The 143506-nt window shown below is 43.8% G+C and overlaps 3 protein-coding genes and 1 long non-coding RNA gene across 4 annotated transcripts; 3 read left to right on the top strand and 1 right to left on the bottom strand.

Annotated features, from left to right (window-relative positions):
* Nucleotides 1–8282: 8282 nt before the first annotated feature.
* LOC147895617 (GDSL esterase/lipase At5g03610-like) lies at nucleotides 8283–10229 on the top strand. The gene is made up of 5 exons (XM_087384192.1): nucleotides 8283–8355; nucleotides 8597–8782; nucleotides 8883–9157; nucleotides 9351–9642; nucleotides 9883–10229. Exons 1-5 carry the CDS (start codon nucleotides 8289–8291, stop codon nucleotides 10095–10097), a joined length of 1035 nt encoding a protein of 344 aa, XP_087240318.1. The 5' UTR covers nucleotides 8283–8288; the 3' UTR covers nucleotides 10098–10229.
* Nucleotides 10230–21903: 11674 nt separating this feature from the next.
* On the top strand, nucleotides 21904–79884 carry LOC147895616 (uncharacterized). The gene is made up of 3 exons (XM_087384052.1): nucleotides 21904–22212; nucleotides 53215–53312; nucleotides 79276–79884. Exons 1-3 carry the CDS (start codon nucleotides 22098–22100, stop codon nucleotides 79624–79626), a joined length of 564 nt encoding a protein of 187 aa, XP_087240178.1. The 5' UTR covers nucleotides 21904–22097; the 3' UTR covers nucleotides 79627–79884.
* Nucleotides 79885–127942: 48058 nt separating this feature from the next.
* Nucleotides 127943–130063, bottom strand: LOC147895615 (GDSL esterase/lipase At5g03610-like). The gene is made up of 5 exons (XM_087384149.1): nucleotides 129841–130063; nucleotides 129414–129599; nucleotides 129039–129313; nucleotides 128554–128845; nucleotides 127943–128309 (listed from the first exon to the last, which is right to left on the bottom strand). Exons 1-5 carry the CDS (start codon nucleotides 129914–129916, stop codon nucleotides 128095–128097), a joined length of 1044 nt encoding a protein of 347 aa, XP_087240275.1. The 5' UTR covers nucleotides 129917–130063; the 3' UTR covers nucleotides 127943–128094.
* A 4797-nt stretch (nucleotides 130064–134860) lies between these two features.
* Nucleotides 134861–135216, top strand: LOC147895614 (uncharacterized). The gene is made up of 2 exons (XR_015541952.1): nucleotides 134861–134901; nucleotides 134985–135216. It is a non-coding gene; the product is annotated as an uncharacterized LOC147895614 (long non-coding RNA).
* Nucleotides 135217–143506: the final 8290 nt, after the last annotated feature.

The raw sequence follows: 143506 nt of genomic DNA, 5'->3' as shown, positions 1-143506 counted from the left end.
CTTTCTCTTGAGTGAAAGCTTGGAACTGTGTATGGGAGGCTCTCTCTTAAGCTTCGAATCTATGGAACTACTAATAAAGAAGGAAGGAAGCCGCTCGCGAAGTTTAAGTAATGAAAAGAAAAGCAAAGCGAGCAGCGCACCGAAAAGCAGGTTTAAAAGCCGCATTTATAGTCGCGTCTATTAGCGTGTCTATAGGCGCGTCTGAATACACAGAGTAGACGTGCATTTAGACGCGCCGTTAGACGCGATGTTAGACGTGATTATAGACGCGGCGATAGACGCAACACAGAGTTTAAATTAAACATTTGAAGAAGAGCAAATTTGGTGGGTTGTTTGTTTGTAGGATGTCTCCATCTTCAACAAGTAGCTCCAGTGAGGATGAATCCCTCCGTATCCACCATCGCGAAATGTGGTTGGAGCAAAAACTCAAATGTCTATGTGATCGAAGTCGAGGAAACATGTATCGTGCACGCAGGATTACGCTTAATCATATCTCAAAGTATGGAGAATGGGATGTGACTGTAAACAGGGTAAGGGTTTGTAAGTTAAGGTTGATTGAGATACCTATGGGTGTTCATATGTTTGAGTTATGATCCCATTTTAATTTGATACAGGATGCAGTGCCACACCCGCACATGTTACCCTATGCCCATCGTGAGGAGGCGAAGCGTCGGCGATATGAGGTGGGATCTTCAAGAGGGACCGTCACGGATGCATGGAGTGATGGTAATAGTGGCCCTCCGCCATTACCTCATGAAGCCGTGGAGGAGGAGGTGTTTGATGATATGGTGCGGGATTTATATGTCCATCAAGGGAGGGATAATAGCATGGAGCAGGATGATCTTTTTACCACAGCATCGACTCCACTGTTTGAGGGGTGCACATTCTCTATTCTACGTGCCTCCCTTGAGTTACTAAACTTGCAAACCATCTATGGATGGAGCAATGCAAGTTTGAATGCATTACTCAAGTAAGCTTTAAAGTCGATTTTGCAAACATGGTGAATTATGTGCGTGGGTCAATTACTCGAATGCTTTTCCTCATTTATGGTCTTCACGTGCAGGCTATTGTGTAAAATGCTTCCAAGGGAGAATAAATTACCGACCTCAAGATATATGGCAAGGCAACATGTGATCTCTCTTGGAGGATTAGATTACAAGTGCATCCATGCATGTGTCAACGATTGCCTTTTGTTTCGTGGACTACATAAGGATGCAAGAGAGTGTCCTACTTGTGGAGAGGCAAGATATAGAGCAGATCTCAAAACCTTGGACGTGCCTCGTAAGGTATTACGACATTTTCCCATAATCCCTCGCATCCAACATATGTTCAAGTGCAAATCTATTGCAGAGCTCATGTCATGGCATTCCTCCCATCGATCAACTGATGGCAAGTGGAGAACTCCCATGGACTCTCCTGTGTGGAAGCATATTGAAGACACATGGCCAAGCTTCAAGGAAGAACCTAGGAGCTTGAGACTTGGATTGGGTATGGACGGTGTGAACCCATTTGGTCTCAAAAGCACGTCTTACAGTGTATGGCCAGTGGTATTGGTGAATTACAATCTTCCACCCTCTATGGCTATTAAGAAAGGACATGTCATGCTGTCCCTTCTAATTCCAGGGAAACATAAAGTCAAAAACCCTGATGTTTATTTGGAGCCTTTGATTGATGAGCTAGAGATACTTTGGAGAGGTATCGAGGTGCATGATGTGAGCAGGCCTCCCTCGTCACGAGACTTCAACTGCAAAGCAATCTTGATGTGGACGATGCATGACTTCCCAGGCTATGGCGAGTGTTCAGGTAAGCATTGCATTTTTTAATTATGAATAGGCAAAGGATGTGGCACCCTAAACCCACCTTCCACTCTTAATTGCATCTATTGTTCAGGTCTCACTACATCGGGTTACCATGCATGTCTTGTTTGTGGTCCTTCGCTAGTTGCCTCACGAGCAGACACATTGAATAAGGTCATCTATGAGAATCACCATCGATTTCTCCCACCTGATCATCCTAGATATGTTGCCCCTTGGAATGAAGTCCTCCCACAATCACTCACCACGGGAGATTGGATGAGAATTTGGGACGGTTCCACGACTCCTCCACCACTTGGCATGAGCCGGTAAGGGTTTGTAACTATTGGCTGGAAGTAAAGATTGGCTATATTGGTTGAAAGTAAAGATTGCACGCTAACACTTTATTTTGTTTAGATACTCCATCTTTTATCGTTTACCATATTGGTCCCACCTCAAGATCAATCACCTGCTCGATCCCATGCATATCTTCAAGAATGTGGCATCTACCATTTGGGAGCATTTGAATGGGACACGAGATTCGGCAGGCATAAGGGAGGATCTACGTACCACAGGGAGGATGCGTGAAGCTTGGCCTCAAGAGAGACCAAATGGGCGTGTTTTTTTACCTCGTGCAGCACCATGGATGTTATCAAAGCTAGAGATGGCGACGGTGAAGCGCGCTATTACTACAATTCGTACTCCCACTGGATGTTGTTTGAAGGGAGCCTTTACAAAGAGCAAGAAAAGAGGTGTAGAGCAATTATATGGCTTGAAATCTCATGATTGGCACAAGATGCTCCAAGTAAGTATTTTATATGCATAATATCTTTTTCCTTTCAAATTTGTGAGTGAATAGCTATAAGCAACTAATCAACCACCTCCTCGCGGGTTCAGTTCATACTACCTACTAGCATTTCACGTAGTGCATCAAAGGACGTGAAAGATTGTATTTACAAGATGGGCGAGCTTGTGAGGTATGTGAGCTCAAAGGAAATAGATCCCACCACGCTTGAGAATGCTCAAGTTATGTCAGTGGAGGCGGTTTGTTTAGTGGAGGAGACATTTCCACGTTCTATTCTCACAAGCCAACTACATCTCATAGTACATTTGGTGGATGAGATTGCTATATGCGGTACTATACATGCACGATGGTTGTTCTTCCTCGAGCGCTTCATGAAGACCTTGAAGGGCTTCGTGAGACAAAATGCAAGACCCGAAGGTAGCATGGCCGAGGGTTGGTTGGTACAAGAGTCACTTGTATATATTTCTGAGTTTCTTGTTGATGTGGATAGCTCTCTCCCACGACTATGGAGAGATGATGAAGACCTAAGGATGACCTCTATTGTGCCTCAAGGAAAAGGACGCAACAAAGTAATAGACACGGAGTTGCATAATAGTATCAACCTCTTTTGCGTGCTTAATAGTGATGTGATGAACAGATGGGTGACAAGATACGAGGATGCAAAGGCAAGAAGACAAGAAGAAAGGGCCCTCTTTCGTACACACCACGGATCTCGTGTGCCATACCCTCAGCATCTAAGAGCACTTCCAAAGGATATTCATGTGGATTGGCTACTTGATGAAATGGAGAAAGCAGAGAAAGACGAGGGGATGCATATCACAATGGAAGAATGGGAGTATGCTAGGGGATGCATCAGCAAGGTCGGTATATAGAATGTTATGCATAAGTTAGGAGCTTTTTATAATTTAGATTGCTTATTTAATTGATTTTTTCTTGGTGTAGTGCACTATGTTCAATGCTATATGGTGTGAGGGCAAGCATTTTCGAACACAACGGTAAGAGAAACACACAAGATTGTGGCATCATTGCTAGCTTTGAGGGAGCCAATGGAGCCATGGATGATTATTGTGGCATAATCCAAGATATCATTATGCTTGACTTTCGACGCTTCTTTGTGTATGTTTTGGATGTAAAGTGGTTTAAGGACGTGGTGGAAAGAGGCCCTAATGCAACAATCAAACGCCATGCAAGTGGCTTTGTAACTATTGACTCCACAAAGTTTTGGCAAAGTAGGAAGGACACACTAGTACTACCGCAACAATGTGAACAGGTACTATGCACACACATAAAAATACTCGCTTTTAAATATTTGATGCAAGAAAAGTAACATGATTGTATTTGTGTTTGAATTAGGTTGTCTATCAACCAATGGTGGATAATAATAGATGGTGGCATGTCATACCTATTATGCCACATTCCAAAGTGATGTATAGTACATTTACTAATATGGAGCGTATGGAGGATGATCATGGCCATGGACGTGATGATGACCGTGATACAACAGAGGAGGATGATCATGAGATAGGAGATATAGATATTGAGGCCGGCATTACCCGTGAGGACGAGCCTACCATTGGAGATGCTGATTTCGATGAGCACATGAGTGGCACAAGTAGTAGTGGGTTGAATGTATTTGTAGATCTAAACACTTGTTTGGATTTTGAAGTAGATAGTTTGGCAAGGGTTGATCTCATTGAGGATGAGATTGAACCGTAGCCCCACAATTGATATTGGCAAAACTATTTTACATATTGTCTCATTCTCCTCATTTCACTTAATTCTTGTATATGTGGGCTTGCAAAAAATTATGTGCTTTGGTAATCATGGGCAATGTTTGGAAAGCAATGATGTACACCAAAATCTCACTTTCTGTATTCTCTGGAGCGCGTTTATTTACGCGTCTAAATACGCGTCTGAGTCTCAGTGTAAATGCGCAAATAAACGCGCAAATACACGCGCAAATAGACGCGCTAATAAACGGGATGTTAGACGGGCCCGTATTTTCTCAGGTCAAACACGCAAATAGACGCGGTGATTTACACGCAAATAGACTAGCGTTTAGCTGCGCATTTAGATGCGCCCGTAATTTCTCTACTAAAGCAACGCCTATAGACACGCCTGCTATTTTGTGCATCTACCAAGCATGTCTATAGTTGCTTTGTGTTGTTGTGGTAGCCGATCAAGATAGTAGGAACTGACTTAGTTGCAGGATTGGTGCGGGCCTTGGAAACTTGCATGAGCTAGCTCTCATGGAGAGGTAAGAAGGGGCTAAGAGGCAATGCGTGCCTTCTTGAATCAGTGTGGTGGAGCATGGCGCTTAATCAAACAGGAGACCCGTTCGCGCTTCACGACCAACGAAGGACAAGGACCTTGTACAAGAAAGGCCGTAGAACTTGCACATATATCTGGGATCCGCAATACTTGCTTCAGAGTATTCAAACAAATGTAACTCAAGTATTCCATGACAGATGGGGAGAAGGACCTTGTGCAATCGGTGTTGGATAGAATTCCTGAATCGTGGCCCAAGGAAAATGACCGCCAAGCATATCTATGAATGTCTATTGGAGAGTTCGCCTAGATCGATGGAGCTAAACACTGGATGGGGACTCAATATGATGGAGCATAAGGTTCCAAGAGATGTGGCGGGGGTGCACAATTGGCAAAGCGAGATTCATCCTATGGAAGGCAATCAATAACTGGTTGCCGGTAAGAGCTAAAATTGCCAGATGGTTCATGCAAGCGAAGCCAATGTCCCTCTATGTTTGGTAAGAGATTGAATTTGTCTGACATTTGTTCTGGAGCTGCCCGATTGCAAGGGAGCTATGGGCAAAAGTAGAAAAAGCGGTGTATGACACTTTTTCTTTACTATGTAGTAGTTGTATGCTGTGTAGGTCAAGGGCGGCTAGCCCACTCATAGACCAAGTTTTGTACTCTTTTGCTTTCTCTCCCTCCTTCGGGACCTTTCTTAATATACTCGGCATTTTGTTCTTTCTTTAAAAAAAGAAGTAACTTGCAATGTGACAAAGTTGTATGTCGTATTTTAAGCACTATATTTATGATTGTCTAATGAATAAAGTAGTATTCTAGGGGACAACACAAGCCTCCTAGAGGGGACCGAGGATAACATTGTAAAGTTCATGTAGATCTTTAATGAATTTGCAGATGTGTCAAGGGTCAAAAATTAACAACACCAAAACAGAAGCCCTTTGACTTTCATGGACAGATCAGCCACAGTGGGCGGATAGATTCGACTTCAATTGGGTCCCAAAAGGCTATATAATTAGATACCTTGGCTGCCTGATCTGGGTAGGAGTGACCCTAAAAGACCAATTTGAGTGGGCATTCCAAAAAATCTCAACAAAGCTTGACAAGTGGTCGAGTAGAACACTTTCACTCACAGGGAGGCTAACAGTTGTCAAGCATGTTTTGGAATCACTGTTAGTCTACGTTCTATCTCTAATGCCCTTCTCAAACAACTGTTTGAAGAAAGTTGACAGAGGCATAAAGAATTTCGTTTGGGAGGGAAGATGGCATGCCTTTAGTGTAGACCTGCTCTTCATAGCAAAAGAGGAAGGAGGAGTGGGGCTAAGGCGAATGAAAGACAAGAATAATGCCCTATGCATAAAGACACTAATGCAGTTGGGAAGTGATCAACCATGGGCAAAAATGGCACTACACCTCATTGGCAGGAATGCCCCACGAGGGATCAGAACACCTTGGCAAGGTCTGATACTGGCGGACAGAAAGCTCAGAATCCCCTCATCGGCAATACTGTCAGAATTACTCCATCTGTGGAAGACTAAAGCAGAGGGAAGCTACTGGGGTGGATGCAAAAAATTGGAGGGTGATGCCTCACTAGGAAGATCCCTATGGCTGATAGACTATTCTTTAAAAGATCCAACTGTGTATGCAGCAGCCAATTCAAGAATGGCAACTAGGCTGTATGGTAAAGGACTGATTACCTTCAAGCAAATTTGGGATCCAGGAGGAGCACAATGGATGGATGTGGAGCAGCTAACCAGAAGATACCAACTATCCAGAGCAGAAGGGAGGTTCATGCAACGATTAATCAACAACTTGAAACCGGATTGGCCAATGAGCCTCGCTTTCACAGAGGCACAAGACTTCAAGGGATTTTTATGGCGGACAGGGAAAGAATATCCTAAATTAACTCTGCAAGATTTCAAAGAAAAACGAGGTAGCGGTGTTGCGCTGACAGCAAAAACCCACTAGAAATTCCATGCACCGATGGACAGAGAAAACACATGGTTAATGAGGCTGAGGAGAAACTGGAAAGCGACTCGTTCCTCCAAACTAAGCTTTTTGGTCTGGAGAGTTCTAATGGGAAAGCTCCCAACTAGAGCTAGACTTGCCAAGTGGAACCCGAGAATTTCACCACTGTGCCCGCTCTGTAACAACTTCAGGGAGACCCACATGTACCTTCTGTGGGAATGCCCAATTGCTCGGGAACTGTGGAAGGAAATAGAGGCAAGATTAGCAAGAATGAATGTGCAGGTCAAGATCAAATGGAAAACTGCCTTATTGGGAGACAAGAAAAAGCACAACGACCTAACTCATCAAATGCTCCAAGTGATTAGAGTCCTAGTATTAGATACCATCTGGAAGCATAGGAACGATATCGTCTTCCACAGAGCACCTAGATCTAGGATCCCAATGGAAAAAAGCTTCAGGAATTGCGGGCACTCACATTGAGAGCCAAATAGCCAATGGAAAAGGTGTGTCCTTCAATTTCAGTCCCATTGTAAAGCTTGCAAAGATGGAAGAGGTTGACAGGGTGGTGCTTGTGATCTCTGGACAGTGGGGCATGCGTTATTCAGAGTGGTGCTTCTGATCCACGGAAAGGCGCGGAGGTTCAGAGCGATTGGAATCCACGTCTGATCCAGCAAAAAAGCACAGGGATACATGAGAGACGTTAGGAGGTGCGGAGAGTAAGCAAGCAGTACGATCGACTGGGTGGTGGCGATGTATGATCAGTGGAAGATGCAGACGAAATAGCAAAGAGTATAGAAAATAGGTGCAACAACAACATCACAGATTGCATGCGCGTTGTGTACTGTGCGTAGCAGTCATGACTCGGATGACTTTGTACGATATCACGTGTATCACGTTCGTCTTCAGGCATGTTTACAGCACTGAGCAGGTTTGCAATTGATCAGTGAGTTTTATCTGCAAGTTTGCATTGTAAGATCATTGATTACTTTAAATTGCAATTTTGCATTGTTAAGATGATTGATCAGTAAGTTCAAATTCCAAGTTTCATTGTAAGATCGTTGATCAATGAGTTACTATGATCATTGCCCTGTGAATTTACGCTCGCGTATCTAATGAAAAGATTGACGGGTCACAGATTGTTGCAGAGCTCACGTACCCTATGAAACATATTGAAGGATCGTGATTCGTGATCCGTTCTACAGCAAGGGACTTTCACCTTCAACACTCTGTCCCGACTACCAAGCAGAGCCCACGATGGTTAAAGTACGATGTTCCAAATTCCCTCCAATATGCTCCTGCACGTTACAAGGCGAGATCCATGCCACTATCATTATATTCGCACCATTCTCATCCACTCCTGACGCCTCCATGTTATACATCTATTTAACCTTCTCCGTCTCGCCACAATTTTCTACTACCTTATCTTCCTCCTTTTCCAGCTCCCACACGTGTTCAAGATGATTCAAATAGCACGTCCTGCCTCCTCCGCTCTGGTTCTCTTGCTCGCAGCTCTCTCTCTCATGGGTCGGTCCCTCTTACTTCTGTCTGCAATATATATATATATATATATACAATATAGCTACATTGTCGTGAATCGTAGCTACTTTGTGTTTCGTCCTTTTAGAATTAGCAAGGATTCGTTTTCTGTCGTATCGTTGATACAGACCCGTGTAGATTTCTATGGGATATCTCCACATGTATGCGTTTATATCAGAAAACTGCGCTCCAATAAATTAATAATTTGGATTGTGATCACCTCGAGCAGGCAGCGTGAATGGAGCCACGACGCCTACTGCCCTGTTTGCATTTGGCGACTCTTATGCAGACACGGGGAACCATGACAAAAACGATGCAAGCGTAAATCAACCTTGGAAACCTCCCTACGGACAGACTTGGCCCGGAGAGCCTGCGGGCCGATTTACAGATGGAGAGCTTTTGACAGATCATATTGGTGATTCATCTGTTCAACTGCTGACTAATCCTAACTGCAAACACTGGCAAATGTAATCCTTTTTATTCAACTGATTCCCATAACAGTTCTCTTACTGCAGCTTCCGTCCTCAACATTACCCTTCCTTTGACCTATAGAGAGCTGGACCTCCAATCATGTGACTATCCTTCTGGAATCAATTTCGCATTTGGAGGAAGCGGCGTTTTTGACACAAAAGGAGATAAATATCCCACCGTTGGGCAACAGATCCACCAGCTCGAATCGATCTTGGACAATTGTTCACAAAACAAACTGCCTATCGGCACTTCTTTGGTCCTTCTTGTAGTCGCCGGAAACGACTACACAGCGTACATGGAAAAAAACAACGGTACTGAGGTACAAAAGACATAATGACCCTTCAGCTCCATGCCTATATTTTTCTCCTTATCTTTTCTTATTTCCAGCAACATCCGCGCGTGGATAAGTGTGTCTTGAAATGTTTTCCGCTTCATTTTCGATTTCGTAGTAGAACGTACGGTCTTTCCATTCTAAGTTCTAACAATCCAATACTGGTCTTTGCGATTCTCAGGGGTTAGTAAGTTTCATCCCCGAAGTAGTAGATCAGATTGAACAGTCCGTCCTAGCAATTTATGATCTTGGTTTTCGGACATTTGCCCTTCCGAATTTAGAGCCCGCGGGTTGTCTTCCAATTCTCACATCTACAAACAATTACACGAATTGCTACGAAGATCTTAATGCGTTGACTAGTTTACACAACACCCTTCTATCCGGAAAAATTGCAAATCTTAGCAATCTATCTGAAATAGAGATTATCTCCATGGACCAGTACAACACGTTCTTGGATACTTTTGGAAACTTCGGTACTCTCTCTCTCTCTCTCTCTCTCTTTCTCTCTCGCATTCGCCGCTGCCCTCCCGCCTATTTCTTGTCATAAAAAGCTTGAGATTCTTATTTCTGTTATACTTCTACTCGTCCATTTCGTCAAATTTTGTGCACCTGATTAGGTTCTCGAAGTTGTTGCCTGTTTTTGCACTGTGCAGCGCTAGTGTATATTTGATCTTGTTTTGTGTTGCATTCCGACGTTGCTCGGCCCATTATAGGAAATTATTTGGAGCCATGCTGCCAAGCAGTCAACAGCAGTTACAACTGCGGAGACGTGGACACAGAAGGGAACGCCCTTTACACGGTATGTTCAAGTCCGGAAGATGCCTTCTTTTGGGACGGGGTGCATCCGACGCATGCAGGGTGGAAGGCTGTCTCAGAAAGCTACAGAAGTTTGCTGATGTTCGAATCTTTGCTGAGGTTTGACGAATGAAAGAGCCCAACAAGATTGCCGATGATCTACGAACGATAGACTACGAACCCGGGCAGACTATTTATTTATGAAAGAACTTCACTCGAACTGAAGTGGTAGTACACTTATCTTAGAAGCAATAAAAAAAGGAAGTAATTCTATTTTCTCTAAAATATCTTCAAATTCAAGATCTATAATCTCACCAAGTTAATATTGGTTTAATCCTTGAATATAACGCTTCCTTTTTCCACCTTTAAGTTTGGTTGCCTTATGTAGTTTCTCAACAACCAAAAGGAAAAGAGATATGGGATCCCTTACTCCCTCATTAGGCTTTGTGGAAGGAAATTTTATAGGTCTTATAATTTCTATTGAATCATAGGTCTTATAATTTCTTTATGTTGAAATGCGTAAATTCTATATGTCCAATAGTTGATTTAGATACTCTTATATAGAATTTCTTACCCTACTCCTCCACAAAGTGAATTATTTTTGCTAAATTACACTTAAAAATATCTATCAGTACAAACATTAAAAAGCTATGTTTGATCCAATTAGACCATTGTGGTGATAAATGTGCATGCCACTTTACATACCATTTTGCAATTCTTATCCAATAAACAAATTCATATAAAAATCTTCTATGTAGAGGCCATCGTCTCCTCTCAATCACCATCCTCTCATCAAATTATTTGCCAAATAAAATTCCATTGTGTACTTCGGTGGTAACTCACTTGTTGTGGGGAACTTGCAAGAATGCAGATGGAGTCTCCTGTCCCAAATAATTCCTTGTGAGAGCTTTGCAAAGCACGAACCTATCAATTGTGTCATGCAAGTGCCTACTGGATTGTGACAATGTGATTCCACAAGAGTGAAGATGGAGGAGGGGGAGAGAAGGGAGGGGAGGGAGTAATGGAGGAGAGGAAGGGAGAAAGTGGCAATTACAAGGCAACACATAATGGAAAGGCAAGAAGTCTCAACTCAACAAGAAGATGGAAAGAACGAGAGAGCTTGTATTCCCAAAAGTTGCAATACATAATGAAGACCAAAGTCAAACGTTTGGCCTTTTATACACCCCACCTTTTGAAGGGAGGGCCAAACCTGTTCGTTCTTTCTCACGTCTCTCTGTCTCTCTCTGTCTCTCTCTTTTTATAAGGACTTGGGCCCATACGACTCCAAGGTTGATCTCATATTGTCTACCTCTCATCTTGTCTTACTTCTCCACTCTATCTTGTAAAACATCTGGTGCTTGCATGAATTGTTAATCGCGGCAGTTAACATGTCCCCTTTTTGCTTTCGATATATTCCATCCGTGGATCGGGTTTGGTGCATTATGTCAGACTTGAGGACAATGTTCATGCTACGATGCCGATTGAAGAGTTTGTGGGAGATTTGGTAAATGGATGTATAGGATTCCAAAATGATGTCTCAAACATATCTTCAAAGGTCTGTATATGGTGAGCGTAAAGATTTCAGACATGTAGAAATAGCCACATGACTTGTAGAAACTGGGGGCCGGTGTTGAGGTCGAACACTAGCTCGGACTGTAGCCTCTGAAAGTTCTCTTTTGCAGTAGCCTCTTGGGTGGGTATTTCCCATAACAAAATGATTAGCAATAACCATCCCAGGAACACAGACAACAAGGGAATAAATCTAGAGAAGTCACAGACATCTTATCGCATATTTGCGATCACAGCACTGGCATGCCGCCTCAGAGAAATAGCAGCCAATAGAGGGATACAAAGAGCTAGCTAAAGTAGTAGAAAAGAAGCCATAACATGAGAGGAAAGGCTATGAACTCAAAGATAGAAGCCCAGCCATCTTGCACACCATTGAAGACTATAAGTGAGCATAGCAACAGCAGCATCTATTCTAAGGCAAGGGAAAAAAGGCCAAACGACCATACGACCAGATCCCGTAAGCTTCAAGAGACCCAGTATGATCTAAACCTTAGAAACGCACTTTCCATCAGCAAACAACAAAGAACTATAGACATGGAGAGGATATACGCCAGACACACACACACACTAATAGTATCTACTATCCACCATAGTATCCTGAAGCATCATAGACAAGGAAAAGAGAAACATCACCATGAGGTTATAAGAGGGAGAGTAGGAGTTAAGGGGAGGGCATGCGAAAGGAGAAGCTCTTGTGAGTGCCGTCCTATGCTGAGAACCAAGCCAAAGCCAAATATCTAAGAGCGTACGTCACTACGAAGGGAAGAACGACCAAGTATATGGAAAGCATGAAAGAGAGGCAGCATGGATCTTGCAGATACCTGAGAAGAGGCCATGGTTGAAGGGGAAGGCATGGGTCATGGAGGAGTGGTAGCATGAGCAAGGAAGAGAGAACACAATGAAAGATCTTGAATAGATGGACTGTATTAGAGGTAGGCAGCACCACCTTAGCATTAATGTCCTACACATGCCCTATAAAACAGGCTACTGAGGATGTCCTCATCCACTTCTAGTATATCCACACCATTGTCTTAAATTAGGTATACCCTATGAGCTCATAGATTCCATTCCACCTCATAGGTTCCTCACGTAAATCCAATGTGTAGCATACTCTATTGTAGAGCACCGAAAAAAATTAGTCACGAGCCAAAGAGGAGATCCCTACCAATTTGTGGCCTATCCAAACATATGTTTTTAATAAAGATCAAGCTAATGCGTAATTAGACACCATAGTACCATGTAATTTTCCTTTTCATAACTCCGTGGGATAGCATGAGGTGTTATATACTCGTAATCAGAGGGAAAAAAAAGGGGGGGGGGACAGTATCTATTATTTAAATTTGTGAGGAATAGGTTAGGAATTATCAGAAGACATCGTACCTAGTTGGACTGGCACATGTGTGTAATACCACAGACTATTAGAAATGGGCAATCAAAGTGTCATGACATACATTATTTGTTTGCACAGCTTTTCCCAGGACTAACCAATGAAGATTTCCAAGGTATAAAAGGAATTATGTGTGTGTCTATGTGTGTTTATGTGTATGTGAGTGAGTACAACAAGTGTGTGTGTGTGTGTGAGCTCGGGGGGGTCACTCATCATATGTAACCCTATCACGTGAGTTCAACAGAAGGATATTTTTTATTTCTAAAATTTACAGAAATAAATATACATAAGGGACTATTTAAAATAGTTTTCAAAAAAATTTACAGATTTGTATAGAAAAGGGGTACATTTTATTAATGAAAATTTTACAGATAAGGGATTTTAGAGATATGCCTTGAACGCACGTGGTATAGAGGGTTTATACATAGTGACCCCCCCGAGTGTGTGAGCGTGCGCGTGCCTTTTTTATTAAGCATGGTGAGAAGAAAGTTGGTCCCTCGTATGAGGATACCACTGTTCTTTGACCAATATTTAGGGATAGGAGAGGTGAAGTAGAACCCCCGCATATATCAAACAATCAGAGTTGCAATAAAAGCATTTGTAAGATATCTAGCACTAGAGTGATTTGTCTAAAGATCCTTTTGTTGGGTGATGATAGGAGATAAGCAAGTGCTAGATTAACAACTTTAAAGGGTTTTGAAAGGAATATTTGGACTATGCTTTAAAAATGTAATTAAAATTTTCATAATTAGGAGAGTTAAATATAATTATTAGTAAGCACTAGTTGGACAATGTTTGAGAGACTTAAATAGGCTTAAAAAGAAATATTTATCACAGTTAGTAAAGTTAGATACTTTTTAAAGATTAAGGTAATAGAAAAGTCTAATGTCATCAAGTTTACAGTTTTGAATTAAAAAAAGAAAGAAAGAGAATTCAATGGAGTAAACGATGGCACTGTCTCCAGGCTCGCTTGATCATATGGAGAAGACAATCGGCCTCAATTGCATCTCAAGGAGAAGACCACATATGGTGCTCAACCTCATTCTAAAAATTTGCAGTTGAGTCAAGGAACAACATATGCATGTAGCTTCTTTAAAGAACTAATGATGCCATTGAACCTATTTGATAGGGCCGTGCAATCTTCTAGGGAGAAACTTTGCTTGTATTACCAGGATGGTATGTCTAGACTACAAACACACCATATGATCTAAGGAAAGGCATAGATAGGATGTAAATAAAATTAATCATTAACCTACTGTAGTTGGTCAACTATGAAAAAACAAAATCTGTGGGATAAATTCGAAGGTAGCATCATCTACTTTGAAGGGGGATACCTCTAGAGGCCATCATAAACTACATGAGGCCATGGGCAAGCTATATATGCAGCTTTAGAGTGTTATATTCCAAGCTTGCAACATAGCTTGATCCCATGAGAGAGCTCCTTGCTAGACATAAGTAGAGAACTGAGAGAAATCTTCCTAGATAGCAGGGGTGATTGACAACTATGATCAAAGATTCTGAGCCACAGGGGGTGAGATGGCTACAGTGATAGTATAGATAGCAATGAAACGTCTAGAATCCTAGAAGAGAAGGAACTTCTCATGCAACCCAACTGGTGAATCTATCATTGTAGATCACATAATAAAATTGACTACAACCAACCAAGGTATAATCCAGCATTATGTTTCCATAGGGATAAAATTCACAAATCATATGAGAATTTTGATGGAATATAGCCAAAAGAAATCATCATGTAATTTGTCCCCCCACTGACCAAAACCAGAGATAAATGAAATTACTTTAATGCAAACAATATGCCTGGGATCATTCTACTAGAGAATCAATTGAGAAACACCTCAAAGCTACAAACTAAGACATAACTAAACTATATGGTTAGATTGAAAGACAATAGGTGGTTAATTGACTTCAAGAGGTCAAGAGATCAAATAAAAAAGGCTAGTCCAAATTACTCTCACAGACTACCAAAATTTTATGATCAATTTGTGACTACAATCATTACTAGAGATGCACCACCTTCATTTGAAATGATGTCAAATACGCTTATGCAAGAGCCCATGAGAAGAGGTGCAAACATTGATTAAAAATTCATGATCATGGTATTCCAACAAAAGGAGGATTCCATTGAGGAAAAGCTACACACTCTACAATCAAGCCAAAGAAAACACTTCTCTCAACAATGGCCGATATTAGTCTCCATCCTCATTAGGGCATCAGCATCAACACCATGGTCCTTTTGCTAGAGGGGGTCATGGAATCCGAGGGAGGAAAACCTAAAAGAGAAGAAATAATCAATGTAGTACTCCTATGTAAGGTAATGAGCAGAGATAGTCTACATATTATGCTTAAGATGAGAGTAGCTCTTAGGATTATTATTTAGAATAAGGTCCCCATCTCTTAGTAAGCTCTTTTAAAGGAGCCAACTACTCAAAGCAATAATGATTAAGACATGGATGATGGTTTGATATGAGCAACCACATGATACTAGAGAGGGAGTAGCTCTCAAAACTTTGTCCTAATAGAAATCCTAGAGGGAACAATGTAATGGGTGAGGTGACGGCACACCTCTTAAGATTGAAGGGAGTGGAAACTTACCTTTCCACCATGATGTAGACACCACAACAATACATGAGATTCATTCTGTCCCCACACTGGAATAGAATTTTCTTCTTATTGAACATACGATAGAAAGTGGCATGGAGGTTTCTTTAACAAATATGGATGCAGAGTTAAGGAACTTGAGAATCCCAACTCCATCATTGGCATATGTTCTAGCTATCATCACCTATCCTAATTCAGAGGGCCCTTGTAGCTCATCACCATATTAATATGCATATCTAAGTATACTATGGCATAAGATGTATGGACACCTCAAACTAGAAATACTGGTATCCTAGGAAAGGATGAACACAATATAGGGACTACTTTAACACAAGATTTATGTGCATGGGGAAGCAGCATAGATAGCCATTACCGACATCTTGGTATCAAGTACATATGTTCTTTGGATCATAAATTCTTATCTATGGGGTTATCGTTCCATACAAACCATCAAAAGAGCATTAAACTTCATCACATTCGCTGATGACTACTCTATGACTTGGATATCATTCTAAAAATAGAAACCTAACACACTCAACATCTTCAAAGACTTCAAAGAGCACTACAACCAACCACTTGCATCATTAGTGATGGTTATTTTGATGAAAAAAACATATAATTTTAGTAAACCAGAAAAGATTTCCACATAGCTATATTGGTTGTGAAAATTTGCCAAAAAAATTTAGGATAGAATGGGGCTAAAATCTACCCTTGAAAACTCCCAATCTACCCTAAAGTTGTGTGTGTGCATGCATGCGTGCGTGCGTGCGTGCGTGTGTGTGTGTGTGTGTAAAAATCAAAACCTTTTAATAACACGGCACATGAAGCTCAAATCAGGGTCGATAAGAAAAATTTCATTATATGGGTGTACATTAAATATGCATAAAATTGGTACAAAAGTGTTGAATCCATAAGGTAGTCTAGCTCTGAGGTTAGGGTCCACTTACCTGTCACCATCCAAACAAAACAATGTGTTAGAACATCATAGTTTTGTGAGGGAAGACAAGTAATGTCCTGTAAACCCCCCCTTGTTATTGCTTATACCATGGAGCAAGACACCTATCAAGATTCTGAAATGATTAACATGGGTGTCCAAAATTAAACAAAAAAGAAGTTGGGGCCTTGCACCCATAGTTAAATTCTTTTTTAATATAAAAACAAACAAGGAGGGTATTCCACACCCTTGTAAATGAAAGAAAAGTATTGTAGATTACTAGAAGTTGTACATGGGGGGTATTCCACACCCACAATGAGAAAAATACTTAAATGATAAAGGGGGTAGTCCATATATGGCACGTGCACGCGCACGCACACACACACATGTGAAAATAAAATATGAATGAATTTAGCCAGGGGGTAATCCACACTCATACCACAAGTGAATGAATTGAATTATATTGCATAAGGGCTATACAATTTAAATGAACTAAATAAGAACTAAATATGCGGTGGAAAGCTTTACAATTATGCCAAAAAAAGCAGCTAATAAATTACTTACCTTAGTTTCTAAATAATCTCCAAGGAAAATTTTAAAATCCTTTTATATTAAGAATTTGAAGAAATTGAGAATTATAAGAAAAAATAAGGCTAAGTGGAAGCAAGCTCTAAGTCAAGAATACAACTATATATGAGAATCCAAGCATGGTCAAGTATTGAAAAAAGGTTGGGAAAAGAGCTGCAATCGAGAAGTGAGTCTAGCACATAATCGTTGAGATGATTGCTACCTGATCAGGAATACTGAGATAGTCATGAAACTAAAGAGGGAGTAACGGCAGAGGTGCTTAGAGGCTAGAAAATGACGAGTGGTATAGAGTCAAGAAGGGATAGCCTTGCCGAGGCCTTGCCATGCAGCTAGGAAAGAATGTGCCAGGCAACTAAGTGGTAGCAAGGTTAAGACGGGAGGCAAGAGGACCTTTAAGAAACAATGAGATAGGCTAAGGAAGTCGAGCAACACATACTGAGCTGCAAAGGGAACTCAAGGCAAGCGACCGTATCTTGGAGAAGGCTACAAGTGAGGGAGCTCACTAAGGGAGCAATGCTTTTCATTAGAATGAGTCAAGCTAGTAAGCAAGAGTGAAAATGGTAAGACGAAAATGCAAAGGATAACAAGACGTAAAGGATGTGTCAGACAAGGAAGGCAGACCATATGAGGTGCAATAAGGGAGAACTTGAAAAGGGCTCAGAGAGCTTGACCTAACCAAGAGAAGCCAAAAGGCCAAGAAGGAGAAAAGCGGGGATGCCATGAAGTTGTGGCAAGTTTGTGAATGGGAATGAGGCATAGCAACAAAGAGAGATGGCAGAGAGGAGTGAAATGCTCATCAAGCAACGTAAAGAGAACCACCAGGAACCCAACGAAGGTGGGGGGTAGTGAATTCCAAGAAGAGGGAGTATGATGCATGCTAGAGTACCTAAGCATTCCAAGAGTCCACAACAACAAATAGACCCAAGAAGCAATCAGAGGTTGGTGGCTAAGAGGATCAGGGAGCCTATGAAAGCAAAGCTACGCAAGAAGTTGACAAGACAAGGAGGATTGGAAGGGAAAAGAGACCAAGCCATTACATAGAGCCTTTCATGGAAAGGTTTGAGCATGTCAAGCCATTAAAGAGAAGGGATAGCATAATGTGCAAACAATTGCAATGGAAACGGCCAGATGGAGTGTTTTAGAGTATTTTTACCTAGGTGTGCATTAATCCATTGCAATAGTCCATCAACATAAGGAATTACTTCACATACATTCATATACACACAAGAGATTCATGACTATAATGTTGTCTTGTGCCATAAAAATGAGAGACAAACCAAGGATCTTTATTACATGATTCTAAGTGTCCAAATACCCCTCATGGGGATTTACAAGTTCCATTAAGTGCAAAGTTACCAAAAAGGGAAAAAAGGAAACTAGAAGGGGGGGGAAAGGGCGGGGGGATTAGTTGTGGCTCATGATAAGTCTAAGAAATGTTGTGTGTGTGTGTGGTGAGGGGGGAGAACGGGGGGCTAGGGGTAATCACTAACAATGCTATAACGTAAGTATATAATTTAAGAATTATCATAAAATAAAGGGGGAGTCATGATTAAAAAACAAGTAAATTGGCTAAATCCCTCCAAAGGACTTACACAGATACGTTCATTTGAGCCTAAAGGGTCCATCATGAGACTAAGGGGAAGGGAAGGAGGAATTATTGTGTGTGTGTGTGTGCACGCACGCACATGTGCACACATGCGTGCACACGTATGCAAGCATGTGTGCATGTGTGTGTATGCATGCATGTGTGCATGTATGTGCACACGTGCACGTGTGTGCATGCGTGTGTGTGCATGCATGTGTGGCAAGGGGATTTAATATGTCTCTCAAGGAGATTTACAAGATCTAGCATATGTCACAAGTACAGCCAATCATGAGGGGAATATATATTTTTAAATCCCAAATAAATGAGCTAACTCCCTCGAGGAGGGGGGGTTGGGGTATAAGTGGTTGGGTTGAGGTGGGGGGAGGGTAGGAGAGTAGTTAATCCTCACAAGTGGTTGGGTTGAGGTGGGGGGATGGTAGGAGTGTAGTTACTCCTCATAGAAATGTAAGGTTAGTGTTTGGGATTATGTAGTTGTTCCTAATATATAAAGTACTAGCAGGGGGGTTGCTCAAGGTATCTTGAGAGTATGAGTTAAGTAGAAAATAAATTTAAAATTTTAGTGAACTCTTGGGGTATTATTAGCCTTCAAAGCCCTCCTTGTTTATGAAAAGTAGCCCATTCTTGACACTCTTTCAATGATGGTTGATTATTTGCTTGGTTGGCTTTTTAGCCCTTTGATTTAGTGGTTCAATGGTGTTGCTATGGCTTTTGTATGTGTTCCTTCATGCTTGTGATTGGCCCATGTTTTCTTGAGGGCTATCATCACATGTGTAATGTTTAAAAGCATTGTGGGGATTGTTATTTTGTGGGGTCTTCACTAGGCTTTGACCAGTCAATTTTCATGTTGAAAACTCATTTCCACTACTTGTTAGTTTTTGAGTGGTTTTCTCTCTTTGGCTATTTGGATCATCTCTACATGCTCGTTATCCTTTTCTTTGCTACATTAGTGGCTACTATAAGTGACAAAGTAGTTAGTTGGAGGTAGTTTCTCCTCCTTAATTTTAATCATTCCTCAGTGTGGATGGTCAAGTTGTTTCTTCTGCAAACCTTTGTTGTGCCTAGCGAGTTGGTAAATCTATCTTTAGACAAAGTCTTCTTTGTTTAGTGCTTCACGTTACTCTAGTAGTCTTCCCTTTCATGAGTAGAAGTAGGAGCCAAGGATTCGTGGTCGTATTGAAACATTCTAAGTTTTGTCAGCCCTTCATTTTACCTTGCTTCTCCATGTTCATTTATGTTGGGTCATATATAGGTAGCGGGTTAGAAGATTAAGGGATACATCCTTTACTTCAAACTGGGATTTGATCGGAGGTTTTCTGTTGAAGGTGGCATCTCACTTTCAAGTAATGGCTTGTCATTGGCTTGCCGTCTATTAATGTTACTACTTTTGTATTGTATTTTGAAATTTGCCATGTCATCGGTCTTGATCTTTGGCTAGGTAAAAATATTCTCGGTTTTTTGGCTGACTTCAAGCTTTTTGGAGCATGGGACTTTCACTCACAATTTTATTGGGTATACATTCCTAGAAGGTTTCATATGTTCAGGTCTCGTTTAGTGGCTCTATTCAATTATTGTTGTAAAGTGAGTTTGATCGAAGGTGTCTTGTTATGTCTTCTAGTTATTTTGAGTGGGTGCCAACCATGGTGTACATTGTCAAAGTAGGGGTAATAAGTAGCTTGGGATCGATGCAACTTTCGACGCCTTAGTGAGGCGTTCTTTTGTCCTTGGTCATCATTTCTTTGTGATGCATCTAAGTGAGTGTCTTGTTGAAAGTGAGCCTTAATCTTTTTGTGTTTCTTGGTTGCTTCAAGCAGTTTTGGTACCTTGATCCTAGGACTGGTCGTTCAAACCTAGTGTAGGTCTTTAGTGATACATTTTTCAGTAGCTATCTTCCCAGTTTCGAGGCTTGATCTCTCAATGTGTCTTTTGTGCCATTGGACTAGGTTCTGAGTAAGGAGACTTAATTTTTTTAAAAATGCATTAGCTTTCTGGTTAAGTGCTCATTTATCTCTTATGGCTAGTGTTGTGACTAGCATGATTTTTCTCTTCGTGAGTCCACTACAAAAGTTTTCATCATTGTGTGTATAGGGTATCTAATTAGTAAGCTCTTTTTTTTCCATGGGTTGGTTCTTTAGGTATGCTATGGACTCTTTGCAATACTTAGTTGTGCATTAATTTTGGGTTTCTCAATGGGTATGTATTTGTGTTATTTTATTTGTAATTGTTTATATAAAGATATATATTTGTATATATACTTTGTGTACGTGTGTGTGTACGAGTGCATTATAGAAACAAAGAAACATGTAGAAGTAAAGTGATACCATACAAGAGACTAACTAATTGTATTAATATAGCCAGAAGAAAAAATGCACATGCACTCGTACACACACACGCACATACATACATACATACATACATACATACATGCATGCATACATACATACATACATACATACATACATACATACATACATACATACATACATACATACATACATACATACATACATATATATATATATATATATATATATATATATAATGTATTTATTTTAGCTTGTAGATCTATTTTTATGGTGAGATACTTGACTTTATTTGTCTTATTTATAGCTATCCATGGTTATTTTTAGATCTAGTTTTCTTTCTTTAGTTATAGTTTTCTTTTATATCTTGATTTTCCTTAGTTTTTAGCCTTTGTTTTAGTTATAGTTCTTAGTTTCCTTTTTCATAGCTTTTGTTTTCTAAAGTTTTTTGTCATAGCTTTACTCTTTGTAGAAAGGACTTTCAATTTTAGTGCCTTGACTTTGAGTGTAGTACTCCATTTTTTGAGGAGGTTGTAAAGTTTGACGGAATAATCCCGACCAGATGCTTGGAAGAAAAGTCCTTCTTTGTCTTCTTCTTTGAAACTTCTCTCCCTCGTGGATGAAATTTATGTCTGTCCTATTTTTTTGAGTGACATGGCCGAAGGAGGGCCCCTTCCCAATCAAATGGGTAGAAGATGCTTGGTCATGTGTCAAATACATCAATGGGACATAGTGAAAGAAGATAGATGACTCAAAAGAGGATGTGCCAAATACATCAACGGGACATAGTGAAAGAAGATAGGTGACTCAAAAGAGGAGTCATTGGATAGAGGTACATGCAGGTAGCTTAGAGGACTTCCCAGTGTATGCTAGTGGGGCATTGCCGCTGCAGGCCAGCATGCACGATTCTAGCCCAGCATTGCAATGCCCAAGCATTCTCGTTGGCCCCATAGCCATGGGATTGGTTGTGAGAGCTCCCTTGATCCTCATTAAGTGAGACTTTGCAAAACCTCCCTTATCCTCATTAAGTGAGACTTTGGTCTTCATGGGTTAGTAATAAAAGGCTCCCAGAAAAAAGACAACCATCGTTTTGATCTTTCGGCACCTCTGTCTTCAGTTTCCTTGTCCTGATGAAGAATTCAGACCAGCCTCGCAAACGGAAGAAGCGACTAGGTGGTAAAGGTCTCAGCCTGGAGGCTTTTGTCAAAGCCAGAAACAAGCCTCGCGTTAATTCTTCTGACGTCCGTAAGTATACTTCTTGTCCATAATCGTTTACCCTTTATGTCTGTCGTGGTTCTTGCATCCAGTAATGCTTTGTGAACAAGTTTGGAAACCTAATTAACAAAAACATAAATAAAGCTGAATTGGAGTATTAAGAAGAACAAAGCCATACACATCAGATTCAGCCTTTCAATTCCGCTGGTGAAAGCAGTTAGTCAATGTGACAATTAGATCAAGGACTCTTCTGAAAGACAGGTCCCATCAACCTTAGTCCAGGTCATGGGCTGAAGTTTGTGTAACGCGCTGATAGTCTCCAAATATCGAGGGCTGGACGTCTCACATAAATCTGAACGTAAGGTCTTTCGTTGGGAGTTTCTTGCGCGTGTGGGCTGCGATCATTCATGATAACATTCCTCTCTCTCTGGTCTGCTAATGCTCAAGGTTTATCGAGTAACCCATAGTTCAAATTTGGGCCCTTTGCTCATCTCCTAGACTATTCCATTCGTACTACTATCTCTAGTGAACTCAGCCACAACCCACACACGCTTTACACCATGCCAAACGGTGATCATGCTAAAGTTTCTTTTAATTGACCCACGCACCCATTTAGGACTCGTTTGTGGATGAAGCATTTTGGCGCTAGTGACGTTGGTAATTTTGCCTCCTTTGCCTTGCAATTTCTGCATGGAGCTTTCTTGTGGCGGAATTATTTGAATGCTTCAGTTTAAGTATGGGAAATTTCCTTCATATTGATCGTGATTTCAGTCTCTACGTCTCCACATTTGATTACTCACACCCTTGTCATCAAACATTGTCCTTCTGTGATCAGCCACATGTGAACAATGCAACCAAAAGCTCTTTGATCAACCTTCAATTTCCTACACGTGCATAGGCAATGGAACCTTAAAAAAGGGGAAAAAAAATCACCCTTGGATATCTCAGACTTGAGAAGCTTTGGTGGGATTATCATTACCTGCCACATTTCCACTGCCTCTATAAGAAAGGCCATTCTTGCATTAAGAGAGTTCGGGGTTGCCTTTCAGGTCACAATGCTGCTCACGTGTGTAAGGCACAATATACTGGTATCTGATCCTTGTCACAATGCACAAGGAAAGATGGTTTTGGATTGGCATGTGTGGCAGGATGCTACTTCGCAGGGTGCTGTAGGTCTGCTCCAAGTCTGCTAGAAGTCAGCCCGTGTGTATAGAGAAACGATAGGGTTTGCAGTGGAGCGATCAAAAATAGACAATACTCAGACACAACTGAAGAATGGAACTCAGAAAACATAGTGCCTGTCGGTAATATGAAAAACTGAATACAAGAACCTCAAGCCGGTGTGTCTCAAGGACTGTGGCTGAGGTGAATCAGAAAGATGATTCCATGTAGAGAAACAGTAGAAAAGATAGCAGCAGAGGGAGCGTAATGCAGTCCTCCGTGTAGCTCGATGATGATGAAGATGATGAAGGGCTGGAGCTGCCCTAGGAAATGGCTGAAAACCAGCATGCTCTGAGGAAGGAACCTTCAGGCTATCTGGAATAGCAACATGATGAAGAAAAGGAGCAGATCTGGGGCAGAAGGGGCAGATCTGGAGCAGAGGAGCAGAAGGGGACAGATCTAGAGCAGAGGAGCAAAAGGGGCAGATCTGGAGCAGGAGGGGACAGATCTGGAGCAGAGGAGCAGAAGGGACAGATCTGGAGCAGGAGGGGACAGGAGGGGCTGCAGCAAAGGATGTAGGAGGTGAGGAGCAGCTGCAGGTCCTGTCCTGTCGTTGAGAGTGTGGGGGGCTAGTGCCTTTATAGGCCTGACCTAGCCGGTCGGCCAGCTGGTCGGTGGGCCTGCCAACTGGTCGGCCAGACCAGCTGGTTGGCCTGATTTTGGTCGGCCATTTCTGGCCTTTTTGGCCACTTGTTTGGCCCTGCTGGCTGACCTTTTGGCTGGCGTGCAGGTTGGTATGTTTGCCCCAGAAATTGGGGATTGCTAGTTGCTTAACACCCCCTCTTAATTGCCAATTTGGAGGGGCTGACATTGTGTGCTTGGAGCTTCGTGTAGGGATGTCGACGGTGGTGGTGGCTATCCCTGTGAAATGCCCAAGAGATGCAATGCAAAAAATGCAGAGAAGGTCACAAGAGGAGTGCCCTTGCAAGGGGAATGTTCACTTCCTCAAGTGCCTTAGTTACAAAACAAAGGTAAAGAACAAATATCTCGTAGTAGCACTGATAATCCAGAGATGGTGGGATTCCGCCAAAGGAAGAGGTCGTAGCTGAACAGTGAGCCAGTGTGTGCCTGATCTTGGACCTCGGGAGAGAGGAGTCTACCCCACCTCCATGCTGGACAAGATTCGAAACAACAGTCATCAAGACATATCTGAACAGAAAGGGTCCCGCCTAGAGATCCTGGAAGTCGATGCCGATGGAGATCTGGTAGAGATGAAGGATCATGACCTCCTTGTTCGAAGGAATGGGGAGTGTCAAGCCTGAAACCGAAAAGGGAGGGAGAGATGGGTGTAGAAGATGGAGGTAAGAAAGGGAGGGAGGGATGGCAGTAGAAGATGGAGTTCTGAAAGGGAGGGAGGGATGGGAGTAGAAGATGGAGTTCTCTCCCTTAGTGCGCAGCGGAATGAAGAGGAAACTGATATGTTCATAGGAGTGATGCTCCCCGTACCTATGGCCTCCTTGAAGAAGCAGGATCTTTAGATCACCAGAGATCTAGGGTCTTTAGATCACCATGGCTCTGATACCATATAGAGAAACGATAGGGTTTGCAGTGGAGCGATCAAAAATAGACAATACTCAGACACAACTGAAGAACGGAACTCAGAAAACATAGTGCTTGTCGGTAATATGAAAAACTGAATACAAGAACCTCAAGCCGGTGTGTCTCAAGGACCGTGGCTGAGGTGAATCGGAAAGATGATTCCATGTAGAGAAACAGTAGAAAAGATAGCAGCAGAGGGAGCGTAACACAGTCCTCCGTGTAGCTCGATGATGATGAAGATGATGAAGGGCTGAAGACGATGAAGGGCTGGAGCTGCCCTAGGAAATGGCTGAAAACCAGCATGCTCTGAGGAAGGAACCTTCAGGCTATCTGGAATAGCAACATGATGAAGAAAAGGAGCAGCAGATTTGGGGCAGAAGGGGCAGATCTGGAGCAGAGGCGCAGAAGGGGACAGATCTGGAGCAGAGGAGCAGAAGGGGCAGATCTGGAGCAGGAGGGAACAGATATGGAGCAGAGGAGCAGAAGGGACAGATCTGGAGCAGGAGGGGACAGATCTGGAGCAGGAGGGGCTGCAGCAAAGGATGGAGGAGGTGAGGAGCAGCTGCAGGTCCTGTCCTGTCACTGAGAGTGTGGGGGGCTAGTGCCTTTATAGGCCTGACCTAGCTGGTCGGCCAGCTGGTCGGCCAGTTCTGGTCGGCCAGACCAGCTGGTTGGCCTGATTTTGGTCGGCCATTTCTGGCCTTTCTGGCCACTTGTTTGGACCTGCTGGCTGACCTTTTGGCTGGCCTGCAGGCTGGTATGTTTGCCCCAGAAATTGGGGATTGCTAGTTGCTTAACAGAGTGACCTTACTTGGTTGGCTCATGTTGGGCCTTCTCCCTCCTACTATAAGATGGGGTTTCACCCAATTCTGAACTTTAATGACCTTAGGATGGAGAGTGTGGCCTGGCAGAGCACATCTACATTTTATGCTCTTTTACATCAGCCTACTTTTACACACACACACGACACACAGACAGCATCTTGCAAAGGAAGAGATGTACTCTTGCTATTGTTTTTTTTTTTGGGTGACCCCTCTTGAAAAGTTAGCCTAAGTGAGCTATCCACCATCCCAACTCTTGAGAAATCTAAATTTGATTGAGAAAATTCGCTATAACTTCATGAAATGCTTATTCTCATAAGTATATAGTTATTAAATGGTGCAACAAACATGTAAATCATGCCTTGCCATTTAATTTTGATGTACAACATGACCCCATTTGGATTTGCCAATTGGCTATTTATACAAAATTTCCTTATTTTTTGAATGCCGTGGTTGCCCAATTTTTGGCCCCAAACCCAAAGGAGCACCAAATTTTCTAAAATTTTCCCAAAAACTTGTTCATCCATTATTGGTTTTAAAGTTTTGTGAAGGAGTCTTGTAAACACCTGCTTCCACTTCAATGCGATGTGCATGGTGATTCTTTCACATGGTATCCTGTGCCAAGCTTGTTCACTCATGAAGACTACATGAAGATAAGTGTAACGATTTGTGGGAGTCAAGGTGGACTCTTACGAAGAGCTCCTTAAGACCACACGATTTGAAGAAGGCACTTCTGTGTAAGCTTTCAATGCTTGGTGTCCAAGATGTTGGGATAGAATGGTTAGCTCCCTACCTTTGATCCCCCATATGAGGACATGGGGGAGGATGACGTACAGCATAGGATGGGATGAAGGGGACTGGAGGAGAGCTGCCATGTGGGCATCAATTTGGCTGCTGCAGGGGCAGCAGGTATACATTTGATTTAGGGCAGCCATATGGGCAGCTTTTAGGGCTGACTGTCTGCCCTGTTTTAGGGCTGACAGACACACTGGACCGAGCCCACTCATGAGCTGATCCAATGGGGCAATGGGCTGGGAAGACAGCATAAGATGCCTGCTTTAAATACAGGAGAATAGATTGTGTGAGACCAACAGCTCGGGCTGATAAGCTATGAGCTGTTTGAGTCATGATCAGCAGTATGAATATTGCAATAAGCAAAAGTAGCTGCCTGCAATAACAGAAGGATTGCGACCAACTTCTGCAGCAGAGGATTGCAACCAGCAACATAAGCGGTCTTAAAATTGTGTAGACCTTTTGGTTACCAACTGGGACAGGCTTGCGAAGGACAGTGAAATCGAAACCATCTCTCTTCAATAAAATCGCAACCTAGAACTAATTGCAGCAGGCCTGGCACACTTTGATAAGCTGGAAATCCAGTAAGATGGCTTCCAGTTGGCCGGATAACAGTTTGCAACAGGGTCTAGGGCCTCCTAAATCAATTCCCAGTAGTCCTGGAGCCCTTGGGAAGGCTGGAAAATCCTAATCGTAGCAGTTAGACAGCTCTTTGATGGTTGGAACAGACTTCGCCGCAAACCCTCTCCTTGTGGCAGCTCGTACGTGTGAAAGGATGTAAGTTACGAGGCTGGAATCATTCGAGAAGGCGTGGGAGAGCAAAAGGAGGAATCCACTGCAAAAGAAGAGTGCTGGGAGGGAGAGACGACAATACACCACACTAGGGGCCAGAAATAAGGGCTGCCCGCCCCCCAAAGGTCTTTATGCAATAGAAAATAACTTTGTATGACTGGCTCCGAGAAGAGCATGAACTGAGTAGAACCTTGAATGAATCTAGGAGCACGGAGGCTCTTCTTTTATAGACTTGGCCTAGCAAAAAGCTAGACCTGCTTCCTAAAGCTACTTTTTACAAAAGCTGAGCTTTCGTGCTTTTAGCCCACCTCCATAATGGCGCCATCTTCTTGGTGCTTTTTTGCCTTGTGAGACTTGCTTTTCTAAAGCTACTTTTTACAAAAGCTGAGCTTTCATGCTTTTGGCCCACCTCCTTAATGGCGACATCTCCTTAGTGCTTTTTTGCTTTGTGGGACCCACTTTTTGGCACTTGCTCCATCATTTGTGGGCCTTTTACTCTTCCAAGTCCTACACAAACACCAATACTTTAACCCATTAAAGGTTAGCTCGGGGGACTTGAAATCCTTTTTAGGGGACTGGAAATCCTTGAAGAAGACAGGGGACTTGAAATCCTTCTCGAAAATCCTTGAAGAGGAAATGCATGCGTTCCTAGTTCTTGGACTAATCCTAGTCCCTTGTGGGCATCCCCATAGTTCTCTTTTATCAATGCAAAGCAAAAGTAAAACAATAAAACTTATCCTTGTGTTACCAAAGTCAATTCTAAAGAGTATACTTTATTTCTTGAAAGAAGTACCAAATGGTGACATCCTCTCGACTTCTAATCAGTTGCCCTCAACTGAAAAGCTTCTTGATACAACTGCAAAACTTGAGGATATTCTGAAAAGAAGTCCTCATCTACCCAATTAGCATCAAGTGTCGAATAGTTCTTAAACTTAACAAGGTATTTGCGGATGACCTTGCCTCTGGGCCGTTTCTTTTTTGTGTGAGATACAATCTATTCTGGGTGAGGATCTCCTCCATCTATTCGGCCTCTAGTGGCTCTTCTTGAATTGGTCTGTGGGCTCTGGTCGTTGGTACTTCAGACTTCTTGAGAAAACTCACATGAAAAACATTGTGAATCTTCCAAGTTTCGTGTAACTCTAGTCGATACACAACTTCATTTACGGGCTCACCAATGTGGAAGGGCCCATAATATCTAGGAGATAGCTTTGGGTATAGTTTTTCTTTCCCTTTCATCTTTTTGAGACGTGCTTTTTTAAACCTAAGTAACACCTAGTCTCCTCCATGGAGATTGATCTCTCTCTTATGCTTATCTGCAGCCTTCTTTTGCTTTTGTTGAGATCTTTCAATTGCTTTCCAAACCTGGGAAAATGAAACCAGCCTTCAATAAATCAAAGGGCGGTAAAAATAACAAATAACCAGCCAACACTGTTACATCAACAATTCAACAAATATACTCCTAACAGAATGGGCGCTAGAGTGCTCCTGCACCAAGACAAAGACACAGATTGGTCCCAAACCTTGGTGCCGCTTGCGGTATTTCTTTAATATTCAGAAGACCCTGAAAAACAGGTTACATAAGGGTGGCAAATGCTCTTGCATTCAATGCGTTCCACTTCCCCATTATGCATCATTGCCCCATGCATAACCTTTGCTGTTCATTGGTCTTGCCAAGCATATTCCCATGCTGAACTCTGCTTTCTCTCATGTCTGGCACCTCTGTCCCACAGTAAGCACACAGCCCAAAACTGTTACTAGCAGCCACACAAGGCCACACAGCCCTCTACAGCCCCTCCCAGTGCCCCTAAGGCCACTTACCAGCTCCAAGCAGAGAAATAAAGTGCATACATATATATACAACCAGCATCAAAGGCAACTCCTCACAAAGGCTTGGGTCGCTTCCGTGAGTACCCCCGGAAGATAACAGCTCCATAGTGCTCAACCAGCTCCCCAAATCAGCTTGCAGTTAATGAGTAGCCAACACTGTCCTGGATGGCTTGTACTAAGCCTTGAGCTGTTTCTAGCAATCCACACTGTGACACTCTCAATCCCCCTTTGGTACGACTAGTTCCCTCTCGAGCATAAGTACACGACCAATGATCAATCGTAGAGAAGCCAATCTCAGCTTGACAGCATCCGTGCAAGAATCTCACATAGCTTGCAAGCAGCCTGTAGCTTGACCGTACACAAACAATAGCAGCCGTCTGCAACCGCACAATGGCCGTACCAGCACTAATTAATGCCCGTGAAGAGACCGTACAAAGGCTGTACCAGCCTGCCATCCTTGCGTCCGTACACTTGTACTCATAGTATGTAACCAGTCTGTACCATCGTGTGGGTATCAGCCGTACGTAGCTAGTACTTGCTCAAGGTACACACAGCCATTAGAAACTTGTTTCATAACTGTGTGATCCCTCTATCGCATGCACCCCTGCACTTGGGTGCAATGTGGCACACTGGCTACATCGACAAGTGCGTAATAGTTCCCTAGTAGGAGATTTTTCATATGCTGTGACCCCTTTGTGAGTCCTTGTCCAGGGACAGTCAAGCACAAGTTACAAATGTCAGTCTCTCAGCCTTAGGTCAAGTTAGACAGATCAGTCCTTGTTCACTGGTATCCACTGGAGAACAATAGGGTAGTGTTTCTGTCTTAGGTTTAGAGATAGGTTTAGGTCCAGCCTAGGACCCTTTTGGGCCCCCTCAAGGCTAGAACAAGTGAAGGAGAATGGTAGGGAAGGGCTGCCTTTATAGGCTACCCTGCACCCCTCCCTAGGCCACCTTTTATGGGGCCTAGGGCTACCTTTTATGGGGCAATGAGTCCAACCAGCAGCCCAGAACAGCGCTCATTTCCAGCCCTATGTAAAGGGGGTCCCCTAGCCTTCATTCCTCACTCAGCTCCCCAAGCCTTCAGCACTCCTACAGCTCTCCTCCAGCCCCTCCTAACACTTCCAGAAGTTGGCCTCAGCTCTTGGCCTCAGTTCAGCCCTCTTGGAAGGTGTCTACGCAGCACATCAGTCGGGGATTCGGACCAGCAAACGGAGTAAGGTTAGGGTACTGTTTCAGCAGCGTTTTACAGCTTTCTTTACATGTTGACACAACTCACTTCTCAGCTTTATATTTCAGTCATGTCTCAGCTCTCTTTAGAATCTATTACTCCTAGCTTTCACTCTATGACTCGTGCAGTAACCCTGCATCCCGGTGGACAGCACAAGCCTCTTCCTTGCCTTGCAGAAGTGCACGTTTGCACAATGTACTCTTTAGAAGTGCATTTCCATGCTCTCTCGAAGAGTGTTATTTGTATTTCTCAATTCTCCAAGTATAAAGCAAATTCTCCCCTGATTGGGGGAGGGTACCTCAGTGGGTACAGGGACCCAATCGGTTGTTGACTCTATTCTTTCTCTACCCTTATCTCCTTTCTCTCTCTATGGTGCATAACGCTAATTCCTTGCTAAAGGTTTAAAGAAGGTCTTGTTGTGATTACACGATTAGATTACCGTTGCATGTTACATTGGTATTAGAGGTTCGGTCTGTATCTAGTTTGACTACCGCGAGTGTATGGTTGTGTGAGCTCCGGAAAGGACACACAATCAAGCGCCATGGAAAGTTCGGGTAAAGACATTAGATTTGAAGACTATGAAGAGGAGAAAGACAACCAGAATGATATGCTTCCGCCTAGTGCTCAAGAATTGATGGCGAATCTTCTGGAGCAGAATCGGGTCCTCCTATAGCAACTTGAAGAACATTCATCCCAGCTAGAAGAAAGCAGAAGATAGTTGGACCAAACAAAACAATGTTTGGAGGAAAAAGAAGCAGAAAAGTTGCTGGAAGAAAGAGGAACCACATATTTTGAAAAATTGCTCTTAGTGATGCGTGAGAAATGCAAGAATGAGGAGCATTGCGACGCACAGAGCTCGCCCAGTTAGAGAGGCAACAAAAGCTAGACCGAAAGGCGATGCTTCTGCAACACAAACAGATGTTGGCCACTATGCAGGCAAGTTTGAGCTCGGCAGCAATCATCGCCATGGCTTCATCATCGACAAAGGTAACACCACTCACCCGGCCCACTCCAAATTTTGTTAAGTATGATGGTAAGTGTGACCATTCAGCTATTCTTCAATTCATTCATCAGTTTAGCTTATTTTCCATTAGCGCGGATTCAAGATGAGCAAGACAGAGTCCACCTAGGAGCCCCTTGTCTTACCGGTGAGGCGGTTAGCTGGTGGCAACATTAGGCTAGTAAGCATATGAACCCAACAACATTTAAGACGAATTTCGTTTGGGCAACATTTGTTACCGATCTCAAAGCTGGTTTTCTACCGCCTCAGTATATGCTTAACCTGGAGAATGAGTTCTCGCGTCTCTCCCAAAATGGTTTGCTTGTGTTGACTTACAGTAACAAGGTCATCACTCTGGTGCAACAGTTGGGTATGTCTGAGAGCGATAAGATGAAGCAATTCATTTGAGGATTGGACACTAACATCCGTTTTACTATCCGGAACTTCGACCCGTCCGATTACAAGCGGGCGCTGACTCTTGCCCAGAATCAAGAAAATGATGCTGAACGGGGAAAAGCCCAAGCAAGTCCAGAAGGATTCCAAAGTTCGGTAGGTAGTGAAACAACAGAGCTGGTAAGGATTAGAAGAAGGACAACCAGTACCAAAAGAAAGACGGCCAGGCTTCTGGTCAAAAGGAGGAGTCCAAGCCAAAGATGACTCCGGATGAGAAGGCTAAAGCGGGCATTACGAGAGGCTATCTACGGCCCGACAAACAGAAGCGGTACCACCAAGAACATCATTGCTCTCATTGCCACCATATCGCTGGGCATGACAAGAAGGATTGTCCTAAGTGGCTTGCCGAAAAGGCTACGAAAGCGCCTACTTCTTTCATCGCCAATGTACTAGCTCTTTCAAGGTAAGAAGGAGGGCGACCTCTCAGACCAAAAGAAGGTGCTCATTCGAGCGTATGACATAGCTAATGGGCATCAGTTCATTGTCCTATTCAATATGGGGAGTTAAGCTTGCGAAGACAGTGGGGTGCACTTCGGTGCCTTGCGAGCTTGCAGTGGACGGGTTCACTCCCGGCTTATGCACACACATCACGGATAAGGCCATCCACTTTACATTTTCAGTTCTTCAGAAGGCCATTTTTACGCGGGATTTCATTCTGACACCTTTGATCGGGTGCGACATGATCCTTGGGCTTCAATGGTTTCGTAAGCATGTACCGGCGCCGGATTGGCAGCAGGACACCTTCACTATTGTGGAAGGTTTACTTGAGCCCACTGTGATACACGATAATCGGAGCATAACAGGGATTTCGTTAATATCTCATATCCAAGCAAGTCACGTTGCCCGCAAGGGTGCCATGTGTGCAATTGTTTACGTCTAGTGCGAAATCACTGTAGTTCACGTTGCTCCTCGGATGGGGCAAGCCATGGTGGACCTACTCCAGGAGTTCCAAGACATCATGCTCTGGGATGATCTGCCACCCCAGCTACCTCCAAACGGACCGGAAGACCATCGCATTGATTTGATTTCAGACTACTCACCTCCAAGTAAGTTTTCGTATCGATTTTCCAAGTCTATGGAGAGGGAGTTAGAGCAGCAGCAGTCTCAATTATTGTGCTCAGGGTTTATTATACCATCATCTTCGGCATTCGCTGCACCGATTCTATTTGTGGCAAAAAATGATAAGTCCGCACGATTATGTGTAGACTACAGAGCACTCAATAAGCTTGTTGGCTGCCACATGACAGCCCAAGGAAGCACCGGGTGCGGGGGTTCCAATCTGTGCCCCATAGCCACGCATGCCTCTCTCACATCCACCAAAAGAGCCGGCTAGGATATGAGAGAGGGGATAACTTCTTCATTATAGACCAAGTACCACAGTTGAATCCCATGCTTATGGGATGATCTTGTACACGTGTCCATAGCACATCAAGGGCCTCCTTGCCCCCCTTTTAATTTTTCATACTACCAAGGTACCATGAGAGGGTTAGGACCACACCAAGGCCCTTTATAGGCCAATATTGTTAACACCCTCCCATGGGCCTAACCCACGAATCAAATCAAATCAAGAACTGCCGGTCATCAACAAACGCTGTCCATCCACACATGGCCCAAACAGCCAATCATGATGTTGCCCACGAAGAGCCCTCCAATCAAGTAACTGCAGCTCCCACTGACGTAGGCCATCAATTCCATGCGCCAGCCGCCACTTTGAGAAATGTGTCGCACGCCACCATCAGACATTGCAATCAGCTTGCACGTGGTTCGCCACTTCCACGTGCATGCGTAAGTACGAGCAGCTGCCAACGCCATCAATACGCCACGCGTAGTCCATGTATATCCATGCCACAGTCTGCAAGCTGATTGCCTGCTCTGATACCATATGTTGGCCGGTGCGGGGGTCCCAATCCCCACCTCATAGCCACGCATGCCTCTCTCACATCCACCAAAAGAGCCGGCTAGGATATGAGAGAGGAGATAACTTCTTCATTATAGACCAAGTACCACAGTTGAATCCCATGCTTATGGGATGGTCTTGTACACGTATCCATAGCGCATCAAGGGCCTCCTTGTCCGCCTTTTAATTTTCCATACTACCAAGGTACCATGAGAGGGTTAGGACCCCACCAAGGCCCTTTATAGGCCAATATTGCTAACAAAGCTTATAGTAAGTAACAAGTTTCCTATGCCCCGCATCGAGTATATCTTGGAAAGACTCAATGGTGCAAATTTTTTCTCAAAAATTGATCTCAAGAGTGGCTATCGACGCTCAACAAGATGATGTCTTGGGTTTTTGCAGATTTTATTGGGAAGTGCGTGTTCATCTTTGTCGATGATATCCTTATCTTTTCTGCTACAGCAGAGCATCACATTAAGGATGTGTGATGTGCCCTACAATTATTGCGTGAGAACCAGCTATACCTCAACGCAAAGAAAAGTGAGTTTGGGTTGCTAGAAATTCAGTATCTGGGATACATTATTAGTTCTCAAGGGATTCGATTAGATCTAGAGACGATTCAAGCTATCACCAGTTGGGTTGTCTCCACGACGGCTCATGAGATCCGATCCTCTTTGTGAGTTTGTGTTAAGCCTATAGCTTGCATATGGATGGATTTTCGACATATGCAGCCCCTCTTACAGATTTATTAAAGGGGGTAAAGACATGTAGACAGAAAATTCAAGTTACAGGCAAAGCTTTGCAGGCCTTCCATGACTTGCAACGGTTGGCCACAAGAGCACCCATTATGAAGATCGCCTCTTGGGATGATCCATTTCTAGTAATCACAGACGCTACCAGTGTCGCCATCTAGGCAGTTTTATAGCAAGAGGATAGGCTCGTGGCATATTACAGCAGAAAGCTCAACAATGTTGAAAAGAACCATTCAATTTATGACAGAGAGGTCCTCAGTGTCATCCATGCATTAAAACATTGGAAGCCTCTACGGACAAACTTTTACGGTCAAGACAGATCACCAAGCCTTGAAGTGGCTTTAGACAATGCCTAGTTCCCAATGGAGTGATAGGTAGCAATGGTGGAGCCAGATATTCCAACAGTTTGGGGGAATGATTGAGTACGTCCCCGGCCGACGCTCTCAGTCGGAAAGGCTCCATCCAAACCATTATATATACACAACCAGCATCAAAGGTAACTCCTCACAAAGGCTTGGTGAGACCCCTTGAAGATAACAGCTCCATAGTGGTCAACTAGCTCCCCAAATCAGCTTGCAGTTAATGAGTATCCAACACTGTCCCGGATGGCTTGTACTAAGCCTTGAACTATTTCTAGCAATGCACACTAGGACACTCAATCCCCTTTGGTACCACTATCCCGGATGGCTTGTACTAAGCCTTGAACTATTTCTAGCAATGCACACTAGGACACTCAATCCCCTTTGGTACCACTGGGGCCGTCTTGAGCATAAGTACACGACCAATGATCAATCGTAGAGAAGCCAATCTTAGCTTGACAACGTTCGTGCAAGAATCTCACATAGCTTGGAAGTAGCATGTAGCTTGACCGTACACAAACAATGAGCATAAATTTACGTCATCCGTACACAGCAGTCGACTGCAATCGTACATAGGCTGTACAATGGCTGTACGGGACTATGCCAACACTAATTAATGCCCATGACCAGACCGTACAAAGGCTGTCCAAGCCTGCAATCCTTGTGTCCATACTTTTGTACAATAGTACATAACTAGTCTGTACCATCGTAGGGATATCAGCCGTACTTAGCTTATACTTGCTCAAGGTACACATAGCCAGTAGCAACTTGTTTTACAACCATGTGATCCCTCGTGGCTAGCCTTCAGCTCCCATGCGTAATTGCTCTCCCCAAGAGCTCTCCAAGCTCAGCCCATCCCTTGTACGCCCGTCAGCCAACCCTCTCCCTTCCAAGCTCTCCTTGCCATTTTGGTTTGCATGGGCATGCTACGTGGCAGCCCTGTTAGAATTATTATTATAATTCAGCAGTGACCAATGTAATGTAATAAGTAGGTTAGGGGCACTTTTCCCTCTTCTAGAGGTTTTTCCCCCTAACCACAGTTAGTTCACTAACTACGGTTAGTGAAGGATAAGGTTTTGTCACTTAGACAAAACCCATCCCACTACTTGTATTAGTCACTTCTTCTATTGCAAGTACTACGTTCAACTCTCTTGCTCTCACACTCTCTCGTTTCTAACATTTGGTATCAGAGCAGCAAGACCCTGCTCCTAGCTTGCTTGCCCACAAGCTTCCTGCCCAGCTACCCTGCTCCCTGCTCTTCCTGCTCGTCGTCCGTATAGCTTGTAGTCAGCAGCTCGACTTCCGTACTGCAGGCGTCACTTCGTCCATACTGCTCCCGTACCAGCCTACGCTGACATTCTGTACAAGTACATGCTGCCATTCCATCTGTACACTTTCCGTACAATATCCATACGAGGTACGGACTGACAGTCCGTACTTCACCGTACAACTGCGCCGCACGTGTGGCAACTGCAAGTCGTCCGTACCATCCGTACTTCTATCAGCGCCGTACCGTCCGTATTGTCTGCGATGTACAGATCTATACCATACAGCTTGTGCGTCCATACAGTCTTGCATTCCGTACGCTGCCACCATTCCGTACATCTGCTTCAGCTTGTCCGTACTCCGTACAGTTGGTCATCCGTACAAGGTGGCCGTACTCAGTCCATATCTTGTACGGAATCCGTACTGACAGTTCCGTACAAGTTGAAAGCGTCCGTAAACTCCTATTGTAAGGCCTTCTGTGCAAGTTTTATTCTTGCAGGTACTCTAGCAGTTGGTTTTTTGGTAGGCATTGTCTGCAGATAGCCATTGTTTGGCTTAGATCTTGCAGAGAATTTGGGGCATTCCGTATTTGTGGACAGATATTGCATTTGGGTTGTAGGTTGTCCAAGAAATTGGGGCTTTTGCAATTACACTGCAATTTTGCAGTGAAATTTGGGGCTTTTGCAGGCAGACTGCAATTTGTGCAACATTTGGGGCTTTCAGACCATTTGCCCTCTTTTGTATGCAATTTCCCACAAGAAATTGGGGCTTTTGCATTTGGGTTGCAATTTTGCAGATAAAAGGGCATTTTGGAAGTCTGCAATTAGTTTTGGACTTAGTACGAGTCAAATTGCAGACTTTTGCCACCTTTTGCAGATTCTATTTGCAGATTTTTGGGCATTGAGCAGAGCATTGTGGTGCATTTTGAGCCTTTGACAGGATGTGACATTATTTGTCATTGTGGGCATATTTTTCTTTGCAGATTTTACTTGTGCATCTTACATCCCAAGAAGGGATTTTACTTGTTCAGTTTGCTGTATTTCTGAGTTTATCTGGCAAAAATGGCACAAAACAACTCAAATGAGGTGTTCGGGGTTCTCACACAGGAGGATAAGTTGCACCAACTACTCCTTGTGGAGTTTCATGGTTCAGAATATCTTAGTTGGCAGAAATCTTTGGGATTATGTCAATGGAGATGAAGAAAGACCAGATACAACGCCTATACCTATCACTCCTACAGTTGGAGGCAGGGGTAGAGGTACAAATACAGCACAGGTGATTGGAGCAGCCGCTCCAGGAGCTCCCATAGCAGAGCAGAAAAGATGGGACTCTAGAGATGCACAAGCTCTTTCAGTAATTTCTCTTTCTGTCAAGAGGTTCATTATACCTCATATTCGGTCATGCAAGACATCTATGGCAGCTTGGGTAATACTGGAGAGTATGTTTGCAGCAAGAAACAATGCCAGAGTTTCCTTTCTGAAGCGAGAACTTTCCCATACACATATGGAGGAGGGAGATTCCATGAATTCTCACCTCACAAAGCTTCAGGATCTCAGGGAACAACTGCTGAACATTGATGAAGTCATTCCGGATTCAGAGATGATCACCACTTTGAACTCTCTTCCTGAGTCCTATCTTGGTTTCCACACCTCGCTGAATTTGTCATTGAGGGGGGGCAGCAATCCTCTCTCGTTTCACGAGTTGGTAGGACTTCTGTTCCAGGAGGAACAAACACGCAAAAATATGGCAACCCGGGCTGGCGAGCATGCCCTACTCTCTAAGTTCAAGCCCAAGGGTAAAGGGCAGCATAAGCCACATGCCCATCAGCCCACACATCAGCATAAAGCTGATTCCGGACAACCTTCTTATAAGGCACAGGGTGATACAAACAAGCAGAAAAAGAAGGGCATCTGTCATTATTGCAAGAAGCCAGGTCATTATATTGGAGAGTGCAAGAAGCGCATAGCCAAAGAAAAGAAAAGGGATTCCGGTATGGCTGTATCAGATGCATCAGGTCCACATTGCCATGATGGAGGAGATGTTGCAGCCAACTTGGTTGAAGAGCACTACGCCTTTTTGACTTGCACTTCAGATTTTTTAGTGGGTAGTTTAGATACTACAGCCACTAATGATGATGACCCATATGCTTTTTTGACTTGCAGTTACGATCCTTCAAAGGATGAATGCTCTTTCAATGTTGATGAGACACTACATACTTGGTATTTTGATAGTGGTGCTTCAAAGCACATCACTTCCAAGAAAAATCTGTTTGTAACTCTGCATTCTTCACCCACCAAGAAGAAGGTCACTTGTGCAAATAATTCTTTTTTTTCAGTGTGTGGAGTGGGAGATATTATTCTTACATCCACTGATGGCACAGATTTCAGAATTTCAGATGTACTCTATGTGCCAGGTATAAAGAAGAATTTGCTTTCAGTGTCCTCACTCAATAGAGGAGGATTTCAGGTTGTTTTTGATGATGACAAGTGTGCAGTCAGAGACAAAGAAAATGAATATGCTTTGAGATTGTATGGCACTTTGTATCGGGGTCTTTTTTAGCTTGATTTATATGAAAAAAGATCCCATCTTGCATTATCAGTTAGCACTCCCACTGCTGCGATGCACAATGCGGAGTTATGGCATGCCAAGTATGGGCACATGAGCTATGGTAGCTTAATGACACTTTAGAGGCATGATATGGTTGATGCATTAGCTCCTTTGGAGTCGCCTCCTCCTCATGCATGTGAAGGTTGCATTCTTGGCAAAATGCATAGGCTTCCCTTCAAGAAGGATGGTGTAGTGAAAGCTACAAGAAAATTGCAGCTTATTCACAGTGATGTCTGTAGTCCCATGAGGACACCTGCTTTTGGGGGTTATCTCTATTTTGTTACATTCATAGATGACTTTACCAACTATACTTGGGTCTATGGTCTCAAGGCAAAATGAGAAGTGTTTATGCATTTCAACTACTTTGTGGCTATGGTTGAAAATGAGACAGGACTCAAGGTGCAGACACTTCGCACAGATCGAGGGGGGGAATACATGTCTCATGATTTGAGACTTTTTTGAAAGAAAAAGGCATTATGCATCAGCTTACAGTGAGGCTTACACCTCAACAGAATGGCAAAGCTGAACGGAAGAATCGCACCGCCATGGAAATGGATAGATGCATGCTCACAAGTAAGAAGTTGCCTCACAGGTTTTGGCTGGAAGGCCTCATGTGTGCAAACTATATTTTAAATCGGGCTCCTACAAAGGCTTTGAAGACAATCACTTCCTATGAGGCATGACATGGGAGAAAGCCTTCAATGGACCACTTCAGAGTTTTTGGTTGTGTTGCATATGCCCACGTGCTTGTGGAGTTCAGACACAAGTTGTCAGATAAGGCACTAAAATGCATTTTTGTGCGATATAGTTCACAAAGCAAAGGGTATCGTCTCTACAATCTTGCTACACGCACGATTTTGTCAGTAGAGATGTCATATTCTCTGAAAATTCTGCACATACAAATGCTGAATTTCAGATTCCGGCCTCTTCAGATGATGTGTTTGAGGGGATGCTTCCTATAGCATTTGGTTCCCCCGCTGAAAATCAGAATTTACAGCAACCTCCGCCAGCTCCACAAGTACAGATTCAGCCCCCAGCTGAATTGGTACAACCTCAAGGTGTGGATGAAGTTGTCAGGCAAGAAATTCAAGAGATACACGCAGCTAAAACAGTCCTGCATTGGTTGCTTCAGACTCTCAAGGAGAGTAGGCTTGAAGCTCCATTGCCTGGTAGAACTCGTAGTGCAGTAAGGCACATGGAGGGAGCTCATTCAGTTGAATCAGCTTATGCAGGTACTCTTTTTGATGAGGAGGAGCCTGAGACATTTGAATCAGCAAAAGATAATGTGCATTGGATGAATGCCATGCACGATGAGTTGCCGTCCATTCATAAAAATCAGACTTGTGATGTTGTGGATTTGCCACCAAGAATGCCATAGGTACACGGTGGGTTTTCAAAGTCAAAAGAAAACCAGATGGGTCCATTGATCGATACAAGGCAAGGCTAGCCGCTAGTTGCAAAAGAATATGCTAAAAAAAAGGGCATAGATTATGAGGAGACTTTTGCTCCTACATCCAGGATGACAACCATCAGGTTAGTTATAGCCATGGCTGCAAATTTTGAATGGAATGTTCATCAGTTGGACATTAAAACAGCTTTCCTTAATGGAGACTTGTTGGAAGAGGTTTATGTCAAACAACCTCCGGGCTTTGAAATTTCAGGAAATGCACTTCAGGTATGCAAGCCGAATAAAGCTTTGTATGGGTTGAAACAAGCCCCACGTGCATGGTATGCCAAAATTGATTCCTTTTTGACCAGCAAGGGGCTGCACCATAGTCCAACTAAGAGCACCCTCTACATCAAGAAGGATGGGGGGGATATTCGGGTGATCATTCTTTATGTAGATGACATGCTGCTCACCGAATCAAATGAGGAAGTAATTGCAGATTCCAAGGCCCAATTGAAAGCTACATTTGATATGTCAGACTTGGGCTTGTTACATTTCTTTTTGGGGATCTAGTTTATTCAAGAGAAACGTGGCATTGTTATGTCTCAGTCCAAGTATGTTTAAAAGCTCTTGGACAGATTCAACATGCATGATTGCAAGCCTATGCGCACTCCCATGGAGCCGGGGCTGAAGCTTACAATGCATGATGCGGGTGAATCAATTGATGTCACGCTCTATAGTCAGGCTGTTGGATGCCTCATTTATCTCTGCAATACACGACCTGATATTCAGTTTTCAGTTTCTCAAGTGAGCAGGTATATGCACAGCCCAAAGATTATGCATTGGCAAGCTGTAAAACGCATCTTCCGTTACTTGCAAGGTACAAAGTCTTTTGGCTTGATGTTTCCTAGGGGAGGTGACTTGAAGTGTTAGAAAATAACCCAACAGAGGGTACACGCAGCGGAAGACTTATAGTAATGCCCAGGAGCTCACACAGTGTGCGGTGTGGGTGTGGAATCACAGACTTCTTTACTTATGTGCATACAAGAGGCGTGCAGACTCATCAATAGACAATGAACCAACCAGATAGAGAAACCACCAAAATATATATTTCCATCCACAAATATCGACACAATACAAAAGAGACAGATCCAGAGTCCCACCAATGGTGTGGTCCTCTGATCTTACCACAAGGTACTTCTCCTATCTGCCGGCTATCTCTAGACTCGAGCCCGCGTGCTCCACCTGGAGCTTCTGTAGACTTTTTGTCCAGATCACAACACCTTGTTGCCCTGAGAGACAGCCAAGGTTCAGCCCTTGAGAGCTCAGTCTGCAGCACACCTTCTACTTTCCTTCACCTCCAAGATGAGGCCCAAGAAAATGTCTTCTGGCTGCTCCTGTCTGCTGCTGCTGGTTCTGCTGAACTGTTGGATATGAAATGAGGCCCAGGGCCTCTCCTTTTATAGGCCCCAAGGAGGCTGACAAAAAACCGACCAGCCTGCAGCAGACTGGCCGACCAGTCTGTGGCTGGTCCAGCCCTAAAAGGGCACACACCCCAGGGCTTTTGGCCCAAACTTCCAGGGCCCTTTGGCCCTCCATTCAAGGCAGGGATCCAGCCTATATAAGGCCTGCCTTCTGCCCACTGACAGCCATATTTGCTGCTCCATATCTGGGCCTGCACATCCTGCCATATCTGCGCCTCTGCCAGGTCCTCTTCCCAGCCACGTGTCCTGCGCCGTACTCCTGTACATCCTGCTGTCCTGACCCGCCTATACCGCGCCATCATCAGGGTCTGTTGCAGGCCCTTCACCTGCCCACTACCCTCGCCATGCTGACGCCATCTGCAGGTCCCAATCCTGTGAGGTGCTGCCCATGTGGCAGCCCCCTCTCTATCTTCTCTCTTGGGCACATCCTGCCCTAGGTCTCCCTCCCCCACACACTCCTCATTTGGGGGCTTACAGATGGGGAGGTGACCTTTCCAACAGCCCCTCTCACCGACACATCTCGGCCCAATGCCAACTCGTCGATGACGATGCTCCAGTAACTCCCTGGTCGTAGTCCTCTGGAACTCTTTGATGTCGAATTCTTTTCCTGGCTTTTCATCCAGTGGCTCCTGCTCCACCAGGTCCGGTTCCGCTTCCGCACACCATCCTGGTACACAGGTCCATCTTTGGTAGCACCTTCGGGTACCACCTCCTTTAGTCACGTTCCCGCCTCTGAACTCGAGCAATCCAGCTGTCACGATCTTCCAGTCGTCCCCCTCATAATGAGTGAACAACCTGAAGTCTTCCAGGCACCATGCTCTGAGGGTGTTTCAACCCGTCCTTCCTTTGGCAAGGTCTGCAACCAATGAATATTTCCAGATAACCTGGACCATGAACTTTCGCTGAGTTCTCAAGCAGGTACTCTTCTGGCTTCAGTACTCTTTGTCCATCACCTTCTAGCAATCTGTGTCCAAGATTTGAAGAAGCACCAATACTTCCCCTTCTACCTTCGAAGAAGGCCAATTCCTTCCAATCTCTTATCACCTGAGACAGATGAAGAGCAGAGTCTCTCCATAGCATGCTATAAAGGCTCAAATGCAGAATATCAAATACATACCAGACTCTTGTATTGCCTGAATGTTCGCTCTGAAAGCAAACTCTCATTGAGGCACCCACCAAGCGCTTGTGTAATCCTGTACTGTCCCTTTCTGAACTCTAGCATCCATCTGACCATGAGACCCGAGGGCCTTCCATGGAATCCACCCTCGTATCAGTGTCAACAGCCACACACCTGGAAGGCACCAAGCACTCCATGCTGTCCTTCACCTTCGCAAAGGCATCTGACTCCTCGTCGACCCACATCTCTATGTCAGACATCCTCACTGTGATTTCTGGATCAACATATCTGACCTCGGTAACACTCGGTGATGTCACCAGGAACAACTCTTCGATTACCACATTTGCTTTGGCCAATCTGAGTCAGACTTCTTTTTGTTTTTCAGATCCGCCTTTTTCTTTCTGCAGTCCTTTGCAAAATGTCCGGGCGTATCACAATAGAAACACTTCTTCTTGTGCTTTCTCTTCGAAGTCCCCTCGTCGTCAGAGTCGTCTTTCTCAGACTTGCCACCGTTAGGCTTGCCCTTTCCTTTGCCAGCGGAATCCTTCACTAGCATCGCCTTGTCATCTTTGTCCTCGTTGTAGAGCTTCTCCCGAGCTTCCTCCTGTAGCAGTAATGGACACAACTCCTCAAACGTCAGAGGTTTGGTCCTCTGCCCTTCTGTCACAACCGTAACAAAGCTCTTGAAACTCCGAGGCAGTCTCCTCAGTACCATCAAGGCCAGATGGCATGAGTCTGTCTTCTGACCAATTGCTGCCAGCTGATCCCTCACCACCTTGACCTTCGTCAAATGGCTATGTACCGTATCTCCTTATTCCATATCAAGATTGTAGAGTTGATGCTGAAGAAGCACAATCTGGGAGGTGTTGTCTGTCTCGTACAGATCTTTCAGGGTGGCCTACGCCTCTATGGACGTCTCGGCCAGTTGGATATGCGGAAGAACGGAGTCCACCGTAGTCCCTATGATTATTGCCAAGGCATGGGCATCTCTGTCTTCCCAAGCTTCAAGCTCCTCTCTGTCTACTGCCATGAGTACCTCCCCTTTCCTGTCCACCATGTCCTCCGGCTTCGACTCCTCTCCCGTGGTCAGCTTCCACAACTTCTGAGCCACTAAATGAGTCCAGATCTTTACTTTCTAGATCGGGTAATTAGTCCCGTCCAGGTTCCCAGACTCTCCAAAATTAGGGATAGTGAAAGAGAGAAAACTGGGGGAGGAGGAAGGGAAAGCAGGGGCTGAAGAGTGTTGGGATATCTCAAGGTGTATGCCTCAGGCACACTTGTGTTTCTATGTGTGAGTGCTAGAGGCACAGTTCGGTGCCCACAAGCACAGTTAGGTGGTGGAGAGCCACATAGGATGATTGAGAGAATCTAGGAGCAGATTGAGGAGATGATTGTGGAGCTCTGAAGTCATCAGTAATGTTAGTGAGCATGTATGAGGTGCCTACTTAAGGACCTCACTCTTCTTCATTCCATAATGCAAGTGTTTTGAGTTTGTGTCCACTCTTTGCTTTCCGTTCAGCTTACCAACATGGTATCAGAGCCCTTTGATCCCCCTTGAGCCCATTTCTGCCAGCATCTTCTTCTTCTTCATCTTCTTCTTTCCCATTTTCCTCCTTCTTCCCAAAATCTTTGAGAGCTTGGTTCTCTGCCTACAAACGACCATTGCCCAAACCCTCTAAGCTGTAAACTCCTCTAGTATGGGCGAACTTCCACCTGCAAGCAATTGAAAAAAAAACGTCTCTGTTGGCTGCCATTCTCCAAACAGCGCATTTTTTCGCCATTCTTCTATTGCACAATACTCCCTGCCTGCTGCGCCATTGCTTGAGTCCTCTTTGGAGTAGATGGGCGACCTCAATACGAAGATTTTGAGTCATTTTTCAGCTCATTTGGTTCAGTAACGAAGGAGAAATCGTCAAAACTCAGGTTCAGCCTGCAGCAACTCCCCCGGGCAATAGTGCGCGCCATTTCGTCCAACCTTTGTGCTGGATCCTCTCTGGTATATGAGCTTTCTTTTGCTTCAGAAAGCCCTCTTTTCCTTGCTTTGAAGAGTGAGCTACAAGCCCTCCAAGTTCAGTCCTTTGGTTTTGACAGTTTTGACAAGTTTTTGAAGATGATGCTATAAAATGCTACTCTAGCGCTTTTGAGTTTTTGAAGTTTTCAATAGCATCAGTATAAGTGTGGCTTCAGTTTTACTTTGAATTGCTAGACCTGGTTTTGATTGGAAAGTATTCATTTTAGCCACCTCTATGAAGCATGTAAGAAGAAGCATCATTGATTAAATATTGGTCACTAGTCTTTGCTACATCAAGTGCTTATATTTTGGAAGCCTTTCAGTTATTTTTTGCCTTGTAAGAGATAAAGACACTGCCCAATATCTGGGTTAGACCCTCTCATGGCTACCCTATTGAATCTAGAGAAGTTCAATGGAAAGGGCTTCCACACATGGGAGATGAAGGTGCATTGATGAGGGAGAACCTCTGGGGACTTGTCAAACCGACTCCAACCGCTTCTTCTACAGCCTCCAATGCTGGAGAATCCTCAACTCCGACACGCCCGGCAAGGGATCCCGCTAGAGAGGAGAAAGCATATGGTATCATTGCTCTTGCTTTAGGAGATGATTATATTCACCACATCTCTGACTTAGAGTCTCCTTCAGAAGCTTGGCAGAAGCTTGACATGATTTTTGGTGCTAGCTCTCACATCTCTAAGTTATCACTTAAAATCTCTTTCTTTGAATTGAAGATGGTTAGTGGCACTACTTTGGCAGCTCATGTCAACTATATGCGGAGTCTTATGACTCAATTAGCTTCTATCAACTCTCCTATTACTCTAGATGATGCTATGGCAGTGTTACTTAAGAGTATGCCTGAAGATTATGATCACATAGTTATCACTTTGAAAAATCTTCCTAATCCTAATCTTGAAGGTATTATCTCTGCTCTCCAAGAAGAAGAAAGGCATATGGAGCTCAGGAAAGGCAATGACACTGTTTATGCTGTAAAAGTCCAGAAGGGCAAGTATACCCCTTGCAATCACTGTGGAAAGACAAATCACCTTTCAAAGGACTGCTTCAAAATTAACCCATGCAAACACTATGGCAAGAACAACCATCATGAGAAGTTTTGCAGAGCCAAAGCAAAGACTGAAAATGCAAATCTACTTTCAGTTGATGAGCCTCCACAAGATGAGGCATCCTTTGAAGATTATGCATTTTAAATCATCTCTATGTATGCTCCAGATCTCTCTTTTTATGTCAAGGTACTCAGCCTGGATAGTCCTCCAAAATGAATGAAATAAACTATTGTGTTTTGTGTGTTTTGTAAACACCTCTGGTCACCTTATGATGTAGGCCATGTGTATGTTTTGCTCCACGGTACCTCCTGCAGGCATTGTGTGCATGTACATGCAGGGGAGATAACCATTGGAAGGTCTTTTTGTATGCCTTTTGTTAACCTTATACCCATGGGAACCCTTGCTAGCATGAGAACCTAGCCATAGATTTATCCTTGACCACCATGAGATGGCATGAGAAGATATGAGACTAGATGTATCCTTGACATAGCCTGAGGCATTCCCTTGAGGGGGGGTTTGTTGGGATATCTCAAGGTGTATGCCTCAGGCACACCTGTGTTTCTATGTGTGAGTGCTAGAGGCACAGTTAGGTGCCCACAAGCACAGTTAGGTGGTGGAGAGCCACATAGGATGATTGAGAGAATCTAGGAGCAGATTGAGGAGATGATTGTGGAGCTCTGAAGTCATCAGTGATGTCAGTGAGCATGTATGAGGTGCCTACTTAAGGACCTCACTCTTCTTCATTCCATAATGCAAGTATTCTGAGTTTGTGTCCACTCTTTGCTTTCCTTTCAGCTTACCAACAAAGAGGCTGTAGAGGTTGACATCTCTGCTGTTTATACCACACAGCAAAGTCAACCAAACTCAATTTCAGTAAACCAGAACTCTGAACGCACCTGACTGAACCTGAGTCACCCTCCTTCTCGCAAGGGCACAATCCTCCAGTCGTGGAAGTCGATTCCCTAGAGCTTCTGAATCAGGGTCGTCCTTCAGCAAGGTCCCTACCTTCAGGCTCCCACACCTGTGAGCCTCCTACTTGGGCTCTGATACCATGTTAGAAAATAACCCAACAGAGGGTACACGCAGCGGAAGACTTATAGTAATGCCCAGGAGCTCACACAGTGTGCGGTGTGGGTGTGGAATCACAGACTTCTTTACTTATGTGCATACAATAGGTGTGCAGACTCATCAATAGACAATGAACCAACCAGATAAAGAAACCACCAAAATATATATTTCCGTCCACAAATATGGACACAATACAAAAGAGACAGATCCAGAGTCCCACCAATGGTGTGGTCTTCTGATCTTACCGCAAGGTACTTCTCCTATCTGTTGGCTATCTTTAGACTCCAGCCCGCGTGCTCCACCTGGAGCTTCTGTAGACTTTCCGTCCAGAGCACAACACCTTGCTGCCCTGAGAGACAGCCAAGGTTCAGCCCTTGAGAGCTCAGTTTGTAGCACACCTTCTACTCTCCTTCACCTCCAAGATGAGGCCCAAGAAAATGTCTTCTGGCTGCTCCTGTTTGCTGCTGGTTCTGCTGAACTGTTGGATATGAAATGAGGCCTAGGGCCTCTCCTTTTATAGGCCCCAAGGGGGCTGACAAAAAACCGACCAGCCTGCAGCAGACTGGCCGACCAGTCTGTGGCTGGTCCAGCCCTAAAAGGGCACACACCCCAGGGCTTTTGGCCCAAACTTCCAGGGCCCTTTGGCCCTCCATTCAAGGCAGGGATCCAGCCTATATAAGGCCTGCCTTCTGCCCACTGACAGCCATATTTGCTGCTCCATATCTGGGCCTGCACATCCTGCCATATCTGCGCCTCTGCCAGGTCCTCTTCCCAGCCACGTGTCCTGCGCCGTACTCCTGTACATCCTGCTGTCCTGACCCGCTTGTACCGCGCCATCATCAGGGTCTGTTGCAGGCCCTTCACCTGCCCACTACCCTCGCCATGCTGACGCCATCTGCAGGTCCCAATCCTGTGAGGTGCTGCCCATGTGGCAGCCCCCTTTCTATCTTCTCTCTTGGGCACATCCTGCCCTAGGTCTCCCTCCCCCACGCACTCCTCATTTGGGGGCTTACAGATGGGGAGGTGACCTTTCCAACATGCAGATGCATGCTTACAGTGACTCAGATTGGGCTGGAGACTATGATACTAGGCAGTCCACCAGTGGGAATTGTTTCTTTCTCGGACATGCTTGCATTTCTTGGTTGAGCAAGAAACAGTCTACAGTGGCTACCTCCTCATGTGAAGATGAGTACAGGGCAGCTTTCACAGCGACAGTTGAATGTGTTTGACTGCGTCATTTATTGATCTTCATCTTTCATTGGAGGGTCCTTCTCCGATTCTCAGTGATAGTCAGAGTGCTATAGGAGTGGCAAAGAATCCTGTGTTTCATGCTCACACGAAGCACATTGAGGTTCACTATCACTATGTCAGAGAGAAGTTGCATGCAGGAGAGATCAGTATGATCTATGTGTCAACACATGACAATGTTGCAGACATCTTCACCAAAGCACTTCCACGTGAAAAGTTTGAGGCATTTCACAGTGCCCTGAACTTATCTCCTTTTGGTGATTGATAATTTCCTTGTACATGACATTGGCACTGCAGGGGGGTGTTAGAATTATTATTATAATTCAGCAATGACCAATGTAATGTAATAAGTAGGTTAGGGGCACTTTTCCCTCTTCTAGAGGTTTTTCTCCCTAACCACAGTTAGTTCACTAACTGCGGTTAGTGAAGGATAAGGTTTTGTCACTTAGACAAAACCCATCCCACTACTTGTATTAGTCACTTCTTCTATTGCAAGTACTACGTTCAGCTCTCTTGCTCTCACACTCTCTCGTTTCTAACAAGCCCATAGTTTGGATTGCCCTTAAGGCCATTAATTTTTCCCTAAGCCCTGTGGGGTCTACCAATGACCAACTTAAAATTTAATTTGCTGCTTGTCCCTTCTATAGGGGCCAAACCAATCGCCAACTTGGGTCCAAAGGGGTACTTTGCCCCCTCTTTGGACTTAAACCTTTCATTTACCCTCAAGGCAGAGCTCCCTAGGGGAAAAACTTACACACCACATCCCAAGGCCCTGCCCCCTAGTTTTTCCAGGGTCTTGCCCACATGTAAGTACAAAGCTCACGCCCTCGTGGCAGAATAGACTGTGTCCAAGTCTTGAACATACTGATCAGCTGCATATATTTCATCCTTTGTTCCGAGGATAGGTGGCAATATCACATTTCCATAAATGACTTTGAATGGGGCTCTCCTTGTGGAGCTATGAATAGTATTATTGTATGCAAATTATACAAGAGGAAGATACTTCTTCCATTTGATCTTCTGTTCGGAGACAACACACTTGAGAAGAGCCAATAGCGTGGAATTGACATTCTTGCTTTTTTTGTCCGTTTGAGGATGAAATGAACAAGAAAAATCCAACTTCGTATCCATGTTATTAAACAATGCTCGTCAAACAATCTAGTCATCCTGGGGTCCCGATCGCTGACAACCGACTTAGGCATCCCATTGCGCTTGAAGATCTGTGCTAGAAACAGCCTCGCCATGTGGTCTGCCTTTGTAATAGAGGGTTACTTTTTACTTAGGCTAAAAGTTAGTAGAAAGGCCTTTATTGGCTTGTAAGTGTTTTCTTCTTTTTTTAGGGGATACTAGTTGCCACGTGGCATCCTAGGAGGTAATCCCATAAGCAATACTGCTTTGTACTACCCTAGGCCATACCTATATAAGGGCTCTAGTTGTACTTGGCAAGACATTCATGGCTTGTACTTCATTACTGAAATAGAATATACAGCAAGAGTTCCATACTCAGCTGAATTCTAGAAAGGAATTGTCTTCCTCCTGTCCTTGTGCAGCCCCTCACAAGTCCCTGTTGAAGATCCAGCCCATGATCTTCCTCTCCTACCCTTTTTCTGAACATAAGGTACTACACTACTTTGACTCTCCTGCAAATTCTGCTAAACTTAGTAGTGTTTACTGTTAGTTAGGAGCAGTCTTGTTGCATTGGTATCAGAGCACTTTTCGTGGGAATTTGTTGGAAATTCTTTGTCCAATCACTTTGAAATTTGGAGCATCTACTCTTAAGCATAGGGCCTACCTCTCTGCAAAAATTCAGCGCCAGAAGTGCTCTCTGTTGTGAGCTGCCACATGGCGGGCTCTGAGAAACCCTGATTTTCGAAGTGCTCAGAATTTGGGGCTTTTTACAGCAGTGGAAAGCCCTTGCTTCCCTGATCATTTCTATGTGTGAGATTCCAAAAAGGAAGGAGGATTGAGTCAACATTGAGGTTTTTTTTTCTCTTTGGCGCAAGAAAGTGAAGAAAGCGACGATCTGCTGTTTTCCTGCACCAAATTTGGCTTGATCTGTTCGCCCTAATCTCATAAGGCTGCTCCCTAAGTCTGGTGGTGATGCGAGACTATTTGGAGGAGTTATGAGCTATTTCGACTGGCTGGCATGGAGGAACTGCTGCGATCTTCAGATGTACAGCTCCATTTCGGGTCAGCTCTAGTGCAGATGGTCGCCTAGCTCCATGAAAGGAACTGACAAAGTGTGATAGTGATCTGGTTTTTTTTTGTTATTGAGAATTTCGAAAATTTAGTGCAACAGCTAGCGCAGAATTGCTATTTGCCAAAGGTTCTAGCAATTTTTAGCCATCCAGGTGTAATGTTATGAAATTCTACTCCTGATTGGCCCTTTGGTTCAGTCTTAGCATAAGAATCGCCTAAACAAGTAGGAAATTTCAAGTTTTCTCTCATAAATTTGACCTGCGAAATTAGGGCAAAACTAGCATTTGGGGCTTTTGGTATTGGTTATTGATGAGGGCTTAAGATAGTGCATTTACTCTAGATTCAAGTCATTGAAAATGCATGTGAAGAGGTCTACTGGTCAAGCTAGTAAGCAACCAATGGGTATCCTTGATTCCATCTCAGAAAAGGAACCATCTGATGATGAGGCTGTAGTTTTTGAGCCCAACGATCCTCATGTTGGCAATGTTCAAGGGGATTTAGCAGCAACTCCTCAAGTACAAGCATCCCTTAACCAAGAGCAGATCATCAAGAATTGTATGGACCCAATGCTACAGATATTCAAGGAGTTAACTAATGAGATTAAGAGCAGAGGATTGACCAGAGGATGCAGAACATGTCTGCCACTTTTAATAAAAGGTTTGACCAGTTCAAGAAAAGTCAAATTTATGATGGGAAGAGACCTGTGGATCCCCAAATTGATGGAGACTCAGGTTCAGATGATGATGATGATGATCCTAGATTGATGAGGTATCTCCATACATGGACACATAATTTTTAGGCTTGGCCTGCATACATTTTCTATATTTTCACACGGCGAGGGATTTACTGGTTGTTTAGTCCGCCCTCCTGGCTGTTAGCCCCTGTTTCAGAGAGTCCCTGGGCACTGAGCTGGGTTCTCTGAAAACAGTCTGGTCTTTTCTTCCTTTAAGCCAATTTTCTTATGTTCCCATGATCAGCACCTTATGGGAAGCGGATTTGTATGGTTGGTTTTTCAGTTCTTTTCTCTGTTTAAAAAATGTGTGCAGCATACGTGCACACACATGTTTGTACCATGTAGATAGTGCTGTGATGTATTACTATAACTAGGATTGCCTAAGAAGCTGGCCTTAGATGACAGGTTTGTGTGCTGCATACAGTAGTGGTACTTTTTTGTTGAGTGCTCCTCTCCTAGGACTCCAGGACCTTTTCTTGTAGGCATGCTTCTATGACATCTCCATCTGAGGGGTGTGTCTTTAGCAAGGGCTCTGCTCGGAAATCAGTGTGATTTTCCTTGTGTTGTTACTTGGCTTTTTGTACTCCATTATAATGGACACATTCCCATGCTTCTGCCCACTTTTATTTGAAATAATCAAGGGATGTTTCTGTTAGTATATTCCTTAGTTGGTTGCTGATCTTTGTGCAATCGCCTTGCCATTTACAAAGGTTAAATCTTTCTTCAGCTTTAGCGTATACTCTTGATATTTGATTTATTTTAACTTCAATTGGGGGTTCTTTTGCTTGTAGGGCTGTCTCTTCCGTTCTCCCAATAGGGGACCACGATGTTCCTAAAATTAAAATCATTAATTAGTTCGCAGACAGGGGCGGGGGCGGGGGCGAATTCATAGTGGGGGGGGGATTAATTTGTGCAGTCGAGAAGCTTCAGCCAGAAGCTTCTCGCAAGCTTCTATGAGAAGCTTCCTGCGGCCTGCCTGTAAAGGTACCCGAGGCCTGGCAGATGAGGGAGTAGAGTAGGGCGGAGCAGGGAGAGTAGGGCTGCGGAGCAGAGCGGAGTGTGGCGAGGGGAGGAAGCAGATCAGGGCGAGGCGAGGGAGTTGGAGTAGGGAGCAATTTAGTGAGCAAAGAATTTAATTTTTGCGAGCCTCATAAGGGGAGAGAGAGCATTTGTGGTCAGATTTATGTGTCTTTTCATCTACGCTGAGTGCTTTGTCTTGATGGACCATGTGTGAGCTATTTAAGAAGTAAACAACCACACTGGAGCCCTAACAAATCGCCTTGCTGATTTTTGACTACCATAGTAATCCATGGGCTGTTAGGGAGCTGCCACCTGTGAGGTCTCCGTGTGTAGAGACCTCTTTAATCGAACTCCCTCTAGAATCCTCCCTCCTAGCCCAGTGCTTACACTTGTTTTCATCCTCAGCTATTATGTGTCCTGCAAAGGGCCTTTTCCATTAGCCCTCTAGTGGGCATACCTATGCACCCTTCCATTAGTGCCTATACCTATGAATGTATATAAGTCTTAGCCCTGCTTATTGTAAGCATTGTGAAGCCCTCACAGTTCCCCACCTTACCATAACCGAACCCTAGGATTCCATGATTACGGTTGATGTAACATACCAAGTACTCCACGAGGGCATGGTGATGATTACAATAGATCAAAGTTTTGAACAATCAAGATTTGCAGAATTCTAGAAATGCAGGCTATTCAAATAATCTTTAGTGCATAATTTTGAGCAAATTGTTTTACATTCTTTTTACCAATGCTGTTTCTGTTTTCATCTGAAATGCATGAAGTTGTGCCTCTGCTGCAAAGACTAGCCTGTGCAATATTCCAAAGATATGAAATCTGATTACTGGCTTGACTTTGTATATCACAGAAATACATGCTCAGAGACAGATTTTACTAAATTTACAGAATACTAAGAGGATGTTTTAGTATGTCCTGACTTCAAACTTTTGTGTCATACTCTAGATAGTTCAAAATTTGTGGAAAATATTATGATGGAGGCAAGGTCTTTCTTGTCTTGCCTGAGTCTGGGTGTTAATCTATGAAAAGGATAATGGTGGCTGCTTGGTAGTTGGTGGGTGCATTGAAGTGATATAACGCATTGCACGGCTGCCATATCTTTCAGAAGAAAATCATATTCCTTTTGTTGATGCTTCAGGAAAACATCAGGAATACTATGAAAATGCAAAGAAGGTGCAGAAATACAAGAAACTGGTCAAGCAACATTCTAGACAGGAGCAGTTGTCAACAGCTCAGGTGCCTTTTATTTGGTTTGAATAAGAATCACTTGACTCTTTTGCTCAAGAAATTACGTTATAAATGTTATATATATTGTTTTAAATAGTGTCACAGGGACGTGGTGGTGATGGTGAAGCGTCTAAACTAAGTGTCACTGAATTTGGCCTAGGGTACCAGGCTAGGGGCCTTAGTTAATGCCCAAAAGGTACCTATGATTTCATGTGCAATAAGTGCAACTCCTGGTGCTATTAGAGTGGTTTCATTTTCTAAGGTCATTGGTTTGGTTCAGTGGGGTCATCCTGTAGGATCGATAGGCAAAAGAGAGAATACAAAGAGTCGATGATGAAACGTCGTCACGTCAACTAGAGTAGAAGAAAAATGAAGCATACAAAGTACTTGTCCTAGACCTAGGACTAAGTGTCCTAGGTGTCACATAGGACTAAGTGTCCTATGTGGCCTAAAAGGCACTAACACTATAAGTGCCTATATTTATGCTTACAAGGCACATACCATGGCCTATAGGGCATCACTAGAACCACCAAGAGATGTCCTACAAACCCCCCTCCATGGGATGGGCTGAAGTATTCTGGAAACGTCTCAGAATACTTGGTATTTTTTGATCATGGTGGCACATGTTCATCCAAAAGGATATAGCCACCTATGAATGTACAAGGGATGACAGATCATGTAACAAAGGGAACCAAGTGTAAAGCTTGTCGGAAGACTTCAAACTTGGGACGAGGAAGTGGCTTTGTAAACATATTTGCTATGTTGTCCTCTGTGGGAAGATAGGACAACTCTATGTCTCCTGCTGACGACCGCTCCCGAACATAATGATAGTGAACTTCAATATGCTTGGTATGCGCATGAAACAGTGGGTTACGCGCAATGGCCAAAGCGCTCTGACTGTCAGTGTAGACCATAGTGGAGGATGTCTGGCGAATACCAAGATCTGTAAGTAACTGTCGAAGCCAAACACACTCTATTGTAGCGGTGAAAGCTGTCCTGTACTCAGCCTCACAACTAGATGTGGCAATTGTTGGTTGCTTCTTGCTAAGCCAAGAGATACATGAATTACCAAGCAAAAAACAATTGCCGGTATGTGACACTCTAGTGTTGGAACATCCTGCCCAGTCACTATCCGTGTAAGCATGCATGGTAAGTGAACCCTGATCACCATAGAAGAGGGCTAAATCCTGAGTGCCTGTGAGATATCTGAAGACTCTCTTCAGTGCCTGCCAATGCTGTGAACTGGGCATGTGCATGAATCTGCTAAGCTAAGATACTGCATACTGTAAGTCAAGTCTAGTGTGACATAAATAAATATGCCCCCACACCCCATGCCCCCCCACCCCCACCCCCTTGCGCGCATGTCGCGTACCCCCCCCCCCCACCCCCCCACCCCCACCCCTGTCTGTGAATGTCTGAAGGTGCACTTGGAGCAGTACTGGGTAGCAAGGCTGCGTGGCAGTGCAGCAAGGTTGCGGGGCATCACATCAGGTCTGCATGCCAACATGGATGTAGTCCAGTAGAGCACTGCCAGGGCCTATTTATAGACCTGGCAGCAGGACAGTAGCAGGAGCAGGTCAGAGGCAGCAGCAGGCCTGGTTGGGGTCGGGCAGCTCCATCTAGGGCAGATCGGTTGCCGAGTCGGCTGTTGTGGGGTGCTTCTATCCCCTCCTCTCCCATATAAAGAGGGGCCCCGGGGGGGGGGGGGGGGTTGCACACTCCATCAGCCACACTGAAGCCCTTAAAAGGCAACACAGACTGAGGAGTATTTGAGCACATTACTCTGTGTAGATCTTAGCAGGACAGTCATCCTTGATTGTTTATTTTATCCAGCATCTATGCTGGATGTGCTTAGCTCTTCTCTGAGCTGTTTTCCATACGCTTGGTGGATGATTACTTTTCTGAGATAGATCAGTAAGAGTTTGAAAACATTCCATTGGTAGGGTAACTATCCCTTCAACTCTAACATGGTATCAGAGGCGAAGGGGGTATCCTCTTGGTCTGCTGCAACAAACTGCAGGAAGGTGTCCCTTCAACCTCCGCTTCAGTAAGGTGCTGTAAGTTCATTTTTCTGTTTCAGTGTTGCACCCAATGCAGGTGCTTGCACATGGCTTCACGCATGCCTGCTCCCAACGTTGGAGAAAATGGGAAATTGTGGATGGGGGTAACTATCCCATTTGGAAGGTAGAAGCCACACAGTCATTCGGTTGCAAGGCTGATGTGGGAGCGAAGGAACGGAGATGAAGCCCAAGGACATGATAGATCCAACAACAAGAGATGTAATACCAGCATATCCGGTAGCAGTGTGAGATTGGACACAAGGCACTCTCCATCCCTGCAGATGCGGTGATACCCCACATCCAGCTTGCAGATGCGGTTACAGAGGCCTGGAATATCTTGAAGGATCTTTACGAGACAAACAAGATGGAGGATGGGGTCCAGACCCATGACCATCTCACTAAAGTGAAGGTTGTGAGGGACCAGTTGGCTGCAATTAGTCTCACAAGGTGTACATAAATCAGTTGGCCATGCTTGTACTTGGCTCTCTCCTCCCAAAAGCTTTAAGGGGTTCATCACAACAGGGACAACAACGCAACAGAGTGTTCCGATGATGTTTAAGGTGTACAACAGAGATAGTGGTGACAAGGCATTCCTTGCAAAAGGGAAAGGCAGCAAGGGTAAGCTTGCAAAAGGCAAGTCCAAGGAGGACAATGACTCTAAAGGAAACAAGCCTGAAGACAGTGGAGACAAGAAAAAGAGGAATCTGAATTGAAAGTGTTCCTACTGCAACAAGCCAGGCCACATAGCTAAAGGCCATAGAAAGAAGAAGCCAGACCAAAAGAGGAAGGAAGCTGTTTCTAGTCATAGAGCATTGCTCAAGTATGCAGTGAGTGAGGACAATGATGGCTGGTATTTTGACAACAGTGCCTTGAGACACATGTCCAACAACATACTGTAATCTGCACATCCGGACTCACCAATGACTGTTGGAGAGAGCAGAAAGTGCACAGTATAGAAGCGAGTTGGAAGCATTCGATTTAGCATGGATTTAGATTGAGGAGAGTTCACATCAGGGGCATTTGACACCTATTGCAAGAAAGAAGGGATCAAAAGACAGTTGACTACTGCACACACATCCCAAAAAATGGGGTAGCAGAGAGAAAGAATCGAGTAATTACAGAGATTGAGCTATGTATGCTGACCAGATCGTTTTGGGGTGAAGCAATCCATGTGGTAGTTCACATCTTGAACAAGACAAAGACCAAGGCAGTTGATGGAACAACTCCATACAAGGCAGTTGATGGACAAAGACCAAGGCAGTTGATGGAACAACTCCATACAAGGCAGTTGATGGACAAAGACCAAGGCAGTTGATGGAACACTATGGTAAGAAACCATCGTTTCTCATCTTAGGCTTTCAGTTTTGAAGTCCTTTGCAGATCTACCTCAGATGATCAGTCTTTGCAGACTGTGTTGTGCCCATCGCCTTGCTGGATGTTTGTGGTCTCCATCCTGTAAAGTTTGATGGAACAAATTCTCCCCTCTTGAAGATGAAGATCTGGAGCCACGTGGTGGTAAGGATTATTTGTGAGATACTGATAGGAGTGGAGCCAAGGCCCCAAGAGATCAAGAATGCTGCCGGGGTAGTGGTGACACCAGCAGATCATGATGCAGTCATAGATCGGGTATTGTGTAATACAAAGGCCCTTGCCACAATCATTGGCACAACTGTAGACTCCTTCCTCCCGCATATTCAGCTTGTGGACAACATTTCCAGCATGGACCATCCTAAAGAAAATGTATCAAGATGATCAACGCAGCAAGAATCCTCGACCGCAAGATGGAGCTCTACAACATGCACATGGATGAGGGGGACTGAGTGCAGGATCACACATCACCAAGATGAGGGTGGTGAAGGATCAACTCTCCGCAGTTGGTCAACAAATAGATTCAGTTGGAGTGCTAGGCTTTTGTTGGTATGCTTCTCAGGAGCAACAAGGGTTTTGTAATGACTATTGTTGCAGGGTGACGGTCTGCACGCTAGGTAGCCATATCCCTTTCCCCCTACAGTCTCCTGCCCCCTTGTCCCCTCAAAACGGGGGCTCACAGGTGGTCACTTTTGAAGAGCTAGTGTGCCTTCTGTTGCCGGAAGAAGCTTGGAAGAGGAAGCTCGACGGATCCAACGACAAAGCCTTTCTCATGAAGGGGAAATCTGAGGGTATGCCCACCAAGGGTAAGCCATAGTTTGATGGAGACTTCAAAGAAGACAAGTCAAGTGATTCAAAGAAAAAGGAGTGCTTCTATTGTGAGAAGGTAGGCATAAGAGGAAGGCAGATCAGAAAAAGAAAGAAGCTGACAAGGCAAAAGCCGCCAATGTCGTCACAGAGTAACTCTTTCTAGTCAAAATCATTGAAAGGTGCTCATCAATTGCAGTGACGGATAGAGGAGACGATTGGTATGCTGATAGCGGAGCCTCAAAGCACATGTCAAACACGAAGCCGTGGTTTAAGAACTTGATGGAGCTAGTATTGGATCATTTGTTACTATGGAGGACAATCGAAGCTGCCCAATCAAAGGCATTTGGAGCGTTCATTCACAATAACTATGGGTCAAGATAAGGTATTTAAAAATGTATTGTATGTCCCTAATCATTGAAAAATCTACTAGCTGCTTGCTGTTAGCCAATTTGGCTAAGAACAAGATGGGAGTCATCTTCGACGAAGACGAGTAGTCATCATCTCCAAAGCAGCATGACAAAGTGATGCTCGAGGCATTGAGGTACAGGGACTCTACAAGATAAGTGCTATGATGGTACAAGGGGACGCTGGGATGTCTCGGCTATGGCACAAGACGTTCGAGCACATCGGCTACACAATTCTAGAGGAGTTGCTCGATGCCAGCATGGTGTAAGGACTTCTACAATCGTGAAACAAGCAAGAAGTTTGCAGAGCTTTCTTGGAAGGCAATCAACACTAAACCGAGGCCATGAATTGAGCCATAGAGCCACTACTAGATCACTTTCAGGGTCATAGTGTCTTCTCACCTTTGTAGATGATTTCAATAGAATGACTTGTTGGGGTTTGGAGTCTCTGTGTGGGCATTGGTTTGGATTTAGGGTTTGGTCCAAAGATAGGGTTAGAACCTAAACTATAAAATCATTGTACAGGAGGGGTTTATTATCATTCTTGGAATACAAGGCCACGGTTATAATCTTCAACACCTTATGGGCAGTACCTCATGGACACAGCTTCACTTTACTGAGGGCAGCCGGTTGAGATTGTACAATCATACACCTATCTAGGTACAGTCTTTGCGGGGCTAGTTTTCATGATGACTCATGCGGCCAGAGCAACAACTCCCGAGGGCAGGGAGCTCTGGCTCGACTAGAGTGACAGTCCTTTCAGGCACACTTTCAGGACCCCTTAACCCCCAACGAAGGGATGGCTATTTGATACACTTGTGAGGCCGCAAGCCATGTATGCAGTGTGCTTCTGGGGGTGACCTATTGGCAACAGAGTGCTGGAGATTCGAGAGGCTATAGGTGACTATGGGGTCTAGGATGATTCGAAGTAGGCCTTAGTCTCACATTAGGTCATACAGACAAAGCTCACTATGACACCACTTCAGCTTGATGCCATCTTTCAAACAATGACATATCTTCATAGAGTATTGGCCTTGTTAGTTGGAGTCTACTGAGGTTGGCTTTAGAGTCATCTAGACTACTAGTCGAGAGTGGGGTTAGTATAGACTAGTACGCGCACATATCCACCAGATGGTTTGATAGTCAGGGTATTCAGATGGATTGCCTTCCGCCTTTTCAATACAGCTTGGATGCCTTGTCCCTCTAGACACGCGAGATGAGATCAACCGTTGGATCTACTCCAACTCTGTACATCACGGACTTAAGGTGGGAACGAAGAATTCCCGACCAAGATCCAGTTCCACCATGATCACGTCCTGAGAGTATGAGAGGATGGAGTGATTGCCAGGCTCTAGTATCTGGAGGACGTATGGGTCTCACATGCATTGAGGATTGCCATCGGATAGATGCGGGTCTTGTCTCATTAGCTGAGGGTTGAGGTAGGGAGAGTACAGGCTCACCTAGAGAGCAAGCGATTTGCAGGCTATGCACATTGGCAGAGGTGGAGATAGAGGAGCACTTCCTATGTACTTGCCCTGTCTACTATGAGACCTGTGGATGGTACTACTATCTCTTTCAGGAGGAACATAGGTTCGGGCAACTCCCTTGGCGATCCACTTCCATAACTAGGTCTGCGTTGGCCTCTATTTGATGGAGATGTGGCAACATAGAGAGACCTTATTGCAGCACATCAAACAACAGGAGGTGACAATACCACATGAGATAGATCGAGCATAGCAACACGTCACCAACTTCAATGCCTTCGAGTCAGCCCTAGGACACATTGGGGTAGAGGAGGAGGAGATGGCTGACATGACGGCATCATGGATCAGTGGGAAGAGATGGTGCAAAGTGATGGAGCTAGTGACACAGAGACAACGCACGATGCAGAGGCCAACCGTAGCGCACACAATAGAAGTCCAGCCCGTCACTGCTCTACTCAAAGGAGACCATCAGAGCTTAGGTGTCACTCTTGATATGGCCCACCGGATAGAGAGATCACGAAGACCACTCCCCCTTGCCATAGCGAGAGATGTCCTGGCAGATGTAGATATGAGACATCTTCGCGTCTCATTCATGGCACCTGGATATGTGTTTGGAGCTCTTGCTTTGCATGTCTAAGTTTTGAGATTAGTATTAGCTTAGCACTCAACAAGGGCCTTAGCGAGCCCCTCACTTCAGCCCATAGTGCTTTGAGGCTTGTTTCTGGACCACAGAAGAACAAGGAGAGGCAAGTCACAGGCTTGGAAAATGCTCTAGGGCTATTATATCACATCGTCTTGCTTATTTTCGACTACCAGGGCAGTTTGTGGGCTGTTGGTGGGTTGTCAGGGCTGCTAGAAGCTCAAAAACTAATTTTATTTTTGTGCCAAGAGCTTCCAGATCAGTTCGTTTTTGGTGCACGCCTACTGTTCATGCCTTCCCAGAGGCCCAAATCTGATTCGTGCTTCTTCCAAGAGCCTTCCAGGCCAGGCGCCTATCAAAATCACTTCTAGGCAGCTCGATTTGCTTCCAAGCAGGAGGATTTGCTGAGTCGCATTTGCCATAGGCTTTCGAGGGCTGCCAGACCTGATTTTGCTGTTCCAGATCCACTTTTGGGTCACCAAACATGCTTCCGGGGTGCCAAATTGGTACTTGATCCATTTCGCCTACCAGGATTGGACTGCCAGGGGCCTAAGGGGTGCTAGAAGGAAATCGTTTTTACTGTTTTTCACCTCTTCCAGCGATGCTCCTGCTGATTTCGCCTACTAGAGTGCTTGAGAACTGCTCCAGACAGATTTTCCTTTTTGCTTGTTGCTGCTTCAGGGTTCCTAGAGCCTTCAGATCAGTCGACTAATTCCCAGAAGCTCTCCTATTGCCTCAGAATCTCAGATCCTTGTTGCAGCTAGCCTTTGTGTGTTCTAGGAATAGATAGGGTTGGTTGTTTTGTGGGTCTTTGTCCTGCCAAGACTCCCTTGAAGGGTATCAAAGCTGCCGGGTTAGAATTATCAGCCAAAATTGGAAGAAAGGATGCCATGGGATATTGCACTGGACTGGGATGCCTTACTGAGATTGAAACTGATGCATAGCAGGATGGAAGTGCCTGTGAACGGATTATCCAGTTGGCTGATTTTAGGCTGATGCACAACAATGCTTTTCTTGTATTTGGATGCCTTTTGAGTAGATGATCAAAAATACTGAAAGGGGCACTAAGTTTAGGGCCAATCTGGTGTCTGGTGCAAGATGAGGGAAATCTAGTGCCTGATTTTGGTTTCTGTTATTTATTTGGTTGGCTGTAATAATTCTCTAAGTGGCTGTAATCATGGTTTTTGGTGGTTTTTTTTCCAAAGAAAGGAACCTTCTATAAATGCTTGAAAGATTTCACACGAGACAGCAGCCCCGAAGGTGCTGAGTATGGAAAAAACCGGAAAAGGCTGAAAGAAAGAATCCGGCCTGAGAGAAACCCAGCTCACTGCCTGGGGGATCTCTGGAACTGGGGCTAACAACCAAGTGGGGGGACTATATAGCCAGCGAATCCCTCGCGGAGTGAAGATGTAGAAAACATTTGCAGGCCAAGCCTTGTAGAAACGAGCATGCCTCTCGATAGTCACCCTGGAGCCTGGAGTCCCGCGCTCCCAGGTGGACCGTAGAGTGTAAATGATATCTTCCCATATGGCAACTAGGATAGCTGCAGGTGGAACCGGGTGCTCACCCATCACAAGACTACAGCGAGCCACCCAAATGTTCCAAGCCATGATGCTGGCTACCACCTCCCAAACACTGTCCTCCTTAGAAGGAGCTAGAGTGTCAGCGGGGACTGCCTCGTGGAGTGCAATCCTCTGGATGCTCTGACCCTGTATCCGGTCGACTTGGGAGATCTCATCAATCTGAAACGTGTTCAAGGAGCCACCATCCCCCAGGTGTAGTCTCTATGAAGACTCTGCATACGTGTCATGATCCTGAGGGCTCCCATTCAGATCCTCGCTGCGCTGCGACAGCTCTACAGGCAATGCGGGATAGTCTTCAGGACACCATCGGAGCAACAATGGCACTGCCCGTCCACTCGCATCTGCTCCCAACCACGGTCTGATGGGCAAGCCTCCGTGGGCGGCCAGCCAGAAGAAGTAAGAGATCTTCCTCGGCCGCAAGCTGGACCACAACCGCGTCCAAAACCTGGAGCGCACATCCCGGGGCACTCTCCGGGTCACCCAATGTCTCTCCCTCGAAGGGGTCCACCTCGACGAGTCCATCTGAAGCCTCCTACCAATCCGTGTGGTGTAGGAAAAGAAGGGCATCTCATCGACCTGCTCAGCTAGGCCGCCCTTGGAGGGCCAGAACCACTCTCCCGGATCCCACCGGACCTCCCTCAAGGGTCTACCCTCCCACAGCCAAAGGCGCCATCTAGAGGCGTCCTTCTCTGAGATACTGGGAGGGTCAATGTGCCACTCCTTCCCCAAACGTCCCACCACTCTGATCATCTGCGAGTGTATCCCATCAAGACTCCCATCCATCTTAGGGTCACTCTCAGTGAGTGGCTAAAGTAGGCCTCCAGGTCCTACATGGAAGAAGCCGGGGTGTGTGCTACCACGCTGCATCAACATCCTCAAGGGAACACCAGTACGGGAAAACTACCCCAACCATCTGTTGTCTCTCCAAACGTGAAGTCCTTCCCACCAGGACTCCAGAATCACTAAGTCAATCTCCCCCATCCGCTGCCCTGCCCCTCGCAGATGCGCTAGGGCATCAAGCCTCGCCTCTGTCTCCATTGATATCTGCTCCAACGACCAAAGGACCCTACTGGACCATTGTCCCACTATGCCCAACCAATGTGAGTCCGTTGTCCGAGCATACGTCCCTCATCATCCCTAATCTCTGGGTGCCACATAAGGGGATGATGCTCAAACTTCTCTCTACATCTGGGCAGAGCACGGATGAGAACCCCTGCCAGCCTCTGCCATACCCTATGAAGACTCCTCATCAGGAGGGAGCCGCCATTTCCCGTAAGGGGGGCCGCTGAGAAGATCCATCTATGTGAAGGCTACCACTGTCCCCCAGTGCGTGGGGTGTTCCTCAGAAGCCCTCGCTGTAAGAGGAGCTTCCAAGGCTCTGCACCTGGGGTGAGGCCATGAACCACCAACTTGCCTAGAAGGGCTCTGCTCTGTATCTTCGGATCAATGACACCCAAGCCTCCCAGTGCCTGCGGCATGATCACCGTCTGCCAAACTACTTGGGCCCTAGTGTTCCTTGTGCCGTCTGAGTCATGCCCAAAGGAAGTTCCGTACTAACCGTCGGAGCTGCCCAATGCATCCTCTGTGAAAGCACGAGCAGGAGGCGATATACTAGGCCGTGGCAAGAAGTACATGGTTTGCCACTAAGGCGCGACCTGCTAGGGAGAGTTTGGCCGAGCTCCAATAGAGAAGCTTGCATCGAACACTCTCCAGGACCGGGGCAATTTGCTGCTCTGCTGTGATGTCAATACCCACCTGGCATCCGAGGTATCTCGTTGTCTGGCCCCGCGGTATTTATATGAAGCCAAAGTCACTCCCCCTCTCACGGATCTTGTGTCTCCTCAAAGCCTGTGAAGAAGCCTATGGATTTCGTCCAGTTGTTTTGTGCCCCCGAGGCCTCACAGTAAATAGCCAGGGTGCCTCTGACTCTCTCCAGACTCACTGTAGTGCCCTCAACATACAAGGTTGTGTCATTTGCAAACTCTTGAGTCAAGTAGCTCCTCCTTCTGTCTGATTGGGATCCTCAACCCTGTAAGACCTGCCACCTGTGATCTCAAATAGTAGCCCAAAGCCTCCGCCACAAACAAGAAGAGGAAGGGAGCGAGTGGTGGACCGAGCAAGAGAGAGGAAAGGCCTCGCCTGTGTCTCCTCCGATGAGCATCTGACTAGAGCTCCCTGCATATAGCGTTGAAACTCCTTTGACCCATCTATCTGAGAAACCCAATCTCCTCATAGTGCCCTCCAAGAAAGACCACTCCACCCTATCGTAGGCCTTCTCAAAATTCAAGGGAAGGACGGCCAGTGGCTGTGACTCCTCCTTGGACCAATCCACTGCCTCCCAGAACGTGAAGATGTTGTCCATGATGCTGCGCTCTTGGACAAACCCAGTCTGTGTGTCATGGATGATGTCGGTAAAATGGGGCCATAACCGCAAACTCAAGACCTTGGCGAGGATCTTGTATGCAATATCAAGCAGGGTGATCGACCTCCATCGTCAGATATCTGCCCTATCTCCCCCTTTCGGAATCAAACAGATCCACCCCGTGCTCAAGGACTACGGGAGAATGCTTGTGTCAAAAATCTCCTGGCAAGCTAAACAGAAAGGGATGGAGATAATCTCCCAGAACTTCCGGAAGAAGGCCGGAGTCAAGCCATCCTCACCCGGGCACTTCTGGGTCGGGAGTGCCTTGAGGGCTTCCGAGAGCTCCTCATTTGTGGAAGGCTCCTCAAGCTTGCTGCATAAGTCCTACGAGACTACGGTCGGAACGTGATCCCAAACTAGCTCTCGAGGCCACAGGAACAGCTGGGGTCATCCTCTCCGTCTGAAAGAGCTGGCTGTAAAATCTAGTGGTCATGTCCAGAATCTCCTGCGGGTCAGTGTGCATGATGTCCTGCGAGTCCTGGAGACGCTGTAGCTGTGTGCCTGCCGATTGGGGCCCAGTTGTATGAAAGAATTGCTTCATCATCCTGTCCCCCTACTACACCCATCGGGCCCGAGAGGAGTGATAGGAGAACTCAGCCTGCCGCAACTTTGTGTCCTGAAGCTCGAGACGAGCGCTCTCGAATCTGTCACTAAGCCACTGAGAAATTGGGTCCTGCTCCGTGCGCCTCTCAATAGAGGCAAGGTCTCTCCTCAAAGCCCGCTCACGCTCCTGAAGGGTCGTCCTCCGCCTAAGGGCGCCTAAGGGCGTGAGCCTGCAGCTCCTCACTGCTCCTCGCTGCTCCTTTAAATCGCATCGGCCACCCACGCAGCCCAACCCTCACACAGTGCCATCTCTGACTGCTCCCAAATCCGTGCCATGACCGGCTGAATCTCCTCGTTCTGCAGAGGTCCTTTGGAATGCGGACCCCCTTGTGGGGGAGACCTCGGCGGGGCTGATCCAAGTGACGTACCATTGGAGAGTGGTCTGACATCGTGGTATCTCCCAGAATCCCGGTAGATCCGCCTCTGTGTAGTGCCCAATCCCCAACATAGAAACGGTCTAATCTCTCTAGCAATCCATTGTGTCTCCTCTGTCCAAAGGAGAAGAGAAGGCTGCCAGGTGTCGTGCTGAAATCTGGCTCTCTCCACGGGTCTCTGCCACTGATCATGAAGATGAACTGCTCCTAGGTGCTACGCTCTGCTGCTGGCATCTCAGAGAAAGAGGCACCGCCCTGCTTGTCTTCCCCAAACTCCAGGTTGTTGAAGTCACCTCCAACAATCTGTTGGAAAGGTCACCTCCCCATCTGTAAGCCCCCAAATGAGGAGAGCATGGGGAGGGAGACCGAGGGCAAGGTATGCCCAGAGAAAGGGGACAGCCACTGTACGGATCAGTACGGGCTGCTGCAGGGCAGTGTACGGAAGGTGTGCAGGGTCCGCCAGGGTCCGGACAAGGGCTGAGCAGAGGCGGATCAGTAGCAGCATGGAGTCGCACTGTTGCAGCAGGTATTGGGCAGGTCTACGGCCTGCAAACAGGGCTGGCAGGTGGCGGGGTAAGCAGTCCAAAGGGGCTGGGCCCTGCATGGAACAAAGGGCTGGCAAAGGGCCCTAAATAGGGCTGAATAGGAAGCCAACCAGCCAACCATCTGGTCGGTTGGTTAGGGCTGCTACAGACCAGGCAGTCGGCCCAAATAGGGCTGGCTGGTCGGTTGGCTCTGGAGGGCCTTGTGCCCTATATAAGGAGGGCCTTTGTGCCCTCATAACTCATCATCTGGAGCAGCCCTCTGACAGCAGACAGGAGCAGCAAGCAGGCTAGCCTTGGGCCTATCCATAGGAGGTGAAGGTGACCCTGAAGGAGCTGCAGACTGAGCTTGAGTGGCAGCCCACCTAGGCTGGTTTCTAGACAGCAAGGGGGAGAAGATCTTTGGACGGAAAGTCTACTTGTGCTCAAGGCGGAGCACGCGGGCTCGAGTCTAGAGATAGCCAGCAGATAGGAGAAGTACCTTGTGGTAAGATCAGAGGACCACACCATTGGTGGGACTCTGGATCTCTCTCTTTTGTATTGTGTCCATAGCTTTGGACGGAAATATATTATTTTGGTGGTTTCTCTATCTGGCTGGTTCATTGTCTATTGATGAGTCTGCACATCTATTTTATGCACATAAGTTAAGAAGTTTGTGATTCCACACCCCACACCACATTGTGTGAGCTCCTGGGCTATTCTATCAGTCTTCCGCTGTGCGTACCCTCTATTGGGTCATTTGTAACACAATCCAGGAGTCTACATTCGGAAGACACTCTGATAGCCTCCTCCAAAAGGCCGGGCAGTGCTGCCTGCACGCTGGGGCATACACGTTCAGGATCCCAATCTTGGACTTTCCCGTCCGAACTCCCATCCAAACTGCCCGTCCTTGAATGAGCTCGCCCTAATAGTAGACCTCTGAAGCCAAAGTCTATGAGACTGAGATGCAGACCCCTCCGTTCCGTCCTATTGTGGGGGACCACAACTCTGGACCTCTCCCTGCTGTGAGAAGGTGATGGCGTCGTCTGATGTGTGCAACTGAAAACATGCTCCTGAATCATAAGGATGTCCACTGCCCTCTGCAACTCCTGCCGGAGTATCAGGTACTGTGGCTGGCTATGAACACGGTCGTGGAGCCCGTGTACGTTCCAACTCACTAAGGTCTAGCTCATGAGGACGGAGGGGTCGGGAACAAGGCTCTCCTATGAGTGGGTTCCTGTCCTAGAAAGACTGCCTTGTGCGATTTTGCCGGGGGTTTAGAGGGCGAGTAGTCAGTGTTTGTGCGACGCCGTACCAGGGTGGAAACCGGCTCAATACCGATCTTCCGTGCACTAATCAAACCCCCCTTCCGGGGCTGAAGGACCATGAGCGTTACCTCCAATGGTAGAGGATATCAGTCCGGAATCTCCAGATAGTTCCAAGGTCCTAACCTCCAGAAGTCCCGCGGTAAGGGATGCCCAGGCTAGAGGTTGGGAGCTGCTGACCGGGAGGACGAGCCTCGTCCCTCAGGATCCCTCTCTGGACGGACTTGGTGCTGTAGAAGGGGGCGTCATCGTTCCCTTGGGTGTTGGTAGGGGTGTTGAAGCAGAAGAATCTGCTGCTGAACTGGAGGGGGGGGCGACGGTAGAGGGAGGGGTAGGGGCGCGGGGGACATGGGGAGGGGGGCAGGTGGTGAGAGTGACCATAGAAGGAAGGGTTGAGAGGGGGGGGGGGGGGGGGGCGAACCCTGGAGGGGGGGGGGGGAAGTGAAGAGGAGGGGAGTGAAGAGGAGGAGGGGGAGGGGTCTGGGGGAGAGGAGGAGGAGGAGGAGGAGGAGGGATAAGGATGACATCAGACCCCCCTGCTGATTAGGCTCGCTGCCATCACCGCATCTGGAGCTCCTGGGGCTCGCTGCTGCTGCAAGGGTGGGTGCGGAGGCTGAACCTCCGAAGCTAGAGGAACGACAAAGTGGGTGGTGGCTTCTGCTGTTCCTCCTTCGAGGCCTCTCGGTCAACCCTATCCCTCTCTCTGCGATTGGTCCTCTACCTGCAGCGTTTTGCGGGCCTGCTTGCTTGGTTTCTTTTTTTTTTAAACCTGTGTCCAGTCCCCTGTAGAGGGGGTAACCCATGGGGTCTGAGACTCCTGCTGCTCCTGCCTGAGAGGGCGCTGAACTCGGGCGTGCTGACTCTGCCTACTTTGCGGAGGAGGAGGGGGAGGCGCAGGAGGGAGGCCACGGGGGCAATCTCTGGCGAGGTGACCCATCTGTCTACACCGAAGACACTGGCCTGGTACTTGGAGATCTCCACCCTCTGGCGAAGTGTGCCCCCTTCCAGGGGCTCGAGAAGGATCAACTCTGGGAGGGCTCTCCGGGCTCTCAACCACCAGTCTGATCCTGGGGACTCCATCATCTACTAGAACAGAGGCGGTCGTCTCTGGCAGGGACTCAAGCATTGTGCCAAATGCCCGACCAATGGAAGGGAAGATGGCTCGATACTCCTTGGGGAGCCCAGGGAAGCGGAGTGTAACCGGAAACCGTGGAACATGGTGTGTCGTATCCATGTCCTCCACTGTGAACCCATGATACCAAGGAAAGAGGTAGACAAGGTGTGGGCCAAGGAGTATGGGGCTCTGCTCCACAAGTGTCGAGGCGGTGTTGGAGGAGCTCAACTGGATGAGGAAAACGCCTCGTCCATAGATGGTGACCTCCTGGATGTGGTCTCCCTCTAATGCCAAGATTGCCTGGATCCACTGTCGCACCTATCTCCGTGTAGGTGTGAGGCTCGCAATTTTGCCCACAAGCGCCTTGTCCTGAAGGGACTGAACTACCTGCCATAGAGCCCCTCTGGCTAGACCAAGGGTCACCACCAAGATTTTTCTTTCGCCTTCACAAGCACAAGTGCTCCCGCTGCAAGGAGGGAGAAGAAAAAGGGGAAAAAGAGCATCAGAGGGGGAGGCGGAGACGAGGCGGGACGAAGGAGGGGGCAGGGACAGAAGTGGAGGAAGGAGGGCGGAGGGCGGGAGAGGAAGGAGGCCAAGAAGGCGAGGGGGGAGAGAAGGAGGGGAGGAGAGCCAAGAGGGCGGAGAGGGGAGCCGGTGGGGGAGAGGAGAAGGGCGTGGGAGGCGGAAGAGGTGGAGGCGGCGGGGGGAGAAGGTGGAGAAGGCGGAGGCAGAGAAGGCGGAGGCGAAGGGAAGCGGGGTGGCGGGAGGCGTAGCAAGCGGGGGGGGCGCAGTAAGCAGGCGGGGAGGCAGCGGAGGCGGGAGAAGTAGGGGCGGGCGGGGGTGCAGCAGCGGGCGCAGGAAGGGCAGCGGGTGTAGAAGGGGCGGGGGAGTGTAGAACGGGCGGAGGCAGCGGGGCAGCCAGGGTTGGCGCGGCGTCATGGGGAGCAGCAGCTCGCCCTTTCTCAATGCTGGAGTTTAAGACGGTTTTGGTGGTTAATAATTGTTCACCACCCTTGGTGTTCCCGAAGGCCAGTTTCAACAGCCGTGCAAAGGAAAGAGTAGAAATGGTCTGCAAATGCTTATATTCAGGTGCGCCTTCATGCAACAAAGGCTCATGAGCAGATTTTGTTAGATTGGAGAGAGTAGAGTATGCCTTTTATGGATGGTACCAAGCAGAAGGTGACGGGAACCAAGTGGATCTACAAAGCGAAGTACAAGCAAATGGTACAGTTGAGCATTCCCACGATATGCGGCCCATCTACTAGATGGCTGTGATGGTGGGTAGATTTAAGAGGGCGCTCTACGGGCTGAAACAAGCCCCCCAAGCATGGAGGATGGTACCAATGCATTGATGACTACATCTCAAAGGTTGGTGTTCCTTGAAGGTAGCTGAATGCAAACGTGTACCTTCATTTAGAGGGGGCAAGAGAATGATGGTGATTCTCTATGTGGTTGATCTCATCTTGACAGGGGATCTCAACACAACAAGATAAGGAAGGTAAAGACTCTCTTGCATGAAGAGTTTGAGATGACTGACCTTGGTGTCTTGCATTACTTTTTGGGGATTGAGATATGACAGGAGGAAGAAAAGACTTTCATCTCTTAGGCAAAATATTGCTAGGAGATTCTAAAGCAGTTCCAAATGGGAGCATAAGGAGGCAGCTGTGCCTATGGAAGTCTGGAAAAACTCAACAAAAATGTTTTTGAGCTGGTGGATTCGACCAAGTATTGACAACTTGTGGGAAGTGTACTCTACCTCACAAACACTCATCCTGACATTGCATTCTTAACGAGACTAGTTTGCCAGCTCTCATCAAAACCCTGAGAGAATCATTGGCAAGCTTGCTTGTGAGTTTTATGGTACTCGAATGGTGCCATAGGATGTGGGATCATGTACCACACATGGATTAATTTCATTGGGTATTGTGATTCTGATTGGGCTGGAGATGGGGTCATTCGACTCTCCATGACTGGCTACTGTTTTCTACTGAAGCAGTGGAGATCTATTACGACAACCAAGGCTGCATTGCGATCGCGAAGAGCCCACTGTCCCATGCTCGGACGAAGCACATCGAGGTTCACTACCACTTCATCAGGTACTTGATTGTGGATGAGTTAATCAAGTTGTCTTACTACCCTACAAAAGAAGATGCTGCCGATTTATCGACCAAGGCTCTTCTCTTGACCCTATGGAGCATCTCATTCGACGTTTGGTAACCCACATTGAGTCAGTGAGAGGGGGTGTTTGAAAAGGTCATAGACCCACTTGTGAGCCCCCATATGAGGAGGATGTCAAGGCTGTGTATCGGAAGGCAGGGGAGGGTAGGCTGAGCTGCATCAGAGCATTTCTCAGCAGATTAGGCTTGCTGTCTGCAACCTCTGTCAGTAGAAGATCTGGGCAGAAAATGGGTCACCATGTGGGCGCCTGAAAGGACTGCCCAACAGGCAGAATGTTGGGTCTGTTCTAGGTCGGCTGACCTGGTAGTCAGCCAACCAGTAGTTTGGGTCAAATACTAGATCACGTCAGCCTGGTCTGCTTGGCTGGACAGACCCAGTCGGTGGGGTCTAGTCGGCCACATCTATGGCTGGTTGGCCCTATGTAAGTGAGGGCCCTATCTGCATCTCTTTAAAGCCCTTTTCTGAAGGCACGCAGGAGCATATAGACTTCCACCTCAGTTTCTTATCAGTCTTTCCAGATTGTGTTTTTCTCAGCACCTTGTTGCATGTTTGTGGCTTCATCCTGAAGCAGTTCAGCCACTCTTGTGGTGGCATATTTCAGCACTTGAGATTCTGATAACACCGACAAGGACAGAAAGCTACCAACATGGTACTTAATGCCCTAGAGGATATAGGAGCCACAGACATTCAAGAGAGCAGTTCCAAGGTAAGGGGATCAGGACAATAATACTTGATTGTTGTTTTACCCAGCATCTTTGCCGGATGTGTTTAGCTCTTCTCTGAGCTGTTTTTCTAATGCTATTGGATGAATACAGTCTGAGTTCTTCTTCTGGCTTTCCCGCTCTACTTTTCTGAGTGAGGTTTCAACGTGTGCATGCACCTAGTTTGTGAGATAGATCCGTGAGTTTGAAAACATTCCGCTGCATAGGGTTACTATTCAATAGACCCTTCAACTCTAATACACAGTCCTTGCAATCACATATTGGCATGCTGGGCTTCCGGATGGAGCAAGGTTAGAACTGACATAGATTTGTTCCTACATAGTTATGTTTTTGCATCATAGCTATCTCTTTTCAAGAGGGAGTCTCCAGCCTTTCTTGCTTTTGTGAGATCTTTCTTTTGCCATGAAGATTTGAGCATAGAATCCTTCTGTAGCCACCCTTTTGAATGTTTTTTTTGTGTACTGATTTGCACTTTGAAATCCTTGGAATCATTGTGTTCTGAGCACTAGAATTGTAGTTCGTTCCGTTCTACAAGTCTTGGACACCACTTTGTATCTATTTGACCAAATAATACAGGAATGTTTCCAAGGACGTGACCTCAATCGTACATCTGCTGTGATGTGTCGAGGCTTCTCTTTTTAAATGTGATTGTAATTTCCTTTATGTAAGAAAGGAATATGTAAAATTGCTAAATCGTTTCATGTTTAGGAATTAGATGCTCCATATGATGGAGGAGTGGCTGAGACCCCAGGGTAGGGAGTTGTGGATTACTCGTGGGGACATGACCATCTACAAGTTGGGCTTCTCGCCAACCATCTACAAGTTGGGCTTCTCGCCATTATACAGATGTGGACTGGGCCTAGTGCTCAGGGTGGGGTCGGAGGTTCAGCTCTCTTAAGTCACACGGTGGACATTACACCAGCGTGCTCGATGCTCCCTTCATGATGGAGTGGGCCCGGAAGGTAGGTATTGAGCTTGTCATGCCTTAAAGCACCGTTGCATGAACGAGGATTATTCCCCTTCTAAACCTCCTGCAAAGTCACAGAAATTCACGGTTGTCATGTAGGCTCCCACCCACAGGAGGGCCTTGTTCTCCATCCCCCCCTCCTTCCTATGGTGGGCCATGGTGAGTTGGAATGTGCGTAGGCTCCATAATCACACACAGCAACAGCCACAGCATCTGACACTCCCCTAGGAGTTGCAGATGGCAGTGGATTCTCTATTGATTCAGGAGCATATGTTCTCAGCATTTGATATCAGTCTCACTGATTCCCCGTAGTATGTAGGAGTCTTCCGGGTCGGTGAGTCCAGGATTGGGACCCTAAACATGTGCGCCCCGACTTGAGCAAGGAAGAGCTTGAGTTGCCCACGGTGGAGAGGCATACGTGGGAGTAGTTCATCTTCACAATTAGTGGGCGTGATCAGTGGAGCGAGCTGGAGTTCTCCAAGCTTCTTTGCAATCTTCTTTTTTCTATCGGGAGGGGGAGGCATGATGGTTTGCTAGAGCACATTAAGAGGTTAGGGTTCCATGGGTATTTTGGCAAGCACGACGATGTTGGATCATCTTTGATTGTGCTTCACATAGAGCAGCTCCATCATGGACTCCCTTGAAGGGGGTTCATATTCGAGATACTTTCCTTCAGGAGAGCAGGTAGTGCAACACAGTGTCTGAGATTTGGCAGTGGGCAGAGTGTCCTTTTGAGGGTGGGTGGTCTAGTTGGGTGGTAGATGTGATCCAGCAGAGCAGTGAGGAACTCCAAAGCTCTTCACCGGAGGCACGCTCTAAGGAGTGAGAGAGAGTACTGTGATGGGATTTAGTATCCATAGAGCACCTTAGGGAGCAGGATCTAGTCTCATAGTGGCTCATAGACTGGTACGAGAGTGCGAGGCTTGACTATCAATCTTCTAGAGCCAAATGGGTATGATAGGGAGACATGATGACTAGACCATTCTTCTATACGACTAGACCACATTCAGTTGGGACTCAAGCTTCAATGGTTGAGGGATGCGAGCAGTCAGATGTATATGGACCCACAGGAGGTCCTTGAGATGACCATAGCCTTCTATCGACAGTTTTTTCAGGCCGAGGAGTCCCCAAGATTTTGTAGCCTGAGAGGTAGTGTGGATTCGATTCCATCAATGATCCTTCTTTTGGATTATGAGAAGGCATGGGAGGAGTATAAGCTTATCACGATCCTTCTTTTGGATTTCGAGAAGATAGGATGGAGTGGTCCTTTCTTGAGGGCATCATGCATAGGATGGGTTTCTCGAAGAGATGGATTCGTGGGGTCTCGACTATGTATGCAGGGAGTGCCAATTAAATGCTCATTGATGGCCACACGGTAGAGGCATTCGCTTTTTCTCGCTTAGTTCAGCGAGGCTGCTGCCTTGCTCTTCCTCTTTCGTCAAGAGGAGGAGCTTTTGGATTTAGAGTTTGCAGATGATGACACTCTTTGTCGAGGGCACTAAGGAGACCTTAGAGGGGCTACGGGAGCCCTAGCAACATACTATTTGGCCTCGGGGGCTAGGATCAATTGGACCACATTAGTCGATTTCCTCACAGCGGAGTGAGGAGGTTAAGGAGATCCAGGATTGGGGGCAGTGCTTCGCTTCTGTTGGATTCCGAAGGGACACATAGGAAAATATCTAGGCTGGCAGGTTGGCATTTTATTTTAGCAGAGCAACATATCGTCCCAGTATTGGAGACTGCGGCAGAAGCTTTTGTATTGGAGCTTGGCCAAACTTTCTCTAGCAAGTAGGGCCCTAGTAGTCAACCAGGTCCTCTTGGCGACGCTGTGATACATAACCTCATGTTGGTGTTTCCAAAGGGGTTGCATGGGGCAGCTAAGGCGCCTAGTGCACAACTTCTTGTGGGCAAGATTAGAGGGTACGAGAAACACTAGAGCTAGGGTTGCTTGGCAGACGGTGATCCTACCACAGTCACAGGGAGGACTTGGATCGACCTAGTGATGTTGAGCACCCTTTTGGGCAAGCTAGTGGTACATGGTCTTGCCCCAAGCTCTGAGCTCTGGAAGCTCTTACTCTAGCAAGGGCTTCTCATGAACACTCCCGCACAAGAGGTCAGGGGCAGCAATGCTATAGATCAATTTTCTCAGAGGCTTTCCTCACTATGAAGGGCCCCCTCCCTGAAGCAGAGCCTTCATAGGGTTTGGCAGAGCTTGTCAAGCGGACTCATTCAGACCAGCCCTTCGTGTCTAGAGGAGTTTGCGAGGCAGCCACTCATGTGGCACTCGGAGGCATGGGATTAGGAGGCACGTATGCTGGGCCAGTGGACACACATTGGCACACATTGGCTTGGCACGTATCCTGGGGCAGCGGACACACATTGGCTTGGCACAGTGGGACACCGGCCCGGCTAGGTCCTTTGGGACTTGGAGACGCCTTCCCGTGGAGGTAGAGGTCAAGAGCAAGCACCTTTTCATTTGAGGGGATAGACACACAGATGATGGAGATTGAGGCTGTGATCCTTGGGGCTTGGTGGGAGGGACTGCACAACCCCTCGGATCCCATGGACAATTCTCAAGGACCGAGGTGCCTCTGAGGATTTAGTTTGTGCAGTGATCTCTTGGCTTCTTTTGACACAGACTTTATACAGGAGGGCTTGGGGGCCTTCTCTAGACTGCAAGAGACCTAGAAGCAGACAGGGTTTTGGATTTGCTTGAGTGGCAGTGATATGCCACTCGGGCAAGAACTGGACCATTGACCTAGTTCCAATTTCAACACAGCAGGAGGGGATGAGGTGGCACCTTTGGTTATGGGAGAGCCGGTCTTTCAAAGAAAATTCAATGGGATCCGGGGGAGTGGTTTTGGCCAGTTTGCATAGGATGAGGCGACTACAGTGGGAGGCTTCAGCCTGGTCCCTCTTGTGCAAGTGCCATTGGTTGGAGCAGTAGGCTCACTTGGAGGTGATTTCTCACTTATGGTCATGTCGCCTCAGGCTCCGAAATATCTCTTACTTCTTCTCGAAGGTGGCCCACGGAGGCCTATGCATTGGCCCATGGTTGGAGTAGATGCTGGTGGATGGCAAATGCCTTCGTTGGACAGACAGATTCTTGGAGCAATGCGGATGGCTGCATGATAGTACAGAGAATATGGATGGGAGCTCTTTGGATTGTAGCCAGCACACAAAGGATGTAGAGAGACTTCACTTGGGGGATGTTTGCTTGGTTGTGAGAGGGAGGACACGCCTTCTCCACCGACTCAGCCTCCTCAACCTACGGGATTCAGGGCGAGTGCGTTCTCAGGATAGATGTGTATGATTTGTTAGAGATATCATGGCCAAAGAGTGTGGTGATGTGATGTGTTAGTGTGAAGCACTAGGTGATCTAGTACTAGTCTATGTGAGTGAGTCTTGTGTGAGTGCCACGTGTCATCATGGGACTTATCCCATATGCACTAGGTGCTAGTGTGTGAGTGCTCAGTGAGTAGCCTATATAAGGCTTGTACTTCACTTGTCTTGTTACACAGTACACTTGATGAATGAATGAAAGCCTTCTTCATGTCTTCATTTGAGCATTATTTCCTCACACCCTACTTAGGGGTTGATATCCCGGCAGATCACAGATGGTGGCAATGTATACATAGAAGGATGGACACTGGTTGGGGGAAGTACTACCAGCTTGAGAATGATTGCAGGCACACCGACACTAGGACTGGAAAATTCAAAATATATTGTTTGATGCATATGTAGTGCAGACAGTATTATATGGAGTGGAAGTATGGGGAGGCAGCATTTCAGCCTCTACATGGAATGATATTGAGAAAATGCAAAAAGCTTTCCTAAGGAGACACCTTGGTCTCTAACCCACTACTCCATACTCAATACTTCTGCTGGAAACGGGAAGGAGACCGATTGAATTTCATGCATTGATCAGAGTTATACAATACCTAATAGAGATGCAGCAAATGCAACCTGATAGGCTGCCTCATAAAGCATGGAATGCCAGCACAAAGCTTCAAAAGAACTACAAAAGTAAGGTCATCTGCACAAGATGGGCAACCGACATAAGAAAATGGTTCAGCAGATGGAAAGTGGAAGCATATTTGATCATGCCGCCTGAAAAGATCAACATGCAAGAGTTTCAACTATCTTTACTGAGCACTTTGCGGAATCACTGGTTGACAAGTGAAAAGAGGGTAAAGCTGGAATATTACCAAGACAACATAAATCCCACATGTTGGTCTACATACATGTTCATAGAGACTCATGCTCAGTCTTATATTAGCACACCTATGCCCCTTCTATATCGCAGAAACATCGCCAGGTTCCGTACCAGATCTCATACATTTGCCATTGAGCAGGGAGCTTGGATACACCAGCCTAGACATGCTAGAGTCTGTACCCTTTGTGACATGCAGACAGTTGAGACGGAGGCACATGTAGCTCTACAGTGCCCCCGATATGCACTTATCAGGGAGGACTACCAGCAGATACTGGGGGACTCCGCTCAGTTGACATCAGTTCTCTCCACTGCCTCTCCGGTAGCATTGGGATCTTTTGTCACTCGTCTTTTTACCTGTCGTCAGGAACTCGTAGACTCCTGACCCCTCTCCTTGAGGAGACTCTTTTTACATTGTATCGAGACGGGTCCCATGGGTCATTTTTGGCCCCCCGAGGACGCTAATAAATTCTACTTCTACTTCTCTCTCTCTCTCTCTTCACCATGTTTCTAACATGGTATCAGAGCCACATTGATCTGACCTAGCCATAGCTGCCCTGCCATGTCATCACCCTCTCCAGTCCTAACCCTAATTCTGTTTCAGCCCTTCTTCCTGCAGCCTGCAGCCGCCTCAGCCCTGCTCCATTTCGCCCTGTTCTTACCTCCATTTTCTTGCTGCTTTCACCCGATTAGACCCCCTGTTCATTTCCGCCTCTAGCTATCTCTTCCTTTCAGCTTATCTCGCCTCTATTCACTTCCTCCTTGCCCTCGTTTGCATCAGCTTAGAGTCTTCGCAGCCTGCCGCCTCCATCCGGATTGTCTCCTGAGTGCTTTATGTTGTCTTGGCAGCCTCCCTGCTTGTGGGTCGGCTCACTTCCCAAGGTGTTTCCTGTACGTGTGGTCATTCGAGGATCTTTTGGAACATTTCATCGCCGAATCTAGTGATTTCTGAGCGGCTACTGCATAACCACCTATAACAGAGTCATTTTGGGGCTGTTGGCCTCTAGTACATCTACATCAGCCAATTTTTTGAATCAGTGATTTGCTGCAGCACTTTGGAGTGCCCTGGTGAGCCGCTTTGCAGATTTCGGACCTTCTGTTGTGCTTTGGAACACCTACACACCTGCAGCATTTCGAGCAGTTATCTCGACCACAAGGGCTCCTTTCGTGGTTCAGTTCTACATTTTCGAGCATATTCTTGATGTGTTTTGATTAGGGTTGGTATTTGGAGCACCGCCAGCCACCATACTTTTGCATACATGGAGTCTACTTTTGCGTTTTGGAGTCCTAGATCAGCCGCCATACTTGCTGGTTCTTCATTTGGTGCTGCCAAGTTCTTACTTGCTGGTTCTTCATTTGGTGACTCTAGACCAGCCGCCATACTTGCTGGTTCTTCATTTGGACTCTAGGTTCTAGAGCAACTGCCTAACGGTGGGTATGCAAAGCTTGGTCTACATGGATCTTTTATATTGTCACCATGAGAGGTATTCACTGGTTGTGCACACCTCCTCCTTGGCTGTTAGCCCCTATTGCAGGGAGTGCGCTAGGTTCTCTGGAAGTGACTGGTTTTTCTAACAGCCAGTGTGTCTTTTCTACTCCCCCCATGCTCAGCACCCTGTGGATTGCTGGTTTGTATGGTTGATTCTCAAGTTTAATAGAAGGTTCTTTTCTTTGGGGAATTGTTTTTTGCTAAATTTTTTTTTTTTGCAATCCAAGTTGATAAATGTGATATAACACGGGACCTAAGACTTTTCCATAATGTTGTAGCACAGCTGCTGTCTGGGCTTGTCCTATGCTGCACTTTCGCTTCCTGGTGATGTGCACAGGAAGGAAAGTAGCTGTTTTGTCTTGATGTAGTTGTTGCATGGTGTAAAGCTAGTAATTTAAAGGTCAGCACGGCTTTTCCTTGGGGCTTCTCTGGAGATGGCGCATTCTGGTAGTCATCTTGACCTACCCTCAGCTCATTCAAGATTGATGGTGTCTCCGGAGGTGCTCATCTTTAATATTGTTGGTGTTGGGGTCGTTTGTTTGGTTTTATTATAGCTCCTTCATTGAGCGGGTATAGTCTTTCCCTATGGGGTTGTACTCGTATCGTTATATTTCTGTTACGAGACTGTATACTTGTTCTGTTAGGATCTTCATATATTCCAAGATGCCACTGTTTCTTGCATGTAACTGATTTTCTTCTTGAGAAAAAAATGGTGGATGTTCTGAATTGCATCAAGGTCAAATCTGGCAAATTTTGCACATAGAAATTGTACTTCACTTTATGCAATATATGCTCTGTATTACACCTGTACACTGGAAATTTGATTTCATATTCAATAAATTGTATAGAATTATCTTGTGCGCAAAGGAGTTTACAAAAGTACTATGGAGAAAGTTTCACATCTATTTCCATGATTCCTGATGAGCAAATGGCTCATCAGGAAAATAAGCTCAGAACATTGAAAAAAGGTAATTTTCATGATTAAAAGTTGTAGCAACAATACCACTTGACTTTCAACGTATTAAATAGGTTTGTCAGGGCTTGAACATTCTTTGGGTGATTTCCAGTTCATCAATCAGTCCTTTGGAATTCTTATACATACCCAAACCGCAAAGAACCTAATATCCATACTACATGATCAAGTACAAGAAACACTACCAATTGCTTGTGCCCACTTTTCCTGAAAATTGAACTCCCATCACATGCCTAGAATTCCTGTTTTCACATTTAATGAGCATCTGTTATTCAGACACGTACCAGTCTTTCACTGTGTTTAATGTACAAAGTTAGAATTTGCTTTCGTGTAGATTTGACAGTAGGTATGAAACCGATCATTCTTGGGAAGACAAATGTACTTCGTGCCCTTCGTAATGTTCTTTTCCCTTTTGGCGCTTGTTACTGATGTGAATATAGGAAAAAGGTATCTATTACCGTCAATGCCACTTCCCTTTTGTGATATTGAACACAAAGAGTCTGTCTTCCTAAAGATCTAGCCACCCTGCTCAAGCCGTCTCCTCAGCTTGCTTTTCAAGTGGTCAACTTAAAGAAAGATATTCTTTGTATATTGAGTGCTTGTAGGCTTTACTGAAAAAGTGATGAAATGCTTGTTTGTGGATTTATTTAATAGCTAGGTCTTCTACCTTTTGAATCTACCCCAATCTCCTGTTTTAATTTACTGTTCTGGACTCAAGACAGGGTCCCAATAGTCCACAGAAGCAGCAAGACACCAACGCCAGTGAGATTTCATTTCACAAGGAATCAAGTTTTGTAGCAAAAAGGCCATCTGCTCTCAAGAAAACTGAATTGAAGAAGAGAAGCAATCCTTTAGAAAGCCTGAGGCAAGATTTCATAATAAAGAAACAGGAAGAGGAGAAACTGAAGCAGGAAAGGGAGGAATCCCTCCAGTCAAAAGAAGATGCTCGTCAGAAGGCTTGGCAAACACGGAAAGATTTGAAGGCTAAAATGTTTAAAAAGACCAACACTGGTCAACCTTTGATGAAACACCGTTTAGAACATATATTGGAATGCCTTCAGCACCAGCATTAGTTCAATACTGGTCAACCTTTGATGAAACACAGTTTAGAACATATATTGGAATGCCCTCAGCAACAGCATTAGTCACTCTAATGATGCCACTGTTCGTCTTGGGAGACTGAGTTGAGCTTTAGGAAATTTACCTTGTCATTTTTAGAGTTCTTTTGATTTGTGTAGAAAATTGGATTTTACAACAAAAATTGAATTTGTATGATTCAATATATTCTAGTCTTACAAAATCAAGGAAATGTCAAATTTTTAGTACTTCGACTACTCGTAAGAAACATGCTCAGCTCTCTAAAAAGGAGATATATATATATATCATTTGTCCAGGTACATAACTCATTTTTAGACTGCCGGACATGTTTCCATACATCAGCCTTGTACAGCCTCTTGGCTATGCCCGTCACTCAGTTGTCATCTTCATTTTATAGGCTTGATCCTTGGCACACAACAGTTCTCGCATGACTTGGTTGTGATTGTTTAGCGTAAGCCCCTCACCAGCGAGACGACAGCTCAAGCGTAAGCCCCCTAGTGGTGGCAGCTCTTTATAGTGTTCTCATGGGTAGACACTCTCATCGGTACATGGGTAAGCCTCTTGCACAGAGCGTTAGACTGTCTCCAACATGAAGTTATCCACATCACACAGTTGATGATACACCAGTCATGACTGTGAATGAGATTTGTGAGTGGAAAGAGAATCTTCTTTGACCATTTATTGTTGCCACAGCGTATGTACCAGTGTATGATGCCAACTTGAGTCTCATTGGTCTTTAGAGATCAGACGCAGGTTTTCCACATGTTAGCATGGATCAGCCCATAGTTTTTTATCATGCACATTCGACGGCGGTAAGCCCTCAGCATGAGGCACATTTGGCATGAGGCACATTTCTTGGTAAGCCCTCAGCATGAGGCACATTTGACAATAAGTCCTTGGAGAAGGGAGCCAACAAAACACACGCGCACACGCACACACACACACAAACACACGCACGCACGCACGCACGCATGCAAAAAAACAAACAAACATCATCACTAAAGTTGAAAGGGTGGAGCTACTAAACGACAGCATCACCCATGCTAAATACTAAGCATTACATAGACCTAATGTCATCATCATCATATCAAATCAGATCCAATGCCAAGGCTGGTCATATACATCAGATACATGGGTGAAGGCCTCAAAAGGGGAGATGACGATGGGCCCGGCGCGTTGCCCTATTAGCTAATGGTCTAAGCATTTTTGTGCTTGGATACTTGCTTGGGAGAGACTAATATGAAATCGAATAGTCTTCACAAGCAGTTGTAGCTTGAATGAAGAGAATGTGGACTACTTTTTGATTAGCCGCCTCCTTTAATCCTAGCCTTTGTCACAACTGAGTCTTCCCTTCACCACCGGAGTGCCAATAGAAACTTAGTATGGAGACTCTTGTATAAATGGATGCTCAAGTATGTGTGGGTGTGTGCAATTGTATGTGTGAGAGTAGATGTTTTTACTATGGTCTACACATTGTTGGGCGTTGATGACGTCAGTGGGGATGTCATAATAGCGAGTCCTACTATGCGTGATGGAGTTCATGATTTTCAACCATATGTGTGACTATCATGAGATTGAAATTGCACTATGGTTGTGTTTTTAGAGGATGAGTCTGGGCATGTTCCTGGGTTCATCTAGATATATGATGATGGGCCCGGGGCTGCACTGGCATGAGGTCAAAGGTAGAACACTGGCGGCTATCAGTGGATGTGGTCCAGCATGGCCTCTCGGCGATGGCTTTGCATTTGACGAGGGCTGCTGTAACCCCTATTATTCGTGCTTTGGTCCTGAACATGGATGGAATGTCCCCAAGCATGATTTGTGCTTCCATCCTCTGTCGAGTGTGTCGTGTCACTGGCTTTGGATCTCTACCTCGCCGACCACCCATGATCTAGTGGTTTGTGTGAACTCGCTAGAAGAAGTCGGTAAATGCACTATGGTTGTGTTTTTAGAGGATGAGTTTGGGCATGTTCCTGGGTTCATCTAGATATATGATGATGGGCCTGAGGCTGCACTGGCATGAGGTCAAAGGTAGAACACTGGCGGCTATCAGTGGATGTGGTCCAGCATGGCCTCTCGGCGATGGCTTTGCGTTTGACAAGGGTTGCGGTAACCCCTATTATTCGTGCTTTGGTCCTGAACATGGATGGAATGTCCCCAAGCATGATTTGTGCTTCCATCCTCTGTCGAATGTGTCGTGTCACTGGCTTTGGATCTCTACCTCGCCGACCACCCATGATCTAGTGGTTTGTATGAACTCGCTAGAAAAAGTCGGTAATCAAACTCTAAGATGAGTCTGTATGTTTGTCATGTCCCTGTCTTTGCGATCTGAGTAAGCGCTCTCTGTGCTGAACTACCTCATGGATGAAGGTGGCCAGGCATCTTTGATCTGAATACGAGAGGAATCGGGAGAGAGGTCCGAAGCCATCTCTAAAGAGACAATGATAGCAGCCTTGGATCTCATAGTATACATGCATCTAAAGATGAAGTGCTCCTTTGACTCGATCTCCCACAAGGTGCAGTTGCGACTCTCCTTGGGTATTCCCTCAGCTCACCCACTCTAAATGCGGAGACGATGTGATAAAACATGGATCTGTCCAATAGAGTTCCTCAGTGAATGTGGGAGGTGGATCCGGGTATTCTGGGGAGTATTAATAAAGCCCCCCTCTGAGATGCGCAAGCAACGATCCCTGTAGAAGCTGCCCTTCATTGGAGCTCATTCGGTGCCAACTAGGTCTTGAATATGTGTAGCTATAGAAGGTCCTCACTTATGACCTGGTTGACCTCGTGATATTTGAGCAGTGTCTCAATGTTGTACTGAAAGGGGGTAATATGTCCATGTGGAGTCCCAATTTCTCAAACTGCTTGCATGTGTGCGCATATTAATATCTTTGATCACCCTTAGCTACTAGAGCGATAGAGGAGGATAGTGCTAACCATGGTAGTCTACATTGCCTTGAGGTGTAATCGCCGTACTCTCTGACACGGTATAGATATGTGATGACTTGGAATGCCGCATCAAGCTACAGCGGAGATGACCCAAACTCAGCCTAAATGATTTGGTGGGGAACTGATGGCTTACTGCGTGTCATATGTGAACTTGGAGTTGCTCTACCCGAGCCTAGTCTGTATCTAAGAGATCTAGCTCCCAACAAGGGCTGCCATACATGCATGTTGGCTGGACCAAGGAGTCGAAGAGGAGAGCCAGCTCTTAAGTCAAGTTAACGAATCATATCCTTGCTCAAACAAGCCTGCATCGTCGGTCTCATTGTGAAAATAGGGCCAGAGAAGAGAATTCCTAAATACGTGTATGATAAAACAATCTCCACCGGTGATTTTGATCAAAAGTGAACCATTGTCTATGCATAGCTACTTGGTATGTATTGAAGATCATAACCTCAAATCATGCGACTCACAGAGAACACTTGTAACGCATCTAGGTGTCTCTGGAGGTCCTTTGTCGAAGAAGATAATAGTGCCACGTCATCTGTGTATAGCAAGAGTGTCCCCGTACTAGTCTCCGTAAATGTCTCGATCTCGTCTATATAGAGGCCAAACATGGTCGGTGATAGTAGACACCCTTGCCCCCAATAGTGTGTGCCAGATTTGGGTGTCTGTGTGAGGTGACGAGGAAGGAATTCCACCAGAAGTTCTTAGAGTTGTTGCTAAACAAATGTTTCTTATCTCCTAATTTGACCGACAAAAGCATGCTTCCAGTGTACCAATCGTGGGTATTCACGCATCGTCTTTGATTCACTCGGAAGGCTATGCTTGGTCTTCAAATCCGAGTTGGCAGTGAAGAGCCCGCACTCACCATCTTACCAGCTATTGCGAGGTACAAAACCAAGGGACGAGGGGTGAGTGGAGCGAGTGCTGTAGGGGAAGGCATGAAGGGTAGCCTCGTGTAGTGAACAATTGATGCAGTCCTCTAGCAGCATTGTGTGCAGACGTGTGGAATACTTGGGTGAGAGATTATGGTCAAAGTGTATGTCATGGTAGATGATGTAGTGTCAATGTATGTGAGCATTGTGTATAGGTGTGTGGAATACTTGGGTGAGATTACGGTCAAAGTGTATGAGGGTCAATGTGGCTGGCGCACAGATGCAACAGGCTGTTCCAGCCCCCTGCGAGACCTAGAAGGGGCACTGTGAGAGCTGAAACATCCTTGGGGGTGTCGCGACCACCAGAAACAGCATATCGAGCGACGTGGGGGGCTGGAAAGGTCCTGCAGGAGGCTGGAGAGAACCTGTAGTTGGGACGGCCCAGCAGAGCCTAGGCGGGGCACTAGGTTGTCGTCCTTGGAAGTTGGAGGCATGGCAGCAGCTAGAGGTTGCCTGACAGAGAAAGGAGCTTGGTGGGCTGAGGGAGAGGCGAAATGGCGCAACAGTAGCGCAGCAGGGCGAGGAGCTATGGCCGACTGAGGGTAGGAGTTATGGCACAACAGAGAGAGGAGCTATGGCAAGCTGAGGGAGGGAGGAAGTGAGGGAGGGAAGGGGGGAGGGAGAGAGGGCCGAGGGACACAGAGCTGTATATAATTTTTCATGGGCAAGCTTATAAATATTTGGCCAGGTCTACTTGAAGTGGATGCTTCTTTTGAATGGAAGACCCATTTCAATGGATAAGTGCCTCTCTAAATCTACTGAATCAATGTTACAGTGTTACCTGCCAATCGGTTGGTTGTAAACGCTTCTTCAGAGCTTTGGCATATCGCAATCGGATGCAACACTCCTGCACTACGACAATGAAGAGCACCCTTGCTTTGGTCTTGAAGACCATGCATATGCCTTCAGTAGCCTTCAGTAGCCGGTGCATGTTGAAAAATTCCAAAAAGCAATGCGGATGGACATCAAACTAGAACAATAAGAAGAATGGGGGTGATCCAACACCCAAGAATAGCTGTAAGCTGATTATTTTCTTTTTGTTAGTGGTAATGATTGGAGTAATATATATATATAGATAGATAGATAGATAGATAGATAGATAGAGAGAGAGAGAGAGAGAGAGAGAGAGAGAGAGAGAGAGAGAGAGAGAGAGCGCACATATCATTTTCTCCCCTTGAGTTGAACTTGGTGTTTGTATCCCCCTTGGAGATTGTCGTGTTTTCTTGTAAAAGCTTGAGCATCAGATTGGTGTGAAACTTCCTCTAATCACTTCCCCCAACCTTGGCGTGGTTCTTGTAAGCCATCTTAGAACACACATCAAGCTTCTAGATGCCTTCATTGCATGCTTGTTTAGGATACTATTTGTTGTGTTGATTTGAAAGAAATTTTCATCGAAGGGAAATTTATTCATGTGAGAGATGCCTTGCTTGAATGCATTCATTTCATTAATGCAAGGGACAAAGGGACGAGCATGCATGGACATGAAAGGTTCACTTCGTTTTGCAACTTGTTGTCCCAAAAGTACTACCATGCTTTTGTAGATGTCAACTCTGTTAGCATACTTGTTAAATTCCTACTTGTAGTACCTATGATCAGTAACAAAGTGTTACGTCTACCATGTTGCAATGGGCTTCTTGTTCCAACTCATCTTTCCTTACACGCACACGTTCATAACACGCGTTAATCGTTGAAATATTTTCTTTACTACACCTCATACACTAGTGCAAATAGATACGTAAGATTTGATAACTCTTGTACTCTCTCTTTTGAATACAAGATCTAAAACTCTTGCACTTGCCTTTTGAATGGTATGTAAAATGTCTCCAATGCATCCTTAACATGTAGTGTCCATGACAATGTGTACATGGTATGTATATATCATGTTGGGAAGGAGCCTAAGGTCATGATGATATCTCTATTACATCTTTAATATACAAAATAGCTGCAAGTACCACATGAATTAATTTACATGGTGGAGCAAAGGTCTTACAGTTTCAAATTTGTATGAGGATTGTAGTTCTTCTAGTGTTAGTTGAGAAGGTTTGTGTTGTCACATAGTTTGTGTGTGTAGAATGGGAGATTGGAGAACATACATGGGACATATGCACGCACACAGAGGTGTTAAATTCCACACTAGCAACCTAGCAACCTCGTACTATATTCTATTAACAAAGACAATTATATTATATATACAAACCCTACCAAGGTTGGAAACTCTCAGCCTCTGTGCAAACGAGAGACTTTTCTATACAATGTGTGAGATGTGTTGTGAATCCTAGTGTTGCATGCACTCCATTATACATTATTAATGTATCATGTTGGGATTTGTCCTCAACACCTTTCCTCTTCTTTGTTTTAAAGTATTCAATGGGCGATTTCTACATTTTAGACTATTCATGTGATGTCAATTCAATTCCCATGCTTGAATCTATTATTGGATTTTTTGGCTACTTATTTTGATTATTAATTATTGAGTGAATCATTGTTGGAGATTTGCATTGTGGAAACATGTTTCTTCAAGTAGTTGCCTCACCATATTGCTTCCTAAGCTCTTTCTATTGAGGCTTTGTATAGTGCCTTTGTTGATGAAGCTTTTGGGTGTCTTGCAATATATAGCTTTATGTACTACGAAACTGTGTATCTTTGTGCTGGATAATCCTACTAGTATTCATGTAATTCAAGATCTTTTCAAAACATTAATGTTGTTTGCTTCCTGTGGAGTATCTTGATACACTTTTAATTGATGGATCACTTGTTTTTTGTTCATTAATGGTTTGTGCACATACGCCAATTGTATAGCTTAGATTTGATGTGGTAATTTTTAGATGTAAGATGACACACTTAGTTGTGTGTCTAGATTGCCATTCCACCTTGATATATTTGACTCTTTCAGCAATTTGATGTTGCTTTACAATCACACATCTAGCTATAGATAGTGTCTACAAAGTAGTAGCATATGTAGTCTAATTGTATATGTATCTTTTTTTCAACTTAAAAAAAGACGTTGCATTGAAAATGTAGGGGAGAATCCTCCAAGTTTTCGTCAGTATGTTTGTTAAAATAATAATCGATATTTGTTGATATTTTTATAGGTAATATATAATGATGATCCCTATGCCTATGCTAATGATAATATTGGCATCATATCAACACTCAGATTGCTATAATTTTTCAGAAAATGGTTTTGTACTCTTGATTTTCAAAAAAGATAAAATGTTGAGAACTTCTACACCAAGTTTGGGATACAATACCTTCATTTAATCATGATGAAATTAAAATGTGAAATGTTATCAGGCAAATACAATTTAATTGGCAAAGGAAGAAAATCTATCTCCATTATAAATTATTCAAGAAGGTATCTACATGAATCCTTGCATCCTCAACCAAGTTGTGCATTCCAATAAGTCTATCTATAGCTCTATCCCTAGGTCTCGTATATCATCAAGATTTCTAGTAGCTAAAACTTGATCCTTTAATGGTGATGATGACACACTAGAAGCAATAGAAGATACACTATCAATGGATCCCTTAGAAAATGATAAATAGTCTTTAAAGACTTGTTCTTTAGTAGATGGACCAATGGGTCTTGGTATCTTCTCTGCACTCTGCCTTTCGTTTGGTTTAGACATTCCACACTCGAGGTGGCAACGAATAAATAAGGTGGGGAGAAAGAGTTCTCCATGAGATGTCTAGTGGATGTAAATGCCTCACACTACAATACTGGTCCTCAAAACAAAACAAAAGTAACACAATAATAATGATTGATCAAATCCTAAATCCTAGACTCTAAATTCCTTAAATCCTAGGCTTTAAACTGAAACTTAATCCCTAAACTAAATCCTAGACTTTGAATCTTTAGACCCTAAGTCCAAACTCTAAACTTACCCTTATAAAGATGAGACGCTGATGTTTCAAATCATAATCTCACAATGTTGGTAACATGACCATTATGATTGATAAACCTTAAACCTTGAACCCTAGGTCCTAAACTCCAAACTCTAAATTGGCTTCGGTAAAGATTAGACACTGGTGTCCATATCATAATCTCACACAATGTAAGTAACATGATGATAATGATTGATAAAACCTAAACCCTAAATTTTAAGCTCTAAACTCCAAACTCTAAACTTACCTCAGTAGAGTCTACACTCAAACTTACCTCGAAAAAGAGAGACACTAGTGTTTTAAATCATGTTAGTGACATGATGATTATGATTGATAGAACCCTAAAGCCTAAACCCTCAATCCTAAACTATAAAATCCAAAAAACCAATCCTCTCATGAAGCCATTTTAAGCTCCCATGCACTAGTTCCTCATTGATGATGATTAACTTTGTCTATCCAATGCACACAACCCACCACCATGCAAAAAATATGTCAATGTTTGAAGAAACACCTTAATGCACTAAATTAATGCAATTGATTTGTTTTGTCGCTATGGACTTGCACTTGAATATGTGCCAAATCCTATCAATAATAACATTATTGGGATAGTGTGGCCCTATAACACTTGTCTCTGTAATGAAGAGCCCACAGAAATCAAGAAACTCTACAAAAAAGATTTATAAGGAATGATTTACTTGTACCAAGGTTATGAGACACAATGCAACCACCAAGTTCAACCCCTAGAACGTTTCTTTGAAAACCTTGAATCTAGTGTTAGTGCATTCTCCATATACAGTGAAAATGGAATGGCTAAATTGGAACCTGGACTATCCAAAACCAAACGTTCTTTGTTCAACTCTAGGATCCAACTTCAACCTTGATATGCCTTGTTGAGGATTCATCTCAACATCATGTGTTGAGAGAGAGAGAGAGAGAGAGAGAGAGAGAGAGTGAGAGAGAATTCATTGGGAGAGAGCGATTAGTCTCCATTTCTTGTGTGAGAGATAGGGTGAGATTTTGTGTGTGAGAAAAAGAGCTTTGAAGAAGGATCGAATTTAGCTTCAACCTACAACCAGCTAACTAAGTGACTTTGATCGACAGCCACTCCAAAGAATCGGCCATCTACAACAAGTACAACAAACGTCTAGCGGAAGCAAGACTCGGCCAACATCCAACTTGCCTACAAACGACTCCCAAGGCTAAGGTGACGCTCAATCCAACAATCGCGACTCAAAGCCAACCAACTCCAATGACTCCTCAAAGCTCCTACAACACAGGCTCATGGGGCGGCTCATCAACATTAGCTACAGCAAAGGCGGCTCTAGTGAGCTGGTAGAGTAACCGGGCAGCTCTACAAGCTACAACCACCTATAGCAGTGAAACACCGCCTCCATGACAAGCTCCAATGCCTCCTTTATCGACCAGTAGCACATTGCAAAACATCGCTCCAAAGGCTTCTCCACTGTGACGGCCACACAACAAGCATACATGCATGTAAAGAGATGCAGACCCGCAACTTAGCTCCTAAGGATAGCTCACCGGCAACTTCATCTACTACACAAGCAACCTCCACGCTTCGTCGACTCAAACAACACCTATGCAATGGAACGGCTAATCGACTCTCAGCGATATTCAACTAAGAGCCACAATAAGCAACAAGTCACGCCGCCACACCGAGTGCCTACACAACCCACATGGCTACACAAAGAGATGAAGCCAAGCTCGAAAACACACAGCCCGCCAAGTTGCAAGCAAAATTAGACAATTGAAGTTTTTGCCCATCAACGAAATCTTTTGCAGCTTTCGTCAAAATTTCCATAGATTTTGAAGCATCGCGGAATATTTCGCCAGAATTTAGCACTCCAGCCTCCGACTAACACGTGGCATCTCATCTTACCTTATTTGCCATGTAGGCTTACCTTATTTACCTTATGTGTCACGAGCCACACAGGTAGTGCCACATCAACAGACCCCGACTACTACATCACCTTATCTACCAACTCAGAACATTGCCACATCATAACTAACAGATCATCGTATGCGTCAGCCAAGCCATGTCATCGATGACATGTCAACATTGACCAATCAACTGCCATGTCAGCCAATCCATGTCAATTGCCACATCTAGAATGCTACATTATGAGGGCCATATCACCTTGCCATGTCATTTAGTAACACATGGCACATAGTCCCTCCATAGGCACAGTTACCTCTCCACAGGCACACTTGGCACCTTCCATGTGCACCTAGCTACCACATCACACAATACTCCATAGGCACACCCCTTGCCAGACATAGTTATGCATGTGAACCCTCTTGCCACATCATCATTTCTCTTTTTCTGCCCTTCTAGCTAGATCAAGCCTTATCTCTTGATCCAGGAAGAATTTGAGGGTGCTCCAAAAAGAAAAATTGCTCATTTTTTTGTGCTCTACGCACTCATCACATAACACGCACCTTTTGATGATTGTATTACATACTTTTTAGCCTCGTCATCAAACCCACTTCTTACACAAATTGAAGCCTCTTCATCGATGCATTTAATCCGCACCTAAAAGGAACAAAAGGAAAAAAAATATTTGTTGCTTTTTATCACTCGACGGTTGGTCTGGCTTTAGATTAGTGCATATTAGTTTATCCATAGAGGAGAGTATCCCAAAGAAACCCAAAAATTCATGACTAGTTCCCAGTCCCCTCACTCACATGTGGTTTCACATCATCACATGTCTTGAGCCTTGACCATCTATACAGTGAGTAGATTTTAGAGTGTTCATAGGTATTGGTAGATTCTTCAGTGGAAAGATTTGCACATTTTGCATTCACATGCCCTCATTGTAAAGCCTTATTGGCTATTTTTTAGGCATTTGTGCACTTTGTTTGAGTCGCTTGGCTATTCTTGATATCGTTTGCCACACAAGCCTTGTAAGAGATTCGAATATATTGCAATTCTATTTTCACCGTGATAGTTCAAAATGATTCAAATAGTGTTTTTCACAAGCACCTTGAGTACTATTTTGCACCATGCCTACCGCTAGCAACCTCAATCTGGAGGCATTTGCTACGTTGGACAACTACAATTACGGTACATAGAAATACAAAATGGAGACCATTCTTATACTTTAAGACAAATGGGAGTAGGTAGATGGGTCTACACCTAGAGCATTTAGTTTCGCAGAACAACTCCCACCATTACCACAACACAAGCAGAAGGGTCTACACCTACATCTATGGTGTCCACACGTACACAAGGTGCTAGATGTCATACTTGGATAGCTCAACACAGTGAAGACATCTAAAGAAGCATGGGATATGTTCGCCGCTCTTATGGGTCTAAGAATACATCTAGTATTCTCACACTGAGAAACCAGATCAACTAGAGTTTTTGCAACAGCAATGAGACTGGTCATGCTTACGTACTCAAGATCAAGGGTTATAACAATGAGCTTGCAGCCCAGCAAGAGAGACTATGAACCCCCCTTGAGATGGTTCAAGTCATCTTGAATGGACTAGGAGAGTTATATGAGCATCTAGTCCAAAGTATTTCCATTTAAAGGAAAATTTCTACAGTGGAAGAGTTATAATCAGTGTTACTTGATGAAGAACTCAGGACTCATGCCATTCAAGCATAGAAAGGTCATTCCAATGATCAAGCATTCATAGCTTCAGAATGGAGAAGAAGTAGAGGTAGAGGAAGAGGTATAGCATCTCAGAGAAGTGATCATCATTATCAAAATCAACAACAATAGCATCATCATTTGTAGCAGCAGCAGCAGCATTAGCATCCAAGATAAAATCATTCCAATCGAGGGAGATTCCAAGGAAGAGGGAATGCATCAACCAATGTGTCAAACATTCAATGCAATGACTATCATAAGTTTGGATACTATAAAAGAGATTGCTGCAAGAAGCAATATGACCAAGGAGGTCAATCTAGTAGCAATAGAGGGAATTTTTATGGAAGAGAAATCACCGTGGTGGACATCCTAGTCATAATCATATTGCCAATGGGCCTTAGACAATGTATCTTGCAAGTTATGATATGAAGAATAATGACACAGTGTACATTGACCTTGATTGTAATTTCAAAGGGGAATGCGACTACCAAGTTGATCAAGTAGATCAAGATCTTGGTAATAGACAATGGTGCATCATCACACATGATAAGCACAAGAATGGTTTACAGAGATGCAACCATTAAATGGACCCAAGAATGTTATCTATACTGTAAATAACACATCAAACTCAATTCAAGGGAAGGGCATAGTCTCTATGAACAATTTCATTGGTACAAAAGGATTGGTGAAAGATGTACTCTATGTTCCAAAGCTTAACAAAAACCTCTTGTCAGTTTTGAGCAAATGACAGGACACAATTACAGAGTCATCTACGATGGAGATGAATGCACTACTAGAGATAAATCTAGAGGATATCACCTAGTGGGAAAAGCAATCAAGGAAGGAAGCTTGTTCAGAATGACAGCTTCAGAATTAGACTTGCATGCCATGTCAGTTAGCAGCAAATGATGCCACTTTCTGCAATATGGCACAAAAGATATGGACATCTCAATTTCAAAAGCTTGATGCAACTGAGAAATTAGAATATGGAACTTGGAATTCCAAAACTAAAATTTCTTGCAAATGTTTGTGAAGCATGTTGCTTCGGTAAACAAAAGAGAACCAATTTTGGAAGAAGCATCTCTCAAGAAAGAGTTATTCATGATTTGATACATGTAGATGTATGGGGTTAAGCATAGACCCGCAACATCAATGGTTCACTTTACTACTTGACTTTTATTGATGTCTAAAGTAGATATTGTAGGGTCTACTTTCTAAAAGAGAAATTTGAAATCTTTTCCAAATTTCAAGAATTCAAAGCCATGGTTGAGAACTAAATAGGTAGAAAGATCAAAGTCACGAGATCAGATAGAGAAGGTGAATACATGTCTTCAACATTCATGAACTTTTGCAAAACTAATGGCATTCAAAGATAATTCATACTCCTACAACAGTACCTAAAAGGAAGGATGGGACATTCGTAGACAGTGCTAGAGCAATGCTCCATGAGAAGCATCTTTCGAAACAGTATCGGGCAGAAGCAATTGCCACTGCAAACTACTTAATCAGCTTTCGACCAAACCAATATAAGCCATGCATTGGGCATCTCTGCATATTTGGTTGCACAGCATATGCACACATACATGACGATCATTCGCAAAAGTTGGATGTTAAGTCACATAAATGTATCATGGTTGGCTATAGTGAAGAAAGCAAAGCATAAAAGTTGTATGATCCCATCAACTGAAAAGTCATAATTTTAAAAGATGTAATTTTTTATGAGGAATCAAAATGGAAAAAATAAAAAATTTACATAGGAGATAGACACATCAATTACTTAGTCACCTACAAAGAAGGTTAATGAAGAAATGGTCGTGAAAAACAACTCCGCTCACGAGTCACAACCCACAATACTTCATCGAAGCTGAAAAGCCAGTCCCGGTTTTGATATTTGCAGAGTGCAAGCTTCACTTGGAAGGGGAATTGCAATGCCCGGTCAGCCTCCCTCATAATTGCGTCTATTGCGACTCCTTGATGTGATTTTCACCTTGTATATGGATGGTAGACTCTATGGCTCTCCTGCCCCCAGGAGACACTGCGCTTTTTCAATCGTAGGATCTTTTTAGCTCATGTCTGAGCACAAGCTTACTAAGTCTGGGCGATCCACTGGTGGATACTGAGAACCTTACGAGCTCACTAAGTTATGGCTACAGCTCTATACGAGAGTTCCCTGCAGGCTCTTGGTACATGCGAGAGTTCTCTGGCTCACAGAGTCTGATAAGAAGATTACACAATCAGAGCCATTCACGGACCATATATCCTCTACCGAGAAGTGTAGGATCTTCCTCACGAACATTTCTTCGTATTTGCTGCCAAGCTACCCAATGGTCATAGTCTGGAAAAGTCGTTGCGTGAGATCAAGCAATGGTAGCTCTCTATAGCTACTGTATAGCAGCTCTCGATGGCCACTGTGCTTACTTGAGACCCGAATAATAGCTCTCTGTAGCCACTACAGAGATGATCGTGAAGTGCGAGATGATCGTGTAAGAACTACGTTTTACGTAACCACGATATCTGAGCTATGCCATAATGCGTGGAAGAACCTGAACATGAAGTTGGCTCCACTTACATTTACATTTTCGGTGATCTCTAGTTTGAGATTCTACAAGCGTTCATATTGATGGTCGTATTATAGGGCAGTTTGTGATGTTATGCCTCTACAAACGACGGAATACTTTGGACTTATTAATCTGGCTAGTTGCATGAGCATTAACGGCTCATTCCAAAAGCATTTGGACGTGTGTGATACCTTCTCCTTGTTGGGACTCCTGTTTAGTTTAACGTTGAGAAGACGTAGAAGATCTAGTTGCATGGTGGAGATGACATACTTGTGGTCTCCCTTGGTTTATGGGGATGGATCCCCGATAGTAAGAGAGCCTATGTACCTTGGAAGCCTCTAGAACTGTGGATTCACACCGAACTATGATTGTGACGCCCATTGTACCATTTCTTGCATAGAACATCTAGCTAAGGCATCGTTTCTAAAGTTTTAAAGTAGATAAAGTATCGTATGAGAGTTTTGAACGATAAGTCCACAAGAGAACTCTGCAATTTTATAGACTAGGTATGCATGTTCATTCTGGGAAATTCGGGACAGGAAAATCATTCTCATCTTCATTATAGTTGGAGAAGACATATTCAAAGTAGTTTGGGATGCTCAAAGCTTTAGATCTTACTATCTCAGGGACCCAAGCCCATTCGCTCACTATCACGACTGGGCTTTGGCAACGTGATGATTTTTTATTTACCATTTACCAGCTTCTCGGTACTTTTGGAGGGTTTGACGGCTTGTTGGATTTCACTATGGGATCACGAATTGTCCATAAAACTTCAAAAGAGGAGCGCAAAATTTGGGAGGACTATGAAAGCTGGAAGGATTTCCATAGTAATTACTATGTGATGGATTTCTTTTGGTTTTACTTCTGCATCATAGGAAACTCTATAAGGATTTAATAGTTGACCACCTTTTGTTGCATAAGGTCTTTATATTTTTCTTGATTTATGGTGACTATGTAGTTTATTTTATTATTTTTGAGATAAGGCCCCTTCAACTCAAGATGTTTAATAATGATGATACAAGAGAACATACTCGGGGGGTCCATCTAGGAAATGTAAGTATACTATGAGAGTTCAAAATGAGGGGTATTTTAATTCTCAAGACTTACAGAAATATATTTATAGCAGGGGTAATTTTATACACTGTTTTAAAATTAACAGGTAGGGTGTGTTTATTCTCAGATCTAAATTAAAAGTTATTTTTTAAATATTGTTTCATCTAGGATGATGTGTAAGAGCAGTCACAATTTGTTGATGGGTGACTCAAAATTTTAATGTGCTGACTACCCCTCGCAGTCATGATAAGTAGATATTGGTGTTGGATTGATCCAACTGTGGTCTCTCAAGTTCTCCTCAAGTTCTAGACACTCCACAGATCGTCTTGCATGGTGATCAAGATCTCACCGATGTTAGCCCCATAAGAAATTCCTCCTCGACCAAAAATATCAACTAGACCCATAGGAAGATCATCATGAAGTCATTGGTAGTGTGGAAGGTGGGGCCCTCCATGCCATCCCATCGACTAAAAACTTCACGAAGAGAATCAAAGAAGCTGCCAGGTCCATTTGGTCAAGGATGGAGAAGAGATTTGATTTTTTTAGATATGCCTATAAAGTCTTTGCTCACTAATCGGGGTGAAGAGAGGAGATAGGGTTTGGGTAGGAAAACAAAAAGCATTTGTAATTGTAGTAAAGAATCAAATACCTCAAGCTTTGTGGCTTCAAGAATTGAATTGTGGCCTGGATGAGAATTCCTACATGCATCACAAATAAGATATTTCTACTCATATCAGAATACTCTTGGATAGATAGCCAATTGGGCAAGAGGGTGAGGTGAGAGCCATGTTGAGGTCGAAGGGGTTGCTGGCTACATTCATTTGTGTGTTGAAATCTAAGAAGGGGATTATCCAATACTGGGAGGGGTGCTAGTCATCGAAGTGTGTGACAGAGTAGAAGGTGAGACCTTCGGAGTGCATCTGCATCACATAGGAGGAGTCATTGCTCTAAAGCTCCATACCCTCATAGAAAAAGATCCCTGCGATGATTGTATCGGTATGCTCCTCAGTGTTAGAAAAAAACCGTCATTTAGTGTATTTTGAACTGGTAAAAATGGCAAAAAACCGTCGTAAGTGGTGAGAAGCAGGTTATTAAAAAGGATAAAATTTTATGGCAATCTCGACTTTAATGATATTTAAAAGATATACCTTGAAAATCAAGGTTAGATTAATAAGCTCTCTTTGGAAAACCGGTTAATGTTGATAAAGCACTTTATAAACTAAAGGTTATATAATATATTCTTATTTTTATATAATATTAATAAAATTTAAACAAATTAAGCCATGTGTCTTGCATAATAACCCTTGATCAAACAGATCAACTTAGATTCCATCATCACCGTTGATTGCTTGTTAGATGTGTGGTTGTCATCTCTTATCCTTTAGGTCTCCTCCACTCTTTTCTCAAACTTTGCTCTTGCTTTCACATCATGCTCTTAGCTCGAGCACTTGCCACTGAGTGCCACCACCATCAATCTCCATTTCAAAGAAAGCTCAACTTGTTTGCAGTTTTGACGACTCACGACTCGTCACTAAAGACTGAAGACTCAAGTCACTCAACAGCAGCCATGTACTTTCATTGAGCAGTCATTTGGAATCTCTATTCTGGAAATTGGTTGAAGGTTCTTCTAAGTTCTACGCCCCCCTTCCCTAGAAAATGGAAACCTGCGAGCTTCCCAATTCCTTCATGTGTGATCCCCTCAACTCGAGCTTCAGCACGAACAGCCTGCTGCCTTAGTACGTAGTATTTGTAGGTTGCTGTTGTGCCTCTTGCTCGCCTGCCAAGCCTATCAGAATTGTCAGACGTGTGTAGTAATTTTTGGACGTGGGTTCCACTCTCTTTGCCACAAGCGGCTTCTAGAAGTGATTGTTTACACAGATCGCAGAATAATCCTTGGTCTGTTGCTTTTGATAACTAGTGTGGTAATTTTGCATTGTGACAAGGCCGAAGTGCATGGGCTGGTGGCTGAGCTTGAATGTCGTTGAAGCTAGAGCCTCTGGAGTTGTTGGAGAAGCCAAAGGTTTGAGGCACCTAGCTTGCACTTGGAGCTGCTGTTGATGCCCAACTACACAGACCGGTTGAGTTGATGGAGTGGTTGTGGACGTGGGAGATGCGTGTGAAGATTCATTTGAGCCTCGAGTTTGTCATTCAGTTGTAGTGAGGCACTACAACTATGCACATGAGCCGCTTACTATTGGGGGCTTGCTGCTGTGGAGTTTTGTTTGTACATGGTTGGAGGCATAGTTGAAGACCTTACCCAGCAGAATGAGAGTCTCTGTTGGCCACTCCTATAGTGTGTATCTGAGAAGATATGATAGTTCATTTTTACACCCGCATCAAGGTACGCACTTGTACCATGCTCTGTACTTTTTGCATACTGTTATGCCCCCATCACATCTCCACGAACGATCTCTGAATGTGCCGAGTTAAGGGCAACGTTCATTTGGTAACCCCTCAAAAGGTGGCGATATAAAACAAGTCACGAGTTGAAAGACAATCTCATGCAGCTGTCCCTTGCGGTGACACCTTCGACAATTGCATTTGACAGGAGTTCTTTCCCCAATGACATAAATTAATCTCTATAGCAAACACTTTCCATCTCGTCGTTCTGGGACTTCCGATGCTAGATGGCAGATCAGACAAACATTAGATGCAACTCGCCTGCAGCAACAAGAACAGTGAGTGTACCCACCTGTCCTGGTATGTATGCCTATCAGAATTGTCAGACGTCATAGAATCTCTATAGGAAATGCTGCTCCATTGCATCAATGTGGGCCTTTCGGATGCCAGGTGGATTATGTACATTCAATGCAGATTGCTGCAGAAACGAGATCAACAAGCTTACTCGTGTCTCATCTCCTGCCTTAGTATGCATGTGTATTAGAAGCTCCAGGATGGGCACCTGTTCAATCAAGAACATGTATTGACATATGAACCTTATGAAATGGGCTGTTCCAGAAAGAGATGTGTAGCTGCTGGCCAGCAAAAATTCCTTGTTTGGGTTCAATGGAATTTTGAATCCGGTGAGCACACATAAAAGTTGAAAGCATGACCAGATCAAAATGCTATTTTAACACAGATAGAAGGCGTGTTGGAGCTGTTTGTTGATGAGGCATGTCGTCAGCTTGCTGTTGCTGGAAGCTCAGTTCTCTTCTTGAGCGTGCTACCCCCCATCATGAGGGCTCTGCAAAAGCTTTCCATTAACACACTTTTCAAAATTTTTGGACTTTCTCTCTTGGTTTGGACTTTTTTTTGGAGCATATCCTTTCCACTCAACTTCACTTAGTGAGCTAAAAAATTGGGTTTTTTGAGCACTTAATGGGTCACTTATATACAAATATGGCCTTATTAAGCTAGTAAAAAGTCAAGTGGTAACCTCTAATTTTAAAAAAAATGGCTCGCTGAAGCTATAATTCCCAAACTCATGCATGGTGCCTCCATCCAATAACTATAATAATAATAATAGTAGTCTCCTAACTCAAGTTCAATTTTAACACTATGAAGTGAAAATATGACACCATATGAAAAGAGTTTGTTGAATTCAACATATAAGTGGTGTATAGATACACCATTTAAAAAAAAAAAAGGAGTTTGTTGAATTCAATACATAAGTGGTGTATAGATACACCCTTTTTTAAAAAACAAACCATACAATAAATTATCTTATTGGTGGTGTATAGATACACCATTTGTATGGAAAAAAGCATACAAAACATTATCTTATGCATCTGAATCTCGTTCAGAGTCATCAGACTCATGTAATGTATTTGAGCTTGATGGGTCAAGTCTTGCCAAATGATGTTTAATATGGACACGACTTGGATCAGGGATTGTGATACATTTTTCAACATTGTATCCATGCTTCTTTTTAAAACTTCGTGTCCTCGATTTCCAGCAATGAATAATGCTACTGACTTCCACCTCTGTTAATCCCTCATTATTTGGAACCCATTCACGTTTCTTTTGCAAGCATCCCTCATAGAGTTCTTTTATTGTATATCTTCTCGGGAGATTTTTTAATGGCTTTGGTTCATACCATAAAGCTGTAAATGTTATAGGAGTTCCCTTGTCATCCCTTTCTATCTTAGTAACCTTTGCAACCCAAATTGGGCCACCTTGGTCATCCAACTCTGAACCCGGATCACATGCCCAAACTGCAACAAATAGACCCTCTTCAATCTCATTACATGGTATAAACTCTGGTAAGGGTTTGTCTCCCTTCCTGCCACAATATTTTCGAGGTAAAAGGCATTCCTCTGCTTCCTCCATATCTACTAACATATTTATATCCAAAGGAAAACTTGGTGACCTAGCTTGTTCCGGCCAAAAGGATTCAGAGTATTCAATGCTCATTAAGTTTTCTTGTCTTTCTAAAGATTGGATAAGTGCTTTAGTTGATTTAATTGTCTCCAAATTCTTAGTTGATTGCTCAGGATATTTCTGCATCATACTTTGAAGATGTTTAATGAAGGCTTTCAAGCCTTTCATTTCATCTATGTCAAGTGATTTGTTTTTTGCAAGAACAAATCTAGTTTCCTCCAATGGAATTATTCGTTGTAACAAAGCATATGACTCACTCCATAAATGATCTCCATCTACTGAGTAGTGCTTCCATTGCATCACTGGAATATTGTTATGCATGTGAAACCGAAAGTAGTGTGGATTTGTGTGTCCTATTAGGGCATCATCTCCTGTTTGTAAATGTGGCTCTATAAATGCTCTCCAATCTACCATCCTCTCTAAGATAGCCACTTCTGATTCTTCCTTACGAGAACCTCCAATTTTTTTCCCAATTCGAAATAGCATATCCTCCATTGTCAAAACATCCATTGCCTTCAACTCACCAGAGATAACACTGAAGATTTGATCTATGTCTTCATGTGTATGGCCGACAAGAAGAAAGCCAACTTCCACTTCTTCAAATATTTTCAAACCAACCAACATAGAGCATAAAGCAAATATATATTTATTCTTGTTCTCTCTCCAACAATTATCAGCTTGTATTCGCAATGTGTTAGGCAAACATCCGCGAGCATCTCTGACCTTTCTTATTGCTTTCATGATTGATGTAACAACCTGGTTACTATCATGGTCATGCAAACTATCAATCCATACATCACAAAAGATTCGGTATCCATGTACTAATACTCCATACAAGTGTGTTTTTAGTCCACGTTTGCCCTCCAATGCCGGTGGGATACGTCTATATCGTGGCAAAGTGGTTGTATTCTGGTCCATGCCATCAATGGTGATGCACATGGACTTATTGACATGTGAAATAGCTTCCTCTCTCCAAGAAGCATACAACTTTCGAGCATCCTGCACATGACGTAAATGGATTGATCGCCATTTAATATATCTTCCTCGCTGCTGCTCACATTTACTATGTTCAATGGCATTTTTTAATTCATCACATGTCTTACATTTTGACATCCTTTGCTTTGATGGTGTCTTGACATGGCAAAAATCTCTATGCCAAATTTTGTACAAGGTTGATCGTGAAATCATGCTCTCGTCTCTGTCTTGTAAAGTTTTATTGATAGTCTCTAGGACGACCTTCTTTGTCATTCCCAAAGGAAGATGTTGTTGGCATTCGACACGTCCATCTAGCATTGTTTGTTGAAGATGAGGCTGCGGTAATGCATGGTCTTCAAGAACTTGCTTTAATGTTGCAGTTGCATTTATAGTGCTTCCATGGCATTTAAGCTTGTAGGTATTTCCATGAATTGTATGAATAACTTTTTCTTTCAGCTCTGCCCAGATGGTCCAATATGTGCCATGTGATAGTCCAGTTAACCATTGATATCCTCGATTGCAAATGGGTCTCCCATTAACCATGGGTTTCAATCTAGGTTTACAGTGTCCTGTGCTCAAATCTTGATTAGTGCCTTGATGAAGAAAGCATGAAAACTCTTGAAGAAGATAGTTATGTCTATTAGGCGCTGTCTTACTCCAAATACCAAGGCGTATGGCTACACAATCATCTTTCCCAACTTTTCTATGCAAAGTCTCTTGCAACAAACTCGCATAAGCATCCTTTCCATATTCTCCTCGGATAGCATCACATGTCTCTTTGGTTCTGGAATTGATGCCATGATTCTTCGCCTCTTCACACTCACATACTTTCTTTTTGTAAATAGTGTCTTGCGTTTTCTAGTTGTAAGACCATCAAACCTCGAATCCATTTCCCTTGAATCTTCATCTTTATAATCAAATGATGTGTAGGCTTGAGAATTATTTGATACCTTATAATATCTTGGAAATGGCAATCTGGTCGACATGTTCATTGATGTCAATTTGTTGCCAATGCCTCTTGAATTTTGTGGTTGAACTGTTTCTCCTTCGTAACTCAAGATTCTCCCATCTATATTCTCTGGCATGCTAGCAACAATATTCTCAGATTCTCTGCCCCTTTTGCCTTCTTGTATTCGAGTGGTAACATCATGATCATTGTCACTAATATCATCAATTCCTGTTATTGCATCACTTATCCCATTGATCTTTGCGTGTATTTTTCTTTGTGGTCCCATCTTATTATTTTCAACACATCTTCTGTCTTTTATATCAATAAGCATGTTTGAGTCACTTGCAGCACAAGACAAGTCTTCTATACTAGTGAGCCTGTTTGAGTCACTTGCAACACAGGATAAATCTTCTATACCAGTGAGCCTGTTCGAGTCACTTGCAACACATGACAAGTCTTCTATACCAGTGAGCCTGTTCGAGTCACTTGCAACACAAGACAAGTCTTCTATACCAGTGAGTATATTTGAGTCACTTGCAACACAAGAAACCTTTTCTGCATCAACATCTGTTACTATAATGTCCTCGATACCTGTGAGCATGCCACTATGATACTCTTGATTACTACTATAGCTTCTTATCAATTTGGATCCCATTTGTGTTATAGTCTTTTTCTTCTGATAATATTCTGTTGTGTCTTCCATGACATTGAAGGAAACTGTCTTGGGCAAACTTGATTTCAAGAAAGCTAACCCCCATTTACAAGTACTATGAACTTGTAGTTGAGACGTAGTATTATGGATGTCTAATTGTGAAGTACTATCCATTGCATTTTGAATGACACCTGCACTAGTCAACTTAATTATCTCCACTATACAGAGAAAACTCTGAGCATAGCCCTTAAAGTTGCCAATTGCTAAAACTTCTCCGAAGCGAGATAACATCTGTACTTTTTTCCCCTGGATATAAGTTTTCTTGATATCTTGAAAGTATGTCTTTGGAACAATTTCATCTTGGTCCCAGAGTGTTCTGTGTGCTTGCATGTGTGCTTGCATATCAAATATATCACATTGTAAGATATCTCCCAATGTTTCAAAGTCTCCATGTGGATATTTTAAATGTACTTCAGGATTTACAACGTTGGTGATTATCACTACACATCTTCTCTCACCACAACGTTGAAAATGACACACATTCATAGGATCAAGACTATGAATTCGTCCAAAAGCCACCACTTCATTCTTCTCATATAACACCACATCCATACCCTTTGTTAGGGTGAACACCTGTTTTATGTATAAAAGTAAATTAGCAACTCAAAATGAACATTTAATAAATAATCATTGAGCTTATTATTACTTAATAACTTCTATATCAAAACTAGCAGAGAAGGCATTAACCTAAACCCTACATCCTAAACTTTAAATAATTAATACCAAAACATCATAACCACCGTAAATCCTAAACTTTAAACATTTAATTCTTAAACCCTAAACCCTAAATCCTAAACCCTAAACCCTAAAAATATAATCATAAACAATAAACCCTAAACACTAAATCTTAAATCCTAAGCCCTAAATCCTTAACCCTAAATACTAAACCCTAAACCCTAGGTAACCCTAAAATACAATCAAAATTTTATGATTTTTCTCGATTTGTGCAACATGTTAGATATACCCCCAACCTGTTGCTTGAGCAAGACGTTGGGGGGTATATCCGACCTGTTGCACAAATCGAGAATTTTCTCGATTTGTGCAACAGGTCGGATATACCCCCCAACCTGTTGCTCAAGCAACAGGTTGGGGGATATACCCGCAACCTGTTGCTTAAGCAACAGGTTGGGGGGTATATCCAACATGTTGCACAAATCAAGAATTTTCTTGATTTGTGCAACAGGTTGGATATACCCCCAACCTGTTGCTTGAGCAACAGGTTGGGGGGTATATCCGACCTGTTGCACAAATCGAGAATTTTCTTGATTTGTGCAACAGGTCGGATATACCCCCCAACCTGTTGCACAAATCAAGTTGGATATACTCCAACATGTTGCACAAATCGAGAATTTTCTTGATTTGTGCAACAGGTTGGATATACCCCCAACCTGTTGCACAAATCAAGAAAATTCTCGATTTGTGCAACATGTTTAATATACTCCCCAACCTGTTGCTTGAGCAACAGGTTGGGGGGTATATCCGACCTGTTGCACAAATCGAGAATTTTCTTGATTTGTGCAACATGTTGGATATACCCCCCAACCTGTTGCTTGAGCAACAGGTTGCGGGGGTATATCCAACATGTTGGGGGGTATATCCAACATGTTGCACAAATCAAGAAAATTCTCGATTTGTGCAACATGTTTAATATACTCCCCAACCTGTTGCTTGAGCAACATGTTGGGGGGTATATCCGACCTGTTGCACAAATCGAGAATTTTCTTGATTTGTGCAACATGTTGGATATACCCCCCAACCTGTTGCTTGAGCAACAGGTTGCGGGTATATCCCCCAACCTGTTGCTTGAGCAACAGGTTGGGGGGTATATCCGACCTCTTGCATAAATCGAGAAAATTCTCGATTTGTGCAACAGGTCGGATATACCCCCCAACCTGTTGCTTAAGCAACATTGGGGGTATATCTAACATGTTGCACAAATCGAGAAAAATCATAAAATTTTGATTGTATTTTAGGGTTAAGGTTTAGGGTTTAGTATTTAGGGTTAAGGATTTAGGCTTAGGATTTAAGATTTAGTGTTTAGGGTTTAGTGTTTATGATTATATTTTTAGGGTTTAGGGTTTAGGATTTAGGGTTTAGGGTTTAGGGTTAAAAATATAGGGTTTAGGGTTTAGCTTTTAGGGTTTATGATTATTGTTTTAGGGTTTAGGATTTAGGTTTTAAGATTTAGTATATAAGATCATGAGCTTAGAGTGTGGAATCTAGGGTTTAGAATTGAAAATTAGGTTTTAGAATTTAAGTTATAGGGATTAGGATTTAAGGTTTAGGAATTATAACTATTATATAAGTTTAAGAGCTTAGATTATATAACCTAAGATTTAGGAAACTTTAGGATTTAAGATTTAGGGTGTAAGATTTAAGATATATACACTATATAAAATATGCATTCTAAAGTATTTAGTTTAGATATATATAGACTATATGTTATATGCTTTCCAAAGTGTTTTGTTTATAGGTATGATACATTGCAAAGGCTTTACTTTAAGTAAGTATAAGTCTACCTAATCAAAGTATCCTACTGATTAGGGACAAGCACATAGGCTAAAAGCACACCGATTCATATTTTTTTACATTCATGCTGCATGGTGTATCAAAAGGTACGATCCTTTGCAAAGGCTTTACTTTAAGTAGTTACAAGCCTACCTACTCAAAGTATCCTACTGATTAGGAACAAGTACATAGGCTAAAAGCACACCGATTCGAAGAAGTGATGTATGCACACTGATTAGGAAGAAGTGCATGGTGTATGAGAAGAAATGAAAAAGTATTTGATAAGAAATATTCGAAGAAATATATATTCCATATCATGGACATTCTAAGAAATATGTATTCCATATCATGGATACCATGGATATCTGGTGCTTGCTAAAGTAAAAAAAATGATATGATGCAATGATACTGTAGTCTTCTAGATTCTATGGTTTTAAATACCTACCTTACAAATACATTAACTAATTTTGCATTCTTTCGACTAACTAACAAGTATTATACACATGGAATCATGGATATCTGATGGTTACTAAAGTAAAAAAATGATATGGATGCAATGATAGTGTAGTCTTCTAGATTCTATGGTTTTATATACCTACCTTACAAATACATTATCTAATTTTTCATTTTTTGACTAACTAACAAGTATTATACACATGGAATAAAAGCATACATGCTAAAAGTAAGTGTGTAAATTTTAATATTTTCTAAATTTTAAAATTAATTTAATTCTTTTATTGACTACTTTTTAAAATTGAAAGGTTATTAGTATATAATCTAAATAATTTTAAATGTTATTAATGTATAATATTAATTATTTATATATTTATTTAAATTTATATAATAATTAATTTATATTTATATTAGTTTTTAAGTTAATAATGTATAGAAGAGCAATATATTCACTAATTCTTCATTGTTTTAAGACTAAGTATTATATAAAGCACATATGCTAGAAAATCTCCTTTCAATTTTTTTCTTAAATTAATGTATTTATATATTTATTTATATAATAATTATATAATATTTATATTAATTTATAGATTAATAATATATATTTTTAGTAAAATTATATTTTAACATTAGTTAATAAAAATTTAATTTATTATATTATGGGGTAAAAATATTATAAATGGATTTCTTATATTAATAAAGTGTAGTGAGAAGAGTTTTTTAAAAAGATTTATGATTGAATTTTGTTTTGAAGTTGTTGCATACGCAATAGGTAGGACATTTGAGTGGTTTTGAGGTTGATAGAGATATTTGTAATAAAGTGTAGTGAGAAGAGTTTTTTGGAGGATTTGTGATAAAATTTTGTTTTGAAGTTATTGCGTACGCAATAGGTAGGGAGGTTTGAGTGCTTTTGAGGTTGAGAGAGAAATGTGTTATAGATTTTTTTTTTTTTTTAAAGGAGTTTTTTGGAGAGATTTATGATTGAATTTTGTTTTGGAGTTGTTGCGTACGCAATAGGTAGGGAGGTTTGAGTGGCTTTGAGGTTGAGAGAGAAATTTGTAATAGATTTTTTTTTTTGGTTGATGAGTTTTTTTGAGAGATTTATGATTAAATTTTGTTTTGAAGTTGTTGCGTATGCAATAGGTAGGGTTTGAGTGTTAAATTTTGTTTTGAAGTTGTTGCGTACGCAATAGGTAGGGAGGGGTTGTGAGAGTTTGAGTTAAAGAGGAAAATTTATGGAAAAAAAGATTTAATGCTAAAATGGTTTTTTAAGTTGTTGCGTACACACAAGTTTTTTAGAAAAAGATCGGATTTGAAAAAAAATTCAAATTTATAAAAACTTGATTCTTAGAAGTTCTTGCGTACGCAACAACTCACCTCTTGCATCATTTTGAAAATTTTTGCGAATCCTGCAACAGGTTGATGAGAGGAGAGAAGCGTGGAGTGTAAACGAATGATCTTTGAATGAAAGAGAGAATGAAGAATGTTCTACTTATAGTGAACCTAAAAGAACTAAAAAAACCTTAAAAACTAAAAAAAGCTGACTTGACCTAAAAGCTATCCATTTCCTATAAAACTCTACTTCTCCTCATTCTGTCTCACAACTCTCTTATTCTCTCTCACAACTCTCTCCTGGAGCTCCACCACCTCTCCACTCAGGTACTCCCTCCCTCCCTCTTCTCCAACTTCCTCTCTCCCCTCCCCTTCCCGTCCCTTCCCCTCTCCTCCCGCTTCTCCCCTCCCTTCCCTTCCCCCTTCTCCTCTCCTCCCTCCCCAAGGCCCCTTCCCCTCCCCTTGCCTGCTCCCTCCTCCTTCCGTCCCCTTCCTTCCCTTCCCCCTGTCGTCCCTACCCCCGCCCCCACCCCCCTCCGCCCCCCTTCCCTCCCCTCCGCCCTTCCCACTCCCCTCCCTCCCTCCCGCCCTCCGCCGCGCCCCCCCCTCCTGCCCTGTCGTTGAGCCTCTGCCCCCCCTTCCCTTCGCCCTCCCCTCCGCCCCTCCCTCCCTGCCGCCCGCCTGCCCTCCCCTCCGCCTCCCCCTTTCCTCCCCTCCGCCCCCCAACCCCCCCCCCTCCCCTCCCGCCCTCCCCACGCCCCCCCCCCCCGCCGGCGCGCCCGCCCCCTTCCGTCGTCGGAAGGGGGCGGGTGCGCCGGCGGGGGGGGGCGTGGGGAGGGCGGGAGGGGAGGGGGGCGGGCGCGCCGGGAGGGGGGGCTGGGGGCGGGGGGCGTGGCGAGGGCGGAGGGGGGGGCGGGCGCGCCGGGAGGGGGGCTGAGGGAGGGGGGGTGTGGGGAAGGGGAGGGGGGGCAAGGGCGCCCCCCCCCACCTGTTGCGCACGCAACAGGTGGGTGGGGGGGGGGCGGCACGCAACAGGTGGGGGGCTTCCCCCCACCCCCCCCTCCCCTCCCGCCCTCCCCACGCCCCCCCGCGCGCCCGTCCTTCCTTTCGGACAGAAGAAGGGGCGGGCGCGCGGAGGGCGGGGCGTGGGGAGGGGGGAGGAGGGCGGGGCGAGAGGGGAGGGGGGGGCGTGGGTGGGATGGGGGGCGTGGCGAGGGCGGAGGGGGGGCGGGCGCGCTGGGAGGGGGGGCTGCGGGGGGAAGGGGAGGGGGGCGAGGGCGCCCCCCCAACCTGTTGCGTGCGCAACAGGTTGGGGCTCCCCCCCACCTGTTGCGCACGCAACAGGTGGGTGGGGGGGGGCGGCCCCCCCCCACCCACTTGTTGCGTGCGCAACAGGTGGGGGGCTTCCCCCCACCCCCCCCTCCCCTCCCGCCCTCCCCACGCCCCCCCCGCGCACCCGCCCCCCCTTCCGTCCGGAAGGGGGGCGGGCGTGCGGGGGGGGGCGTGGGGAGGGGGGGGGAGGGCAGGGCGTGGGGGGGCGCGGGAGGGGAGGGGGGGGCGTGGGTGGGGCGCGGGGGGGGCGGGGGGCGTGGCGAGGGCGGAGGGGGGGCGGGCGTGCTAGGAGGAGGGGCTGCGGGGGGCGGGGTGTGGGGAAGGGGAGGGGGGCGAGGGCGCCCCCCAACCTGTTGCGTGTTGCGTGCGCAACAGGTGGGGGGGGGCCGACCCCCCCCCACCCACCTGTTGCGCACGCAACAGGTGGGGGGCTTCCCCCTGCCCGCCCCCCCTTCCCTCCCCTCTGCCCATCCCTCCCGCCCTCCCCTCTGCCTTCCCCTTCCCTCCCCTCCGCCCCCCCAATGCCCCCCCTTCCCGCCCCCCCCGCGCGCCCGCCCCGCTCCCCTCCACCCCCACGCGCCCTCCCCTCCGCCCCCCGTTCCCTCCCCTCCGCCCTCCCAACCCTCGCACACCCCCGCCCTCCCCACGCCCCCCCCGCGCGCGTTGGGAGGGGGGGTTGGGGGGCGGAGGGAAGGGGGGGTGGGGGGAGCGTGGGAAGGGGAGGGGGGGCGAGGGGGGCATCGATGCCCCCACCTATTGCGCACGAAACAGGTACCCCTCGCCCCCCTCCCCTTCCCTCCACCCGCCCGGCCCCCCGCTCCTCCCTTCCCTTGCCCCTCCCCTTCCCTCACCACATGCACACACACGTGTGGAGAGGGAAGGGGAGGGGCAAGGGAAGGGGGGCGTGGGGAAGGAGCAAGGGGGAGGGGGGCGGACGGAGGGAAGAGGTGGGCGTGGAAGGGCAAGGGGCAGGGAGGGGGACATCGCAAGGTGACGGGCAAGGGGTGATTAAAATAAACTAAATAATTAAAATAAAATAATTTAAAAAAATATTTTATTTTAAAAATTAAAAATAAATAAAACTTAAAAAATATTTAATTAAAAATTTATTTAATATTTTGAGTTTGAAAATCATTGTATTTCTCATTTTTTATTTTTGATTGTTTTTCAGAAAACTATAGCTTTCATGGCTTCCAGTTTTGGTTCCAAGGTGTCTTTCAAATACCTTGAACATGCTTGGTATTTTATGGAGCGGAAATCAAAGTATTTTTTGGTGATCACTTCAGAGAACATATCAAGCCCGAAATATTCTGCAGAGGCAGTAAGAAATGGTGGCATGGTATCAAACATCAATATTAAAGAAAACAATTTGATAGAAATTGTGTGCCAAGGAAAGAATGACGAGGTGGTTTACAAGTTACGAGTTACTCCGAAGCACTTCTTGAAACCGTTACCAGATTCAATTGAGGGATCCCAAGAATTACTTAATGCCTTAGAAGCATTGAGGAAAATGTGGGATGCATTTCCAAGTGGTGGTGTTGAACCTTCAGGGGTACTAATTATGCCATCTATAACACACAACCCTCAAGTACCGTCAATATCTGTGGCGGTAACTCCGATAACTCCAACAAGTATAACTACAGTATCTCCAACTGTACCTATGCCATCGACTACTGCTGCAACTACAGGAACAAGAAGGAGTGATCGTGGAGTAGACTCAAGTGCTATAGCTATTCCCAGAAAGAGAGCAAAAATAACTCCTACTCCACGTGGAGATCGCTCAAGTGCAGGCTATTTAAAACCAGGCGAAAAATTGGATAGCGATGAAGAGAAAGATCAGCAAGAAGAAGATACAAGTCTCGAAGACTTTTCTATAAGTGTGGCGGACTTACATCCTCCAGAGGATGAGGGATACATTTGGGGATTTTCACAATTCAGCGTGGCCACAATGCTTATTGATCGAGCTTCATTGTTCACAAATCAAAGAAAGCTCGATAAGATATTTGCACACAAATTGTATGAAGATACAAGGAAAACAAGAACTCCCGTTGCCACTAATATCACTCTTCGTCCTATGGCGTTTAAGAGACTTCAAGAAGATGATCCCACATTGCCTGATGTCACATTTCAAAAGCGCGTGGACTTTCTTGATGCTTTTGAGAACTTTAGAAAGAGTGACTTTGTTCGTGGAGAGGCTTTGTATCAAAGCCGATATGGGAGTGACATCAAGAAGAGATACATGCTGGCAAAGAATAGATTCTTAGAAAGATGTAGGTTTGAGCCCATTGATGGGCAACACTTTTGTGAGGCTTGCAGGATCGCCCTTGATGAGGGAAGAAAAGGAAACTTGCCACAGATTGAGTGGATGGAAAAGTTTCAACGGGTCATTTGTCATATATGCATATTTAATGATGACTCGAAGTACATTCTAGAATCAAAGAGGCTGAGAATTCTGCTCCATTTAGGTTGAAAAAAAGCTCTTCTCTTTCTGAGATCTTGATAAAGGCAAGGGAGTTATGGATGGGCTGTGGAAAGCCACAAACAGTGAAGGGCAAGAGACCTACATCGGAGTACATGACAAAGAGGACTCGGTTCTATAGATGCTTGAAAGGTGTTGTAAGCAATACGCAAGGCATACCAGGTAATAAGGTTGAGGCAAAGGATTTGAACACCACTGTTGCAAGATACAAGGATGTTACCTGCATTGTCTTCCGTGAGGAATCAGTGTTTCAGAGCATCGTGGATGTTTGCCAAGCATATGAAACAGGAAAGATATCCTTTGAGGCACCAGAGCACATTGCAACTCAGAGGAAAGAAATAAAGAAACCGATGTCTATTGTTTGGTGGAGAGCTTTAAGGTTTGTTCCAGATGCAATAACAGAAGAAGTATGCAAGAAGATCCTAAGTGGTGACTGCTTCTTTGGAAAGAAGAGCAAGCATAGCAACTTAGATGAAGTGGTCACCCGAATGATTCAAAGTGAGGCTGCTCTCTCGGCACTATTATTTTTATTGAAATCTGATGATGAGTTAGCTGGCAAGTCAATTGATGTGGATAAGAAGAAAGCACTTAGCCTAGGTCAACTCCTTGATAAAACATGGGCTAGAAAGTGGTTGGCTTCAATGGATGCAGATGCCACACCAACAAAGGATCTAAGAGCTAAAATGCCAAAGGTTGTTGAGACAGAATATATGGACATTAAGAAAAAGGCCTTGCAGTCCAGTACCCAAGGTAGAGCAATTGGTGGTTTAGATGATGGTTCTTCATTCAGCTTCTCTTATGATATCCTGCTATCAGAGAATGATACAAAATTTGCACACATCAATGGCATTGATACGGAGCATTTCATAACAATGAGCGGTCATGCTTGGGAGAAGCCATGCGTATTTTTCATAAATGAATTGCAAGACCTTGCAGTGTCACAGATAGTTGAACTTGTGCGGTTTATTGTTGAAGGTCCTATGGTAGATAAGAAAAGATCAACGTTGGTCCTGTTCGTGACAGAATCACAAAGGGATGCCCTATATGCGAGTTTGACATCTTCATTTGGGTATTTACTTTCAAAAGTATACCATGGTATAGTCCTGCGTAATCATATGACTGTCTTGGAAGGCACTGCCATTCAAGTCTTGCAGCCTTTCTTGATGTGCTTCTTATCAAGGGGTGGTGGTAATCTAATCCAAACTCCTTTAAGGACTCTCGAGCTTCATTACTTTGAGGACCATAAGGTTAAGCTTGATGCAGCAATGGTGGATTACAGAAAGCCGATGGATCCTGATGTGATACTAGAGATGACAAAGAATTTATTGAATGATGGGTGGGAAGTAGCATTGTATCGAATGGGTTTTGCTGCTGAGAAATTGCTACGGCAAGGTAAAAATGTAAATGTTATTGATACCCCCCATCAAATTGAGTTCTTTGACACATATTACAGTTGCACTACTTTCTTTGAGGAGGAAAATGTCAAAGAAGAGGGTAGTGAGTCTGAGGGTGATGATTCTAGCTCAGGTGATGATGAGGATGAAAGCTCTGCATCCGATGACTTACGGCAAGAAGAAATCCGCACAAAGAATAAGGGTGATCAATTGTCAACTAGAGTCAAGGAGGTTCCACTCATCATACGGGAAGGTTCACGGCAACAAGAAGTTACAGTAGTACAGCACGTCACAGGTAAAGGTAAGGCTAAAGAGGTGGAAGCACTTCCCTTAAAATTAAAAGTGAGGAAGGCACCCTTGATCTTGGATGAAGGACAGGCAAGTGGATCGATCTTGGGTGAAGGACAGGCAAGTGGATCAAGCAAGGAAGCCTTACTCAAAGAAGGTATGGACGAGGCAAAGCATGACCAGGAGGAGTTACCAGGAGGCATAGATGGTTCTTCAACCATGACCTTACAGACTCCAGAGCAGCCTACTAGTCAGGAACCTAGTAGCCAGGTCCCTACTTACCAAGAACTTGGTCATGAGACTCTAGAGTAGCCTACTAGTCAGGTGCTTGGAACTGAAGAGCAAACTAGTAAGGACCTTGCTACTGAGACTCCAATCTTAGAGCAGCCTATTAGTCAGGACCCTGGTAGTCAAGGGCCTGGCATTGAGGACATTGGTACTGAGTAACATGTTGGCTAACGGCTTTGTAATCACAAGTTTTGAACTTCTATGTAAAGCTAATATCTAATGAAAAGCTTACTACTTTTTTTATTCTCTCATTATTATGTATAAAGATTGTTTATGAGGGCCATTTTATACTTAACGGTGTTTTTTAATACCAAGTGTGGTGTATATGTACACTACTTACACATAAAAGGATTTATCTACACTACCTTTCTAAGGGCTTTATGTACACCACCTTTCTAAAAGAAATGGTCATAAAGGTGTGTGCACACCACTTATACATAAAGGTGTTTATTTACACCACCTTTCCAAGAGAATTGATCTATTGGTCATCTATTGATGTTCTTACGTGATTATGAAGATGTTTATGTAGACCACTTTGTAAGAGAATTGGTCATCTATTATTGGTCATGTATTGATGTTCTTAGGTGATAGTTGCTCAATTCACAAGAAGTTATGAAGATGTTTATGTAGACCACTTTGCAAGAGATTTTTGTGAAGTTATGAAAATGTTTATGTAGACCCCTTTGTAAGAGATTTGGTTATGCATTGATGTTCTTAGTATTTAATCATTAAATCTTTTGTTTTGAGTTGGCAAATCTAGTTCAAAATCATTAAATCTTTTGTTTTGAGTTGGCAAATCTAGTTAAAAAACAACATTACTAGTATATTCAAAATTTTTGGACTGTTTTTTAGTCCATTTCTCAAATTGGACTTTACACAAGTCCAAAAATTTTGAATAGTGTGTTCATTGTTGTAAGGCTCCTCTATCTAGGGCCCTGTCTACACGGCAAAACAGTAGAACACAATCTGGAGAGTTTTGGAAATTAGTGCCAAAGACCAAAACCGAATCCTAAAGACTGTGAGAAGATTAAAAGTCCCCTGATTATGGATCTGTAGGGCCGCATTGCACACAAGCTCTCTTCCCTAGTTGTGGGGTTCTAATGCCAATTGTGTTTGCTCTCAACCATGAAAATAGACGTACCATGTCCCAACGTACTAGTGTACTAACGATATCCAAGCTCACAGCACTCCAATTTCACTCTTGGCTTCACTTTAATCCAGAGGGATCATCATGATAGCGCATCCCTGCCTCATATCAAGTACAGCCCTATTAATGTCATGATAGAGCAAAATATCAGTACTCAACTCTATTCACACGACTCTGCCAAATAGCATATGGTAGCTAGAAGTCCCCACAGTAATTTCGTTATGGTGAGTTTTAGAACCTGTGATATCCCCATACCTCTACTTAATACTGACTGAAGCATATGGTAGTACATGATGAGGAGAAAGACCTAGACTCAAAAACCTGCATACATTCGGCAATCGGAAGCTATGTTTGATTGCATTGTCCAACTCTAGTCTCCAAGTCTTGCATGCTGATGGGAAATTGTTGAGCAGTATACCAATTTGGGCAAATGATGGATAGGAAAGGGCAGTATCTAGGTGGAATCATAAGGAGACAGAAGGATGGAGATAGCCAAGGAAGACAACTTAGATGTATGGAAAGGAAACCGATAAGGTAGGTGAAAGGGGAAAACAAACAGGTCTACTTAACGTCCACACATGCTTGAAACACTTGCTTGGAATATTTTCTTGAAAGTTTATGCCTATGCTTCTTTAGTTTATGCTTCTATGCCATTTATGCTTTATGCTTTAATATTTTCTTGGAATATGTTTATATGTTTCTTTATGCTTTTATGTTTTAATATGTTTATATGTTTCTTTATGCTTCTATGCTTTAATATTTTCTTGGAATATGTTTATATGTTTCTTTATGCTTCTATGCCATTTATGCTTTATGCTTTAATATTTTCTTGGAATATGTTTATATATGCCTATGCTTCTTTAGTTTATGCCTCTATGCCATTTATGCTTTATGCTTTAATATTTCTATAGTCTTAGTATGTATTAAGCAATCAAGTCATGCAATGTATAGTATGTAAGCAATCTAGCCTCGGGAGCACTCCGGTCTCTCTTGACACGGTCTGCAATTCCCCTGGCAGAATGCTTATAGAATCAAGTCGTGCAATGTATAGTATGTAAGCAATCTAGCCTCGAGAGCACTCCGGTCTCTTGACACGGTCTGCAATTCCCCTGGCAGAATGCTTACATAATCAAGTCCTGCAATGTATAGTATGTAAGCAATCTAGCCTCGGGAGCACTCCGGTCTCTTGACACGGTCTGCAATTCCCCTGGCAGTACAGAATCAAGTCGTGCAATGTATAGTATGTAAGCAATCTAGCCTCGGGAGCACTCTGGTCCTTGACACGGTCTGCAATTCCCCTGGCAAAATGCTTACAGAATCAAGTCGTGCAATGTATAGTATGTAAGCAATCTAGCCTCGGGAGCACTCCGGTCTCTTGACACGGTCTGCAATTCCCCTAGTAGAATGCTTATAGAATCAAATCATGCAATGTATAGTATGTGAGCAATCTAGTCTCGGGAGCACTCCGGTCTCTTGACACGGTCTGCAATTCCCCTAGCAGAATTCTTAGAGAATCAAGTCGTGCAATGTATAGTATGTAAGCAATCTAGCCTTGGGAGTACTCCGGTCTCTTAACACGGTCTGCAATTCCCTTGGAAGAATGCTTAGAAAATCAAGTCAATAATTGGAAATACATCTACATGCTCACAAGAATCAAACCGTTTAGTTGTGTGTGAGAGAGAGAGGAAGGGATAGAGAGAGAGAGAGAGAGAGAGAGAGAGAGAGAGAGAGAGAAAGAGAGGATAATCTTACAAAAGCAACTAATTTTGTTTTATGTGCAGAAGGTAACATGGACAAGATGAAGAGTCATAAAAAACGCGTGTTATATGAATATAGATTCAAGGAAGGAATGCGAAAAATATTCTCGAAGTGTCTTTGCATGAGCTTGTTATCAAAAATGCAGGAAGATTTGGAAAAGTATTTTGACTTAGGGGAAAGAGGGATGGATAAGCTTTGTGTGGATCTTTCCTCTGATGTCATTACCATGATGAAGAATGAAGATCCACAATGGAATATGCAATATGAATTTCAAGATAATTTTTGTGTGAGTATTCGCATAGAACTAGGGAGAGTTAAAAGTGTTTATGAAAAGCGGACAAGCACATTCAATCCCAGAGATACAAATAATAAAGAAGAGTTGATTGATTGGTTTTCCTTAAAGTGGAAGGCAGTTATGAGTTCAAAGAGGAAAGCATTCAATGCCAGTTCTTCAAAAGAATGTGTCAATCCCACAAGATTGAAGATGCCATCTTTGTTTTTTCTTGAGAAGCAACAGATTCATGTACAAGAGAAAGATTATGTGCTGGGTGAAGGCTCATATGGAAGAGTGGTGAAAGGTAACATCATTGGTGTAGACTGCTTTGATCCAAAAGAGACCTTTGCCATTAAGAAACTTAAGGTATCTCAAAAGCCAAGTGAAAGGGAAGAGAGAAGGTCCATGCAAGAGTTAATGGCAAATATGGAAACAATGCAAGCCCAATTACCTCATAGAGGACTTGTTCGCACGATTGCTCGTGTGATAAATCCTCCAAGATTGGTATACCAGTATTGGAATGGGGAGACATTGGACAAATGGTCAAGGTTAAATGCTATGAACTCAGTCTATGTGGGAGAGGAGCTAGACCATTTATCTCGTGTCCGTACTCATGCCGTAAATCTAGCTGGTACTTTGATGGGGACGTTAAAATACATGCATGGAAAAGATCTTTTGCATAATGACTTGCATCCTTCAAACATTATGCTTCACTTTGATAGTGAGTCTGATAAGGTCTTCATAGGAATTATGGATTGGGGATTTAGCAAGAGTGATAAATATGTCAATGATGGCAAGGATCGATGTGATCCTCAATTCAAAGAGCGATGCATGCGAAGAAAGTGGTTGGCTCCTGAGTTGTATACTTTTCCATATGCAAAGTTTTCCAAGGAAACTGATATTTATGCTGTAGCCTTTTCATTGGAAAAGTTGTATCGGCTAGCTTACAAGTACTTTGTTCACATCCAAGATGCAACTAAGTTGGATCACTTAAAGCGTTGGTGGAAGAGAATAGAGGAAATGAGAAATCCTATTCCTAAAGCTAGACCTACTGCAACAGATGTTACTCATACATTTGAAGTTATATTCAAAGTCACATGTGAAAGTGCATTATGACATGATGCATTGTAACCTTTTGTAGCACTATAGTTTCTAAATAATATTCCAAAGATTGATGGTTTTCTTTCTAGTACATGATCTATTTATGTATATAAAAAATGTCAACTTTTTTAATTTATTCTTTCAAATGACTCATTAATAATGTTTATGTAATATTTGTGTTGATACAAGCAAGAATTAGAAGGTCTATAGTTATTTGTTTTGATATAGCGTTTGTGAAATACTTTATTTTTCTCTTCTCTTAAGCTAGAATATTGATCTTCAATAAATACCATTAGTGATTTAGACTATGGCATACCATTTAGAATTTAAAAGTTATGAGTTTATTTATATTTTTCTCTTATTTTGATTAGGTATACTATTGATCATATCATGGCTTCAAAGACTCACATAAAGGTGTTTGACTATGGATCATCTGAGAAGAAGCTTTTGGGATATGTTAGAGTGCTTGGTGACTCTACCTATAGCATGATACGTAAGGAGATTATGCAAGATGGAATCATTAATGTTCCTTTTCATTTTGTTATCAAAGATGACAATGATGATGAAGGTTGCATACTAAATACAACACAAGAAGAACGTTGGAATGTTGAAGAGGATAGGTGTGTTGGTATAAAGAGGTCTCTAAGTACGATTGTCGATGAGATCACACCATCAAAACGTGTTTGCAGAACATCAGATAATATTCACAAAGAAGTTGATATTGTAAATGTTGATGAAAGAGATGAGCATGTTTCTTGTAGTCATGGTTTAAACATGCACAAAAGTAAACTTTTAGCAACGTCTATTCTTGAAGATTGGGATAGTCATTGTGAAAAAGTTCGCAAAAAATTGAGGCAGCGTAAGACACCTAGAGATGATAAATTTGAGCTCCTCACAGAGGATCTTAATGGAAAGCCTAAAGTTCGAATTTGGTGTGAAGAATGTGGAATGCCATATGGATCAGGGTCCATTGAAGGCAAGCAATCAGCTTACACTTGCTTGTCTAATTTTCTAAGAACCCATATTCTAGAAAGCTAGAAACATCAAAAAAGATATGCTGCCAATCGAGGATTTATCACTGAAGAAGCATCTCTTCGAAAAGATAGCATGAAGGACGCTCAGTACGATGTTGATGATGCAACAATAATTCTTGATGCTATTGAGGAAATGCACACTTTCAATAATTCTCATGAAGGTAATCTCCATTAGAAGCATTTAGAGATTTGAAGAGTCTTTCTTTTGTTAAAATTTTCATAAATAGGGTCAAAAAAATATTCTTCTGAAATTTTTCATTATCGAGTATGTTGCAGGAGCAAAGTTTGAGATAGTTGAAGCAACTTTGAATGACTACAAGGATAAAAATGCTGTAAGAGTGGCATGTGGATATGATGGAAAATGGTTGTCTTTGTGCCCTCAAGGTTCAGATCTACAAACAATTTTATCAGAACATATCAAAGGAAAAGCTCACATCACTTCTTCCAGCAAGAAATCAATGGAGCCATGTCCAGTATTATTAAGGGTTGTTGGCCGACCTAGGAAGCATTTTGACAAAGATCCATGACAAACATCATTGGGAAGGTTCCTTGTACAAACAAAGGAGTTTAAAGTGTTGCAACCAAAATGTGGTGAGACAGGGGAGAATCTTGCCGTTCAGAAGAGAGGAACCAGGAAAAGAGGCAAAGGAAGGCGGGTAGACTACCTGACAATTGAAGAGCTAAAAGATGCCACTTTTGAGTGTAGGAGAAGTTTGAATGAAGAAAAAAGAAGGCTGTGGTGGGCAACATCAAAAATTGTAATGCTATCAGTCAAAGTCAAAACTTTGAAAGAATCAAGTTTTGAATGTATAAATAGGAAAGATGTTCGACGCTTTTGTAATAACATAATTGAAGCTCATAGACAAGGAAAGTTTGGTGGAAAATCAGCCTTGTGGGAGTTTTTTCAAGAAGTGGCACAAAACATGTTACGGTCAAAGCAAGGACACAGGTTTAGTGACTCTACAAAAACCATATATGAAGTTATTAAGCTATGGGGTGGTCCAAGACTACATGACTTCTTGAGTATAAACCTTGGAGGTCCTTCTTTGTCTACCACCAGAAGGCAAGGAAGAAAAGAAATTGAATTTATTTGTGGTGAGCACGAATACATATTCGATGCTGTTGGGAAGATCTATATGGATGCAAAAAAAAGATATGGAGTCATTTCTATAGTTCCAGTTATCATAGTGGAAGATGAGACAACCATTAAGCGTCGAATAAGGTAATTTTAGCTCTCTATGCATTCTACTTTTATCTATATCATCAAGATATTTATAATTGCTATGTTTGGAAATCTCTCAAAAAGATGAGGAAGTTATTAAACTCTTCAATTGTGTTGTGTAGATGGAATGCAAAAGATGACACTCTTATTGGGTTTTGTGGAAAGAAAGGAGAATATCATCAATGCTCATCAAATGACTCCATTGTTGTTGGTGAAGGCTCACAAGGATACTCGAATATTATAGATGCCTTTCAAAATCATATCATAGGTCATTATGCTAGAATTTTGATTGTTAATCCTCTTCATGATCTTCTTCCACGATTGGCTTTGATTGTGCATTGCACATGCAATCGTTTTGATAGTGATTTTGTAAGGAACCAATGGAATCTTTTGGAGACCATGTGGAATGCAAACCTGAAAGATAAAGTTGGACCCATAATTGGACATGCTTCAGATGGAGATAGTAGAAGACGAAAGTTGATGCTTGAAGACTATTTGGAGAAAAGCGAACAACCTTTTGCTATCAATTGGTGTGGATGGAATTTGAGAGCAAAAATTGTAGGAGGAAATGTGTATGGCCTTCATGATCAAGACTTTGTACACTGTGGAAAGAAACTTACAAGCCCACTTGCTAGTCCTACTCGACAACTAGCAATTGGATGTGTTTGGATCACACTAAATCATGTATCTATTGTTTACAATTCTTTTTCAATTGAGGATCACAAGCTACGAGATGGAGATATTCAAAGGAATGATCGACAAAATTGGGGAGCAACTCAAAGGATTGCAAGTAGACAAGTACAGAAATGTTTGAGAAAACTTCAAAAAAAAGAAAGAAGTATGAAGGGGACTGAGGCCTATTTGATGATTGTTGCTGATTATATTGATATTTTCTTGTCACCATATTTGATCTTGAAGGAGCGTGTGGTGCTTGCAGCCAAGGTAGTCTTCTTTTTCAAAATTTGGCGACTATGGATTCATCACCATCCAACCTACAACTTGAAGAAAAATTTCATCAGTAAGGAGGCTTATACAGACTGCATGCTTTTCTTGTCATTTTGTTGTATTGCTCATAAAGATGTTTCGAGATTTTTATCCTAATCTGAAGTGTCCACTACATCTTACCGGTTCTGATGCTGCTGAAATCTATTTTAGTAAAGTTGGAGGCATGATTGGGCAAGAAAGAGCATTTGATCTTGGAGATCTTCTACATAGCATTGGTAGCTTGAATAAAATTGCCATGCATGAGTGTGCTCAAAATGGTCTAACTTTCTCTAGGGCTCATAAAAAGCAAGAGCATATATGGAAACATTTGAACAAACAAGAAGGGATGATTGAAGAAAATCTAGGTGACTATGAGAGTGTTTCTTCTGATGAAAAGATGATTGATGCATTAAAGGAGGGCTTACAACAAGCTCACATACTATGCGAGTCTTTGGATTTGAAACCTAGCAAGGCTGAAGACTTGAAATGGTGGTTTCAACCTTGGCTGGATGCAGGGTCTACATGGTGTAAGCTAGATGCTGAAATGGGAGAAGCTGATAAGAATGATGACTTTGTGGAGCCATGTGGTGAAGAAGAAACTATGGACGAGAATAGCAATGAAAGTGAAGATGTTATTGCACTTAGTGAGATTAGACATGAAATTGATGACATTTTGAAGGAAACAAGAAACATGCCCCCTAAGAAAAACATTAGCCCCATTGTAGAGGTGGACGGAAAGTTTATTTTCAAGTCAACATTGGTGAGTCAACTCAATGGATGTCCAACCTTGTCGAAAGATAGACTCACAAGGGTAAAGCAAGGTGTTTACTTCAACCATGAAGCAAAAGCACAATCATCAAATGGAAATTTATTTGGCATAGGTTGTGACTGTGCTGTGTATACTTTCATGATGACACAAAAGGATAAGGAAATCAACACATGAAAAGAAATGGCAAAGCTACAATCACGAGGAAGATGGATGCAACTCATGGTACATGGTACTTAGGAAGAGTTCAAAAGATGAGGAAGAAAGTCGGAGGGAGGTACGTGGATTATAAGTGTGGCTTTGATTTAGCGGATAGGCCCCAAGGTTTGGAAGTTCAGCTTGGATGGTATCAAAGGGCAAAAGGAGCACAAATGTTTACTTATGATTTGACAGACTTAAACATGGTGGACATTGAAACAATTATTGCATTAGCAAATTTGACATATATTGTAAGAACAGACAAGTACCAGCTAGATGAGAATGACTACAAAGTTTTTAATGACTTCTTGAAAAGTGCTAGGTAAGTTTACTTTGCATTTTTCATGCAAGATGAAACTTTCCAAAATGTCTTATAATGAGCTACATCATCTAAGGATCATCCTTGGCTAATTTTGGTTTCAGATAATGATACGTCACATGTATCGCATAAGGAGTTGGGCTAGTTCTTGAGGCAAAATTCTACATTTTTTGTAAGTCAAATACCTTAAGATAAACTTGAATACAAACTTTTCTTGAGATATAATTCTATATTTTTTGTAAGTCAAGTAATTTAGATAAACTTGAGTGCAAACGTTTTCTAGCTTTATCTAACATTAATCATGCAAAATTCTTGATTCTTATTGGTGAATAAACAGGGCAATACTAGATGGAGGGTCAAATTTGGAAGCCAAGTGGCCTATTTTAGGGCCCTCCCTTGGCTATAATCTTTACACTATAAACAAGACAATTCCACATCCTCCATGTTATCCAGCTGAGGTCATTCAAGGATCCATCAATGAGGAGGAGAAGTCTGTGTAACAACCTTTAGTCTAGCTATCTCTCTAGCTGATTTTTTGCCACGTCTAAGTCTAAGGTTTTGATTAAACTCTTGATGACAAGTCTTGGTTGTAACTTGTATCTATTTTTAGATATCAATATGCTTGTACTTTGGATTCAACTCTACCTTTTCATTTGGTACTTTTGATGAAATTTGGCTATAGCTTGTGAGCCTCGGTTCTGTGCTAGAGTCTAAATATCAAATTGAGCATCTAAATAGAATTTATCTACCAAATTGTGCAATCAATGCAAGTTTGATATGGATCTCATCGAAGCTTGAAACATCCCAAACCTCTAACTAAACCTTCATGTGAAATTCCATATTGAGCAGCAAAATATGGATTATAAAACTCTAAAGGACTACTAAAGGAAGAATAGACTATATCCAAAAATCTATGCATCCAATGTACAGGTGGTCTATGGCTTCCCTTAAATATCCACACATTCCAATTCTATCTGCCAAAATAGCTCATTATTTTATTTACATATGGTCTCAAAATTGTGAGGGGAAGCATGGGTCCTTCAAAAGTTTGAATTGAAATATAGTAGAAATGGAATAAAGGGTGCTTTCCAAACTGAAAAATTGTCAGATGCATTAATAATTAAGATCTAAATTCAATAAAGAAGCTATAATATTTCATCATTCTACAAATTTTTCTTTTATATCATATGCATCTAGCATATGGTTTGAAAGTTAGGATATTCAAAAATTTAGAAAAAAGTGATGTAAATACATAAATATGAAAGCATGTAACTTAAAGAAAAGTAAAATGACATAAATTGAGAAAAAGATACGAATGGAGTGATAATAAGCTTAATAACTTTGTGCACTTAACATGATTAAGTTGCATGCCTTTATGATGAGATGTTAAACACTATCTTTTCCTAAGATAGAGAGTGGCATATAGGCAACATGATGCTAGTGCATGCATCATATTGAATATAAACACTTGCACTACATCAACATAATGCTACTACATGCATCATATTTAATATAAAAACTCCCATTAGATTAACACAAGGTTAAAGTTTAAGCCATCTTCTTATAAGTTTGTGCCATTTTATTCATAGTTCAATTCAAGTTACTTCATGCAAATCTCTAGTAGGTAGTGACAGTTTCGGAGCATGCAAGGGAAACAAAATTGGATAAGGTGGAGTAAATACATGAGAATTTGAGAATTGAAAAGATCAAAAGTTGAAAATACGTTCTATTAGGTACTAGTATGGATGTAAAGCATGCATCTAGGCGACATACAATTTAAATGGTTTTATTCAATTATACAATAGATTAACACAAGGTTAAAGTTTAAGCCATCTTCTTATAAGTTTGTGCCATTTTATTCATAGTTCAATTCAAGTTACTTCATGCAAATCTCTAGTAGGTAGTGACAGTTTGGGAGCATGCAAGGGAAACAAAATTGGATAAGGTGGAGTAAATACATGAGAATTTGAGAATTGAAAAGATCAAAAGTTGAAAATACATTCTATTAGGTACTAGTATGGATGTAAAGCATGCATCTCGACGACATAAAATTTAAATGGTTTTATTCAATTATACAATACAATTTCTCAAAAGTAGCGTCTGTTTCAACTTACACTGAAATGTACAAGAGGAGGGCAAAAAATATAGGCTTCTTAAATTTTGAATTTATTGAAGGGATATAATTATTGATCCAAAAATTCATAGTAGGGGTATATAAATAGATAAAATGTGGTTACAAAGGGGTTTTTTAAATACCTTTCAAACGCACGTTGTGGTGGACCCCCCGAGAGAACATAGTAGTTCCTTTTCTAGTCCCTAATCATTTGAAGTTAGTTTACTCTGGACATGATAATAGAAAAAGCGTATAATGGGCCCTTTTCTTAGGACGGGATTTGAATCTTTATGGAATTTTTTTGGTGGAGAGAGACATTGCATATACTATAGAGAAAAGTGGTACTTTAAGTTGGACCTAACATCGTTTGCTTATCCTTTTATATGAAAGGAAAAGAAAGAAGCTTTTCCTTAGAACTTTATTTGAATTTGCAATTTAGATTGTATGGTAAATAGTATGGAAAACATTCTCAAGAACCTCCATTGGTGATATTCTTTAAGGTGTAAGGGAAAGAGATTAAATATGTTGACAATTTCTTCCTTGTATAATTATGGTCTAACCATGTAGTCGGCTATGATCGGTCCTCGTTTGGACAAGGGGAATGCCTTTGCTTTCTTTTTATCTGCAAATGGACCAGGTTTGGCTTCTTTTATGAGGCATCGAGTTTGACTTTTTGACATTGGGAAATCCCTTGAACTTGGTTGGAATACCCAAATTTATGGTTTACTTGAGATTCCCACTTATTTCTTGGATTTCACTAACATTTCATATGCATTTCTTCATATCTTTAATTGCCCACCTTTGATTACTATTGAATAGTAAAATGCTAGGATTTGATTATACTAATCTAGATCGAGTGACACGGATAACAAGACTGTGTACCGGCATTGAAGCCTATAGTCCCACAATTCGTAGTGTACATGTTCTAACATGCTATGGTTGTGGATGGATGCAGGTGAGTTGACATACCTCTCCATCAGGTTTGTATTAGGAAATCTAAGGCATGAAGACACGGTGTTGGTAACTTCGAGAAGCACTTTACAATGGATTTTCTCCAAGTATTGTTAAATATAATTGAACTCCTTATTGGAGACTAATCATTAGTATCGTTGCACTTTTTGCAATGTATTGATATAAATGTGAGTATAATAACTGACTCGCACTTTAACATTTTGTTAAGAGGAATGGTATGATATGGATTATTCTCACTTATGAGGTATTGAGGTTGTTATTAACGGAGTATTCTCACTAGTTGTTTGAAAAGGGCAATGGTAGATGTTTGTAATTGGTTTACTTTAACATTGAAAACTGGTCCAGTAGTATAATAGGGTAGATGTTTGATAGGTTAAAACACACACACACACACACACACACACATACACACACACACACATTGCTTTGTTAAGACACAAGCCATCCTTCTTGAGGCATCCTCATCTTTATTGAGTTCACCATGTCGAGCTTATTTTTCTCTTCAATTTGGTTTAGAAATCTCTCTATTATCATTTGTGGAGCTTTAATTATGTCATTTTGAGTTATTTTGTTGACTTTGGGACAACCTATACTCAACTCGAGTCCTTGATGATCAGACACAGCATTACATGTCCAAGGAATCAACCAGTGAGGTGGCCAGGGCATGTAGCGAAAGGTTTAGCAAGCGGTCCAATCTATGATTGTAATTGTAGAAGTTTCTTGGTAGAAATTAGGAAGTTGATTCACTGAATTGCAAGGTTGAGTAGGAGGTCCTAGGTTATTTAATTCAAGACTCAAGAATTAGGATGGGCTTATCCTTTTGCTCGAATTCTTGTTATGAGGTGAGTGTTAAAGAAAGTCCTATTGCTTTGTGAGCGGTTTGAGTCTTGATTTGAGTCAAGTGCCTACAAGCCCAAGCATTGTTATTGCATGAGCACTATTGAACACAACAAGACAAAGCACCTACAGACGTGCACACAGACACGCTTCCATAACTTAAAAAAGAACTTACGGACGCATCTATTTGTGCATCTACAGACCCGCACCTAAAGGCGTGTCTATATAACAGATAGACGTGTCTATAGACACGCAAATAGATGCTCCGCTAGAAATTCAAAAAAAACAAAGATGCATATATAGACACGTTTATAGATGCATCTATAGACGCACAAATAGACATCCTCTTGAACAGAGAGATGCGTACATAGACGCATTTATAGAGGTTCATATTTTTTGTTAATAAAAGCAGAATTTTGTGTGCTTGAACAGAATGCTGTGTATCTTGTGTATGCTATGTAGTTACAAGAATCCCATTTTCACATTGTGCAACTCAATTCTTACAGCCAACCGCATTTTAAGTAGCACTCTTGCAAGCAATATAGCCGACGATTACAGAATGAATAAAATATTACAACTCCAAAACATGTAGTTCACAAGGCATTAATTTGATAGAACGTTGCACAAGAAAATTGAAAGCCACAAAAATAAAAAGAGTGTATATTAATTTATAGCTCAAAAAGTGCTTATATGTACATATAGCACGAAGCCAAGCCACGTCCTATGTCTTTAAGTACAAAAAATAAGGGGAGTGTATATACAAGAGGCACGAAGCCAACAAGCCAGTGGCTTTAAGTACAAAAAAGAGTAGCTAGTACTACTTCTATGACTAATCTAAGTTCTCCGCGTCCTCGCTCCCTTCTTCACCTCCTTCGCCATCTTCTTTCTCATCTTCTCGAGCAGGGCCCTGTAAACGAGGGACATGTATCAATGTATGAAAAATCAAATCTTTACTTACAATATTGACATTATTTAATTACTTTCAAATACCTTGGGGGCGCTCCAGTAGCCTGGATATACTGCTCCTCAGTAATCAACCCGTCATCATAGAAGTGCCTCCATGTATCTCCTCTGCGATGGTGGCGGTGGTAGGCTATCTCGACAGGAGTAGGGTACTTGCTCACAATTTCAAGCTGCAAGGTGACACAATTTGCGGGGGGGTTAGTACAAAGAAATAACCTCCTAATAAACTACATAAACAATATAATTTAAGATCAATACTTAGAAATTGGGCCTCCCATGATTCAACACCCCCTGCTCCAAAATGCACGCTTCCATACTGCTCCATTTGGATCCTTCGTACCTCTATGTGCTGCAGATTAGGGTCCGCCTTCACTGCCTTCATTGCTTTCTTCCACTCATGCTTTTGAGCAGTATGGGATGGGTCCCTTGGTGGTTGATCTCCCTCAAGCATGACAATCTCCGCTAGTGCCTACCTTTTAAGCGAAGATCTTTTATCGCTAAGTATCGTAACAATCTTTGACTTGGCCCATTTATTTGTGAATTGAACATTAGGGGGATTGGGATACCTAGAGCGAATAGCAGTGAGGGTCTCATTAGCCAACCTTTTTGGATGGTCTTTGTAGTGATAAAGCAATCTCTATAGTTGTTAGTAATTACACAGCGCATGAAGGCCATGATGTCCTTCCCCCGTGCATCCATCAAGATACCTCTTGTCTGAGTGATGTCATAGTAGATCGTACCATCACCCTCTGGCACGTCTGCATCATATGAATCATCCCCGTCCCTACCACTACCCCTCCCAAAGCACTGTGCCATGCATCCCCCACTACTCTCCCTGCTACTATGCCTACTACCGTGTCGTCTCGAGTAACAAAATGCGATTTGGCACTTTTGAAATTTCAAAAGTGCCAAATCGCATTTTGCTGCAAATCGCGTTTTTCGTCCTTTTTTGGCCGTTTCCGGGCCTTCGGATGTCCGATTCTAGCGTTTCTAGTGCCGTTCTTGGGGTTTTGGGCCATTCCGGACGCGTCTGCGATGTCAGAATCACCAAATTCTGCACATAAAATAAAATTTTTAAAGATTCAAATCAGATCACCTCATTAATGTGACATGCTTCTACGAACATATAGTACTATTTCTTTTTCTTATTTTCATCTTCTTTTGTTGAATTTTCAATGTTACATTGGCCCACTCCTGATTGGTTGAGAGCCTATTTTCTCTCTCTTCTAAAAGGCCCCAAAATGAGCTCTCTTTTTTCCTAATTCGATTGTGAGTTCCTCAAACATATCTTCAAAGGTCTGTATATGGTGAGCGTAAAGATTTCAGACATGTAGAAATAGCCACATGACTTGTAGAAACTGGGGGCCGGTGTTGAGGTCGAACACTAGCTCGGACTGTAGCCTCTGAAAGTTCTCTTTTGTAGTAGTCTCTTGGGTGGGTATTTCCCATAACAAAATGATTAGCAATAATAAAAAATGCAGTCGCTATGACTGCTAGATCAAGCACCGTGACAAAAGATGTCTTGAATTCCTCCATCTGTGTTGTCAGCGCATAGGAGGCAGCCATAGTCAAAAAATCGAGCCGTGGAAAATTATATGCGGTGTTTGGATCTGAGGCTTTCATAGTTTCAAAATCTTTCCATGGCCATCTTCATCGCATCGGCATATTGGTAGGATCAACATGTCGGTTGATGCTTACTGGACAATGGGTTTGCCAAAAAGCCTCGTGCTTCAAAAACAATAGATGTATTGAATTCCTCCATCTGTGCTGGCAGCACATAGGAGGCAGCCACAGTCAAAAAATCAAGCTGTGGAAAATTATATGCGGTGTTTGGATCTGAGGCTTTCATAGTTTCAAAATCTTTCCATGGCCATCTTCATCGCATAGGCATATTGGTAGGATCGACATGTCGGTTGATGCTTACTAGACAATGGGTTTGCAAGAAAGCCTCGTGCTTTAGAAAGCTACTAAGGTTGGAGCCATGTGTCTGCATATGTTGTAGGCACATGATTGGGATTTGACCACTTGTAGCTACCTCTGGTGTCCCTTGAATTTTCTCACTGCCATTTTCGAAACTCTTTTGTATTAGCTCTGTAAGGACATGCACCTCCATCATATCTTGACGACTCAATTAGGAAATTACAGAGTTCGCCTGTTGATGCTAAACTCATCAACGATCACACGTAATAATGTGATGGTGATACCATGTGTTGTGGTTTGGCATGGGCTCTTGTGGTAGCTATCCCTCTTCCTCATGTGGGTTCTCACTGATCTCTTCATTGTTTTCTTCCTCGTACGGATTCTCGGTGATTTCTTCATTATCTTATTCCTCGTACAAACCCTCAACATCTGAGAAGAGTATGGTATTTGGGATTTTGTATCAACTGGTAGTGACCATAACATCTGGACCCTCCATAATGAGAGATTTTGCTACATTGTGCTTCTTTTACCTCACAGAGCCGTCAGCGTACTCTCGTGCAGTCGATACTCGGCTCTCCAGCTACGAGTGGTCAGTGTAGTCCCGTGCAGTTGAGAGTCGCTTCTCCAGCTACAAGTGGCCAACGTACTAGCTTTTGAAGATATTGGAGAGAAAATAGAATTACTTCCTTTTTTTATTGCTTCTAAGATAAGTGTACTACCACTTCAGTTCGAGTGAAGATCTTTCATAAATAAATAGTCTGCCCGGGTTCGTAGTCTATCGTTCGTAGATCATCGGCAATCTTGTTGGGCTCTTTCATTCGTCAAACCTCAGCAAAGATTCGAACATCAGCAAACTTCTGTAGCTTTCTGAGACAGCCTTCCACCCTGCATGCGTCGGATGCACCCCGTCCCAAAAGAAGGCATCTTCCGGACTTGAACATACCGTGTAAAGGGCGTTCCCTTCTGTGTCCACGTCTCCGCAGTTGTAACTGCTGTTGACTGCTTGGCAGCATGGCTCCAAATAATTTCCTATAATGGGCCGAGCAACGTCGGAATGCAACACAAAACAAGATCAAATATACACTAGCGCTGCACAGTGCAAAAACAGGCAACAACTTCGAGAACCTAATCAGGTGCACAAAATTTGACGAAATGGACGAGTAGAAGTATAACAGAAATAAGAATCTCAAGCTTTTTATGACAAGAAATAGGCGGGAGGGCAGCGGCGAATGAGAGAGAGAGAGAGAAAGAGAGAGAGAGAGAGAGAGAGTACCGAAGTTTCCAAAAGTATCCAAGAACGTGTTGTACTGGTCCATGGAGATAATCTCTATTTCAGATAGATTGCTAAGATTTGCAATTTTTCCGGATAGAAGGGTGTTGTGTAATCTAGCCAACGCATTAAGATCTTCGTAGCAATTCGTGTAATTGTTTGTAGATGTGAGAACTGGAAGACAACCCGCGGGCTCTAAATTCGGAAGGGCAAATGTCCGAAAACCAAGATCATAAATTGCTAGGACGGACTGTTCAATCTGATCTACTACTTCGGGGATGAAACTTACTAACCCCTGAGAATCGCAAAGACCAGTATTGGATTGTTAGAACTTAGAATGGAAAGACCGTACGTTCTACTACGAAATCGAAAATGAAGCGGAAAACATTTCAAGACACACTTATCCACGCGCGGATGTTGCTGTAAATAAGAAAAGATAAGGAGAAAAATATAGGCATGGAGCTGAAGGGTCATTATGTCTTTTGTACCTCAGTACCGTTGTTTTTTTCCATGTACGCTGTGTAGTCGTTTCCGGCGACTACAAGAAGGACCAAAGAAGTGCCGATAGGCAGTTTGTTTTGTGAACAATTGTCCAAGATCGATTCGAGCTGGTGGATCTGTTGCCCAACGGTGGGATATTTATCTCCTTTTGTGTCAAAAACGCCGCTTCCTCCAAATGCGAAATTGATTCCAGAAGGATAGTCACATGATTGGAGGTCCAGCTCTCTATAGGTCAAAGGAAGGGTAATGTTGAGGACGGAAGCTGCAGTAAGAGAACTGTTATGGGAATCAGTTGAATAAAAAAGATAACATTTGCCAGTGTTTGCAGTTAGGATTAGTCAGCAGTTGAACAGATGAATCACCAATATGATCTGTCAAAAGCTCTCCATCTGTAAATCGGCCCGCAGGCTCTCCGGGCCAAGTCTGTCCGTAGGGAGGTTTCCAAGGTTGATTTACGCTTGCATCGTTTTTGTCATGGTTCCCCGTGTCTGCATAAGAGTCGCCAAATGCAAACAGGGCAGTAGGCGTCGTGGCTCCATTCACGCTGCCTGCTCGAGGTGATCACAATCCAAATTATTAATTTACTGGAGCGCAGTTTTCTGATATAAACGCATACATGTGGAGATATCCCATAGAAATCTACACGGGTCTGTATCAACGATACGACAGAAAACGAATCCTTGCTAATTCTAAAAGGAAGAAACACAAAGTAGCTACGATTCACGACAATGTAGCTATATTGTATATATATATATATATATATTGCAGACAGAAGTAAGAGGGACCGACCCATGAGAGAGAGAGCTGCGAGCAAGAGAACCAGAGCGGAGGAGGCAGGACGTGCTATGCGAATCATCTTGAACATGTGTGGGAGCTGGAAAAGGAGGAAGATAAGGTAGTAGAAAATTGTGGCGAGATGGAGAAGGTTAAATAGATGTATAACATGGAGGCGTCAGGAGTGGATGAGAATGGTGCGAATATAATGATAGTGGCATGGATCTCGCCTTGTAACGTGTGTGAGATGTGCAGGAGCATATTGGAGGGAATTTGGAGCATCTATATCTATACTATCTATTAAGGAGAGAAATACCATACCTTCCATGTGGAGAGGATTTGGAGGCTAGGGAAGAGAGGAGGGAGGTCCGGGAGAGGTTCGGGAGGTCTGGAGTTTGCCCTCCATTAGATCCGGGAGGTCTGGTGTTGAGCTCTCACCAGCTCCTCACTGCTCCTAGCTGCCTCCAAGCATCAATGCTCCTCACTTCCTCTGTCCTTTACGCTCCTCTAGGCTGTTTCTTGACTCCTGCTCGAGCTCTCCCTGCCAGTCTCATGGGGGAATCGAGGCGCGCTCCCTCTCTCTCTCTCTCTCTTTCTCTCCCTCTCTCCCTTCCTCCCTCTTTCAGTCTTAGGTGAAAGCAAAGCTGGGTATTGGTCACAAGTTCGCGAGTCATGAAAAGAGTGCAGAATGGAGAAAACACACCAATCTCTAAGCAGCACGATACGGCAAGGCTCTCCTATTGGAAGTAGGAAGTCCCGAGGAGACTATTCATGAACGGATCTCCGATTGCAATAAAGTGTTCGACTAGGCATATTCGGCAATCATCTCCAATAGGAAAAGGTCTGTACGCGCAGCAAGAGCTTCTAGAGTCAGTCTGGGAGACGAAGGAAGGCAATGATCTTCAGTTTACATAGCGATACGAGCGAGCTAGGGCAGTATATTGCTGACAGTAGCTAGCTTTAAGAGGTTGAGGAACAGCATAGAAGAGATATTGGGCAAGGAAGTAAAAAGCAAAAGTTCCCACAAAGCAAAGTAAGGAATCCAAAGCTATAGGGCGCACCCTGGTGAGTCCTATTGCGATCATTATTTTCTCTTTTGCAAGCATCTATGTTTTTCTATTTTGCAAGTGCCTGCAAGTTCCCGTTCTATTTCGTTGCACATTCTGAATCAAAGTATTAATCTTTTGCCGATGGAAATGGTGCAAGTCACGAGTGCATTCTTTCAATACTTCATGGATTCGGGAAACTTTTCAATACATATTTCTACTCAAAAAAGGCCATTGATAGCTTTAAAACAAAGCGGGGCTTCCAAACTCTGAGCCAAAACTTGAATCTAAACACTAGAGACCCTCTATTGAAAGCCTCTTTTCTCTATGTAATGTGCCTTGCGTCGTGCTATGTTTTGAATTCAAGTGGCATTTTGTATGTTGTTGTATTAGGCTTCCCACATGCATCGTGTTAGAATTCCACTGCATCAATCAATGACGTAGGGGTTCCTCGATCAATGCCACGAGAGGCTCATTTGCATGGTTGAAGGAACACTTTGTCCACGGCTCAGCAAAATGGGGACGAACAGAATCACCCGAACTAAAGGAAGTTGACTTTTGGAGCTATTGAAGGTGCCCCTTGCCTCTACTTTTAAGCACCAAACGTGGACGGAGGCAATATATGGGATTTGTCAAATGGTTTGCAAAACGTTTGTAGGTTAGTGATCCACACAAATTCAGCTTTATTTTGCTGCTCCATTTTGCAGCAATCATCTTCCTGCATAAACAATAACATGTTGCTACTTGCAGAGCTCCAATGGAGGTATTTTTGCAGGAAATGAAAGCACTGGCACAGAAGCTCATGAGGCGATGATGAAGATGCTAGGAGTGGGATATGAAGATAGCCAATGTTTCAAAGATGGGGCTTAGTGTACACATATTCGTCATGGCCAAAGCCAAGCTCAAGACATCACAATGTTTACGATCATGCAAGAGACATAGGAGGTGAGAGGCCTACAATTATTTAAGGATGGGCAATGGGCAGAGTATCCAATTGCGTTGAAGAAAGCAAGAGTTGCAAATCATAAGAAAGCTATCATGTAAGTGGATGAATTCCTTCCGCATGTGAAACCAAGCTAAACCTTTATGAGGATTTTTACATCACATGCAGCTTTGATTTCTACTTCATTCGTAGATGAGTTTCATTGGTAAAGGTGTCCTCTAACATGGTTCATCGAATTAGGACATTTTCCAAAACATTTTAGCAAGCCCGTGCTAGGAGTGCTGCGTATAATTCTGGTTGAATAGAACAATAACAGGTTGCTACTTGGATCTTGCCACACTAATAGAGTTCAAAGCTTCCTCGGCACCTATGAATTGGATTTGAGCCTCCAAACAATTGCTTTGCTTTTGACATAAACTTATTGGTTTCTTTTCGATTGGACATGTGGGGAATGGTTTTCCTTAAGGTTAAATATTCCCAGACAGAGCTATTGACCAGCCAAAAGCATAGGGCCACGATAATCAAAAAATTGCCATAGTATGGTTTTTCACATCGAGGAGAACAACATTAGGGGTTTCCTTTAGCTCCTAGAGGTGTTCCGGGTCCATACCGCAAGACTTGGTTTCATGAAGGCCTGCACAATGCAATGGTGCTTCGAGAGTATAGAGCTCACAGGCCAACGATGGAGCCTCAACCCAATTGCAACATTGCTTCTTATCTTACTATATATTAAGGAGGGAGGGAGGTTCTAATAAGCCACGTGTTGTGTGGAGGGAGGCAAAAGATTGCCACATGTCATGTAGCTAGTATGCAAGCGGGGTGCATCTGCTGAGCACTGCTCTTCCCCAGGCGATTATACTCCAGTGCGTGAAATTTGAATCCTCCTCTCCCCTGTCTGTCAACATAGACAAGAGCCAGGCGATTATACCCCAGGCGATTATACTCCACCTGTTGGAGCAAGAGCCAGTGGTTGAAAGAGCAGGAAGTAATATAGACACCGCATCGTTCCAAGGGGCTACAACATGGGCGCTGCTTGAGCAGCTTCATCGATGAGTTGGGATAGGAATGAGATGTGTCGGTAAGTGGGGGTGTTGGGAAATTCCTCCCCATCTGTAAGCCACCATATGAGGAGAGCATGGGGGAGGTGGACCTAGGGTTGGGGCTACCCGTGGCCACCCTTTGCATCCATTTTTGGCCCTTCATCATCTCGAGTCATTTCCTGTAGGAGTGTTTTGCGGGACCTTGACAATTCTCATGTTAGAACACATAAAAAATCAGGCACTGCCCATTCTTAGGAGCTTCTTTCTTGAGGCTGAGGTCACCAAGAGGTATCTGTCTGCCTTCGTCCTCCATATCAAAGCTTTTGAAGCATATGTGTTTGCCCACAAATGTACTTTTGGACAGATAGTGAATTGAAGAAGCTTGATGAAGTAAGAAGAAGATAAGTGCTCTTGCAAAGAGAGAGAGAGATTTGGCTAGAGATGAAGGCTGAAACAGGCCCAAGCAGATGGTGAACAAATGCAGCATGGCAGCGACTATCAGGTCAACAAGATTTGGGGCAGAAATGCCCAGCAAGTCATTGGTGAATTATAGATAGAAGTGCAAGAAAGCAATTCTGAAACCAAGACCTTGGTGTCTTGGTGAGGATGTTTGACCTTGAGATGTGGTTGGATGAGGAGTCGAAAACTTTTGTGAAAGTGAAGGATATTGATGAGTGCTTGGAGTCATCTGGGTGTTAGCTGGTATGGCTGACGTAGAGGAGGATTCTTTGCCAGAACCTGTGGATTCAGAGATAGATAGATTCCTTAACGTAGGAGGGGGCTACACATGGAAGCTAGGAGCTCAGTGCAAGCTCATGGTCTAGGTAATCTGGATTAATGCTTGAGATTTGATTTCTCGAGTATGTTGTTTAGTTGCAGACTTGACAGACCCTGAGAGCATGGTGTTTGGAGAAACTCAAGCAGTTATCCTTTTAAGAAGGGGACATTTGGAGGATGCCGGTGCCTAGAGTGCTGAAGTTCAAAGGTGGGTACGTGATTGAAGGATGTGGTGCCATCGGGTCCTACCAGACCTGTGTACCAAGTTGGTTTGCTTGCATGGGACCAGACCTGCTAGAGTAGGAGCCACTGGTTGAAAGAGTAGGAAGTAATATAGACACTGTATTGTTCCAAGAGGCTACAACATGGGCGCTACTTGAGTAGCTTCATCGATGAGTTGGGATAGAAATGAGATGTGTCGGTAAGTGGGGGTGTTGGGAAATTCCTCCCCATCTGTAAGCCTCCATATGAGGAGAGCATGGGGGAGGTGGACCTAGGGTTAGGGCTACCACATGGGCAGCTTATCGGCGGCTGTCATGTGGGTAGAAAACTCAGAGGGAATACAAAGAAGAGGGGGCTGCCACATCGGCAACATCTAGGCTGCCAGGTGGGCAGCATACAAGCAATCAAGAAAAGGAATATGGGGCTATCCCATGGGTAGCACATAGGCTTCCATATGGGCAGCACAATCATAGACTTACCCGGCCATGAGTGGAGCTCTTGGTGGAGAGATTCTGTATGGAGCAAACATGTGACAAGGTGGAACTGTTCACAGTAGTTCTGGGCAAGATCTGGAGCTTGGAACATGTTGACTAGAGAATGCAGGCCTGTGCAAGACTGTGTGGACATCCTGCAGCAGTCAGATGGATTGGAAGAGCTGGTACAGCCCAGAAGTGCATGGATCTATAGTTGCCTTCATGACAGGTGTCTGCAGCAGCATGTATGAGGCTGGTACGGTAGATCTAGGGCAAGATGTAGCACTGGTACAGATGTGAAACAGTAGGTAGAAGGCTGGAGCTGATAGGCGATTGGCAGGAGTAGACCATGGGCTAGAGATCAGGGCTAAAACAGGCCTAGGAAGATGGTGAACAGATGCAACATGGGGGTGACTATCAGGTCGGCAGGATCTTTGGCAAAAATGCCTTGCAACAGGGCATAGATAGAAGTGCAAGAAAGTAATTGTGGCAAAGAAAAAATTCAAGTCACTTATACTGTATAGATGGTCTTGCAGATGAAGAACCAGTACTGCGTGGTCGTAGGCAAATACAGCGTTTGTCTTCTATGTCCCTTTGCCATGAGTAGTTTGAGGGTTGAATAACATTGCATTGTTGTTTTGTTAATGGTGTGTTGCAGCTTCTACTCCTTGACGTGGTCTGCTTTCCTCTTAAGGTCACATTGTACATATGGGCCTACTAGACCATGGATGTCACAGGTGGTTGTTTATAGCAGAGGTGTAGGAGTATATTCACCCCACGAGTGTATGGATTTTGTATAGACCCAGGAGCAAGGGTATATATGCTTTGTATAGACTGGGGAGTATATTCATTTTGTATAGATCCAGGAGCCAATATATTCATTTTGTGTAGACTTTGGAGTAAATTCATTTTGTATATAGTTGAAGCCATTATATTTGTTTTGTATGGAGTCAAGAGTGAGATGTATAGTATATTCATTTCAGGAGGGTTATTGTTTTTTGTATAGATTCATGGGGATATTTGTTTCATATTGATCCATAGTATGTTCGTTTTATTTGGGTCAGCAAGCTTTTGCTTGCATTTTAAGATTAGGGCATCGTGTCTTGGAAATCTCGCCCTTCTCGGATGTGCTCTCTTGGAATGCATTGATCTCGCAGGATACACATAACAGGGCCAAGGTGAGCAGGCAATGGATGCATGCAGCATGAGAGCTATGATATCATATTGTGCTGCTCTTATGGACATGTATACATTACAGGATACGTATAATAGAGATAGGGTGGGCAAGCACTGGACTGTTTTTGAACTTATGCAACATGAGGGCTACGATATAATACTGTGCTAGGCATTGCTCTTCTGGACATGTATGGCAAATGTCGTGCTCTCTCTCTCTCTCCCCCTCAGTGCGCAGGTCCCTTCTCAGAATTTCCGCTGTCTTGGAATGCATTGATCTCACAGGAACAGCACAATAGGACCAAGCCCATGGTCTTTTGGCAATGATCTTTTGGACATGTATGCCAAGCGTGTGCTTGAGGAGCTTCCAGCTCAGAATGTTCTCTCTTGGAATGCATTGACAAGGTCAAGGTAAGCAAGCACTGGATTGTTTTGAAAGCATTCAACATGAAGGCATCCCTCCAAATGTAATGACCTATGCTTGCATCTCTAAAGCCTGCGGTAGTTGCGAGAGAGAGCTGTTTGCAAAATATTATCGTGCAAAATATTATGTGTGCTTGAGGAGCTGCCTTCACAAAATTTGTCTCTCTTGGAATGCATTGAAAGCCTCTCTCTCTCTCTCTCAGCCTATTTTGAATGCATGCAACACGAGGGTGGCCCTTTGAATGCAGTGATATGTGGGTGTGCCTTGAAAGAGTGGGAGATGTAGAGAGAAAGAGAGAAGGAGAGAGTGATGGAAGCAGTGAGGAAAGGAGAGAGTGATGGAAGCAGTGAGGAAAGGAGAGAGACAAAGGGTGATGGAAGCATCTGCAGAGCCCGTGGCCATACTGGCTACAGCCAGCACACATTGCCATGCAAGCAACCACATTAGCTACCACATAGGTAGCCAAGTCAGCTGTCACATAGGTAGTCAATGACAGCAGACAATCATATAGACAGCACCACACACATTAGTGCACAATAGCCACATTAGCAACGTGGCAGTCGGTGATTGGAGCAGATGCAGCCCAACCAGCTTGGTCGAGACAGATTTGGCCAGGGGGTTGCCTGCCTTAGTCGGTCATTTCTAAGGCCCAAGGGAGCCTATAAAAGGTAGCCGCCTTGGCCTCTTTCGTCATTCACTTCCAGGGTTGAAGAGTGCAGCCAACAGTAGTATTTTGCAGCTGAGGTCAGGCTAGGATTAGGATCAACGAATCTGGTTCATCCTTGGCGTCTATAGGACATCTTCCAGGCCCCATCATTTTGTATAGCGGCAGCAACATTAGGGTCTGCATCAAAGCATCCCTCTTCTGCTTATCTACAGTGAGGGTTCATCCCTCCATACAGTACTTATTCTTTGAGTTGTATTCAGCCCTATTGGGAATACATTTATGTTGCAATGGGCAGGTCACCTCCCCATCTGTAAGTTCCCAAATGAGAAGAGCGTGGGGGAGGTGGACCTAGGGCCAGGGCTACCACATGAGCATTTGATTGGATGCCTTTATGGGCAGCATGCCCCGAGGGAAAAAGAAAGAGAGGGGGTTGCCACATGGGCAAGCACGTCACAGCAGAGCAAGGGGACTACCACATGGGTAGCAGATGGGTAGCCGTGTGTGCAACACAAGAAATGAGTACCTGGCACTAAGATGGACAAGAACAGGCTCCGTAAAGAGACTGAGAAAGACCACGATGTTGTCAGCATGGGTACAGCTTGGTTCGGATGCTTGGAGCAGACTATATAGAGGTCCACGTGGCCTGACAAAAGGCGGATCCAAGGTAGGAAGGAGGTGCAGCTGTGGTGCAGATCTATAGGTGTCTGGCAAACCCTTAGGGCTTGCATTGGACCACGGTTTCGGGCAGGAAAGGCCCTCGACAGATGGCAGGGAAGATGGAGTAGATAGGTGAGGGTTATGGGCAGGAGACAGGCCTGCAATAGGCCTTGGGATAGGGCAGATATGCTAGGCACCCAGGTGGCCAGGAGTAGCAATAAAAGGGCTGGCCATGGGGCCTTAGATAGAGCCCTACTGGGTCGGCCCAGTAGGCAGGTCAGCCAATAGGGGGGGCTGCTGGGTTGGCCCATTTCCCCCTACTGGATCGGTTGGTTTTGGGCCTTATAAAAGGGCCCCTTTTGGGGCTCATAAGGCATCACTTGGAGCAGCAATCCAAGAGTAGGAAGGCCTGCAATAGGCCCTAGGATAGGGCAGGTGGCAGGCCTGCAATAGGCCCTGGGATAGGGCAGAGATGCTAGGCACCCAGGTGGCCGGGAGCAGCAATAAAAGGGCTGGCCATGGGGCCTTAAATAGAGCCCTACTGGCTCAACCCAGTAGGCAGGTCGGCCAATAGGGGGGGCTGCTGGGTCGGCCCATTTCCCCCTACTGGGTCGGTTGGTTTTGGGCCTTATAAAAGGGCCCCTTCTAGGGCTCATAAGGCATCACTTGGAGCAGCAATCCAGGAGTAGGAAGGAGCGGCAATGCAATAGCAAGGAGCAGCAGCAATAGGTCCATCCTTGGGCCTATACATAGGAGCTGAAGGAGACGTACAAGTGCTGTAGTCTTAGCTCAAGGTGCTGCCCACCTAGGCTGGCTACCTGGATAGCAAGGTGGAAGGGATCACTGACAGAGAGTCTACATAAGCTCAGTGGAGCATGCAGTATTACGGATCTGGAGTTGACAGCAAGATAGTAGTACAACATTTTGGTAAGGTCAGAGGACCATGTATTTGTGGGACTCTAAGCCTCTCTTTTGTATTGTGTCCTTCTCTGGTTGGACGGAAATATCTTTGGCAATAAGAGGTGGAGTGGAGGGAGAGCTAGGAGATTTGCCACGTGTTGTTATGGTGTCCTTTCCATCTTGACACGCCATAGTAGAGGCACTTGGGCATCACTGTGTAGGAGCAAGGTAGAAGAGAGAAGCCATCTACTAACACGAGTGAGGACTCAGAGGCGGCAAATCATGACTGTAGACAGCAAGTAGATATGAGTTGGGAACTTTGGCAATGGGACTGACCAGAGATGTGAGAATAGATTGGTGTCACGGTGACTGGTCTTCACGGCTAACGAGTGATGGAGTGGAGTGGAGAGTGTGCATAGCAAAGAACAATCACGCAGATGGGAACAGTCGAGCTGAAGGATTGGCTACACACTGGTAGAGTGGATGGCAATGCAGAAGAGCATGGTTGGCAACGCAACAGACAGAGCACAGTGATTGACCTCTTTTGCTATTTTATCAATAGTAGAAGGGGAAGCATAGTCTGGATGAGGGGTTGCGAGGTAGGCACGTGTCGGTCCACATGGATGCACATTGTCTGTCAGATAGCCACAAGGCGAGTTGCTGACGTACGATGCCACGACAGTGAGCAGTTTAAATGAAATATATTTTTTTCAAAATTTTGTGCTTAGTTTATATATTCACACACACACACACACACACTTTTCGTTTAATTTTTATTTCTTTTTGAAGGCAAGAGAGAGAGAGAGAGAGAGAGAGAGAGAGAGAGAGAGAGAGAGAGAGAAAGATAGAGACTTTATATTATGTATACAATATTTACATTTCATGTTTAATTTATATATAAATACACATATATAAATTGCCTTTTAAATTAATCCTTTTTTAAATGCTTTTCGTTTAATTTTTATCGCTTTTTGGAGGCATGAGAGAGAGAGAGAGAGAGAGAGAGAGAGAGAGAGAGAGAGAGAGAGAATATTATATATATGATATTTATTTATATTTATACATTTCATGTTTAGAGAGAGAGAGAGAGAGAGAGAGAGAGAGTAAACATACGTGCACACAAACACACACACACACACACACACACACACATACACACATGTGGGTAACAAGGCAATAGGGTGGGTTTATGCTTTATTTTCAAATATGTGGCACATTGTGAGGGCTCTAGAAGATAGGCTCAAACGACTCCACATGTAACAAGAGAGGCTAAGACACAAGCTTGACAACCATGTGTGTGGAGTGGGCATGCGGTGAGTTATTGCCATGAAATGACACATGTGGCCTTTGTGCAACAAGCTACCACTTCAAGCCTCTAGCCATACCCGCACACGTGCACGTGCACACACACATATGTACATTTATACGTACATCCGTATGTATGTACGTACGTGTGTATATATGTATGTTTATACAGATAGAGACATGGTGCAAGATCGATGGAATTGACACACTTATGTGCATGGGTGCAGATATTCTAGCCATGTGCATTCAAAGGTGCACATACATCACATGAACATATACAGACACTTATAGGGACACAAGCACACATGTACATGAGTACACAATCATATTGGATTGCACATGGACATATAGATGCATACATCCACTTGCATTGGCCTACACATAGACACACATGCAATCATCCACAATGCACAAAAAACCCACACACTCCTAAGCAAACATACAAACATTATCATCATACACACACCTCTTCTTTAAAAACAAGCTTCTCCAAAATTGCATTTTTTTCAATTTTAGGACTTGACTTTAACTAACGTCATTTTAATGTTGGGTTACAGACCCGCTTCGCTGGGTCTCAAAGTTGAGACCATAAGTTGCCTTTAATTTCGAGGAATTAAATTTAAGGTTTTATTTATAACTTTAAGAAATTTTCAAATTGTATCTCCATTCTCACTCTCTCTCTCTCTCTCACACACACACACACATACAAATCTCAACATTTGTAAGCTTTTTATTAAATTTTCTAATCAAATCCAAATGAATCCCTAGGAGTGCCTTTATTAATAATATGATCTAAATTAATTGAATTAAATTGCCCGACTATAATCAATCATCACATTAATTATTATATATTGATTTTTCATTTGAAGGTATAAATAAAATATATATTATTTATTTCACACACACACACACATGAAGAATTTAGTGCGAAGTGGGGTGTAATGCCCTCCCTGAAGATACCTAGACCCTTCCTCGATACTAAGAGTGATGAGGAGATGAGCAACAGTGATGATGGACTTGTGGAAAACATGGAGGTGGAGACTCATGCCCTCTAAGAGATCCCCACAAATGAAAACCCCCCACCCGTCAAGTGCGAGTCAAGTGCTCCCCTTGTTTGTGGATGTTCTAGCCAATAAAATGTGCAATGGATTCTCCCCCTCTCTCAGGAAGAAGCAAGGAAAATACTCTTGGCGGGAACTGTCAGAAGGGTAAAGGAAGTGGAATGCAAGCTGTGGTTCGAGATGTGCAAGCATCATCGGCTGGTGTGTGAGATACTACTCGATGATGTGCAGTAGGACCTGGAATGTCTAGCTAGGGGTATGGTCTCCCTTTTTCTCATCGGTAGGTCTCCTGCAGTGGAAGAGATGGAATAGATCATGGTCTTCGAATGCGAGCTCCGTGCGAACTACTACTCAAGTCGGTTCTTGGGCAAGAGGTTCTTCCTTGTCCAATGTGTGTCAGAGGCTATTCGCAAAGAGTTGTTGGCTTGCTCATTCATGTTCAATGGTTCTTTGGTGCTAGTCCTTCCCTTGGGGACCTGAGTTCAGTATCGGTCATTTTCTCATGCACGATTGCGCGGTATGGGTGGAGTTCTCAAACATCCCCTCATGGATGGAAGACAAGATTGGCCAGGTGGCATCTTCTCTTGGCAAAGTACCACAGGTTTTGGCATCACCTCAGTCTTCATCAGGTCACAGAAAGGCTTGGATTTTTTGGGGCAGGTCCCAAGAAATTCCCAAGTTCATCCATGTGCAATTTTTAGAAGGACCCCCGATTGCATTATGGGTTAGATATAGCCCGTTCCCTGACTCCTGCTTTGTTTGTAAGAAAGCAAATCATTATGAGAAGAACTATCCCCTTAAACCGGCTAATATAGCTTTGGCGGGCCGCAGGCGATAAATGGATGCACTCTACTCTACCAGTACCACCAGACGAATCAGATAAGATGCACGTCAGTCCAACTCAGGAATGGATAGTTGTGGGACCACTAAGATGAAATTGATGACGCAACATTTTTCTCTTAGTTTTAAGGACCACTAAACTCAATCCATTCAATTCCCCAGTCGTATGCTTAAGCATTAGCATAAGCATAAGCTCATGCTTATGCTCATGCATGAGCATGAGCTTATGCGAAATAGAGAAGGGGGGAAATAGAGAAGGGGGAATGAGAGAAGGGGAAATAGAGAATGAGCTTATGCGGAAATAGAGAATGAGAGAAGCATAAGCTTCTCTTATTCTTTATTTCCGCATAAGCTTATGTTGAAATAGAGAAACAAAGAAGGGGGAAACTTAAGCATAAGCTCATGCTCATGCATGAGCATAAGCATGAGATTATGCTTATGCTTATGCTTGTGCTTAAGCATAAGCATAAGCATAAGCTCATGCTTATGCGAATGAGAGAAGGGGGAAATAGAGAAGGGGGGAAGAGAGAAGAGGGAATGAGAGAAGCATAAGCATAAGAGAATAAGAGGAAAATGAAATAGAGAATAAGAGGAAAAGGAAAGAGAGAAGGGAAAAGATATGAGGGGGAAATAGAGAAGGGGGAAAGAGAGAATAAGAGAAGAGGGAAATAAGAGAAGGGGGAAAAAGGAGAAGGGGGAAAAAAGAGAATAAGAGAAGGGGGAAGAAGCAAAGAGTGGGAGGGGAAGAGAGGGTTCCTACGCCCATCACTGCAGCTAGCGCTTAAGTCGCTAGCTGCAGGCCAATGCAAATAACAAAAATAATAAATGGAAAAAAGAGGAAGCACTTACCTAAAATAGTATGTCCCGCTCGGTGTAGTGGACTGGCCCTACAAAAGAGAGAAAACAACCCATTTTTTCAAATAAGATGTTAGTGGAAGGAGGAGATTACAAAAGCAACTTCTTGAAGGGAGGAGATTGAGGAGACAAGGAAAGGAGGAGATTGAGGAGACAAGGAGAAAGACAAGGAAGAGAAATACATAAAAAAGAGGTGAGTTTTCTTTCTTTCTTGAAATCTCGTTTTTTGTTTCAATCCTTTCAAAACAAGCATGAAAACTAGTTTACAGGTTTAGCAATACAAGAAGAAACACTCACAAAACTAAAGCTAACAAACAAACAACCTACATTGTTGAAACAAACTCACCTCTTGAAGAACTTCCTTTCAAGAAACCAAAGAGGGAAAAGGATAGAGAGGGAGTACAAGAGGTAGGAGAAGGGTGAGGAGTGGAAAATAGAGTGGGAGGTTGCTTGGAATAGGTGGGAGGTCATCGAAAATAGGTGGGACCCACAGCGTCGCTATATAGCGACGCTTATTTGTCGCTATATAGCGACGTTTTTAATTAAAAACATCCCTATATAGCGACGGAATAGAGCAAATAGTCGCTATATAGCGACGCTTACTGTCACTTTTTTGATTTTGCATCAAGAAAAGCTCAAACATGCTATTTTATAACTGTTAATATGTCCTCTTCATGCTTATGTTGTGATTTTATAAGTGTAGATGGAAGGGACGAGTGGAAGCTCATCCGATGATGCGCCAACGCCCGGGAGCACGAAGTGGCTTACGGAGAGGTTATACTGTCATTGCACTCATTGCAAGTGAGAAGTACGACATCAACGTCGTATTATCATGGGCCACTTGCGGATGTATGGGGAGGAGCCGGAACCAGTACCCCCCATTGGTGTTGCACATGTTGATGGATCATCGGTAAGTCAAAGCTATTTAAGTTCACAATCTTATTGTATACCAGGAAATAGAAGATCTTATATTTACATGAAATCCTAAAACAGGATGAGGAGGGTGACGAGGGTACACATATACCTTCTCACTTTTAGCAAGACTATAGTCTCCCGGATGACGACGAGGGTATGGTCGACATGATGGATTCCATTTTTAGGGGCACTACATCCCACGTACACGTGATGTTAGAGTCTGAGGTCAAAATGCGAGAGTTGCAATCAACACAATTGTACGAGGGTGCTAGGATGTCTAAACTACGTGCTTGTCTCTCTATCTTGAATCTACAAGTACAGTATGGGTGGTCGGATACAAGTGTCTCGGCCTTAATGAGGTTAGCCCTTGCATTAATTTGACT

This window comes from Dipteris shenzhenensis, chromosome 13 (assembly GCF_047967505.1).
Source record: "Dipteris shenzhenensis isolate YYH24624 ecotype China chromosome 13, Dip_SZ_1.0, whole genome shotgun sequence".
Taxonomy (NCBI): Eukaryota; Viridiplantae; Streptophyta; class Polypodiopsida; order Gleicheniales; family Dipteridaceae; genus Dipteris; species Dipteris shenzhenensis.
The sequence above is the reverse complement of the archived record's forward strand: the minus strand, read 5'-3'. Positions and strand labels throughout refer to the sequence as shown.

Excerpts from the sequence above, each read along its gene's own strand:
- LOC147895617 (XM_087384192.1), top strand. The coding sequence starts at position 8,289 with ATGATTCAAATAGCACGTCCTGCCTCCTCCGCTCTGGTTCTCTTGCTC. Across the intron at positions 8,356-8,596 it reads CGCAGCTCTCTCTCTCATGG|GCAGCGTGAATGGAGCCACG; the intron begins GTCGGTCCCTCT and ends CACCTCGAGCAG. Across the intron at positions 9,158-9,350 it reads AAAAAAACAACGGTACTGAG|GGGTTAGTAAGTTTCATCCC; the intron begins GTACAAAAGACA and ends TGCGATTCTCAG.
- LOC147895616 (XM_087384052.1), top strand. The coding sequence starts at position 22,098 with ATGAAGAATTCAGACCAGCCTCGCAAACGGAAGAAGCGACTAGGTGGT. Across the intron at positions 22,213-53,214 it reads CGTTAATTCTTCTGACGTCC|GAAAACATCAGGAATACTAT; the intron begins GTAAGTATACTT and ends TTGATGCTTCAG. Across the intron at positions 53,313-79,275 it reads AGCAGTTGTCAACAGCTCAG|GGTCCCAATAGTCCACAGAA; the intron begins GTGCCTTTTATT and ends GACTCAAGACAG.
- LOC147895615 (XM_087384149.1), bottom strand. The coding sequence starts at position 129,916 with ATGTTCAAGATGATTCGCATAGCACGTCCTGCCTCCTCCGCTCTGGTT. Across the intron at positions 129,314-129,413 it reads GCTTTTGACAGATCATATTG|CTTCCGTCCTCAACATTACC; the intron begins GTGATTCATCTG and ends CTCTTACTGCAG. Across the intron at positions 128,846-129,038 it reads AAAAAAACAACGGTACTGAG|GGGTTAGTAAGTTTCATCCC; the intron begins GTACAAAAGACA and ends TGCGATTCTCAG.